Here is a 144,179-nt window from a genome sequence, read left to right on the forward strand (position 1 = left end):
ATAACGGTCCTAAGCCATTTCCCAGTCCCTATCCCTTTAACCTGATGCCCCGTGCCAACACTCCCCTAATGACATGCAAACAACATAGCTCTAGTAAATCGTTTAAAAGCTGTTTTGGCTCTTTCGCCTTCCCTTTTCTCGTCCCGTGCTGTTATCACATTATCTTGCTGTCTTCCTTCAGTCCTTTTTTGTCTGTCTCTCTGTCAGTATATCTCACGCTCCGTGGCCAGTCCAGCCTACAACAGAGACTGGCACTGCTTCCCCTCCTGCTCCAGCTCTCCGCTTATTTTCACTAACACACAAAGCAAGCCTCTTTTTCTCCAAGACACGTCATGCAAAACCAAGAAATGCAAACCCTTGCAAGTGGGGACCGTCCGGGCAAGTCGCTGGTATTCGGATACGAATGGTCAATAAAAGATTAAACAAAAGGAAAAATGTAACTAACAAATAAATCCGGTAAGGAAGCAAAGGCGCTATTCTCTCCCAGTCAGTGCTTGAGGACCGGGCGCATTGATATGGCGATGCCGCAGTGCCGCTTTACAGGGTATGCGCTTCCTCGGCGCAAATAGTGCTGTCAATGGAATCTGGTATGTTTCGTTGTACTAAGGAGAACGGTCAAAACTATACGCTCATGTAATGTTGTCGGTTGAAACTGTAATAAGCCAGATAAAGTTATAGGCTACTTATGAATGTTCTATGTCTAGCCTACTATACCACAAAAGGTGTGTTACAGTGTACTCAAAATTTGGACAGTACATTCTCAGCCTAGCTGCCAAAACAATCCTTTGTATATTTAAATACATAAAAATGCATCTTATTGAGTTTACACTTGTTATGTGACCCTATGTGACAATTCCAGCTCTTCGTAACCACATAAAGAGCCACCACTATTTTAAAAACTCATTATAAAACCTGTAGCTTATCCCAAACAACATGTACAATGAATTAATCATTAGAGGAAGGCCCTAAAAATTGTCAAAGACCCCAGCCACCCCAGTCATAGACTGTTCTCTCTACATCTGCATGGCAAGCGGTACCTGGAGTGCCAAGTCTAGGACAAAAAGGCTTCTCAACAGTTTTTACCCCCCAAACCATAAGACTCCTGAACAGGTAATCAAATTGCTACCCGGATGTTTTGCATTGTGTGTGCCCCCCCCAACCCCTCTTTTACGCTGCTGCTACTCTCTGTTTATCATATATGCATAGTCACTTTAACCATATCTGAATGTACATACTACCTCAATCAGCCTGACTAACTGGTGTCTGTATGTAGCCTCGCTACTGTTATTTTTCACTGTCTTTTTACTGTTGTATTTATTTATTTACTTACCTATTGTTCACCTAATACCTATTTGCACTATTGGTTAGAGCCTGTAAGTAAGCATTTCATTGTAAGGTCTACCTACACCTGTTGTATTCAGCACACGTGACAAATAAACTTTGATTTGATTTGACAAACCCTCACACCAGCATGTCGACTCTGATGTATCTCTATAGCTCTTGTGTCTTGACTATATGGATCTGGAGTAAAGGCAGAGGGGGAAACAGTCAGTCAGTATTGAGCATTATGCTGGTATCAGCCTGACACCTATTCAGTGCTATTGACAGATCCATCGTCGGCATACAGACCATGGACCTAAGTGACAAATTATCACACAGGTTATGTAACAGGGCTAGGTTCTCTCCAGGGAGAGACAGAGGGACAATCTCACTGTACTCTGCTCCCCTGTCAACCCCACTGAAAAAGAACACTGTCCGGGTCTCATGACACTGTGTCACATAACATTTTACTTTTACTGCATATCTACCATTCCAGTGTTTAATTGCTATATTGTAATTACTTTGCCACCATTGCCTATTTATTGCCTTATCCCCCTTATCCTACCTCATTTGCACACACTGACTTTTTCTACTGTATTATTGACTGTATGTTCGATTACTCCATACTCTGTGTTGCTGTATGTGTCGAACTTCTTTGCTTTATCTTGGCCAGGTCGCAGTTGTAAATGAGAACTTGTTCTCAACTAGCCTACCTGGTTAAATGAAGGTGAAATTGAAAAATATTTAAAAAACTTATCTGAAGTGTTTGGTCATTGGTGGGTCAGGTAAGTCAGCAAGGGTGGTGGTGGAAACAGAGTTCATGTAAATCTACTTTTAGTTGAGTAAAACAAATCAAATAAAGATCACATTTCCCAATTAGATAAATGATGATGAATATTGAAAACAATGAAATAATTACTTATCATGGTGAATATTGCAATTATATTACTCAAAGGTAAATGACAACCATGTCATTTATTTTATTTAGGTCTAAACAAGTCCCTCTCAAATACATGAAATACAAGTCATATATTCTATATCCCCAGGATATACAATGATGAATCCTCCAATGTTTCATGCTCACTTGGGCTTACCGGTAACCACAACCTAAGGATGCTGAGAATCTCCCAAGCAACGTCTTCATTATGACCACAGTAATGTATTCAGTTGATATGCTAGTGCCTAGAGTACCAAACATGATTATGCAAGGTTGTAGTTATTCCAGGTCTATGCAAGGTTGTAGTTATTCCAGGTCTATGCAAGGTTGTAGTTATTCCAGGTCTATGCAAGGTTGTAGTTATTCCAGGTCTATGCAAGGTTGTAGTTATTCCAGGTCTATGCAAGGTTGTAGTTATTCCAGGTCTATGCAAGGTTGTAGTTATTCCAGGTCTATGCAATGTATCATTTGGGTACAACAAATATATATTCAAACATTGTTTTGAGAGTAGCAGCTTTTGTCCTAACCTTGTAAGAGAGAGCTGTGAAAAGCCAAGTGTTGCTTTAATCTCCCTGAAGTGCAGAAATGGATTCTCCAAACCATAATTAATTAAGAACATTTACTTCCATTACTTGTTTGTCAATCATACCAATATCGTTCACAGTCTTGATTACCCAAACATCTCATTTGCCACTTGTAATAGCTCTTAAAGATTTCTCAGTGGTTCCACTTACATATATGAATAGTGTATTAATGAATCCCTCCATGTGTTCCTATGGTTTCTGTATTGATGTTCTGTTCAAGGCTCAAAGCCCCATCCTCCATATTCAATCAGTGGATCAGTGGAGCCGTTGTCACCATGATGCCAGTTGAACATTATTGATTTCCTGTTCCAGTCAGTCATGGGTTTTGAATGCTCAAATGGAACCTGCACTGAAAAAAGCCATGTGTTAAGAAATAAATGAATAGGATTAAACATCAAATAAAACTCTCATCAGACTCAATCCAAATCTTAATTTTAACGAGTAATCACATTCAATCTAATATTATTGGTGATAAGGTATTATTCATTTCATGATGATAGCCTATCATTATCTTATTATAACATCAATCAGATTAAAGCCCAAAACACCAGTAGTGTGATAATCTCACCAACATGACATGCCTACATGTTGATAGCTAGCACACAGAGCCATGGTCGTGGTGATGGTGCTCGTGTATGGTGGTGGCAGCACTGTTGGCTGGTCCTGTGTGAATTAGGGATCAGGAGAGCCACTGTATTTTTAGCCTACAGGCATAATGATGCAGCCAGAGTGTGGCTCAGCACGGGGGTACGGCTCAAAGAGTGTCCAGTCTGAGTACTTCTATTCCCATCTATGGGGGGGGGGGGGGGGGGTGCACCTTGTGTTGGAACAATGAAAGGCCACTCTAAAATGTGTAGTTTTGTCACACAACACAATTCCACAGATGTCTCAAGTTTTGAGGCAGCATGCAATTGGGATACTGACTGCAGGAATATCCAACAGAGCTGTTGCCAGAGAATGTATTGTTAATGTCTCTACCATAAGCCGCCTCCACTGTCGTTTTAGAGAATTTGGCAGTACATCCAACGGGCCTCACAACCACTGACCACGTGTAACCAGGCCAGACCAGGACCTCCACATCTGGCTTTTTCACCTGCGGGATTGTCTGAGAGGGGTTGCTGAGAGATATTTCTGTCTGTAATATAGCCCTTTTGTGGAGAAAAACTCATTCCGATTGGCTGCCCTCCTAGGCCCACCCATGGCTGCACCCCTGCACAGTCATGAAATCCATAGATTAGGGCCTCGTTTATTTATTTCAATTGTCTGATTTCCTTCTACGAACTGTAAATCGGTAAAATCGGAGAAATTCTTTCATGTTGCATTTATATTTTTGTTCAGTATATTTAATCAAGCCAATACTAAATACTATCTAGACATGACCAAGGTCAGACACACACACGGCACATATTCTATTCTGGAAAAGAAAGCAACAGGCAGATTTTAAAAACTGTGAGGAGGAGAAGAGAAATAAAGACAAGTGAAGAAGTGCTTTGAAATGCATTTACCTGAGGAGGTTTCTTGCTCTAGGCAGCAACAGCAAACAGACTGAACCAAATACCCCATACTATCACTGTGTGATGTGTGAGGAATTCAAAGCTCTCACCTCTTCTTTCAAGTGCTCCCAGCGATGTGATGAGGTGTAACAGTATTAACCCACAGACGTATAGCTTACAGTGTGTTTAATGGAAAAGATTACTCAACTGGTCGCCAGAAATAACAACATTATGTAATCACTTAGCAGAAAACTGCATATGCAAACTAACATGCATACATGTACATGTACAATATAGCATTATGTGTTTTGCCAAGCTATAACGAAAGCAAAACCGTCTCTCTCTTTCTCCTTGGTGACGCAACCACACAGCAGATGGTAGTAATTAAATGAGATTTACAAATAGATGTTTGGATTTATCTCTTTGTCTCACGTCTCTCATTAAACTATCCCTATTCTCTCTTGATCTGCAGGAATCTCACTTGAGATTGAGATGAGTTGAGTACAATACAATTTAAACAGCTATTTAATTCGTATGTATGGCACTTATACAGCAACAAAGAGCTGTCTGAATGCTGGATGGAATGGGCTCATCTCTCTACCCCCAAGCCCTCTGTTTCTAAGCCTGGTAATAGCCACTATTATTTCCACTGTGTACACCCTAGTCTTTATAAATGCCTCTCGCTCTGCTCTGTTACCATGCAGAACAACATGGCTCTGAGTGTACACACTCTGGCCCCAGTATATGCTGTCGCTACTATTAATGTATGGTAGGGATTTGAGGGGTTAAATCACAGTGGGAAAGCCTAATATTCATAATTTATGACTAACTATCAGTCCCTAAAGGACTAACAAGTGCCTAATGACCTTAAACGGCATGTTAATACATGAATGGATGGCTAATTATTAACAACTAATAAGAGCCATATAATATGATCTATTGTTCCGAAGTGGTGATGAATTATGAATGGTGTTTCTATGTATGCCTCAAGGGGAGAAGATTTGTACTGTACATGATGATCCTCAATACCTTTGACCTTAGAGTGAATATCAACCGTCAAGGTTGATGTTATTTTAAATCATTGGATTAGTACATTAGCTAGCCTGGCTACATCTAACATCAGATCAGATTACACAGTCTTGCACTTATGCAATGCAATGCAATGCAATGCAATGTATCCCACAAGTCTGCTCTATGAAGACCTAATTGTCACCCATATGAATCAATATGATTGAACACCCTGAAGCTTGTAGCAGTGACATTAACAGGCATAGTGAGAAAAATCTTGATGTATGGGGCCTGTCAAAATCCTCTTTGTTCGTGTTACTTCCCCTGGTTCACACAATCAATCACATCAATCACAAGTCTATCGGCTCATTCTCTTACAATGAACTTGGGCGGCAGGTAGCCTAGCAGTTAAGAGCATTGGGCCAGTAACTGAAAGGTTGCCGGTTTGATTCCTGGAGCGGAATAGGTGAAAACTCTGCAGATGTGCACATGAGCGAGGCACTTAATCCTAATTGTTCCTGTAAGTTGTTGTGGACAAGAGTAGCTGCTAAATGACTACAATGTAAAATATAAATGTTAAGTCGGTATTAGAATGAATGGGAGCAGAAGGAGGAGAACACTAAAGATGGTAGATATACTGTATAATTGCCAAGCACTGTAACTCAGGGTTAAGAATAGATTTAAGTTTGTCTGAAGCCCTTCCTAAGAACTGTAGGATGAGAATGGCTTTTCACTAGACAACTCCAGCTCTAAGAGATAATTTGATCAAATGTGTGTGCCATTTTTCTTTCAATTCCATAAATAAGTTGATACACTTATGTTATGTGCTTTTCAACTTCATCTTAGTTCCCGGCACAGTGAAGCATTTTCCATATCTGTCATCAGTGCAAATACACCAAGACAGCTTCCAAATATAGCCAGAGATAAAATGTAACAAGGAGAAGAAAACACACAGACAAAAACCTCTCCTCCTCCTCTTGTGCGTACCTTCAACAGTGTGATACCAAAATACAACATGACTTTCAAGTAACTGTAGATTGCATCATGGATATTGAGGATGACGGTTGACCTAAAAACTGAACACATTATGTTTTAATCTCTTTCTTCCTCCCACCATTCTCCACTGTAGAATGCAGCACATTCAGAATATTGCAATTGTTCTCTTTATTCACTATATTACCATCAACCCCCAAGTTCAATCAACAAAGATAAAATACTGAATTACTGAAGCTGAAGTACTGAATATACTAAAACTGTCAACATGTGAGTCCATTTCATTTCAGAGAATCCATAACACATGAACAGAGACCATGCAACCGGTGAGTACTGCATACATCTAGATGATACTGGGGAAAGAAATCAGGTGTAGAATTGTCACTGTTTTTTTTGTTTTTTTGTACCTTTATTTAACTTGTCAAGTCAGTTAAGAACAAATTCTTATTTTCAATGACTGCCTAGGAACAGTGGGTTGACTGCCTAGGAACAGTGGGTTGACTGCTTAGGAACAGTGGGTTAACTGCCTAGGAACAGTGGGTTAACTGCCTTGTTCAGGGGCAGAAAGACATATTTTTTCCTTGTCTGCTCTGGGATTCTGTCTTGCAACCTTTCAGTTACTAGTCCAACGCTCTAACCACTAGGCTATCTGCCGCCCCTATGATTGTTAGCATGTTCTAAGATGATTTGTTTGGAGTGGGTTTGCTTGGTGCTCAGAGTCTGAAGACGGGGAAATAAGGTTTTGTTTTGTCTTGTTCCCTGCACACCTGGTTTTCATTCCCCAATCAATTCATATGTATTTATTCCTCTGTTCCCCATCATGTCTTTGTGTAGGATTGTTTGTGTTATGTGTATTTTGATATTGTGGATATTGTTATGCGGATTACTTTTTGTCTATGTTCCTTGTTTGAGCACATTTTATGTAGTTTGTGCTGTCATTTTTACCGGAATAAAAAGTGTGCCTCTTCACTACACTCTGCTTTCCTGCACCTGACTTCACCTCCAATACACACTCCTAACAGAATCCTACACCAACCATGGAGTCAGCAGGAGCAGGTACACCGGTCAGAGGAGTCCAGGAACGAGTTCAGGAACACGCAGCTATGCTACATCATCTCGGTGCCATGATGGATCGAGTTGTCCAGACCGTGGACCGCTGGGAGAGACAGGAGGTCTCTCCAGTTCCTCCGACCAGCTCAACCGGGGTTATCTCTACTGTCCAGTCTGGATCCAGCTCCAGTGGAATACGTCTCTCCCTTCCCAGGGAGTATGATGGGATGGCCGCACAGTGCCAGGGATTCCTTTTACAACTGAACCAATACCTGGCCACTGTTCACCCAGCTCCCTCAGGAAGGGAGAGAGTATCCACCCTCGTCTCATGCCTCTCGGGGAGAACTCTGGAATGGGAAAACGCCATGTGGGGAGAGGAAGACGCGGTGTTGGACCACTTTGAGGAGTTTACCCTCCGTTTCCTGGGCCGACTCTGACCATCCGCCCGAAGGTAGAGCGGCAGGTGAATGACTCTTCCATTTGAGGCAGGGGACGATGAGTGCACAGGATTTTCGCGCTGTAGTTCCGGACCTTGGCCGCCGGAGCAGGATGGAACGACAAGGCCCTCATCGACCACTATCGATGCAGCTTACGTGAAGACATCTGACGGGAGTTGGCCTGCAGGGATGCCACCACCACCTTTGACCAACTGGTGGATATGTCCATTCGGTTGGATAACCTGCTGGTCGTCCGTGGACGTCCTGAGGGGGCTCTGTCGGTTCCATCTCCCAGCACTCCAGCTCCGGTGCCCATGGAGACTGGAGGAGGGGCCTTCACGTGCACCATCTGTGGCCGCAGAGGGCACACTGCCGGTCGGTGTCGGGTTGGTCTCTCTGGTGGTCGAGGCAGCAGGCAGGGCACTCTGACGTCACCCTACCACTCTCATCCAGAGTCCTCTGTTGTGCACCTGTTTGTACCGGTTTGTTTCCTTGAGTTCTCCCCGCATTCCCAGCATAAGGCGCTCGTCGATTCAGGCACAGCGGGGAATTTTATTGACAGAGCGTTAGCACTTAGTTTAGGGATCCCCATTATTCCTGTGAATAGACCTTTTCCGGTTTACGCTCTGGATAGTTGACCGTTAGGGTCCAGGCTCTCCTGCATTTCCCGTGGTACTAGGCCTTCCCTGGTTGGCTCGTCATAACCCCACCATTTCCTGGCAACAGAGGGCTCTCACGGGACGGTTGCGAGAGTGCTCGGGGAGGGGTTTCCATTGGTGCTACCACGGTGGAAATTCCAGACCAGGTCTCATTCCCCCAGAATATGTCGATTTGGCTCTCGCCTTCTGTAAGAAGAAGGCGACTCAATTACCACCCCATCTATGGGGGGATTGTGCGATAAATCTCAAGGAATCACGTGTATCCCCTCTCATAGGCAGAGACGGTGGCTATGGAGACTCTCCGAATCCCTGCGTCAGGGATTGAGTTTTTTTAGTTACTTTTTTGTGAAGAAGAAGGATGGAGGTCTGAGCCCGTGCATTGATTATAGAGGTCTCAATCAAATCACGGTGAGGTACAGTTACCCGCTACCTCTTATCGCCATGGCGATTGAGTCAATGCACGGGGCGCGCTTCTTCACTAAACTGGATCTCAGGAGTGCGTACAATCTGGTGCATATCCGAGAGGGAGACTGCGTTTAGTACCACCTCAGGGCATTATGAGTACCTCGTCATGCCGTACGGGTTGATGAATGCTCCATCACTCTTCCAATCCTTCGAAGACAAGATTTTCAGGGACATGCATGGGCAGGGTATAGTGGTGTATATCGATGACATTCTGATATACTCTGCTTGGTGCGCAAGGTACTTGGACAACTGTTGGAGCATGACCTGTACGTCAAGGCTGAGAAATGCTTGTTCTTTCAACAGTCCGTCTCCTTCCTAGGGTATCGCATTTCCACATCAGGGATGGAGATGGAGAGTGACCGCATAGCAGCCGTGCGTAATTGGCTGACTCCCACCACGGTAAAGGAGGTGCAGCGCTTTTTAGGGTTTGCCAATTACTTTGACTGACTTTCACTTTTACTTGAGTAACTTTCCATTAAGGTATCTATACTTTCACTCAAGTATGACAATTGGGTACTTTTTCCACCACTGCCAGTGCAGGTACAAACACATTATAGGCAGGAGGCAGAGACAGAGACAGAGTGACGGCACTCCGTGGCACATGTAGACCCCACCCCCCATCACTCCTACTCCCATCCATGGATCACATGACATAAAAGAGCGGCACACAGACATTTTTTGTTCACCCTTAACACCAAACACACACAGACACACACCACAGACAAACACAGACACACACAGACACACACACAGACTCCTCAAACTCCGCTAATTGTGCCTTTTATGAAGCAAAATGAGAACAGTATATCTCATTGTGCAGTCGAGGGGAGGAGGGGGGAAACGGAGGAGGGAGGTTAGTGGTGGTGGGGGGGATCTCTTTGGAATACGAGGCAGGGATATTTTCCAATTACTCAGCCCTTTCTCCCTCGCATCCCACAGGGCGAGAGAGGCAAAGGCAAAGTTGCGCTCGTTTATTAGTATTAGGGTCTCGTTCCCCCTGGAGGCCGCTCTGCTCTCCCCCTCTCGCTCCTTACAGCGCTGCACCATGCACACAGGATCACTATAATAGAATTTGTAAGCCTTCAAGACAAAATTACATGAAATATGTTTGCAGGGGAAAGGGACCTGTGGGATGAGGGCTGGGGGGACAGGGTTTCCTGGGTAGAATTGGGTGGGTGAGTGTGTATGGTACAGCCAGAGAGAGAGCTGAACTGAATGAATACTATGACTTAATTTCATCTCATTTTATGCTACTTGCCTCTACTGGATCTTGCACTTGCATTATTGGAGAGGAAAAGGTTCAACAAACATTTATTTGCAGGCTCTCCATAATGGAAGGTGCCTACATCATCAGAAATTAACCTTCAGGGTGACAATGCATTTAGAAGGGAGTGTTTGTTAAGTTGCTTATAAACCCAAATTGTTAGTGATGATAAAACCACAGCATGACTTCAAACACTAACCTCACAAATCACTCACTTAATAGAAGGTTTCCAGGAATGTAATAATATTGGCACCCCAGAGCCAAACAGCCTGTCACGAGAGACTGGGAAGATAAGAATTGAATGCCTACATTTTTCCATTTCCATAATGGAGAAGCGTTGATCCCCAGGATTTGGAAAGATTATAAGGATCAAAAGGATGATCTGGTGTTCTCTTTGGTGGAAGCCTCCTCCAATGATTTAGCACTGACGTTACATGAGGTCTGTCATCTAAAGGTCACCAAAGGGCAGAGTAAATACTTAAACCCTATACCCTAATTGATACCGTCATGGGGAACCAAACAAGTCTTATCAACCAGCCACTTGAAAATATCAGAAATGCAATTATGATAATGTATGGATGATACAGATCTCTCTGGTCCCTGGGTAACTCCAACAGTACCCCCACTACCAACAAACACTACACATTTTGTATGTATCCCGCAGACAAGCACATCTCAGTTTGCTGAGCACGCCCCCATTCACATCGACTTGGCTGTATTGGAACGGGTTGAGAGCTTCAAGGTCCTCGATGTCCACATCACTAAGGATCTATCATGGGCCAAACACACCAACATAGTCGTGAAGAGGGCTCATCAATTCCTCTTCCCCCTCAAGAGGCTGAAAAGATTTGGCATGGGCCCTCAGATCCTCAAAGAGTTCATTAGCTGCACCATCGAGAGCATCTTGACTGGCTGCATTACCGCTTGGTATGGCAACTGCTTGACATCCGACCGCATGGCGCTACAGAGGGTAATGCATACGGCCCAGTATATCACTGGGGCTGAGCTCCCTGCAACCCAGGACCTCTATATCAGGCGGTGCCAGAGGAAGGGCCCAAAAATTGTGAAAGACTCCAGATACCCAAGCTACAGACTGTTCTGTCTGCTGTCACACGACAAGCAGTACCAATGCACCAAGTCTGGGACCAACAGGACCCTAAATAGCTTCTACCCCCAAGCCATAAACAAGACTGCTAAATAGTTAATCAAATGGCTAACTGCATTGACCCTTTTTTGCACGAGCTCTCTTGTTCTGACTCTTTTTTATTTTTTTATTTTTTTTATTTCACCTTTATTTAAGCAGGTAGGCTAGTTGAGAACAAGTTCTCATTTGCAACTGCAACCTGTCCAAGATAAAGCATAGCAATTCGACACATACAACAACACAGAGTTACAGATGGAATAAACAAAACATACAGTCAATAATACAGTAGAAAAATAAGTCTATATACAATGTGAGCAAATGAGGTGAGATAAAGGAGGTAATGGCAAAAAGAAGGCCATGGTGGCGAGGTAAATACAATATAGCAAGTAAAACACTGGAATGGTAGATTTGCAGTGGAAGAATGTGCAAAGTAGAAATAGAAATAACGGGTGCAAAGGAGCAAAATAAATAAATACAGTAGGATAAGAGGTGGTTGTTTGGGCTAAATTATAGATGAGCTATGTACAGGTGCAGTAATCTGTGAGCTGCTCTGACAGCTGGTGCATAAAGCTAGCGAGGGAGAAAAGTGATTCCAGTTTCAGAGATTTTTGCAGTTCGTTCCAGTCATTGGCAGCAGAGAACTGGAAGGAAAGACGACCAAAGGAGGAATTGGCTTTGGGGGTGAGCAGTGAGATTTACCTGCTGGAGCACGTGCTACGAGTGGGTGCTGCTATGGTGACCAGTGAGCTGAGATAAGGCGGGGCTTTACCTAGCAGAGACTTGTAGATAACCTGTAGCCAGTGGGTTTGGCGACGACTATGAAGCGAGGGCCAACCAACGAGAGCGTACAGGTCGCAATGGTGGGTAGTGTATGGGGCTTTGGTGACAAAAACAGATGGCACTGTGATAGACTGCATCCAGTTTGTTGAGTAGAGTGTTGGAGGCTATTTTATAGATGACATCACCGAAGTCGAGGATTGGTAGGATGGTCAGTTTTACGAGGGTATGTTTGGCAGCATGAGTGAAGGATGCTTTGTTGCGATATAGGAAGCCGATTCTAGATTTAATTTTGGATTGGAGATGTTTAATGTGAGTCTGTGTCACGTTCTGACCAGAGTTCTTGTGTGTTTTCCTCGTTTTAGTGTTGGTCAGGACGTGAGCTGGGTGGGCATTCTATGTTGTGTGTCTAGTTTGTCTGTTTCTGTGTTTGGCCTGATATGGTTCTCAATCAGAGGCAGGTGTTAGTCATTGTCTCTGATTGGGAACCATATTTAGGTAGCTTGTTTTGTGTTGGGGTTTGTGGGTGATTGTTTCCTGTCTTTGTGTCTATGCACCAGAGTGGACTGTTTTCGGTTTTCACATTTGTTGTTTTGTAATTTGAAGTGTTCAGTTGGGATTTATTATTAAAGAAGATGAACACTCACCATGCTGCGCTTTGGTCCTCTCTTTCCCAGGAAGAAAGCCGTTACAGTCTGGAATGAGAGTTTACAGTCTAACCAGACACCTAGGTATTTGTAGTTGTCCACGTATTCTAAGTCAGAGCCGTCCAGAGTAGTGATGCTGGACGGGCAAGCAGGTGCGGGCAGTGATCAATTGAATAGCATACATTTAGTTTTTCTTGCGTTTAAGAGCAGTTGGAGGCCACGGAAGGAGAGTTCTATGGCATTGAAGCTCGTCTGGAGGTTAGTTAACACAGTGTCCAAAGAGGGGCCAGAAGTATACAGAATGGTGTCGTCTGCGTAGAGGTGTATCAGAGAATCACCAGCAGCAAGAGTAACATCATTGATGTATACAGAGAAGAGAGTCGGCCCGAGGATTGAACCATGTGGCACTCCCATAGAGACTGCCAGAGGTCTGGACAACAGGCCCTCTGATTTGACACACTGAACTCTATCAGAGAAGTAGTTGGTAAACCAGGCGAGGCAATAATTTGAGATACCAAGGCTGTAGAGTCTGCCAATAAGAATGTGGTGATTGACAGAGTCGAAAGCCTTGGCTAGGTCGATGAATACGGCTGCGCAGAGTGTCATTCACTTTGAAGAGGGGGATGACCGCGGAAGCTTTCCAATCTTTGGGAATCTCAGACGATACGAAAGAGAGGTTGAACAGGCTAGTAATAGGAGTTGCAAAAATGTTGGCAGATAATTTTAGAAAGACAGGGTCCAGATTGTCTAGCCCGGCTGATTTGTAGGGGTCCAGATTTTGCAGCTCTTTCAGAACATCAGCTATCTGGATTTGGGTGAAGGACAAATGGTGGGGGCTTTGGCGGGTTGCTGTGGAGGGTGCTGGGCAGTTGACCGGGGTAGGGGTAGCCAGGTGGGAAGCATGGCCAGCCGTAGAGAAAGGCTTATTGAAATTCTCAATTATAGTGGATTTATCGGTGGTGACAGTGTTTCCTAGCCTCAGAGCAGTGGGCAGCTGGGAGGAGGTGCTCTTATTCTCCATGGACTTTACAGTGTCCCAGAACTTTTTTGAGTTAGTACTACAGGATGCAAATTTATGGTTGAAAAAGCTAGCCTTAGCTTTCCTAACTGCCTGTGTAAATTTGTTCCTAACTTCCCTGAAAAGTTGCGTATCACGGGGGCTATTCGATGCTAATGCAGAACGCCACAGGATGTTTTTGTGCTGGTAAAGGGCAGACAGGTCTGGAGTGAACCAAGGACTATATCTATTCCTAGTTCTGCATTTTTTGAATGGGGCATGCTTATGATGGTGAGGATGGCACTTATAAAGATTAGCCAGGCATCATCTACTGACGGGATGAGGTCAATGTCATTCCAGGATACCCCGGCCAGGTCGATTAGAAAGGCCTGCTCGCAGAAATGTTTTAGGGAGCGTTTGACAGTGATGAGGGGTGGTCGTTTGGTCGCAGGCCCATTACGGATGCAGGCAATGAGGCAGTGATCGCTGAGATCTTGATTGAAAACAGCAGAGGTGTATTTGGAGGGCAAGTTAGTTAGGATGACATCTATGAGGGTGCCCGAGTTTACGGATTTGGAGTTGTACCTGGTAGGTTAATTGATAATTTGTATGAAATTGAGGGCATCAAGCTTAGATTGTAGGATGGCCGGGGTGTTATAAGCATGTCCCAGTTTAGGTCACCTAGTAGCTCTCACTCTACCAACACACACTGGACTCTACCTACACACTCACACATTACCTCAAAGCCCTGCACGTTGACTCAGTACTGGTACTCCTGGTTTATAGCCATGTTATTTTCTACACCCTATATATAGTTATGGTATTTTTATTCTTTATTTTTATTCGTTATTCACTGTACCACTATTTCTATTTTTGTATTTTTTATCTTATCTTTCATCTGATTGTTGTAGAATGACCCGTAAGTAAGCATTTAACTGTTAGTCTACACCTGTTGTCTACGAAGCATGTGACAAATACATTTGTATTTTATTTTATTCAACTACTGTATCATTGGTTGCAGCATTACACAACTCAGAATAACATTAAACACTAAACAAATGTCAGGTGGTTTCCCAGTCAGGTGCCCCATGAGACTTGTATGCTACATGCTCATGTTGATGGTGGTGAGAGACCTGCAGATCCATCTCCATTTGTAGAAGCTCAGTCAGTGCATCTCAGTGTGTCTCAGTGTGTCTCATTGTGTCTCAGTGTGTCTGCAGGGCCAGACAATACTACACAGACAAGCTCATTCTGTAAATATCTGTTTTTCAATAGAACTGTTTGGTTTGCTGTGCCGGTAATTTACACAAGTAGTCTCAAGATGAAGCTTTCTTCTTTGTCGAGATAAACGAGCGTTCCGTGGCAAAAGCATGCGCTTACAATTATCCACTTCAGTCCCATTCTGAGTCAGACACTGCAGAATGCCAGCATGCCACTGTGTGTCAGGAGGAAAGGCAAGGAGGGGAAGTGCTTTCACAGGAAGCAGGGTAGGAGATGAGAAGAAAAGAGAAAAGGGGGAAAAATTTGTCAATGTAATTTGGTTAATTTGGAGGATTTGACTGACTTCAAAACAGCATTAAACCGGGGTCAGATATTCCTTATTCCTTGAAGGGGGTGTCACAGGATTCAAGAGACCATTACTCTAATAGTGAGCTGATTGGTGTATCTGCAACAAGCAGTTCTAAGAATGGTTCATGTCAGTATTTATTAGTTGAGGTTTCTAAATGAATGTCCCCTCACAAGCCACACACAGCTAGGAGGTCCTCTTGAATTCATTTAGAATAAAACACATTCAAAATAAATAGAAATATGCAAAAATATGCAGAAAGCAGACATACAAACACAGGCAAAAACATTATACCCTTCATTACACAAACAAACATTCTGTACCACATAAACAGGCAACATATGTTCAAACAGGCAGAGTTAATTGTAGGAGGCATTGTGAATTATTACTGGAACCATCATGTTATGCCAATCTCATTAAAGCGTTTACTAAAGTGGTGTAGCATATTGACTAAGAAAAAGGACTATAACATTCAATTATGCGGCAGCTTTCAACCTGAGAGACACAAAAGTACTTATGAATTTTTCATGAGATGTGGAAAGGCCTCAATAAGTAGTGTCACATACGGATCATTAGGAGTCCATGGACATCAACTGGCTTTTCCCATAATGCCCCAGGCCCTCAATCAAATGGCCCGTAATGAACTGACAGGATGTTACCTCAACAACAACACCAGACAAAAAGAGTGTTTGCAAATGTTTAAAACAACAATGGTAAATAGACCCTCTTATAAGGTGTGAACCTGTTTTTAGGGAATGAAAGGGTAATGGTCAGTTAGATTTAGACACATTTCAGAGCAAAGTTCTCCCAAAATTCGGTTTTAGAAAAATTAGTAAAGTTGCACAGTAAGTGAACTACAATAGCAGCATGGTTCACAGGTTTCTGCCGGCAAGGCAAGGTAGACATGTTAACACTCCGCAGGGCTGCTCTCTGGGTTGAGCCAAGCATGGAATCTAAAGAAAAATCTCTCTCATAACCATGGTTTCATCTGTCCAAATACTTCATGCAAGATAAAATGGCTGACAAGACAGCTAAAGCCCATGCCCAGGTTATTTGTTGCCAAATGTCAAGAGCTTTCCACAATATGAATTGATTGTCTTTATACATTTCTGGGGGTTTCAGTCAAAAAAGAAAAATATACTTTTATTAAAGGTGCACTATGCATAAATTTCCCTGGCATTTCCTGGTTGCTAAAATTCAAATAGTTCGCCTAATTTCAGTTTATGTGACAAAACAAGCAATTATTTTGCGGATAATCATACCGACCAAAACGGGAGAAATTGAGGATATTTACTCAGCAAAACTCCATATTTAGTGATTAACGAACACATTTTGACATTAAAACACTTTCAGAGGTACCTGCGTGTTAGATACATCTCTGGCCCATCTACTGTTGCTATTCTGACTTGTGCAATGATATCTGTTTTACTGATTTCTGCTCTTGTAGAAGAAGCCTGGGTTTTCTGCACATTAACACTACAAGCTTATTACCTAAAATGTATCAATTGAAAGTGTGGGTTCACAGCTCCAATCCAGATGTGTTGGTCATTACTGAGACGTGGTTAAGAAAGAGTGTTTTGAACACTGATGTTAGCCTTACTGGTTATAATATTTTTCGGCAAGACAGATTTTCCAAAGGTGGTGGAGTGGAAATCTTTACCAAGGAACACCTTCAGTGAGTGGTTGTCTCCACCAAGTCTGTCCCCAAACAATTTGATTCGCTGGTTTTAAGCATTCAACTTTTAAATAGCCCTTTGTTGACTGTTACTGGATGTTATCATCCACCCTCCTCCTCACTGCTGCCCCTTAGTGTTGATGGTGTGGTTGTTACTGACAAGGAGCACATGGCTGAGCTCTAGGATAGGGGGACAGTCCCGTCTCACTTGGCCAAAAGCCAGGAAAAATGCAGAGCGCCAGATTCAAATAAAATTATATAAAAATCAAACTTTCATTAAATCACACATGTAAGATACTAAATTAAAGATACATTCGTTGTGAATCCAGCCAATATGTCAGATTTAAAAAAAAATTGGGGGCAAAAGCATAAGAAGCTATTATCTGATGACAGCACAACAGTAAACAAAGAGAGTAGCATATTTCAACACTGCAGGCACTACACAAAACGTAGAAATAAAATATATATCATGCCTTACCTTTGACGAGCTTCTTTTGTTGGTACTCCAATATGTCCCATAAACATCACAAATGGTCCTTTTGTTCGATTAATTACGTCCATATATATAACAAATGTCCATATATTTGGCGCGTTTGAACCAGAAAAAAACAGCTTCCAAATTGCGCAAAATCACAACAAAATATCTCAAAGGTTACCTGTAAACTTTACCAAAACATTTCAAAATACTTTTGTAATATAACTTTAGGTATTTTTAAACGTTAATAATCGAAGACGGGTCTATCTGTTTTCAATAGAGGACGAGAGGAAACTAACGCTACTTTTCAAGTCTTGGCCAACTCTCAACAGCGTTACCCTTTTCCAAGTTGGCCGTACTTCTTCATTGCACAAAGGAATAACCTCAACCAAATTCCAAAGACTGGTGACATCCAGTGGAAGTGGTAGGAACTGCAAACAAGTGCCTAAGAAATATCCCCATGAGAACCCAATGAACAGACAGTGACCTCAAAAATAAAAAATAAATAATTCTGAATGGTTAGTCCTCGGGGTTTTGCCTGCTACATACGTTCTGTTATACTCACAGACATGATTCAAACAGTTTTAGAAACTTCAGAGTGTTTTCTATCCAAATAATATGCATATCTTACATTCTTGGCATGAGTAGCAGGAAGTTGAAATTGGGCACGCTATTTATCCAAAAGTGAAAATGCTGCCCCCTATCCCAAAGAGGTTTTTAAATCACCACTTCATTAAGTCAGGATTTCTATTGGACTCAGGCACCTGGCCAACATTTCCTCATCTCCCACCCCTTCTAATGTGATGAACCTTGATGGTCCTCCCTCTTTTCCCCTGCCCCGCTACAAAGTTTCTCCCTGCAGGTGGTCACTGAGTCTGAGGTGCTAAAGGAACTCCTTAAACTTGACCCCCAAAAAACATTTGGGTCAGATGGTTTAGATCCTTTCTTCTTTAAGGTTGCAGCCCCTATCATCGCCTATCTCTGACCTTTTTAACCTGTCTCTCCTCTCTGGGGAGGTTCCCATTGCTTGGAAGGCATCCAGGGCCTTTTATTTAAAGGGGGAGATCAAGCTGATCCTAACTTTTATAACTGAATTTCTATTTTGCCCTGTTTTGCCCTGTTTATCAAAAGTGTTGGACAGACTTGTCAATAATCAACTGACTGACTTTTAGTATTCTCTATAGTATTCTCTCTGGTATGCAACCTGGTTTCCGCTCAGGTTATGGATGTGCCACTGCAACCTTAAAGGTCCTAAATGATGTCACCATTTCCTTTGATTCTAAGCAATGCTGTGCTGCTATTTTTATTGGCTTGGCCAAAGCTTTTGACACAGTAGACCATTCCATTCTTGTGGGAGTATTGGTTATGGAGTATTAGTGTCTCTGAGGGGTCTTTGGCCTGGTTTGTTAGCTACCTCTCTCAAAGAGTGCAGTGTATAAAGTCAGAACATCTGCTGTCTCAGACACTGCCTGTCAACAAAGGAGTACCCCAAGGCTCGATGCTCTTCACCATAGCTCAGGCAGTAGGAAGCTGTCTCATCCATTTATATAAAGATAATACAGTCTTATACTCAGCTGGCCCCTCCCCAGATTTTGTGTTAAACACTCTACAGCAAAGCTTTCGTAATGTCCAACAAGCTTTCTCTGCCCTTAACCTTGTTCTGAACACTTACAAAACAAAGGTCAAGTGGTTTGGTAAGAAGAATGCCCCTCTCTCCACTTCTTTGATTACTACCTCTGTGGGTTTCGAGCTTGAGGTAGGCACCTCATACAAGTACTTGGGAGTATGGCTAGACAGTACACTGTCCTTCTCTCAGAACATACCAAAGCTGCAGGCTAAAGTTAAATCTAGACTTGGTTTCCTCTATCATAATCACTCCTCTTTCACCCCAGCTGCCAAACTAACCCTGATTTAGATGACCATCCTACCCATGCTAGACCACAGAGATGTAATTTATACATCAACAGGTAAGGGTGCTCTTGGGTGGCTGGATGTTCTTTGTCATTCGGCCATCAGATTTGCCACCAATGCTCCTTATTGGACACATCACTGCACTCTATACTTCTCTGTAAAGTGGTCATCTCTGTATACCTGTCGTAAGACCAACTGGTTGATGCTTATTTATAAAACCCTCTTAGGCTTCACTCCCCCTATCTGAGATACCTCCTGCAGCCCTCATCCTCCACATACAACACCCATTCTGCCAGTCACATTCTGTTAAAGGTCCCCAAAGCATACACATCCCTGGGTCACTCCTCTTTTCAATTTGCTGCAGCTTGCGACTGGAATGAGCTGCAAAAAACACTCAAACTGGACAGTTTTATCTCCATCTCGTCATTCAAAGACTCAATCAGGGACACTCTTACTGACAGTTGTGGCTGCTTCGCGTGATGTACTGTTGTCTCTACCTTCTTGTCCTTTGTGCTGTTGCCTGTGCCCAATAATGTTTGTACCATGTTCCGCTGCTGCCGTGTTGTGTTGCTACCATGATGTTATCATGTGGTGTTGCTACCATGCTCTGCTGTCATGTGTTGCTGCCAGGCTATATTGTTGTCTTAGGTTACTCCTAATGTTGTGTTGTGGTGTCTCTCTTGTCGTGATGTGTGTTTCGTCCTATATTTGTATTTTTAATCCCAGCCCCCGTCCCCACAGGAGACCTTTTGACTTTTGGTAGGCCGTCATTGTAAATAAGAATTTGTTCTCAACTGACTTGCCTGGTTAAATAAAGGTTAAATAAAATAAATAAAAATATAAATCTCTGACACAGATACTGGGGCATCTAAAGTCTTAGCTCCATATTGAATATTTAAAACTACTTTCCAAATGGGTGAATTATCTCAAAACAATTAACATTTGACATGAAGTCTGCCTTGGTGTTTACATTGCAGTGTTATTGGTTTAAGACAAGTTTTCATTTTTTAAATGATTTTTTAATCTCCATTTGGGCTCATTTACCAGTTTTTCGGCTTCTTGAGAAGAAAAGGGTTTGCAATGGTGATAATATTATGTTTGTGTTCCAACACAGTTTTTTGTTGTTTTTATTTTATATTGAACAAAAATATAAACACAACATGCAACAATTTCATAGATTTTACTGAGTTACAGTTCATATTAGGAAAACAGTCATTTGAAAGAAATAAATTAGGCCCTAATCTATGGATTTCGATAAAATGCAATTGGGTTCATTTTCCGTAGCTCCACCATCACCACGGGGCACTCTGTTAACAACTTTAACATCAGCAAACATGATTCTCACCAACATTTTATTTTTTTATTTTTCATTTCACCTTTATTTAACCAAGTAGGCCAGTTGAGAACAAGTTCTCATTGCGACCTGGCCAAGATAAAGCAAAGCAGTGTGACACAAACAACAACACAGAGTAACACATGGAATAAACAAACGTACAGTCAATAACACAATAGAAAAAGTCTATATACAGTGTGTGCAAATGGCGTGAGGAGGTAAAGCAATTTAGAAAATTAACACTGGAGTGATAGATGTGCAGATGATGATGTGCAAGTAGAAATACTGGTGTGCAAAAGTGGAAAAAAAAGTAAATAAAAACAATATGGGGATGAGGTAGGTAGATTGGGTGGGTTATTTACAGATGGGCTGTGTACAACTGCAACAATTGGTAAGCTGCTCAGATAGCTGATGCTTAAAGTTAGTTAGGGAGATATAAGTCTCCAACTTCAGCGATTTTTGCAATTCGTTCCAGTCATTGGCAGCAGAGAACTGGAGGGAATACAACGGCATACGCGTGGTCTGCGGTTGTGGACGTACTGCCAAATTCTTTAAAACAACGTTGGAGGCGGCTTATGGTAGTCAAATTAACATTCAATTCTCTGGCAACAGCCCGGGTGGACATTCCTGCAGTCAGCATGCCAATTGCGCACTCCCTCAAAACTTGAGATAAATATTGCATTGTGTTGTGTGAGAACTGTGCATTTTAGAGTGACCTTTTATTGTTCCCAAAACAAGGTGCACCTGTGTAATGATCATGCTGTTTAATTAGCTTCTTGATATTCCACACCTGTCAGATGGATGGATTATCTTGGCAAAGGAGACATGCTCGCTACCAGGGATGTAAACAAATTTGTACACAATATTTGAGAGAAATACGCTTTTTGTGCATCTGGAACATTTCTGGGATCTTTTATTTCAGCTCACGAAACAACGGACCAACACTTTACATGTTGCATTTAGGTAGTGATCACACTGAGGGCCTAATTACATGCAAGCTTCTTAGAGTAGCTTTGTCCTAATGGGATACCTCTCTTCGTCTCTTTGATAGCACTGACTGTAGGGGCATAATGAATAACTTGGGAAGGAAGACATTGATTGTGGGCCCACTGAGCCTGGCGGGAAAAGAATTAACTACAGCCTCGAATGGAATGGCAGTCTGGAAGACAAATTGATGGTGACAGATGGATGGTGACAGATCTGGCTCATAGACTGACTTGGAGTTATGTTAATAAAACACTCCAGGTTGACATGCTCCTGGCAGGCTGGCAGACCAGCCTCGGTGCAGGGCGGGGGCTGAGTGGAGGCCCAGAACCCTGTACATTACTGCTCACACTGGCGACATCACCAGTAACACACATAAAATGACACGGGTGTGTTTTGTCACTTTGTGTTGAGTGTGATTTAAAAGCAAGGTCATGACCAGGAAATAGTTTGACATAATAAAGAAGGCAGAGCATTGCTATCCCATCATACCCTAAAAACACATCCTATTTTTGTGAGCTCCTCCAGATAATGTACAAGACATGCACCTGTTTAACAATCATGTACAAACCAGTCATTTTCTCCGGAAATACCTTGTTTGATGTGTTCTGACACCTTACAGTCCATGGAGTGGTTGTCACTATGTACAATGGGATTGGCTAACAGGGCATGTCAGTTGAACTGGGTGGTGTTGAACAACGGATTTGAGGAGCTGTGAAGATAAAGCCAGCCAGCCCAGGTTGCTTAGCATATTAATGAAATCCATGGTTAAATACTTAGAAAATCCCATTACTCACACACATAATGAATCATCCAACCAATCTCTGAACTGTTGGAACAGCTAGCCTATTACTGTTCTATGACTGTTTTAGAACGACGTTGGAGGTGGCTTATGGTAGTTCTATTAAGGTTCTGGAACTATTCTAGAACTGTTCTATTGCAGTTCTAGAAATGCTCTAGAATGGTTCTATTACTGTTCTATAAGAGTTCTGACACTAATGACTGGTGGTTAAAACATCACCGACAACCCAAACCGCACACACTAAGCAGGTTGTCATTTTTAAAATCAGATATGGAGTGTAGGAGACATGGAGTTTAGTTAAGAAGCCTTCGGTTCTTGACCCTGCAGTCAGGTACAGGTACTGTAGTGCTGGATGTGAGACAGTATATATAAGCACAAAGATTTTCCGGGTACACCTGCATGCCCTATAAAGAAACAAATTGTGTTCATTTAGGCCCTGTCTACCAGGCCTCTCTATGTGCTACAGTAGATGCAAGCCAGGCCCACCTGGGTTATGACATTACCTCCCCAATAATTGCAGCATGAGGCTGTGGGGCTGCAAGGCTAGTCCAGGGCCAAGATGAAGTAATACATCATGCCACAGCAACCACTCACTGAGTCTGGAGCAGGAAGGGGGAGAGTAGGAGGAGAGGAGGACAGGAGGAAATGGGTAGAGGGGGAAGAGAGGAGAGGAGGAGTGGAGGAGTGGAAGAGGATAGCAAGAGAGGAGGACGAGTGGAGGACGAGAGGAGGAGAGGGGAAGAGGGGGAGAGGGGGAAACTATTCTGTGATGCATCTGGCACAATCACAGAAAAAAAGAGTGTGACAGAGAAGAACGAGAACTGGAGAGGGAGAGAGGGAAGGTGGGAATGAAATGTTAAGATGGCGGCGCTGAGGTTACTGAGGTTGAGGTTGCTGGTTACTGCTCAACTTTGCTTTTTTTATGGCTATTTTTGTGTTAATTGTTACTTTATTTGCTCTGCATGTTCGTGCAACAATACGACCGACAAACACTTCTGGATCATGAATTGGAAGCTACACACTTATTTCTCAGCCTCCATGATCTGGAATACTACTCCTTTGTTACCCACACAGTGGGCTCATCTGTTGCTGCTGACTAAGACGACCGAAGGCAACGCCAGCGACAAAGAAGAGGAAGAAAAGGATGACTCCAAGGTACTGTAGGCTGAAAAGAACAGCCTAAGGTCATTTCCAAGGTAGGCTGAAAAGAACAGCCTACGGTCTCCTCGTCCTGGTATCCTGATGGCTAATGTGAACTTGTGAACTCAGAGCAAGGCTTCAATTGCAGAGGGACATCACGGAATGCCGTGTCTTTGTTTTTACAGAGACATGGCTTACAGACGATACATTCAACTCTGTTATTCAAGCAGGCGTTTTTCCAATTTCCGTATGGATCAAATGGCGGCTTCTGGTAAGAGCAGGGGGGAGGGTATGTTTCCATATCAACAATTCCTGGTGTACCGAAGCTGAAAACATCTTGAGCTCCTGTTCGCCTGACCTGGAGTTTCTGATGCTGAAATGTCGACCCCACTATATGCCAAGAGAATTCACGTGTGCTATTATCACAGCTGTGTACATACCGCCACAAGCAAACACCGAGGCGGCACTCAGCGAACTATACAGCATCATTAGCCAGAAAGAATCCTCTCACCCGGAAGCAGTCTTTAGTGTCACGGGTGATTTTAAGGTATGTTTAAAACATGTTTATCCATCTCTCTGTTCCAACTCCCAGCCAACAAGCAGCAACTCAAGAGGGAGCCACCAACACAGAGAATAGTGAGGCGCTGGACAGAGGCAGACTCAATGCTGCAGGACTGTTTTGAGAATACTGATTGGAATATGTTCAAAGATTCATCCCCCCAGGACTCATCCATCAACATTGAGGAATATACTGTATGTTGTCAGTCACAGGCTTCATTAGGAAATGTAATGATGATGTTGTACCCACAATAACAATCTGGACATATCCTAACCATAAACTCTGGAGATATCCATCCCATGCTGAAAGCCCGTAATGCAGCATTCAATGTCAGCAGAAAGAACCTCGATGACTCTGTGGCTTGTGACGTGTACAAGGCAAGCAGGTATGAACTCCGCCAATCCATTAGGGATGCAAAAAGACAAGACTGACTCAAACTTTGAATTGATGTTCGACAATTCAGTCTCGCAGCGCATGTGGCAAGGACTACAGACTATCATGGACTGCAAAGGCAAATCCAGCTGTGTGGTGCCCACCGAAGCCTCCATCCCAGACGAGATGAACACATTCTATGCTCGCTTCGAGGCAGACAATACCAAGCAATCCAGAAAACTCTGGCTGTTCCGATGACCAGGTGCTTTTGCCCTCCGAGGCTGACGTTGGCTCAGATGGCATCCCTAGCCGTGTCCTCAGAGTGTGTGCTGATCAGCTGTCGGACATATTCTCTGACCTGTCCCTGACCTGTCCTAGGCTGTATTCTTCATCTGCTTCAAGGAGACCACCATCGTCCTAGTGCCTCAAAAAAACATGCCCAAATTTCTATTGCCCCATCACACTCACCCCGGTCATCATGAAGTGCTTCGAGAGGCTGGTCATGGCCCACATCAAGGCCAGTATTTCAGGCTCACTGGACCCACTCCAATTAGCCTACAGCTCCAACAGATCCACGGCCGTAACCCATCTGGACAAGAGGAACACCTATGTGAGAATGCTGTTCATTGACTATAGTTCAGCATTCAACATTATTCCTCCCTCCAAGCTTGACACCAAGCTCAGAGCCCTGGGTCTGGATACTACCTTCTGAAACTGGATCCTGGACTTCCTGACAGGCAGACCACAAGCTGTAAGGGTTGGGGGGAAAAACTCCTCCACACGGACTCTTCCTCAGTCCTCTGCTGTACTGCCTGTTCACCCACGAATGCGTGGCTTTGCACGACACCAACTCCATCATCAAGTTTGCTGGTGACACCACGGTTGTAGGCCTGATAACCAACAATGACAAGTCAGACTATAGGGAGGAGGTAAGTGAACTGGAATTATGGTTCCAGGACAACAACCTCTCCCTCAACGTCAGCAAAATAAAGGAATTGATTGTTGACTTCAGGAAGCAGAACATGCCCCAATCCACATCAATGGGACCGCAGAGTCAGCAGTTTTAAGTTTCTCTACATGCACATCACCGAGGACTTGGCACGGAAAAGCAACATCACCACTCTTGTCAAGAGGGAGCAACAGGACTTCTACTCGAAACAGTGTCTGAGGAAGGCCTGCAGCATCCTCAAGAACCCCACACACCCCAGCCTCGAGCCATTCAGTCGAGATGGAACCTGCAAGTAAGCATTCCGTTGGACGGGTTAAAACTATGTGTATTCCATACATACAACTACTAAAACTTGAAACTTGAAATTTGAGTAACAAGGGGATAGTAAAACAGTAGGACTGAGATTAGGCAAGACTAGTCAAGATTACTTATTTTATTATTTTAGCTCATTTATAGGGGTTAGTAACTGCAATGCAATCATTTGAGGAAATCCACAAATCTGTCTTTTTAGTCTATCTACAGTATCTAAGATTAAAGAAATGGGTCAGTAAGACAGATAGTTGAAAGGTAGTTGAAAGGTGTCTAAGACTGGAGTGTTTGAGCTCATTGTCAGAATTTGAGAACAGAGATTCCAATCCAGGCAAATAGATGACATCTGGAGAGAGTTAGTGTGTCGTATTGGGTTATTTACAACGTCATGGTCCAACCAGGCCTACTGACATACACCACAGTCGTAAAACAAATGCATGGAGGACAGATTTTCGATTTCCTTTCCATTTTGCAGCATGTTATTTCCGTGACGACAAGATGTCCGACATGTTTTATTCAGCGCCGTGAATGAAAATTTGAAGAGGCCAATATGAAAAGAGAGGAAAATATAGAACCAAGACAGTAGATTCATTTCTTCAAATAAATCAGTAGAGTAAGACAAAAACGATATAACATTTCACCATGTGTCAGTGGTATCTGCCCCTCAGGCTTTTTGTCCTTGAGCGATGATGCTCTCGCATCTTTTTTAAATGGGATCCTCGCAAACCTGTGAGTGACAAATTGCGCTGTCAGTTCCCATGAATTGAGTAGACAGTAATGAAACCTTTCTCTAAAAACAATATCCACAAATGAGGGGGCAAGGTCTTCCCACAATGAATTGTTTTGATACAGAAATATAATCCATACTGGATATGGATTTCATAAAACAAAAGTACAAAAGCGGGTAGACCACACAGTAGCCTTGTTGCTCTTTCCTGGAGCTGTGTATGTCAACAGCTCTGCAGAGAGAGCGCACAGCTTCCACACCCTGTGTGTGTGGGGGGGGGGGGGGTTCAGGAAGAGCCAGAGAATTGTAGGTTATCATAGCCAAGTGGGTGTCAAATTATCCCTTCACCGCAATTACATTGCCATGGGTTTCAGAGCCTGTCTGTTAAGCAGCAGCCTGCTGTCTGCTGTCAACTCATCCCCACCACCAAGCATGAGAGAGAGAGAGAGAGAGAGAGAGAGAGAGAGAGAGAGAGAGAGAGAGAGAGAGAGAGGGGAGAGGGAGAAAAGGAGAGAGGGGGAGAGAGAGAGAGAGAGAGAGAGAGAGAGAGAGGGGAGAAAAGGAGAGAGGGGGAGAGAGAGAGAGAGAGAGAGAGAGAGAGAGAGAGAGGGGAGAAAAGGAGAGAGGGGGAGAGAGAGAGAGAGAGAGAGAGGGGGAGAGAGGGAGAGAGGGAGAGAGAGAGAGAGAGGGGGGGAGAGAGAGAGAGAGAGCAGGGGATATTGAGCGGATGAGAGCAGAGTTTTGTGGGTATAACTAAGCTCATACATATCGTTGGCACGTGTTGCATCACCCAGGAACACAGTGAATAGTACCTTTAGATCTGTCAAACAGAAGGCCAATGCTTTGTGTAAAAGCTGAAGGCCTGTACAATGTGTAACTCAAACTTGTGTTGCGCAATAAGCCAAATCCAATATAAGTAGAAACAGGTTGTTTTTTATACATATCAAAGGAAACTTTTTAGTTGACAATCCACTGTAGCATAGCAGCATGTAATTTTGGCACTCAGATCCTGAAGGCCAGCTTGACAAGCCATGCTGTGTTAAATCTCTAACGTGTGTGTCTCTCGCTCTCTGTGCGTGTGTGTGTGTGATGTCAAAACGGCCTGCTATTCTACGTCTCTCTATCTCTACACCAAGGTGACCATGTGTCAAAGAACATATTCAATTTTTTGTTCACTGATTCATGTCAAGTGTCTCCTGGGACGTGATTTTTGCTGCATGCCTGTTGCCCTGGTCTCTTTCATATTCTGACCCTAACCTTGATAAGTTCAGAGCTGTAGTGCAGCTCTGCTATTGACAGGGAAAGGATATGGTATTGCCTCTCGCTTGCATTGCTATAGAACTGATGGAGAATGGATGAGTTATAACCAAGTATTAAGCAAGCCTCAAAAAGATCTCACATTACACAGAATCTGTGAAAATAGAAATGATCAAACAACTGTCCCTCTCCGTCTTCCTCTCTCTAACACACACACACACACACACGCACGCACGCACGCACATACACACACACACACACACACACACACACACACACACACACACACACACACACACACACACACACACACACACACACACACACACACACACACACACACACACACACACACACAGTGCATCGTGATCCCTCCATCTGGTGTCCTGTGGAGCACTGAGGTGGGGGAGAATGTCACTTTCAACAGAGTTCTGAACAGCAAATTAGGCCCCATTGGAGAGACACAGAATTTGAAAAAAAACAAAAACAATATTGATAAACTCCCATATCTACTGGGTGAAATACCACAGTGTGCCATCACAGCAGCAATATTTTTGACCTGTTGCCACAAGAAAAGGGCAACCAGTGAAGAACAAACACCATTGTAAATGCAACCCATATTTATGATGATTTATTTTTCCTTTTGTACTTTAACTATTTGCACAATGTTACATACTGTATATAGACATAATATGACATTTGACATTTCTTAATTATTTTGGAACTTCTGTGAGTGTAACATTTACTGTACATTTTTATTGTTTAATTCACTTTTGTTTATTATCTACTTCACTTGCTTTGGCAATGTTAACATATGTTCCCCATGCCAATAAAGCCCTTAAATTGATTTGAGAGAGTGAATGAGAGATATGTAAGTAAACACAATGCCTAGACGGAGAATCAGAGGCGGTCACAAATCTTTATCTACAGTACAGCAAGGCTCCCAGGCTCACAGCAGGGGAGCAGTGTCACAGAAGCAAAGCTAGTAAAGACTGACAGAAGAATACAGCCTCTGGATAGACATGGACGGCAGGAGTCTATTGATGCAGGAATAGACCTATATCTCCCAGTCATGCTGACCTAAACAAATAAAATACTTCTAATCTCAGTGTGAAATCTGTTCACTGCATCTGATTTGATCTGAAATTGAAATCCAGCAGACTTTCCCTGGGTATTACACATCCAGATCATCATACATCATATTTCCGTTTAAAGCACAAATTCAAGGTACTGCTCGTCGCACACTGGTGACATTCTAACCACACAAAGTAAATGGTGTGCGTGCAGATTTCCCCTGACAGCCTGTCAGTCGCTATTAACACGTGAACACTTTATCTCCAGATATCGTCTCATGCACTTTTAAGTGCGATCAATTGACTTTGCGTGTAAGCACCTTGATCTAGTATCACAGACTGATGCATCTGTGAGTGAGTGCCTGGGCCTCTCTCACTCTCTGTGTATCTCAGCAGCAGTGCTCACCGCAGCAGCACATGAATAGTTTTGCATACATTTTTCTCAGCGAAGCCAACACTAAAATTGTAATGCTGTGCGGATGCTGTGCCCCCCCCCCCCCCCACCTCTCTCAGGAAGCCGAAGCCATCTAAATGCCACACCACTGCCACTACCATTACAGATGAGGCCTTTGCTTCTTTAGGACCATACTCATCACCGACACATTTTTTTGATCTAACATTTGACTTTTTTGTTCAAGTAATTGCTTAAGCCTTGGCTGGTGATACGTACTTCAGAAAAAGACCCAGAGGTATGTTTTGTTAAAGGTTGTAAAATGATATAGACACGAAAGAACATTGACTACAATACATATTTAAGGAATTACAATTAACCCTCTGGGTTATGATTCATGGCTATGTATGAAATCACTACTAGGGGACCTTTCAGAATTTACAGAACCGGGTCATGCTTTTTCAATTTCAGTCTAGGGGGGGGCTGCTATTTCTTTCATTTCATTTGAAATCGATACAATATCAATATTTCTCAGTGTTTTAGAATAAGTTGCTTATTATTTCTCAAAATATAACCGATGCCACCACTCATTGATTCTCCGCTGGGTGTGGTCTCAATCAAATGATCCATAGCCTATAGGGCCGATTCCACGCCAGTGGGAGCTGAAAATATTTTTGGTACCTCAGATTCTGGCAATTCTCAGATAGAAACTTCATTGGGTGGAAGGATGTTTGATTTTTTTTTTACATTAGTATCACAAACCATTTTTGAGATAATCTGGTTGAAAGAGGCCATTTTAGTCCCTTTTTAGAGGTTAACAAAGGTAAGCAAAAGACATAGCCTGATGACAAAAACTTTACTCATGGTCACTCCCACTAAGGCCAATTTTGAATGACTGATATCCGAGTGTAACGCTGGGAGTTGAGACGTAGGTGCAAGGGTTGAGTTTAATAATACAAGAAACATGGAACGATACAAAAGAGTAGCGTCGGGACATTAAAGACATAACCAATAATGCCTGGGGAATGGAACCAAGGGAGTGACAGATATAGGGGAGGTAATCAGTGAAGTGATGGAGTCCAGGTGTGTCTCATGATGAGGCACAGGTGTGCGTAACGATGGTGCCAGATGTGCGTAATAACGTTTGTCAGAGCCAGTGATTAGTAAACCAGCGACGTGGAGAGCTGGAGAGGGGAAGCGGGAGTAGACATGACAGTGCCCCCTCCTGACACGCGGCTCCGGCCTCGAGGGAGAGGAGGGCCGCTCCGGACGGTGAAGGTGGAAATCACAGATGATGTTGGGATCCAGAATGTCCTCCACCGGAACCCAACACCGCTCCTCTAGACCATACCCCTCCGAGTCTTCCAGGTACTGGAGCCGACACCCAGTAGTCATGTTGGGCGAGTTGGAACCGGTGTATTTCTAAATCAAACGCGCCAAATAAATTTACATTTTGGGGATATAAAGAAGGAATTTATCAAACAAAATGGCCATTAATTGTGTCATTGAGATATTTGGGATTGCAAAAAGAAGAAGATCTTCAAAGGTAAGGCATTTATTATATCGTTATTTCTGACTTTTGTGTCGCACCTGCCTGGTTGAAAAATGATGTTCATGTGTTTGTATGCGGGGCGCTGTCCTCAGATAATCGCATGGTGTGTTTCGCCGTAAAGCCTTTTTGAAATCTGACAGTGGCTGTATTAACAAGAAGTTAAGCTTTGTTTCAATGTATTACACTTGTGATTTTATGAAAGTTGAATATTGATATTTCTGTAGTTTGAATTTCGCACTCTGCAATTTCATTGGATGTTGGCCAAGTGGGACGCTACCGTCCCACCTGCCCATAAGACGTTAAGCAGGGGACCAGGAACAACCAGCCTGAGAAGGGAGACATGAAAGGAAGGTATGATACAGTAGTCACTGTGGAGCTGTAATCTATACGTCACCATGTTGACCCTTCGGTGAACCTTGAACCACAAACTGGGGGCTCAGCTTCTTGCAGGGCAGGTGGAGTGAGAGGTTCCTGTTTGAGGTGGAGTGAAAGACGTGATCAACACAATGGAACATGGGAGCCTCCCTGTGGTGGCGATCCGCCTGCTCCTTCTGACGGTGGATGACGTGCTGGAGAATCTCACCTGGGCGTCGCTCCACACTTCTGCATGCCTGAACAACTCATCCACTACAGGATCTTCTGTCTGGCCCTGCGTCCACAGAACAAGGGCCGGCTGATAACCCATAACACACTGGAAGAAAATCAGCCCAGTGGAGGAGTGATGTAACAAGTTCTGGGCGCACTCCACACAGGGAAGGAATCGGGTGGCTCTAGGAATCTGCCCAGCTCCTGGTTCATCCCCTCCACCTCCCGGTTAGTCCCTGACCCCAAGCTTCTCCATGAAGGTTCCTCATACCGTGATGTGAATTGGGGGACACGGTCGGAGACGATGTCCTCTGGAAGACCATAATGGTGGAAGACCTGCTGGGACAGTGCCTCAGTGACATGGAGAGCACTTGGGAGACCAGCGAGTGATAAAATGAATGGTGGTGAAAATTGTCAGAGGGGAGATCAGTGCCAAAATCAATGGATAGATGAGACGAGGAACTCTGAGGCACGGGAAGCGGAAGGAGTTTCCCTGCTGGAGTGTGCCAGGGGGATTTAGTTGGGGCACACACAGAACCGGAGTTGACATAGCGAATAATGTCCTGTGCCAAAGTGGTTCACCAATACTTTTCGGAGAGAGATTGAATAGTATGGGTGATCCCTGGATGTTCCAAATCAAATTTTATTGGTCACATACACATGGTTAGCAGATGTTAATGCGAGTGTAGCGAAATGCTTGTGCTTCTAGTTCCGACCATGCAGTAATATCTAACAAGTAATCTAACCATTTCACAACAATTGCCTTATACACACAATTGTAAAGGAATGAATAAGAATATGTACATATAAATATATGGATGAGCGTTGGCCAAACGGCAGAGGCAAGATGCAGTAGATGGTATCGAGTACAGTATATACATATGAGATGAGTAATGTAGGGTATGTAAACACTATATAAAGTGACTAGTGATACATTTATTACATCCAATTTTTTATTATTAAAGTGGCTAGAGATTTGAGTCAGTATGTTGGCAGCAGCCACTCAATGTTAGTGATGGCTATTTAACAGTCTGTTGGCCTTGAGATAGAAGCTGTTTTTCAGTCTCTCAGTCCCAGCTTTGATGCACCTGTACTGTCCTCTCTTCTGGATGATAGCGGGGTGAACAGGCAGTGGCTCGGGTGGTTGTTGTCCTTGATTATCTTTATGGCCTTCCTGTGACATCGGGTGGTGTAGGTGTCCTGGAGGGCAGGTAGTTTGCCCCCGGTTATGCGTTGTGCAGACCTCACTACCCTCTGGAGAGCCTTGCGGTTGTGGGTGGAGCAGATGCCGTACCAGGCAGTGATAAAGCCCAACAGGATGCTCTCGATTGTGCATCTGTAAAAGTTTGTGAGTGCTTTTGGTGACAAGCCAAATTTCTTCAGCCTCCTGAGGTTGAAGAGGCGATGTTGCGCCTTCTTCACCATGCTGCTTGTGTGGGTGGACCATTTCAGTTTGTCCGTGATGAGTACACCGAGGAACTTAAAACTTTCCACCTTCTCCACTACTGTCCCGTCGATGTGGATAGGGGGGTGCTCCCTCTGCAGTTTCCTGAAGTCCACGATCATCTCCTTTGTTTTGTTGATGTTGAGTGTGAGGTTATTTTCCTGACACCACACTCTGAGGGCCCTCATCTCCTCCCTGAAGGCCGTATTGTCATTGTTGGTAATCAAGCCTACCACTGTAGTGTCTTCTGAAAACTGATGATTGAGTTGGAGGCGTGCATGGCCACGCAGTCATGAGTGAACAGGGAGTACAGGAGAGGGCTGAGAACACACCCTTGTGGGGCCTCAGTGTTGAGGATCAGCGGGGTGGAGATGTTGTTTCCTCACGACCTTGGGGCGGCCCGTCAGAACGTCCAGGACCCAGTTGCACAGGGCGGGGTCAAGACCCAGGATCTCGAGCTTGATGACGAGTTTGGAGGGTACTATGGTGTTAAATTCCGAGCTGTAGTCGATGAACATCATTCTTACATAGGTATTCCTCTTGTCCAGATGGGTAAGGGCAGTGTGCAGTGTGATTGCGATTGCGTCGTCTGAGGACCGATTGGGGCAGTAAGCAAATTGGAGTGGGTCTAGGGTATCAGGTAGGGGGGAGGTGATATGATCCTTGACTAGTTTCTCAAAGCACTTCATGATGACGGAAGTGAGTGCTACGGGGCGATAGTCGTTTAGCTCAGTTACCTTAGCTTTCTTGGGAACAGGAACAATGGTGGCCCTCTTGAAGCATGTGGAAACAGCAGACTGGGATAGGGATTGATTGAATATGTCTGTAAACACACCAGCCAGCTGGTCTGCTCATGCTCAGAGAACGCGGCTAGGGATGCCGTCCGGGCCGGAAGCCTTGCGAGGGTTAACACGTTTAAATGTTTTACTCACGTTGACTGTGGTGAAGGTTTTGGTAGCGGACCGTGTCGGTGGCACTGTATTGTCCTCAAAGCGAGCAAAGAAGTTGTTTAGTTTGTCTGGGAGCAAGACATCCGGGCTGGTTTTCTTTTTGTAGTCCGTGATTGACTGTAGACCCTGCCACATACCTCTCGTTATTGAGCCGTTGAATTGTGACTCTACTTTGTCTCTATACTGACGCTTAGCTTGTTTGATTGCCTTGCGGAGGGAATAGCTACACTGTTTGTATTCGGTCATGTTTCCGGTCACCTTTCCCTGGATGTTCCGCGACGACAGCTGTGTGCACCCAGATCAGCAGCCGATCCCTTATCCCGTGGGAATGTAGATGTACTCAGGAGGACAGGTAGTGGGTCCGGATTCCCTCTCCAGAGCCTGACGAATGTCCACATCTATGTCCCAGACCACAGGGGCTACGACTCGAGAGGGGACGGGAAAGCAGGTCCTCCAGCATTCGGGTGCCCAGTCCATGATTCTCATCTTCGACCATGAGATGGTGGGGTTATGGCATTGGAGCCATGGGAGGCCAAGGATGATCTTGTGTGCTGGTGCACTAATGATGAACAAAAGAATGTTTTCCTGATGAAAAGACTCCACGGTGAAGGTGAGTGGTGTGGTGATGGTTCCGGATCCTAGTGGCCGGTTCCCCGGGGCTTGAACCAGAAACAGAGAGAAGAGCGGGTATGAGGTGATGTTCAGAGAGGAGGCAAGGGAATGGTCAATAAAGTTCTCCACGGCCTAGGAATCCACTAGCGCTGTAGAAACAGTACATGAAGGAATGCCAGCTAGTGTGAGCGACACTAAAAAGGGTTTGTCAGAAAATGATGAGATACTCACACCGGCCCCAGAAGGTGGAAGATCACGTGGCCGTTCCTCTGCTCTTGTGGATACCAAGTTGGGACATACTGGACACTGCTGAAGCTGGTGCCAACCTTGACCACAATAGGGACAGAGCCCCAGCTGTTACCGTCTGCATCGCTCAGTCGCAGGGAGGTGTGTGACACCTTCCTCCATGGGTTCGGGCTCTGAACCAGAGTGGTCACTGAGGGAGGGATAGAAGCGATAAGGGTACCAACGCTCCTGAAGTAGGTTATCCAGATGGATGGCCATTGCGATGAGTGCGTCCAAAGAGAGGTTGTCATCTCCAAATGCCAGTTCTGTCTGGACCTTCTCGCGTAGTCCTCTTCTGAATAGCATATGGAGCACCGGCTCATTCCAGCCGCTTGATGTGGCTACTGTCCGGAATATGAGCGCATACTCTGCAGTGGTCTGATCATTCTACCGTGGAGTAGGCTCTCACCCCTCCCCCCTCTGCCCTCCGGTGGATGATCAAAGACAGAACAGAGCCAAGGACCCCTCTTACGAAGCCAGCTCCTCCTCTCCTCTCTCCCAGATGACCACAGCCCACTCCAACACCCACCCAGTTAGCAGAGAAATAACCGTGGAAACCTTGGACCTCTTGGTGGTGGGAGCTCCCATCTGATGCACAAAATAGAGCGAGCACTGGAGTAGGAAGCTACAGCATATAGATGGGGTTCCATCATATTTGTCCGGGAGAGACAAATGGGCATCGCTGACCTGGGCAGACTGCTGAATGGACTGGTGTGCTGGCTCGACCTGTACTAGAGTATCCTCCACTAGTTGAAGGCAACGCTTCTCTGGTATGTTCAAGACATTGAAGAATGCAAAGGACCTCCTCCATAGCCATCCCCAGTTGTGCCAGCTGGTCATGGTGCTGACGAAGTAGGTATCCCTGTTTGTTGACCGTCTGGGAGATGTCCTGATTTCAAGCTGCTTCCATTTGTCAAGGTAGTATTCCGTAACAGAGACCCTGGGGGTCGAGAAGCATGGGGTGATTTTAATAATATAAGAAACATGGAACGATACAGAACAAGAGTAGCGTCGGGACATGAAACACATAACCAATAGTGCCTGGGGAATGGAACCAAGGGAGTGTCAGATATAGGGGAGTTAATCAGTGAAGTGATGGAGTCCAGGTGTGTCTCATGATGAGGCAAAGGTGTGTGTAACGATGGTGCCAGGTGTGCGTAATAATGATTGCCAGAGCCAGTGTTTAGTAAACCGGTGGAGTCGAGCGCTGGAGAGGGGGAGCGGGAGTAGACATGACACCCAGGCTTATACAGGGCCTTCTGAAAGTATTCACAACTCTTTACTTTTTCCACATTTTGTTGTGTTACAGCCTGAAAATAAAATGAATTAAATGTAGATGTTTTTGTCACTGGCCTACACACAATACCTCATTATGTCAAAGTGGACTACATTTTTTTAATTCTTACAAATGTATTAAAAATAAAAGGCTGAAATATCTTCAGTCAATAAGAATTCAACGCTGTTGTTATGGCAAGCCTAAATAAGTTCAGGAGTAAAAATGTGCTAAACAAGTCATATAATAAGTTGCATGGACTTACTCTGTGTGCAATAATAGTGTTTAAAATTATTTTTTATGACTACATCATCTCTGTACCCTACACATACAATTATCTGTAAGGTCCTTCATGCGAGCAGGAAATTTCAAACACAAATTCAACCACAAACACCAGGGAGGTTTTTCTATGACAGAAGGGCACCTATTGGTAGATGGGTCAAAATAAAGCAGACATTGAATATCCCTTTGAGCATCATGAAGCTATTAATTACACTTTGGATGATTTATCAATACATCCAGTCACTTCAAAAATACAGGCGTCCTTCCAAACTCAGTTGCTGTGGAGGAAGGAAACCATTCAGGGATTTCCCCATGAGGCCAGTGGTGACTTTAAAACAGTTACAGAGTTTAGGGATTTCCCCATGAGGCCAGTGGTTACAGAGTGTAATGGCTGTGATAGGAGAAAACTGAGGATGGATCAACAACATTGATAGTTACTCCACAATACTAACTGACGGAGATAAAAGAAGGAGGCCTGTACAGAATACAAGTATTCCAAAACATGCATCCTGTTTGCGACAATGCACTAAAGTCACACTGAAAAAAGTGGCAAAGCAATTAACTTTTTCTTGTGAATACAATGTGTTCAATACAACACATTACCGTGTACCACTCTCCATATTTTCAAGCATAGCGGTGGATGAATCAGTTAGCCTCTACACTCCTTGTAAAGTGGATGAATCTGCTTAATTTTAAGAAGTTATTTGGCCACTTTTGTTGTGATTCAAACCTTATCTAAACATATAGGCCTATGGGCTAGGTTGCTTGATGTGTGTGACTATGATTAAAAAAAACAAGTTGTTTTTTTGCCTGAAGCTGGGCATCATTCTCAAGTGATAATAAATAATTCAAGTGATAGGCTAATATTGTCACCCATCAGACTATTCTTGATATAATCCTGTCTTTACATGTACTAAATAATATATTTCTGAAATTTGTTTGGATTTAGAGTGGACCATTATCATGCACCTGTATCGAAACAGGGGCAGCGGGAGAAATACATGTTATTTATGCACTTAAATAGCGAATGGAGGATGCTTTCGCATGGTTCATTTTCATGCCAGCCAGGCAGGCTATACTCCTGTTGTAAAGATAAGCAATGTGCTTAATATAAGGAAAGTTGAGAAATAAATATAGTAGGCCTAGCTTATAGAAAGCTGATGGGAACCTCCTCTTTTTAATAGAGGCCATCACACTGTTTTCTCGCGCAATTGCATAGCCGATCACGTGGAATTTGACTGCCTTCATGACTGCCGGTGTGGCAGTAATATGGTTACCGGTGTGGCGGTAATACGGTCACCGGTGTGGCGGTAATACGGTCACCCCAACATCCCTAGTAACAACTTGTTTTGAAGAATCCTGTTACCTGTAAAAGGAAATATCAAAACGCTGTAAATGGGTTATGTACTCAGGAATTACATTTTTTTTAATTAAAAAAACATTGTTATAGGTAAAATAAAGGAGTAAGGTTCTCAAAAATAGTTGAAGTTACAGGGGAGGAGATGTAGTGTTTAAGAGATAAACCTCATGTTATTATGCACATCTGGTTAAAATTGAATGCACGTGTTCAGTGCGTGATATTGGAAATATGTATCTGATGCATATAGCTTAATTGACAGGCCCTCATTGGGTGTTGGCCAGGGTATTCAAGATTGGAACCGGTTATGTTGTATCCTCTGTCATGATGGAAATAAACCGTCTTCGTGATGTTAATGCTAGGCAGTTTACTTTGGGCACGTCAGTCAAGCGGATATTGTGATAAAAGGACCCTAGCTTGAAGAAGTTAATGCTTTATACTGTCGAGTTTCTCTTTGCAATAACTAAAAAGAACCTGCTTCCTTTAACTGGCATGCAACAATCACACAGTAATCCAAAACTGTTGTGACTGTTGTGGTAAACTCCTCAATGCTATTGGATGAATCCTGGAACATGTCCCAGTCTGTCCTATTAAAACGGTCTTGCAGCATCACGTCTGCTTCATCCGACCACTTCCGTATTGAGCTCATCAATGATACTTCCTTTTTGAGCTTTGGTTTGTAAACATGAAGCTGGAGAATGGAGTCATGGTCAGATTTGCCAAAGGGAGGACAAGGGAGGACCTTGTATGCGTTTCTGTGGTTAGAATAAAAGTGGTCTAGAGTTTTAGTGCCTCTAGTGGCGCCTGAGACATGTTGGTAGAAGTGAGGTAGGGCGGTTTTAAGACTCCCCGCGTGAGCGGTTTCTTGTTTGTTTATGGTCCCATACAGTTCGCTGAGTGCCAGAGTGGTTTTGGCTTGTGGAGGGATGTACTGTAGACAGCCTAATGTAATGGACCATGTGAGAGCCTCTGGTAATTTATCCTATTCATTCAGGGGTAGGTGGAAAAATGTTATATTCTGCAGAACTGCCATAGATATACAGAGTTTCACAAACCCTGTTTTAAATAATAACTTTCATGGGCATCATTATGGTACCAAGTACTCCGTTGCCATTGAGAGTCTATAGTATGGCTGTAACGGATAATGAGAGTGAGCTTATCTGTAGTGGTCAGCAAACCCAGACATTCTGGCCCGCAGCCCTTTTGTCCTATCAAAATTGCTATGTTGCCATGTAATGCTTTCGAGACTAACAACTGTTCCTCAAACTGCATAGCTACGGCTCTCATCTGCCCTCGGAGTGAGGGTAAACAGCAGGCGTGTTATCAGATATCCAAGATTTATTACTTTGGGTAAATGGATGGTCACTTGTTTTTCAAGCGATTCTCTCCATGTACTGTACGTTATTATAAATAACGTGTGTCCTCTATAATGGGAGTATACAGATGCATCAATACCATGGAGTCAGTAGATAACGTACAGTTTGCTGCATGTGATGGCCATGAACATACCATTGTCATATTACGCTTCAGTTTATATGCTCTGATGTTGCCAAGACCTCAATGATACATCTCCATATCTTCAAATGCTGAAACAGAATATTTTTTTGTGTCATGTAGAAAACCATGAACAGTTTTCTCTTACCTTTATTGACTCCATGCCATTGATGCATCTGTATACTCTCTTTAAAGACTCATTGGGTTTAATTAATTTAAAGAGATTAAAAGCGTTGTTAAAATGTCAAATATGTATAGATAGAATGTGCTCAAAGAGTAGTGGGAAATGCCCTATGTTGCATGGTTTTGACTAGATAGAATACAGTTTTTGTCAGATTAGAATTTTCATAGAAGGTTAAGAGAATTTCTGCAGCAGATTAGGATAATTTATGTAGTAGGCTAGGAGAATTAGGTTAAATTTAGGAAAAGAGTTAGAGTTAATTTGATAAAACTATTCCTTCTAGCCATGACCATGTTGCATTGCTGAAACTATATGGCTCTTTAGAGTGAAGTGTTACACAAGGCTACCCAATTCAAATTGCGGTAATTAACCTAAAAATGTATCCAATTTTGGTAATGCTTTTCAGTGACCCTGGATAAAAATCACTCCTGCTTGTTTAATAACATATTCAACCTCTCTCTCTTTTATTTAGATATAAGATCCTGAGTCGTTAAAGATTATGGCATGACAAATGGAGAAAAGTGCGGTAAAAGCCGAAGATATGAGACAGACAAGTTATCAGTTTCCTGATGCAATGCCAAATTTGGTGAGTTCACTGAACCATCTTGTACATGCTAGGGTGAATAGCTTTCCAAATGTCCTCTTGTTTGATCCTTTAAAATTGTGTGGGTACAAACCTATATTAGATAGCTGCTTTATTAGCCTAAGTTTAGCCAAGATTTCATTCAGATCTTGCCTGCTGTAGCTACATTACTGTGCAGATGCTGCTGAATTTTGGATTCCATTACAGTCATATACGTTACCTAGAGCAGGAAAGGGAAAATACTACTGAATGGCTGCAGGCCCTGACTGACTGTAACCATGCAGCCCTGCTTAAACACACCAAGATGAATAGTTTGCTATTACTCAAATTGCTCACCTCTTGGGTAACTATTTCCAGAGGAATCTGCGGCGCTTTTACAGGTTATCTCCCCGAGCATCAACAGCTCAGAAAAACAGAAGCAGCAGTTTCTTAATTTATTCATATCTCAGGCATCATACTTACTCCCAAATCTTGGGGGAGAGGAGAGAAGCCCCTGTGCCTCCCTGCCTCCCAGGAAACACATTAAAGAGGTCAAAGTTGAACTCCTCTTCCAGGAGATCACTGAGTGCTCCCTGTTGACGCATGCAGAACATCGGAACAGGCTGGGAGCATCACAGAGAGGACCCCGCCAGGCGCCAGGCTTCCTTCCCCAGTGAACCAGCAGGCTGACAGAGTAGAGGGAGAACAGTTCCCACATGAATAGGGGTGTCAGAGCACAGAGAGGGAGATGAGATGGGAGCCATGTGTGTAGTACTCATTCTGCCTGCTTACAGGGAACAAATCCTACACTGTGGGGAAAGGGGATGCCAACCCGTTAGCTGACTCATACATAAAAATACCAAAGTTAAAACCCCATATCAAACAACATGTGTCATAATCCCCTAACATCCCCAGACACTGCTTCTGTACTTGTTAACATTGTAGGGGAGTGAAATGATGCTTTATGCCTCCACTAAGCAAGAGCGTACTTCACATGTCGTCTCATACAATGATTATTAGTGCTCACAGAGCAGAGAGACAAACTATTCAACCAATGGTACTGTCAAAACCCAACTTAACAGCTCTAACATATGATTTAGTAAAACCAATCTGGGATGAAGTTAGAAACAAGATAAAAATGATACATTTATTCATGTCACCAAGCGCAACACATTTTCCAACACAAGTTTCCATTAACTTCTGTAACATAAGTTAACATTGTGTACGTTACAGACTTGAGCATTATGTACAGTTGGGTTACAATGTACGTTACAAACTACAATTATGTGCTGTTGGGTTACAGTATACGTCACTGACTCTATAATTATGTACAAACTAACCCACCACAGGATTCTCTCTTCTCAGTTTCAAAACAATTATAGACTTGTTCGATTTTTAATGCTATGCCCATAAAACGAACAAAGACACTCGTTAGGGAATTTAACAGTCCTCCCAGTCCTAGTGCTTCTCAAGAAGCCCTCCTTATCAATGTCAGAGAGAGAGAACCACAGAGAGAGAGAGAGTGAGAGAGACAGAGAGAGAGAGAGAGAGAGAGAGGTATATCAGCTCAATCACAGGGTCTTTTATGAGAGTGTTAAAACTAGAGAGAGAGAGAGATAAATCTCCAGCATATTGTTTCAAAGCTCCATGGTCTGGTCTGTTTCATATTTCAAGGAAGAGCCATCTGGGTCCATTGGCACCTTAAGCAATGTCACAGTAGGTGCAGGATAATGTCCTAATAGGAAAGGTGTGCGTTAAAAGTAGAACATGGTAATGGTCACAGACATGAGGATGGGGGTCAAAAGATTTCTATGTCAAGCCAAAAGGGTGTTCAAGTATTCTCTGTTAGTATGCCTCTTACCGTGAATAACCACATTGAAAGTCACTTTGTACAAAGTCGTATAAAGATATAACAAAGTCAGGCTTACCACTAGGCATGGATATCTGGTGACATGCTCACTTACATGCCCAATTATCCCCCTGCCTACTGTGAGAGCAGCACTGCAAAGAGCAAAGATAAAAGCCAATCTTTCTCGCTTTCTCTAAACCCATATCTATCTCTTTTCCTCTCTCGGTTTCCAACATGGCTGTTTCCAACATGGCTGAAAAGAGAGAGCGGGGATGGCACAATAGGTGTGCTACCGAGTGACAGCTGCCTTTGTTGTGCCTTTAGCCCACACTGGGAATCAAGCCCTACCCTGTGCCCTCCTAAAACATGAAAAAAGTGTGTGTCTAGAATTCCAAAATCCTCCATCAGAATTAAAGCTATACAAACAACTGCAGGAAATAAGATCTGAGCCCATATTCATAAAGTATCACAGATTAGGAGTGCTGATTTAGGATATGGTCCCCCCCTTTTATTCATTGTGATTTTAAAGACAAAACTGATCCTAGATCTGAGACTCTTTGACGACTGCTCTTGAGATCAGATCTACGAGAGTTTTAATGAACACACCTTGTGGAACTGGATACATGAGGTTATAGGGAGAGGAGATCCATACAGTTATGTATCGCTTTGTTATATGACTGAAGGGAAAATGACCCCGTCAGCATTTTCAAGCATTTCAGTTTCTCCTCTATGAGTCAGGATCTATATGTTCATACTGATCTCTTATTAGGTGACAGGCGGCTAGTTTTTCCTCACTGTTATGTTGTGTCTAAAGGTGGAATCAACTGAGTCGAATTTCCCGTCACAATTCAACATGTCATGCTGTCGTGGTGATAGGTAATTGATGGTGGATAATGTAGTCACTGTATTGTCACTGTACAATACTGCTGGAGACATCTTTCCTAATTGATTATCTTCATAGCATGTTTTTTTCTTCTTCACTTCAACGGATCTCCTGTACAACAGTCCTTTTGATTAAAGTACTCAGAATGGTGAGAACAGTGGATGAGATTTTTGCTGAAGGCAGTGTTTCTGAGTGGAGTTCCAATGTCTGTATCCTAAATAGCACCCTAGTTCCTCTAATGCACTGAATAGTAAAAAGGAACTATGGTGCACTTATTTTAAATAGGGTGTGCAGGTGTATGTATGGACTTCAGCCACCCAAGCTATGGACTGTTCTCCCTGAACTGTCCGGCAAGCGGATACCAGAGCATCGAATCTTAGACCAACAGGGTCTGAGACAGCGGCCGTGTCCAAATACCCATACTAGCGTACAACATACTTAAACGGCATACTATGTACTCCTCATTGCACACTATTTAGCAAGTACAGTGTGCAGTATGCCACTGCCGCAACACAGTAGCGGCACCTGACTGGCTGAGCAGGTGGGGCGGAGCCGAGTGTGCGTGGATTTTTTCCAAATTCAACAAATATGCATCACATTAACCAGCCTAATAATAGCTCATTTCCAATTTGATTACTTTCTGAATAGAATATGAATGGAGTTATGGGCCTACGTAGGCTGGTGATAGGCAGACGATCACATTCAATCTATAGGGCAGCCCATAAAGCCCATCTATACTATTTAAAAAGGACTGAAGACAGAAACAGATCATTTGGTTCCATTTCAACATATTTATTATTGAAACCAAAGTGCTTTAACATACAGTACCAGTCAAAAGTTTGGACACACCTACTCATTCCAGGCAAGGAAGACCCAGAGTGACCTCTGCTGCAGAGGATAATTTAATTACAGTTAACTGCACTTCAGATTGCAGCCCAAATAAATGCTTCACAGAGTTCAAGTAACAGACACATCTCATCATCACATCAGACACAACTGTTCAGAGGAGACTGAGTGAATCAGGCCTTCATGGTCAACTTGCTGAAAAGAAACCACTACTAAAGGACACCGATAATAAGAAGAGACTTGCTTGGGTCAAGAAACACGAACAATGGACATTACACCGGTGGAATTGAATTATTTTTTTTATTTTATTTTACCTTTATTTAACTAGGCAAGTCAGTTAAGAACAAATTCTTATTTTCAATGACAGCCTAGGAACAGTGGGTTAACTGCCAGTTCAGGGGCAGAACGACAGATTTTTCCATGTCAGCTCGGGGGGTTGAACTTGCAACCTTCCGGTTACTAGTCCAATGACCTGGCCTCCACAATCACCCGATCTCAACCCAATTGAGATGGTTACAGATGAGTTTGACCCCAGAGTGAAGGAAAAGCAGCCAACAAGTGCTCAACATATGCGGGAACTCCTTAAAGACTGTTGAAAAAGCATTCCAGGTGGAACTGGTTGAGAGACTGCTAAGAGTGTGCAAACACTTCTTTGGTTTCTATATGATTCCATATGTATTATTTTATAGTTTTGATGTCTTCACTATTATTCTACAATGTAGAAAATAGTACAAATAAAGAAAAACCCTTGAATGAGTAGGTGTGTTTAAACATTTGACTGGTACTGTATATCAATTCAATCAAATAGTCTAGTAGATACACCAAAACGTCAAATGTTCAAATCAAAAGGCTATTGCACAGAAAAACGTGGACAGTTGGGTGCATTGCAAATTCAGAACCATTGGACAGCAACATAATACACGAAAGCACTGATCATTGTGATCAAGATTAGAATGACTGCTAAGGCTTGATCCATAAATGAAATCATTAAATGGATAGCCTAGCCTACAAAACTAAGACATTCCATATGTTTATATCAAAAGGACTGATTAAAATGACATCAATAACTCAGCCACATCCCAAGTCCCTGGTGCCGATACATTCAGAAATCAAAAGATAGTTTAGTATTCAGTGGCGTGTATTCATGGATGCCAAGGGAAGCCAGGCTTCCCCAAATATTTGACTAATAAAATAAATAAATACATCAAATAATGTATATTTCGTCTCTCTGCGTTTTCATAATTTTTGGTCAATTCGCAAGTGGCTGAATCTCATGGGGAAATCATCCGAGCGAGGGAAACAGCGCCCCTCTGTCTTAATATATGTAGCCCATATATCTGATGCTGTCTGGACCAAAAGAGTACGACATGTTGCAGATGTAGCATTTGATTGATTGATACCAGCAAGCATTTGGCCTCCCTTGACAAAAGAATTATAAAATAATTAGCCAATCAGCGTTGAACTGAGCTCAACTCTGGGTTGTTCTGGTGCAGCAACATGCGCCCCAAGGGAGGCCAGTTTGGATTTTGGCTTCACACCAATCACATCCCAAGCAAAACGTAATTTTAATTTCTGGTCTGCTTGTGTTGATGTCCTGCAGTAGCTAGCTTGCTAAATCGGCCCTTTCCTAAGCCATGGATGAAGATGGGGATTTGGACTTGTCGTTTTTACTTACAGTTGAAGTCGGAAGTTTACATACACTTAGGTTGGAGTCATTAAAACTCGTTTTTCAACCACTCCACAAATTTCTTGTTGACAAAGTATAGTTTTGGCAAGTCGGTTAGGACATCTACTTTGTGCATGACACAAGTAATTTTTCCAACAATTGTTTACAGACAGATTATTTCTCTTATAATTCACTGTATCACAATTCCAGTGTTCATAAGTTTACATACACTAAGTTGACTGTGCCTTTAAACAGCTTGGAAAATTCCAGAAGATTATGTTGTGGCTTTAGAAGCTTCTAATTGACATAATTTGTGTCAATTGGAGGTGTACCTGTGGATGTATTTCAAGGCCTACCTTCAAACTCAGTGCATCTTTGCTTGACGTCATGGGAAAATCAAAAGAAATCAGCGAAGACCTCAGAAAAAAAATTATAGACCTTGTAGACCTCCGCAAGTCTGGTTCAGACTTGGAAATTTCCAAACGCCTGAAGGTACCACGCCTGAAGGTACCACGTTTGTCTGTACAAACAATAGTATGCAAGTATAAACACCATGAATATAAACACCATGGGACCACGCAGCCTTCATACCGCTCAGGAAGGAGACGCGTTCTGTCTCCTAGAGATGAACGTACTTTGGTGCAAAAAACGCAAATCAATCCCAGAACAACAGCAAAAGACCTTGTGAAGATGCTGAAGGAAACAGGTACAAAAGTATCAATATCCACAGGAAAACAAGTCCCATATCGGCATAATCTGAAAGGCCGCTCAGCACGGAAGAAGCACTGCTCCAAAACCGCCATAAAAAAGCCTGACTACGGTTTGCAATTGCACATAGGGACAAAGATCGTACTTTTTGGAGAAATGTCCTCTGGTATAATGAAACAAAAATAGAACTGTTTGGCCATAGAGACCATTGTTATGTTTTGAGTTAAAAGGGGGCGGCTTAAAAGCCGAAGAGCACCATCCCAACCGTGACGCACGGGGGTCACAGCATTATTTTGTGGGGGTGCTTTGCTGCAGGAGGGACTGGTGCACTTCACAAAATAGATGGCATCATGGGGAACACAAATTATGTGGATGTATTGATGCAACAGCTCAAGACATCAGTCAGGAAGTAACCCCCGCCTACATGTACATACCTATCGGTTCTTCGACTACTCTGTACACCTGCACATTGATATTGCATTGGTACTCCCTGTATAAACCTTCATTCTTGTGTGTTTTATTTCTCTTGTGTTTTTATTTTCTTATTTGAACTCTGCATCGTTGGGATAGAGCTTGTAAGTAGAATTTCACTTGTTGTATTCGGTGCATGTGACAAATATCATTTGAATTGAATTAATAATAATACTAAAAATACATCTAATTTGTGAGGCACTTTTCTCATACCAATGCAAAAAAATAAACACAGAACATAAAACACAGACAACAAACAAAGCTACAGTGCCTTCAGAAAGCATTCACACCCTTTGACCCCTCCACGTTCCGCTGTCCTACAGCCCGAATCCAAAATGGAAATAGAATCATGTTTCCAGAAATCCACAAAAAATGAACTAAAAATATGATAGGTTGAATATGGTGCCCTTTCAGGCTGAGTCAGCAGCCTATGATGCATTGAGGTGAGTTGGTCAGCTCCACCCTATCTCTTTCTTTCCACTCTTCCTAAATTGATACCTTCTCTTATTCTCATGAATCTATTATGTTTTGGAATCAGCAGCGGGTTTCGGATTCCCAACCATGGATTTCAGATCAAAACTGTACAGCATTTTGAAACTGAAGGATGAGTTGGATTAGTTATTGCTGTAATGTGGATTAATGCTGGATTGTCCTTCCGCCCATCATGACCCTGTCAATTCCACTTAAATTGCTCACTCTTACTCTTTTCTTCCAGCATATATTGCTGTGTAAACTCTCCGCAGCCGTTTGCCAGTGCCTTGTGCATTTGTTCATGAAACACATTATCAACACACGCCCCCACATCAACATTACTGTTTGTTCCATTAGACTATAAAATGTTACATCATCCTGTATAACTAGGGCATAGGTTACTCTTGTATAACCCTCTACAGAGTAATAACTTATTATACTGTTTATGATCTAATATGTGAACTCTCAGTAATGCCTCATACTCTGTGGGATACAACAGTGACATAATGGATTATTCACAGGGACAGTGTGTATGGGGATTTAACCTCTTTCTTTGATAGAAGGATGACATATATAGTATAAATATTTAATTGACCCATAATACGCCAAATCTCTGTGTGCGGAACCAATATCTTTGTATGCCTTTTATATGCTAAATGCTTATGGAACTGTTTTCCATGTAGACTAGTGACAATAGTATTGACTGACTGGGCATCCAACAGTTGCATAGACTGGTTATGAAAAATACATGACAAATGAGTGATTCGTCATCCATACTGATGCTCCTTACACTTCACATTTTATCCAACCTTTTGAATCACATAAGGCCATCCTTCAGAATCATGGCCATTCCAAGCTCTCCATGCAGATGAATGTACTCCTACATAGTGGGCAGAAGAAGAACATTTCACATGTTATATTACCAAACGAATGTGTGATGGATCAAATCCTCTTTGGAGAATAATGTCACTGAAATCAAATAAAGTGTAAAAATATCTTCAGTATTCTCACTATAGGGTTGTAATAATCCTCTCTAACAATATTCTCAAGACCTCTCTCAGCACTGCGAGCATTCTGTACTGTACTGTATCGCCAGTATCTATCGCTGCACCCTAGTCACGTTCTAGAGGTCAGCTGGGTCAATCGTCTTCGAGATGGGGATCGCAGATGGTCAAGGGGAAAGTAGCGTATTGGCAAAACCAGGAAGTCCCGACAACATTGTGGAGTGTTGTCTCTTAACCTTGAGTTAACCCTGGGGTCACGTACACAGTCCTACGTCTCTGATCCAGAGAGCAGCCTCCCCTCCCCAGCCTCTCAGCCTCCTGTAGGTCAGCTGGCTCAGGCCTAGTGTTAATGTCCTCACTCCCAGCTCTCAGGGCAGCTTTCAAGAGCTCTGATAGGTGGGGGTAATCTCCAGCTGTGTTGATTTGCAGTTTGAGAGGAGGGGAGAAGAGACGTGGAGGAAGCTGTCTAACTCTGGGCCTCAGAAGACAAAGGCTATACATCTAGGCTGATATAAATCTAGACTGAAACATAAAAGTTCCACAATTTAAGGAGTGTCATTTTCTGGTCCTTTTGTTATCTGTTGGTCATTTCAGATTTACTGAAATGTGTCTGGTTTCAAGTTTTATTGGTGCTTTGTAAAAATATCTGGAGAGGGCTTTTATCTGAAATAGTCTACTGCATAGTTGTTCCACATTTGTTTTGATAAAGGAAAATCGTGTTTTACAATCTCTCCCAACGTTTTCCTTTTCAGAGCTTTGTGTGGTAGGATCACAAATCAATAACAGAAACAGCCACTGTTTGACAAAAAGCTGGGGGGATGACACTACACTGAGATGCAAATTAGGCAGTTGATTAATATGTTAATCAGTCAGCTGGTGGTGGAATGATAAACACAGAGCCATGCCTATTAGACCTACACCAGTTAATTAGCCATCAAAAATAGTTCATAAGTCATGGATGCTAGATAGTCAATTTATCTTAATGGTGGGTTCAGTCAGTGGGGGGTTTAGTTACTAGCTATTCACTACGGGAGGCCTTTTCTGTATCTGATCAGTAGAAGGAAAGGGGAAAACGTCCAAATAGCCTGTTAACAACAAAGGACAAGCTAGGCAGAACATTTTTTTCAACTCATTTGAATAAATGGTAAGTATTTATGTGTATAAATGGTAAGTATTTATGTGTATAATATGTATGGGTCTTATTCATGGCTAGCTTGTCCCTTTCTCTCTGTTCTCTAAAGTGGCCAAGGCCAGTGCAGGGTAACACTGTGCTTTATTCTATACTATTTTTCCAGACAATTGGACAGCGATGCCCTTGCTTTCCCTGTGAAGATGACTGGATGATACTAAACCCATCTCCTCCCCTCGTCCCATAGCCTCCCTTGCAGTGCAGACAGGAACTTGGAGCCTCATGTCCATCTGCCTAAATGAGTTTGACAACTGAATTACGAAGATACCCGATATGTACGACCCCAGAGCTGCACCAAGACAGAGAGAGAGATGGAGAACACACTCTGATAAAAGAAAAATCTGATGCTACAAAGGCATTCTTATTTAACCTCTTGAAACAGTTCAAAAGTGCTTGCCTATGACCTCTTTTCACTGCATGTTAATTAAACTTAGGTTGCATCATTTCTATGAAATGGTACTGATGATCTGTTCTGATTGGCTCATTGCCTGCAACTCTGTGTCACCTAGACACATACCATTGTGTCTCTCTGTAGTACAGTAAAAATGTAACATCATCCTGGAGGAGCAAACTCTCATTTATGGTTGTATAAGACATTTGATTATGCTGCTGGTCTGTAAAACTCACAGCACACCCAGGAAACACTCTTGGCGTCTTTTCTGAACATAATCTGTGGTGTTCAATGTCTTACATGAAAACCATGTAAATAAGACATGCATTCAATGCTGGAATGAATCTTCAATATATACCCGCAATATAAACACTGTGAAGCAGTATAAACACTGTGAAGCAGTATAAACACTGTGAAGCAGTATAAACACTGTGAAACAGTATAAACACTGTGAAGCAGTATAAACACTGTGAAGCAGTATAAACACTGTGAAGCAGTATAAACACTGTGAAGCAGTATAAACACTGTGAAACAGTATAAACACTGTGAAACAGTATAAACACTGTGAAACAGTATAAACACTGTGAAACAGTATAAACACTGTGAAACAATATAAACACTATGAAGCAGTATAAACATTGGCAAACAGTACAAACACTGTGAAGCAGTATAATCACTGTGACACAGTATAAATACTGTGAAGCAGTATAAACACTGTCAAACAGTATAAACACTGTGAAACAGTATAAATACTGAAACAGTATAAACACTATCAAACAGTATAAACACTGTGATACAGTATATAAACACTGTGAAACACTATAAACACTGTGAAACAGTATAAACACTGTGAAACAATATAAAAACACTGTGAAACAGTATAAACACTGTCAAACAGTATAAACACTGTGAAACAGTATAAACACTGTGAAACAGTATAAACACTGTGAAGCAGTATAAACACTGTGAAACAGTATAAACACTGTCAAACAGTATAAACACTGTGAAACAATATAAACACTATCAAACAGTATAAACACTGTCAAACAGTATAAACACTGTCAAACAATATAAACACTATCAAACAGTATAAATACTGAAACAGTATAAACACTGTCAAACAGTATAAACACTGTGAAACAGTATAAACACTGTGAAGCACTATAAACACTATCAAACAGTATAAATACTGAAACAGTATAAACACTGTCAAACAGTATAAACACTGAAACAGTATAAACACTGAAACAGTATAAACACTGTGAAACAGTATAAACACTGTGAAGCAGTATAAACACTGTGAAACAGTATAAACACTGTGAAACAATATAAACACTGTGAAGCAGTATAAACACTGTGAAACAGTATAAACACTGTGAAACAGTATAAACACTGTGAAGCAGTATAAACACTGTGAAGCAGTATAAACACTGTGAAACAGTATAAACACTGTGAAACAGTATAAACACTGTCAAACAGTACAAACACTGTGAAGCAGTATAATCACTGTGATACAGTATAAACACTGTGAAACTGTTTAAAAACACAATGAAGCAGTATAAACACTGTGAAACAGTATAAACACTGTGAAACAGTATAAACACTGTGAAGCAGTATAAACACTGTGACACAGTATAAATACTGAAACAGTATAAACACTGTCAAACAGTATAAACACTGTGAAACAATATAAACACTGTGAAACAGTATAAACACTGTGAAGCAGTATAAACACTGTGAAGCAGTATAAACACTGTGAAACACTATAAACACTGTGAAACAGTATAAACACTGTGAAACAGTATAAACACTGTGAAACAGTATAAACACTGTCAAACAGTATAAACACTGTGAAACAGTATAAACACTGTGAAGCAGTATAAACACTGTGAAACAGTATAAACACTGTGAAACAGTATAAACACTGTCAAACAGTATAAACACTGTGAAACAGTATAAAAACACTGTGAAACAGTATAAACACTGTGAAACAGTATAAACACTGTGAAGCAGTATAAACACTGTGAAGCAGTATAAACACTGTGAAACACTATAAACACTGTGAAACAGTATAAACACTGTGAAACAGTATAAACACTGTGAAACAGTATAAACACTGTCAAACAGTATAAACACTGTGAAACAGTATAAACACTGTGAAGCAGTATAAACACTGTGAAGCAGTATAAACACTGTGAAACAGTATAAACACTGTCAAACAGTATAAACACTGTGAAACAGTATAAAAACACTGTGAAACAGTATAAACACTGTGAAACAGTATAAAAACACTGTGAAACACTATAAACTGCATGTAACCTTTCTTCTAATGCACCATGAAGAGGAATGTCAACTGGTCCGACAGTATTGCTGTGACTATTCTCCCTCTGATAGCCTTTATTCAGCCTTTGTCTCAATACAGTAACATCGCTGTTTATGTGTAGAATAATATACCCTTACAAGCAGATATGAGTAGCACTTTCAACAGAGAAATGGAGAGAGGGAGCAGAAGAGAGGAAGAGAAAAGAGAGAGTCAGAGAGAACCCAGTGCACCAAGCCCACATTGTGGCCTCTTGATAAATGAACTGATGGATTTGACTTGCCTCATTTTCTCTGCGGCTCGGCTGACTGGCAATAAAACCTAAAGTAGGGAAGGTGGAAACAACACTATGGAGACACTTTAGACTTTAAACGTATGGTGTCCGATATTGTATTGCCCTCCTCTCCCAGAGGACGTCTATACAGCCTGTCTACAAGTGGCCACTTGAGTGCCGTGTCATTACGACTGTTTGATCTGTGGAGTCTGAGTCATCACTTGTAAGGCAATGGAGAGATACTTGGTTTTCCACATACTCTATAAGCTAAGCATGACAGGTTGAGGGGTGACATGAAAATATACCTTAATATGTCTGGTTTAATAATGCATCAGGTTCAACTGCCAAGTGGAAAATGTCTACAATTGTTGAGTTATTTTGTAAAGCACCTCAGTTTACACAATTAAGGGCATGTTTAGAGCTCTCTCTCTCTCGCTCTCTCTCAATTCAATGCAAGGGCTTTATTGGCATGGGAAACATACGTTAACATTGTTAAAGCAAGTGAAGTAGATAATAAACAAAAGTGAAATAAACAATAAAAATGTACAGTAAACATTCCACTCTCTCATAAAAGACCCTGTGATTGAGCTGATATACCTCTCTCTCTCTCTCTCTCTCTCTCTCACCCCCTCACTCTCTCCCCCTTTCTCTCCCTGGAGAACACTCTATTGCTATATGAGCTGAGATCCTGGTAATCACATTTAATACTAAATTAATTTGATTTCAACTAACAAAACAAAGTGCTGAGTACTGTAATTATCAGAATGAAAAACACATCATGCTTAAACTGTACCTCTGTGTAATAACACACAGGCTTTATTAAATTGTGTATTATATAGTGAGTGATTAAAGCAAAGGCTGAGAGGTGGTGGAAGGGGTGGCACAGTGTCACTAGCTGTCGTTTGTCACACTGTCTTGGTGACAGATTAACTGTCAGATTAGAAAACACCCCTGTCAGCCATGGAGCCAGAGACAGCCAGGCAGCTGCCTGGGATGCATCATAATAGAATGATATTAGATCACACTGCACAGCACACACTTTATTTTATTTATTTTCAGAAACACACACACACACACATAGAGAGAGGGCTATCAAAATAGTTAAAATAGGTCAATGGTCGTTTTAATATCTAATTATTATAGATCTCAAAACCACGCTTTTTGGGGCAAGCCAAAGTAATACCATTTGAAATACCTCTGATGAAGTTGAGCTAATATACCCTCCCTCCCTCCCTCCCTCCCTCCCTCCCTCCCTCCCTCCCTCCCTCCCTCCCTCCCTCCCTCCCTCCCTCCCTCCCTCCCTCCCTCCCTCCCTCCCTCCCTCCCTCCCTCCCTCCCTCCCTCCCTCCCTCCCTCCCTCCCTCCCTCCCTCCCTCCCTCCCTCCCTCCCTCCCTCCCTCCCTCCCTCCCATCAGAGGTCGCTCCACCAGCAATGTGTAATGATTAAGGAGCTCCCAATGTCAAAGTTGAAATGGTCCATATCTGATGCGCTCCGGCCGCCTTTATTAAAATGTTTTGTTTGAGTAAATTAAGTCTCGATTTAATAGACCACATTTAATTAGACATGAATCTTGTGCAAATATTGAGCGATTTCCAGCCTATCCCTGGCCATATTTCTATCTCTCCTCATCACTGTGAATGTTGGCTCCATAAAAAAAGGGGTGCATTGATTTTCTCCATTTTATTTCCCCCTCCTCTCCTGAGTTAGTGTCTCAGTGTAGGGGAATGAGGCTATTGATTTTAGAGCTGTTTACCCTATGTTAATGAGACACTTTATGATATCCAGAAACCATGGTGCCCCTGGGCAGCCTTGGGGAAGGCAAGCAAACACCTTTCTGATGATAATTTGGCTCATAATACTGAGTGAGCCATAAGATGAACAATAAAATTATTTGAATACGGAATATTAATGATGCATTCGCAATAGGGTAGTGGAAAAACTAAGCTAGTTAAGATTTTACAGTGGAGAGTGAGGTAAGTTGAGCCATTTTCTACATTCAGCATCACTCTGTCTAGGGAAATCAGTGGCGACCCGTCATTTAGGTGAGCCCCACCTGTTGTTTATATGAGGGCTGAGGCTTGCATGTTTTTCATGTTATTTTGGCATTAATACGTATCACATATCAGTTTTCAAACAATGTAAAAAATAATATATCTCATTGAGTTAATAAAGCCGCATACAAACATGGTTTCGTTTTTGTTGTCTTGAGTCAGGCAGGTCCAAAATACAGGTGTTCCACTTCTGTGGTGGTGAGGCAAGCCAGCAGAAAATACGGAGCATTGCGCTGAGATGAGCTCAGTGTTCTTTCACTCATGGGGACTTTGTCACTGCCAAGTTTAAGAGCAGACATTGAAGATTCTAGCCCTTTGGCTGCTGCCATAGAAGTGCCCATCCAAGAAGGCTCAAGGTCATTGGCCACAGATAAAATTACGTCAAATCACGTTATATGTACAGTAGCTTTGATTGGACTGATCATGTCAACGTCACACTTTCACAATCTTAGCAAGCAGTCATCATCATGAATCAAGTCGACAATCTACTGGCAAATCCTTTTAAATCCTTGTCATATGAAGAGAAATAATGAAGAGAAATTATAGAGAAAACATATCGATGCTCATCGGCCATTGGACATAAACATTACACAACAAGTTTGAAATCACAAATTCAATGAGTGGTTTGGAAGGAATCAGTGACATTGGTTGTGTGGTCCCAAATCTGGGATTAAGGGGCTATTTTCCAGGTTTAAAATGATAAACATTCAACATTGGCCATGCTGTCAATGAAGCACGATTTGGAGCCGCCGCGCCACCTTCCTGTTCAAGTGAGCCGAGCACAACATTGTCCAAAAATGTATTGTATGCTGCTTCATAAATGATGTAATATGCCAGGGAGATATGTATACCGTAGCTAAGAAAGTAATACTATGTGTATGTTGTGTAGTAAGATGTTAGTAGCCCATGTGACTCACCCTAACAATTGTCTGTTTACCCCTCTTAATTTAGCCTACTGTTCTGACTGTTTTACTGTAGCCTATAACCTGTTTTAGAGAAATGTAATCATTGAATATAGAGCTTTCTATAGGGCACAAGGCGAGACCCAGATGCAGATGGTTGGAGTCTTAGATGTTTATTAATCCAAAAAGGGGTAGGCAAGAGAATGGTCGTATACAGGCAAAAGGTCAAAATCAGTTCAGAGGCCAGTAGGTACCGAAGGGCAGGCATGCTCGAGGTCAGGGCAGTCAGAATGGACAGGCAGGCGGGAATGGAGTCCAGAAAACAGGCAAGGGTTAAAACCGGGAGGACAAGCAAAGAGAAGAGATTCCTGGAATGGATTCCCAGAATTAATCCAAAAAGGGGTAGGCAAGAGAATGGTTGTGAACAGGCAAAACCAGTTCAGAGTCCAGTAGGTACCAAAGGGCAGGCATATTCAAGGTCAGGGCAGGCAGAATGGTCAGGCAGGCGGGAATGGAGTCCAGAAAACAGACAAGGGTCAAAACCGGGAAGACTAGCAAAGAGTAGAGAAAAAGTAGTACTGGAAAAAAAAACATGGGTTGACATACAAGACGAACTGGCATGCATAGAGACAGGAAACAGGAAACACAGGGATAAAGCAACACCTGGAGGGGGTGGAGACAATCACATGGACAGGTGAAATAGATCAGGGTGTAACATTTTCATTGTCTGCTTATATGCCCCCTTTATTTATCTTACAGTTCTAACTTGGTGTACAGGGAGAGCACTATAAGAACAGCCCATGTTCTGAAATCTGTCACTGTACATTTTAAATAGTTCTATTGACATACCTTACATCTGTCCTAGCTTGCTCGTTGTCTTAATATTTTACTTTTTTTAACTAGGCAAGTCAGCTAAGAACAAATTCTTATTTTCAATGACGGCCTACAGGGAACAGTGGGTTAACTGCCTTGTTCAGAGGCAGAACAACAGATTTTTACCTTGTCAGTTCGGGAATTAGATCCAGCAACCTTTCAGTTACTGGCCCAATGCTCTAACCACTAGGCTACCTGCCACCCCAAAATTACAGATTGCCTCTTATCCACTTGTCATCCCCTTATGCCATAGTCTGTACATCTCAACTGTCATTAGAAACCACATTTGTTTAAGCAAGTCAACCATATCAGCTATGTTATTTTTAAAGGAAGTAAATGAGACTGAGTGAACTGTTTCGCTTTCAGACAAGGCTCCGCTGATAGCCAGGTGTAGCAGTGGTAAAATGTTGGGACTGCTGTTGGGTCAGCTTTATGTAGGCCTTAACAGTTTGTGGCACTGTTTGTCACCGTTATAGTGCAATTAATGTATTGTTTAGTGTTGTGTTTTGTATTGTAGTGGCTTTGCCTGCATCCACTTTTTTTTTGCCCCACCAAGATTTACAAGCTGAATTGCACACACATTGCATAGGCAGCCTGCTGAGGAGAGGCAACTTCAAACACTTCTAAACCTCACCTCTCCTATTCAAACACTTCAGGGACTATAAATGAAACCAGGCCTCTCCATGGGCTGACTCAACCAGCTAATAAGAGACTGCGCTGACGCCACTGACCAAACACACAGACTCATTCAGCTAGATTCCCACGCAACCATGCCCACTCGGACACACACACAGATGCACATAGAAGGATGCACATGCAGACACACACTCTGAGCAGGATGGGAGGGAGCACATTTGTCTGTATATGAGAATGGGTTGGAGTACATGGGGCATACAAGCAAAGCGCTGGCAATTTGGGTCTATTAAATAAACTTTTCAGAATCTCTTTCCCAATACAAAATCACATACTTTAACCCCCAGAAAGAACCTATAGACTTAGTTAATAACACCCTAGTGTCTGGACATTTGACAATAAAAGGGATTTGGTTCAGCTGCATTGGTTCTGTCTGGTCTCACAGCAGACTAATTGCTGTTGAACTTACCCTCAGTGTGTAATTAAAGTCTTTCCCCTTGTCTCCCTATGGGGGGAAGGGGTTGTGGGGGGAAGGGCCTGTGTGTGGGAACCGGGGCTTGTTGTTAGGTCAGCCCGTTTGAATGTAAATATGCATCAACCCCCCCCCCCCCCTTCACAGTGGGAAGGGAACCTAGTCTTTGTCCCGTCCAAAACCCCGGCCTGATCCGACCCAGATCCACTCTAACGGGAGTTTTCTTTCTTTGGGTTCTGCTGTGTCTCATTACAAGAAATATGAAACGTGGCGTGGGGCAATGGAGACACTGTGGCGTGTGTGAACGCTCACACATACACCACATACACCACACACACAGGACTCTCTCTCTCTCTCTCTGCAGAGGGAGCAATCTGTCTTCTATAGCCTTATCTCTCCTTTCAGGAGCTGTGACAGAGGCACTCAATAATCCCTCCTAGAAAGACAGGATGGATTTCATAACCCACAGCAAAAACAACAACAATGTAATCTAATTAGGCATGCCACATATTTCTCTCTCTGTGACGGTGTGGTGTTTAATGTTAAAACAACCTCTCTGGGCTATCATTTCCCCTCTCATTCTGCATGCCAAGGAGAAGTAAATGGGTATAATCTTTTCTTTGGGGAATCTGTCTGTGTCTCGTATATATCTCTTGTCTGCTGTATGTCTCTGTCTTTTTCCTCTCTTGCAGTCTTGTATTTCAACTCTTTTTGCTTTCAGTTTTTTTCCAAGCAGTTCACATAGTCAAGTTTCATAGCTATTTCCTAGATAAGCCAGTAGAGGCCAGAGAGAGTGTGCCCGAGAGATGTAGACTGAGACAAATAGTGTTTGTTTTCTGTCAACTGCACTTGCCTGGCACAATATAGAACCAATGAAACAGTCCAAAATGTGTGAACCACATGCATCTGGCACTCCAGGCAGACTAAATCAAACTAACACTCAAATGATTAGAAAGAAAAACAAAATAGTAGGCCTATTTCAACTCAAGTCTGGCTGGCTGAGTGTATGGGTCAGTTATTTTCACTGCAGACTAATTGCTGTTGAACTTACCCTCAGTGTGTAAGTAAAGTCTTTCCCCTTGTCTCCCTGTGGGGGGAAGGGTCTGTGGGGGGAAGGGTCTGTGTGGGGAAGGGTCTGTGGGGGGAAGGGTCTGTGGGGGGAAGGGTCTGTGGGGGGAAGGGGCTGTGGGGGGAAGGGGCTGTGGGGGAAGGGTCTGTGGGGGAAGGGGCTGTGGGGGAAGGGGCTGTGGGGGAAGGGTCTGTGGGGGAAGGGGCTGTGGGGGAAGGGTCTGTGGGGGGAAGGGGCTGTGGGGGGAAGGGGCTGTGGGGGGAAGGGGCTGTGGGGGGAAGGGGCTGTGTGTGGGAACCGGGACATGTTGTCAGGTCAGCCTGTTTGAAGGTAGATATGCATCCACACAGCTTTATTGCTTAGAACCTGAAGCAACAGCACTATATCAGATCAAACAAGGCATACAGGACTATATCAGATCAAACAAGGCATACAAGACTATATCAGATCAAACAAGGCATACAAGACTATATCAGATCAAACAAGGCATACAGGACTATATCAGATCAAACAAGGCATACAGGACTATATCAGATCAAACATGACATACAAGACTATATCAGATCAAACAAGGCATACAAGACTATATCAGATCAAACAAGGCATACAGGACTATATCAGATCAAACAAGGCATACAGGACTATATCAGATCAAACATGACATACAAGACTATATCAGATCAAACAAGGCATACAAGACTATATCAGATCAAACAAGGCATACAGGACTATATCAGATCAAACATGGCATACAGGACTATATCAGATCAAACATGGCATACAAGACTATATCAGATCAAATAAGGCATACAAGACTATATCAGATCAAATAAGGCATACAAGACTATATCAGATCAAACAAGGCATACAAGACTATATCAGATCAAACAAGGCATACAGCACTATATCAGATCAAACAAGGCATACAGGACTATATCAGATCAAACAAGGCATATAGGAGGTTTGAATATAGGCAATTGTTTCAAAGTTCATAGTTTCTTCTGCAGTGTGGATGTCAAATTTTACAGGTCACCAAGTTTCTTCCACAATCTCTATTTTCTCTCTGTATCTTTCTGACCTACAGTACCCACAAAATAATAAGTTCCTCTGCATTATGGCTGCAAGGAATCGCTGTATAGTCCTCTTCTATGTGAGGTCAACAAATAAAAAGAAGACTGAACAACCACTCTTGAGAGCAAATTTGTTTCTATAAACATCAACCTCAAACCTGTACTATTGGTCCCCTTCCCTCTGCTATAGTGCACTAATACTGGACCCCCTCCCTCTGCTATAGTGCACTAATACTGGACCCCCTCCCTCTGCTATAGTGCACTAATACTGGACCCCCTCCCTCTGCTATAGTGGACTAATACTGGACCCCCTCCCTCTGCTATAGTGCACTAATACTGGACCCCCTCCCTCTGCTATAGTGCACTAATACTGGACCCCCTCCCTCTGCTATAGTGCACTAATACTGGACCCCCTCCCTCTGCTATAGTGCACTAATACTGGACCCCCTCCCTCTGCTATAGTGCACTAATACTGGACCCCCTCCCTCTGCTATAGTGCACTAATACTGGACCCCCTCCCTCTGCTATAGTGCACTAATACTGGACCCCCTCCCTCTGCTATAGTGCACTAATACTGGACCCCCTCCCTCTGCTATAGTGCACTAATACTGGACCCCTCCCTCTGCTATAGTGGACTAATACTGGACCCCTCCCTATGCTATAGTGGACTACTACTGGACCCCCTCCCTCTGCTAGAGTGGACTATTACTGGACCCCCTCCCTCTGCTATAGTGCACTAATACTGGACCCCCTCCCTCTGCTATAGTGCACTAATACTGGACCCCTCCCTCTGCTATAGTGGACAAATACTGGACCCCTCCCTCTGCTATAGTGCACTAATACTGGACACCCTCCCTCTGCTATTGTGCACTAATACTGGACCCCTCCCTCTGCTATATTGGACTAATACTGGACCCCCTCCCTCTGATTGAGTGGACTATTACAGGACCCCCTCCCTCTGCTATAGTGCACTAATACTGGACCCCCTCCCTCTGCTATAGTGGACTAATACTGGACCCCTCCCTCTGCTATAGTGCACTAATACTGGACCCCCTCCCTCTGCTATAGTGCACTAATACTGGACCCCTCCCTCTGCTATAGTGGACAAATACTGGACCCCTCCCTCTGCTATAGTGCACTAATACTGGACCCCCTCCCTCTGCTATAGTGGACTACTAATGGACCCCCTCCCTCTGCTAGAGTGGACTATTACTGGACCCCCTCCCTCTGCTATAGTGCACTAATACTGGACCCCCTCCCTCTGCTATAGTGCACTAATACTGGACCCCTCCCTCTGCTATAGTGCACTATTACTGGACCCCCTCCCTCTGCTATAGTGGACTAATACTGGACCCCCTCCCTCTGCTATAGTGGACTAATACTGGACCCCTCCCTCTGCTATATTGGACTAATACTGGACCCCCTCCCTCTGCTAGAGTGGACTAATACTGGACCCCCTCCCTCTGCTAGAGTGGACTATTACAGGACCCCCTCCCTCTGCTATAGTGCACTAATACTGGACCCCCTCCCTCTGCTATAGTGGACTAATACTGGACCCCTCCCTCTGCTATAGTGCACTAATACTGGACCCCTCCCTCTGCTATAGTGGACTAATACTGGACCCCTCCCTCTGCTATAGTGCACTAATACTGGACCCCCTCCCTCTGCTATAGTGCACTAATACTGGACCCCTCCCTCTGCTATAGTGGACTACTACTGGACCCCCTCCCTCTGCTAGAGTGGACTATTACTGGACCCCCTCCCTCTGCTATAGTGCACTAATACTGGACCCCCTCCCTCTGCTATAGTGGACTAATACTGGACCCCTCCCTCTGCTATAGTGCACTAATACTGGACCCCTCCCTCTGCTATAGTGGACTAATACTGGACCCCTCCCTCTGCTATAGTGCACTAATACTGGACCCCCTCCCTCTGCTATAGTGGACTAATACTGGACCCCTCCCTCTGCTATAGTGCACTAATACTGGACCCCCTCCCTCTGCTATAGTGCACTAATACTGGACCCCCTCCCTCTGCTATAGTGGACTACTAATGGACCCCCTCCCTCTGCTAGAGTGGACTATTACTGGACCCCCTCCCTCTGCTATAGTGGACTAATACTGGACCCCTCCCTCTGCTATATTGGACTAATACTGGACCCCTCCCTCTGCTAGAGTGGACTATTACTGGACCCCCTCCCTCCGCTATAGTGCACTAATACTGGACCCCCTCCCTCTGCTATAGTGCACTAATACTGGACCCCCTCCCTCTGCTATAGTGGACTAATACTGGACCCCCTCCCTCTGCTATAGTGCACTAATACTGGACCCACTCCCTCTGCTATAGTGCACTAATACTGGAACCCCTCCCTCTGCTATAGTGTACTAATATTGGACCCCCTCCCTCTGCTATGGTGCACTAATACTGGACCCCCTCCCTCTGCTATAGTGCACTAATACTGGACCCCTCCCTCTGCTATAGTGGACTAATACTGGACCCCTCCCTCTGCTATAGTGCACTAATACTGGACCCCCTCCCTCTGCTATAGTGGACTAATACTGGACCCCTCCCTCTGCTATAGTGCACTAATACTGGACCCCCTCCCTCTGCTATAGTGCACTAATACTGGACCCCCTCCCTCTGCTATAGTGGACTACTAATGGACCCCTCCCTCTGGTAGAGTGGACTATTACTGGACCCCCTCCCTCTGCTATAGTGGACTAATACTGGACCCCTCCCTCTGCTATATTGGACTAATACTGGACCCCCTCCCTCTGCTAGAGTGGACTATTACTGGACCCCCTCCCTCCGCTATAGTGCACTAATACTGGACCCCCTCCCTCTGCTATAGTGCACTAATACTGGACCCCCTCCCTCTGCTATAGTGCACTAATACTGGACCCCCTCCCTCTGCTATAGTGCACTAATACTGGACCCACTCCCTCTGCTATAGTGCACTAATACTGGAACCCCTCCCTCTGCTATAGTGTACTAATATTGGACCCCTCCCTCTGCTATGGTGCACTAATACTGGACCCCCTCACTCTGCTATAGTGCACTAATACTGGACCCCTCCCTCTGCTATAGTGCACTAATACTGGACCCCTCCCTCTGCTATAGTGCACTAATACTGGACCCCTCCCTCTGCTATAGTGGACTACTACTGGACCCCCTCCCTCTGCTAGAGTGGACTATTACTGGACCCCCTCCCTCTGCTATAGTGCACTAATACTGGACCCCCTCCCTCTGCTATAGTGGACGAATACTGGACCCCTCCCTCTGCTATAGTGCACTAATACTGGACCACTCCCTCTGCTATAGTGGACAAATACTGGACCCCTCCCTCTGCTATAGTGCACTAATACTGGATCCCCTCCCTCTGCTATAGTGGACTAATACTGGACCCCCTCCCTCTGCTATAGTGGACTAATACTGGACCCCTCCCTCTGCTATAGTGCACTAATACTGGACCCCCTCCCTCTGCTATAGTGGACTACGACTGGACCCCCTCCCTCTGCTAGAGTGCACTAATACAGGACCCCTCCCTCTGCTATAGTGGACTACTACTGGACCCCCTCCCTCTGCTAGAGTGGACTATTACTGGACCCCCTCCCTCTGCTATAGTGGACTAATACTGGACCCCCTCCCTCTGCTATAGTGGACTAATACTGGACCCCCTTTCTGCTATAGTGGACTAATACTGGACCCCCCCCTCTGCTATAGTGGACTAATACTGGACCCCTCCCTCTGCTATAGTGCACTAATACTGGACCCCCTCCCTCTGCTATAGTGGACTAATACTGGACCCCTCCCTCTGCTATAGTGCACTAATACTGGACCCCCTCCCTCTGCTATAGTGCACTAATACTGGACCCCTCCCTCTGCTATAGTGGACAAATACTGGACCCCTCCCTCTGCTATAGTGCACTAATACTGGACCCCCTCCCTCTGCTATAGTGGACTACTACTGGACCCCTCCCTCTGCTATAATGGACTAATACTGGACCCCTCCCTCTGCTATAGTGCACTAATACTGGACCCCCTACTTCTGCTATAGTGGACTAATACTGGACCCCCTCCGTCTGCTATAGTGCACTAATACTGGACCCACTCCCTCTGCTATAGTGGACTAATACTGGACCCCTCCCTCTGCTATATTGGACTAATACTGGACCCCCTCCCTCTGCTAGAGTGGACTATTACTGGACCCCCTCCCTCCGCTATAGTGCACTAATACTGGACCCCCTCCCTCTGCTATAGTGGACTAATACTGGACCCCCTCCCTCTGCTATAGTGCACTAATACTGGACCCCCTCCCTCTGCTATAGTGCACTAATACTGGACCCACTCCCTCTGCTATAGTGCACTAATGCTGGACCCCTCCCTCTGCTATAGTGTACTAATACTGGACCCCCTCCCTCTGCTATAGTGCACTAATACTGGACCCCCTCCCTCTGCTATAGTGCACTAATACTGGACCCCTCCCTCTGCTATAGTGCACTAATACTGGACCCCCTCACTCCGCTATAGTGCACTAATACTGGACCCCTCCCTCTGCTATAGTGGACTACTACTGGACCCCCTCCCTCTGCTAGAGTGGACTATTACAGGACCCCCTCCATCTGCTATAGTGCACTAATACTGGACCCCCTCCCTCTGCTATAGTGGACTAATACTGGACCCCTCCCTCTGCTATAGTGGACTACTACTGGACCCCTCCCTCTGCCATAGTGCACTAATACTGGACCCCCTCCCTCTGCTATAGTGCACTAATACTGGACCCCTCCCTCTGCTATAGTGGACTAATACTGGACCCCTCCCTCTGCTATAGTGGACTAATACTGGACCCCTCCCTCTGCTATAGTGCACTAATACTGGACCCCCTCCCTCTGCTATAGTGGACTAATACTGGACCCCTCCCTCTGCTATAGTGCACTAATACTGGACCCCTCCCTCTGCTATAGTGCACTAATACTGGACCCCTCCCTCTGCTATAGTGGACAAATACTGGACCCCTCCCTCTGCTATAGTGCACTAATACTGGACCCCCTCCCTCTGCTATAGTGGACTACTACTGGACCCCCTCCCTCTGCTATAATGGACTAATACTGGACCCCCTACTTCTGCTATAGTGGACTAATACTGGACCCCTCCGTCTGCTATAGTGCACTAATACTGGACCCACTCCCTCTGCTATAGTGGACTAATACTGGACCCCTCCCTCTGCTATATTTGACTAATACTGGACCCCCTCCCTCTGCTAGATTGGACTATTACTGGACCCCCTCCCTCCGCTATAGTGCACTAATACTGGACCCCCTCCCTCTGCTATAGTGCACTAATACTGGACCCCCTCCCTCTGCTATAGTGGACTAATACTGGACCCCCCTCTGCTATAGTGGACTAATACTGGACCCCTCCCTCTGCTATAGTGCACTAATACTGGACCCCCTCCCTCTGTTATAGTGGACTAATACTGGACCCCTCCCTCTGCTATAGTGCACTAATACTGGACCCCCTCCCTCTGCTATAGTGCACTAATACTGGACCCCTCCCTCTGCTATAGTGGACAAATACTGGACCCCTCCCTCTGCTATAGTGCACTAATACTGGACCCCCTCCCTCTGCTATAGTGGACTACTACTGGACCCCCTCCCTCTGCTATAATGGACTAATACTGGACCCCTCCCTCTGCTATAGTGCACTAATACTGGACCCCCTACTTCTGCTATAGTGGACTAATACTGGACCCCCTCCGTCTGCTATAGTGCACTAATACTGGACCCACTCCCTCTGCTATAGTGGACTAATACTGGACCCCTCCCTCTGCTATATTGGACTAATACTGGACCCCTCCCTCTGCTAGAGTGGACTATTACTGGACCCCCTCCCTCCGCTATAGTGCACTAATACTGGACCCCTCCCTCTGCTATAGTGCACTAATACTGGACCCCCTCCCTCTGCTATAGTGCACTAATACTGGACCCCCTCCCTCTGCTATAGTGCACTAATACTGGACCCACTCCCTCTGCTATAGTGCACTAATACTGGACCCCCTCCCTCTGCTATAGTGTACTAATATTGGACCCCCTCCCTCTGCTATAGTGCACTAATACTGGACCCCCTCACTCTGCTATAGTGCACTAATACTGGACCCCTCCCTCTGCTATAGTGCACTAATACTGGACCCCCTCACTCTGCTATAGTGCACTAATACTGGACCCCTCCCTCTGCTATAGTGGACTACTACTGGACCCCCTCCCTCTGCTAGAGTGGACTATTACAGGACCCCCTCCCTCTGCTATAGTGCACTAATACTGGACCCCCTCCCTCTGCTATAGTGGACTAATACTGGACCCCTCCCTCTGCTATAGTGGACTACTACTGGACCCCCTCCCTCTGCCATAGTGCACTAATACTGGACCCCCTCCCTCTGCTATAGTGCACTAATACTGGACCCCTCCCTCTGCTATAGTGGACTAATACTGGACCCCTCCCTCTGCTATAGTGGACTAATACTGGACCCCTCCCTCTGCTATAGTGCACTAATACTGGACCCCCTCCCTCTGCTGTAGTGGACTAATACTGGACCCCTCCCTCTGCTATAGTGCACTAATACTGGACCCCTCCCTCTGCTATAGTGGACTACTACTGGACCCCCTCCCTCTGCTAGAGTGGACTATTACTGGACCCCCTACCTCTGCTATAGTGCACTAATACTGGACCCCCTCCCTCTGCTATAGTGGACGAATACTGGACCCCTCCCTCTGCTATAGTGCACTAATACTGGACCACTCCCTCTGCTATAGTGGACAAATACTGGACCCCTCCCTCTGCTATAGTGCACTAATACTGGACCCCCTCCCTCTGCTATAGTGGACTAATACTGGACCCCCTCCCTCTGCTATAGTGGACTAATACTGGACCCCTCCCTCTGCTATAGTGCACTAATACTGGACCCCCTCCCTCTGCTATAGTGGACTACTACTGGACCCCCTCCCTCTGCTAGAGTGCACTAATACTGGACCCCTCCCTCTGCTATAGTGGACTACTACTGGACCCCTCCCTCTGCTATAGTGGACTAATACTGGACCCCTCCCTCTGCTATAGTGCACTAATACTGGACCCCCTCCCTCTGCTATAGTGGACTAATACTGGACCCCTCCCTCTGCTATAGTGCACTAATACTGGACCCCCCTCCCTCTGCTATAGTGCACTAATACTGGACCCCCTCCCTCTGCTATAGTGGACAAATACTGGACCCCTCCCTCTGCTATAGTGCACTAATACTGGACCTCCTCCCTCTGCTATAGTGGACTAATACTGGACCCCCTCCCTCTGCTAGAGTGGACTATTACTGGACCCCCTCCCTCTGCTATAGTGCACTAATACTGGACCCCCTCCCTCTGCTATAGTGGACTAATACTGGACCCCTCCCTCTGCTATATTGGACTAATACTGGACCCCTCCCTCTGCTAGAGTGGACTATTACTGGACCCCCTCCCTCCGCTATAGTGCACTAATACTGGACCCCCTCCCTCTGCTATAGTGCACTAATACTGGACCCCCTCCCTCTGCTATAGTGCACTAATACTGGACCCCCTCGCTCTGCTATAGTGCACTAATACTGGACCCACTCCCTCTGCTATAGTGCACTAATACTGGACCCCCTCCCTCTGCTATAGTGTACTAATACTGGACCCACTCCCTCTGCTATAGTGCACTAATACTGGACCCCCTCCCTCTGCTATAGTGCACTAATACTGGACCCCTCCCTCTGCTATAGTGCACTAATACTGGACCCACTCACTCTGCTATAGTGCACTAATACTGGACCCCTCCCTCTGCTATAGTGGACTACTACTGGACCCCCTCCCTCTGCTAGAGTGGACTATTACAGGACCCCTCCCTCTGCTATAGTGCACTAATACTGGACCCCCTCCCTCTGCTATAGTGGACTAATACTGGACCCCTCCCTCTGCTATAGTGCACTAATACTGGACCCCTCCCTCTGCTATAGTGGACTAATACTGGACCCCTCCCACTGCTATAGTGCACTAATACTGGACCCCCTGCCTCTGCTATAGTGCACTAATACTGGACCCCTCCCTCTGCTATAGTGGACTACTACTGGACCCCCTCCCTCTGCTAGAGTGGACTATTACTGGACCCCCTCCCTCTGCTATAGTGCACTAATACTGGACCCCCTCCCTCTGCTATAGTGGACTAATACTGGACCCCTCCCTCTGCTATAGTGCGCTAATACTGGACCACTCCCTCTGCTATAGTGGACAAATACTGGACCCCTCCCTCTGCTATAGTGCACTAACACTGGACCCCCTCCCTCTGCTATAGTGGACTAATACTGGACCCCCTCCCTCTGCTATAGTGGACTAACACTGGAACCCCTCCCTCTGCAATATTGTACTAATACTGGACCCCCTCGCTCTGCTATAGTGTACGAATACTGGACCCCCTCCCTCTGCTATAGTGTACGAATACTGGACCCCCTCCCTCTGCTATAGTGTACTAATTCTGGACCCCCTATTCTGCTATAGTGCACGAATAGAGGACCCCCTTCCTCTAGTATAGTGCAGCAATACTGGACCCCCTCTGCTGTCAAAGACAAATACTGGACCCCCTCCCTCTGCTATAGTGGACTAACACTGGAACCCCTCCCTCTGCAATATTGTACTAATACTGGACCCCCTCACTCTGCTATAGTGTACGAATACTGGACCCCCTCCCTCTGCAATAGTGCACTAATACTTGACCCCCTCACTCTGCTATAGTGTACTAATACTGGACCCCCTCCCTCTGCTATAGTGGACAAATGCTGGACCCCCTCCCCCTGCTATAGTGTACTAATACTTGACCCCCTCACTCTGCTATAGTGTACTAATACTGGACCCCACTCCCTCTGCTATGGTGCACTAATACTGGACCCCCTCCCTCTGCTATAGTGGACTAATACTGGACCCCCTCCCTCTGCTATAGTGGACTAATACTGGACCCCCTCCCTCTGCTATAGTGCACTAATACTGGACCCCCTCCCTCTGCTATAGTGGACTAACACTGGACCCCTCCCTCTGCTATAGTGCACTAATACTGGACCCCCTCCCTCTGCTATAGTGCACTAATACTGGACCCCCTCCCTCTGCTATAGTGCACTAATACTGGACCTCCTCCCTCTGCTCGAGTGATCTAACTGGACCCCCTCCCTCTGCTATAGTGCACTAATACTGGACCCCTCCCTCTGCTATAGTGCTCTAACTGGACCCCCTCCCTCTGCTATAGTGTACTAATACTGGACCCCCTCCCTATGCTATAGTGCACAAATACTTGACCCCCTCCCTCTGCTATAGTGCACTAATACTGGACCCCTTCCCTCTGCTATAGTGTACGAATACTAAACCACCCCCCTATGCTATAGTGCACGAATACTTGACCCCCTCCCTCTGCTATAGTGTACTAATACTTGACCACCCTCACCTCTGTTATAGTGCACTAATACTGGATCCCCTCCCTCTGCTATAGTGGACTAATACTGGACCCCCTCCCTCTGCTATAGTGCACTAATACTGGACCCCCTGCCTCTGCTATAGTCTACGAATACTGGACCCCTCCCTCTGCTATAGTGCACTAATACTGTACCCCCTCCCTCTGCTATAGTGTACTAATACTGGACCCCCTCCCTCTGCTGTTGTAGACTAATAGTGGACCACCTCTCTCTGCTGTCATTGACTAATACTGGACCCCATCCCTCTGCTATAGTGGACTAATAATGGACCCCCTCCCTCTGCTATAGTGGACAAATACTGGACCTCTCCCCTCTGCTATAGTGGACTAATACTGGACCCCTCCCCTCTGCTATAGTGGACTAATACTGGACCCCCTCCCACTGCTGTAGTGTACTAATACTGGACCCCCTCCCTCTGCTATAGTGCACTAACACTGGACCCCCTCCCTCTGCTACAATGCTATATCACTGGACCCCCTCCTTCTGCTATAGTGCACTAATACTGGACCCCCTCTCACTGCTATATTGTACTAATCCTGGACCCCCTCCCTCTGCTGTCGTAGACTAATACTGGACCCCCTCCCTCTGCTATAGTGGACTAATACTGGACCCCCTCCCTCTGCTGTAGTAGACTAATACTGGACCCCCTCCCTCTGCTATAGTGGACTAATACTGGACCCCCCTCCCTCCGCTATAGTGGACTAATACTGGACCCCTCCCTCTGCTATAGTGGACTAATACTGGACCCACTCCCTCTGCTATAGTGGACTAATACTGGACCCCCTCCCTCTGCTATAGTGGACTAAAACTGGACCTCCTCCGCCTGCTATAGTGGACTAATACTGGACCCACTCCCTCTGCTATAGTGGACTAAAACTGGACCCCCTCCCTCTGCTGTCGTAGACTAATACTGGACCCCCTCCCTCTGCTATAGTGGACTAATACTGGACCCCTTTCTGCTATAGTCTACTAATACCGGACCCCCTCTCTCTGCTATAGTGCTCTAATACTGGACCCCCTCCCTCTGCTATAGTGCACTAATACTGGACCCCCTCCCTCTGCTATAGTGCTCTAACTGGACCCCCTCCCTGTGCTATAGTGCACTAATACTGGATCCCCTCCCTCTGCTATAGTGCACAAATACTGGACCCCCTGCATCTGCTATAGTCTACTAATACCGGACCCCCTCCCTCTGCTATAGTGTACTAATACTGGACCCCCTCCCTCTGCTATAGTGCACTAATACTTGGACCCCCTCCCTCTGCTATAGTGGACTAATACTGGACCCCCTCCCTCTGCTATAGTGGACTAATACTGGACCCCCTCCCTCTGCTATAGTACACTAATACTGGACCCCCTCCCTCTGCTATAGTACACTAATACTGAACTCCTCCCTCTGCTATAGTGCACTAACACTGGACCCCCTCCCTCTGCTATAGTACACTAATACTGAACTCCTCCCTCTGCTATAGTGGACTAATCCTGGACCCCTCCCTCTGCTACAGTGTACTAATACTGGATCCCCTCCCTCTGCTATAGTGGACTAATACTGGACCCCTTTCTGCTATAGTGGACTAATACTGGACCTACTCCCTCTGCAATATTGGACGAATACAGGACCCCTCCCTCTGCTATAGTGGACTAATACTGGACCCCCTCCATCTGCTATAGTGCACTAATACTGGACCCATCCCTCTGCTATAGTGGACTAATACTTGTCCCCCTCCCTCTACTAGAGTGGACTATTACTGGACCCCTCCCTCTGCAATAGTGGACAAATACTGGACCCCCTCACTCTGCTATAGTGCACTAATACTGGACCCCCTCCCCTGCTACAGTGCACTAACACTGGAACCCCTCCCTCTGTTATAGTGCACTAACACTGGAACCCCTCCCTCTGTTATAGTGCACTAATACTGGGACCCCTCTCTCTGCTAGAGTGGACTAATACTGGACCCCCTCCCTCTGCTATAGTGCACTAATACTGGACCCCTCCCTCTGCTATAGTGGACTAATATTGGACCCCCTCCCTCTGCTATAGTGAACCAATAATGGACATCCTCCCTCTGCTATAGTGGAATAATACTGGACCCCTCCCTCTGCTATAGTACACTAATACTGAACTCCTCCCTCTGCTATAGTGCACTAACACTGGATCCCCTCCCTCTACTATAGTGGACTAATCCTGGACCCCCTCCCTCTGCTATAGTGCACTAACACTGGATCCCCTCCCTCTGCTATACTGCACTAATAATGGACCCCCTCCCTCTGCTATAGTGCACTAATACTGGACCCCCTCCCTCTGCTATAGTGCACTAATACTGGACCCCCTTCCTCTGCTATAGTACACTAATACTGGACCCCCTCCATCTGCTATAGTGCACTAATACTGGACCCCCTCCCTCTGCTATAGTGGACTAATACTGGACCCCTCCCTCTGCTATAGTGCACTAATACTGGACCCCCTTCCTCTGCTATAGTGCACTAATAATGGACCCCCTCCCTCTGCTATAGTGCACTAATACTGGACCCCCTCCCTCTGCTATAGTGCACTAATACTGGACCCCCTTCCTCTGCTATAGTACACTAATACTGGACCCCCTCCATCTGCTATAGTGCACTAATAATGGACCCCCTCCCTCTGCTATAGTGCACTAATACTGGACCCCCTCCCTCTGCTATAGTGCACTAATACTGGACCCCTCCCTCTGCTATAGTGGACTACTACTGGACCCCCTCCCTCTGCTAGAGTGGACTATTACAGGACCCCCTCCATCTGCTATAGTGCACTAATACTGGACCCCCTCCCTCTGCTATAGTGGACTAATACTGGACCCCTCCCTCTGCTATAGTGGACTACTACTGGACCCCCTCCCTCTGCCATAGTGCACTAATACTGGACCCCCTCCCTCTGCTATAGTGCACTAATACTGGACCCCTCCCTCTGCTATAGTGGACTAATACTGGACCCCTCCCTCTGCTATAGTGGACTAATACTGGACCCCTCCCTCTGCTATAGTGCACTAATACTGGACCCCCTCCCTCTGCTATAGTGGACTAATACTGGACCCCTCCCTCTGCTATAGTGCACTAATACTGGACCCCTCCCTCTGCTATAGTGCACTAATACTGGACCCCTCCCTCTGCTATAGTGGACAAATACTGGACCCCTCCCTCTGCTATAGTGCACTAATACTGGACCCCCTCCCTCTGCTATAGTGGACTACTACTGGACCCCCTCCCTCTGCTATAATGGACTAATACTGGACCCCCTACTTCTGCTATAGTGGACTAATACTGGACCCCCTCCGTCTGCTATAGTGCACTAATACTGGACCCACTCCCTCTGCTATAGTGGACTAATACTGGACCCCTCCCTCTGCTATATTTGACTAATACTGGACCCCCTCCCTCTGCTAGATTGGACTATTACTGGACCCCCTCCCTCCGCTATAGTGCACTAATACTGGACCCCCTCCCTCTGCTATAGTGCACTAATACTGGACCCCCTCCCTCTGCTATAGTGGACTAATACTGGACCCCCCCCTCTGCTATAGTGGACTAATACTGGACCCCTCCCTCTGCTATAGTGCACTAATACTGGACCCCCTCCCTCTGTTATAGTGGACTAATACTGGACCCCTCCCTCTGCTATAGTGCACTAATACTGGACCCCCTCCCTCTGCTATAGTGCACTAATACTGGACCCCTCCCTCTGCTATAGTGGACTAATACTGGACCCCTCCCTCTGCTATAGTGCACTAATACTGGACCCCCTCCCTCTGCTATAGTGGACTACTACTGGACCCCCTCCCTCTGCTATAATGGACTAATACTGGACCCCTCCCTCTGCTATAGTGCACTAATACTGGACCCCCTACTTCTGCTATAGTGGACTAATACTGGACCCCCTCCGTCTGCTATAGTGCACTAATACTGGACCCACTCCCTCTGCTATAGTGGACTAATACTGGACCCCTCCCTCTGCTATATTGGACTAATACTGGACCCCCTCCCTCTGCTAGAGTGGACTATTACTGGACCCCCTCCCTCCGCTATAGTGCACTAATACTGGACCCCCTCCCTCTGCTATAGTGCACTAATACTGGACCCCCTCCCTCTGCTATAGTGCACTAATACTGGACCCCCTCCCTCTGCTATAGTGCACTAATACTGGACCCACTCCTCTGCTCTGCTATAGTGCACTAATACTGGACCCCCTCCCTCTGCTATAGTGTACTAATATTGGACCCCCTCCCTCTGCTATAGTGCACTAATACTGGACCCCCTCACTCTGCTATAGTGCACTAATACTGGACCCCTCCCTCTGCTATAGTGCACTAATACTGGACCCCCTCACTCTGCTATAGTGCACTAATACTGGACCCCTCCCTCTGCTATAGTGGACTACTACTGGACCCCCTCCCTCTGCTAGAGTGGACTATTACAGGACCCCCTCCCTCTGCTATAGTGCACTAATACTGGACCCCCTCCCTCTGCTATAGTGGACTAATACTGGACCCCTCCCTCTGCTATAGTGGACTACTACTGGACCCCCTCCCTCTGCCATAGTGCACTAATACTGGACCCCCTCCCTCTGCTATAGTGCACTAATACTGGACCCCTCCCTCTGCTATAGTGGACTAATACTGGACCCCTCCCTCTGCTATAGTGGACTAATACTGGACCCCTCCCTCTGCTATAGTGCACTAATACTGGACCCCCTCCCTCTGCTGTAGTGGACTAATACTGGACCCCTCCCTCTGCTATAGTGCACTAATACTGGACCCCTCCCTCTGCTATAGTGGACTACTACTGGACCCCCTCCCTCTGCTAGAGTGGACTATTACTGGACCCCCTACCTCTGCTATAGTGCACTAATACTGGACCCCCTCCCTCTGCTATAGTGGACGAATACTGGACCCCTCCCTCTGCTATAGTGCACTAATACTGGACCACTCCCTCTGCTATAGTGGACAAATACTGGACCCCTCCCTCTGCTATAGTGCACTAATACTGGACCCCCTCCCTCTGCTATAGTGGACTAATACTGGACCCCCTCCCTCTGCTATAGTGGACTAATACTGGACCCCTCCCTCTGCTATAGTGCACTAATACTGGACCCCCTCCCTCTGCTATAGTGGACTACTACTGGACCCCCTCCCTCTGCTAGAGTGCACTAATACTGGACCCCTCCCTCTGCTATAGTGGACTACTACTGGACCCCTCCCTCTGCTATAGTGGACTAATACTGGACCCCTCCCTCTGCTATAGTGCACTAATACTGGACCCCCTCCCTCTGCTATAGTGGACTAATACTGGACCCCTCCCTCTGCTATAGTGCACTAATACTGGACCCCCTCCCTCTGCTATAGTGCACTAATACTGGACCCCCTCCCTCTGCTATAGTGGACAAATACTGGACCCCTCCCTCTGCTATAGTGCACTAATACTGGACCTCCTCCCTCTGCTATAGTGGACTAATACTGGACCCCCTCCCTCTGCTAGAGTGGACTATTACTGGACCCCCTCCCTCTGCTATAGTGCACTAATACTGGACCCCCTCCCTCTGCTATAGTGGACTAATACTGGACCCCTCCCTCTGCTATATTGGACTAATACTGGACCCCCTCCCTCTGCTAGAGTGGACTATTACTGGACCCCCTCCCTCCGCTATAGTGCACTAATACTGGACCCCCTCCCTCTGCTATAGTGCACTAATACTGGACCCCCTCCCTCTGCTATAGTGCACTAATACTGGACCCCCTCGCTCTGCTATAGTGCACTAATACTGGACCCACTCCCTCTGCTATAGTGCACTAATACTGGACCCCCTCCCTCTGCTATAGTGTACTAATACTGGACCCACTCCCTCTGCTATAGTGCACTAATACTGGACCCCCTCCCTCTGCTATAGTGCACTAATACTGGACCCCTCCCTCTGCTATAGTGCACTAATACTGGACCCACTCACTCTGCTATAGTGCACTAATACTGGACCCCTCCCTCTGCTATAGTGGACTACTACTGGACCCCCTCCCTCTGCTAGAGTGGACTATTACAGGACCCCCTCCCTCTGCTATAGTGCACTAATACTGGACCCCCTCCCTCTGCTATAGTGGACTAATACTGGACCCCTCCCTCTGCTATAGTGCACTAATACTGGACCCCTCCCTCTGCTATAGTGGACTAATACTGGACCCCTCCCACTGCTATAGTGCACTAATACTGGACCCCCTGCCTCTGCTATAGTGCACTAATACTGGACCCCTCCCTCTGCTATAGTGGACTACTACTGGACCCCCTCCCTCTGCTAGAGTGGACTATTACTGGACCCCCTCCCTCTGCTATAGTGCACTAATACTGGACCCCCTCCCTCTGCTATAGTGGACTAATACTGGACCCCTCCCTCTGCTATAGTGCACTAATACTGGACCACTCCCTCTGCTATAGTGGACAAATACTGGACCCCTCCCTCTGCTATAGTGCACTAATACTGGACCCCCTCCCTCTGCTATAGTGGACTAATACTGGACCCCCTCCCTCTGCTATAGTGGACTAACACTGGAACCCCTCCCTCTGCAATATTGTACTAATACTGGACCCCCTCCCTCTGCTATAGTGTACGAATACTGGACCCCCTCCCTCTGCTATAGTGCACTAATACTGGACCCCCTCCCTCTGCTATAGGTACTAATTCTGGACCCCCTATTCTGCTATAGTGCACGAATAGAGGACCCCTTCCTCTAGTACAGCGCAGCAATACTGGACCCCCTCTGCTGTCAAAGACAAATACTGGACCCCCTCCCTCTGCTATAGTGGACTAACACTGGAACCCCTCCCTCTGCAATATTGTACTAATACTGGACCCCCTCCCTCTGCTATAGTGTACGAATACTGGACCCCCTCCCTCTGCAATAGTGCACTAATACTTGACCCCCTCACTCTGCTATAGTGTACTAATACTGGACCCCCTCCCTCTGCTATAGTGGACAAATGCTGGACCCCCTCCCCCTGCTATAGTGCACTAATACTTGACCCCCTCACTCTGCTATAGTGCACTAATACTGGACCCCCCCCTCTGCTATAGTGCACTAACACTGGACCCCCTCCCTCTGCTATAGTGGACTAATACTGGACCCCCTCCCTCTGCTATAGTGGACTAATACTGGACCCCCTCCCTCTGCTATAGTGCACTAATACTGGACCCCCACCCTCTGCTATAGTGCACTAACACTGGACCCCCTCCCTCTGCTATAGTGCACTAATACTGGACCCCCTCCCTCTGCTATAGTGCACTAATACTGGACCTCCTCCCTCTGCTATAGTGGACTAACACTGGACCTCCTCCCTCTGCTCGAGTGATCTAACTGGACCCCCTCCCTCTGCTATAGTGCACTAATACTGGACCCCTCCCTCTGCTATAGTGCTCTAACTGGACCCCCTCCCTCTGCTATAGTGTACTAATACTGGACCCCATCCCTATGCTATAGTGCACAAATACTTGACCCCCTCCCTCTGCTATAGTGCACTAATACTGGACCCCCTCCCTCTGCTATAGTGTACGAATACTGGACCACCCCCGTATGCTATAGTGCACGAATACTTGACCCCCTCCCTCTGCTATAGTGTACTAATACTTGACCACCCTCACCTCTGTTATAGTGCACTAATACTGGACCCCCTCCCTCTGCTATAGTGGACTAATACTGGACCCCCTCCCTCTGCTATAGTGCACTAATACTGGACCCCTGCCTCTGCTATAGTCTACGAATACTGGACCCCTCCCTCTGCTATAGTGCACTAATACTGTACCCCCTCCCTCTGCTATAGTGTACTAATACTGGACCCCCTCCCTCTGCTGTCGTAGACTAATAGTGGACCACCTCTCTCTGCTGCCATTGACTAATACTGGACCCCATCCCTCTGCTATAGTGGACTAATAATGGACCCCCTCCCTCTGCTATAGTGGACAAATACTGGACCTCTCCCCTCTGCTATAGTGGACTAATACTGGACCCCTCCCTCTGCTATAGTGGACTAATACTGGACCCCCTCCCACTGCTGTAGTGTACTAATACTGGACCCCCTCCCTCTGCTATAGTGCACTAACACTGGACCCCCTCCCTCTGCTACAATGCTATATCACTGGACCCCCTCCTTCTGCTATAGTGCACTAATACTGGACCCCCTCTCACTGCAATATTGTACTAATCCTGGACCCCCTCCCTCTGCTGTCGTAGACTAATACTGGACCCCCTCCCTCTGCTATAGTGGACTAATACTGGACCCCCTCCCTCTGCTGTTATAGACTAATACTGGACCCCCTCCCTCTGCTATAGTGGACTAATACTGGACCCCCTCCCCCTGCTATAGTGGACTAATACTGGACCCCCTCCCTCCGCTATAGTGGACTAATACTGGACCCCCTCCCTCTGCTATAGTGGACTAATACTGGACCACCTCCCTCTGCTATAGTGGACTAAAACTGGACCTCCTCCGCCTGCTATAGTGGACTAATACTGGACCCACTCCCTCTGCTATAGTGGACTAAAACTGGACCCCCTCCCCCTGCTGTCGTAGACTAATACTGTACCCCCTCCCTCTGCTATAGTGGACTAATACTGGACCCCTTTCTGCTATAGTCTACTAATACCGGACCCCCTCTCTCTGCTATAGTGCTCTAATACTGGACCCCCTCCCTCTGCTATAGTGCACTAATACTGGACCCCCTCCCTCTGCTATAGTGCTCTAACTGGACCCCCTCCCTGTGCTATAGTGCACTAATACTGGATCCCCTCCCTCTGCTATAGTGCACAAATACTGGACCCCCTGCATCTGCTATAGTCTACTAATGGACCCCCTCCCTCTGCTATAGTGTACTAATACTGGACCCCCTCCCTCTGCTATAGTGCACTAATACTGGACCCCCTCCCTCTGCTATAGTGGACTAATACTGGACCCCCTCCCTCTGCTATAGTGGACTAATACTGGACCCCCTCCCTCTGCTATAGTACACTAATACTGGACCCCCTCCCTCTGCTATAGTACACTAATACTGAACTCCTCCCTCTGCTATAGTGCACTAACACTGGACCCCCTCCCTCTGCTATAGTACACTAATACTGAACTCCTCCCTCTGCTATAGTGGACTAATCCTGGACCCCTCCCTCTGCTACAGTGTACTAATACTGGATCCCCTCCCTCTGCTATAGTGGACTAATACTGGACCCCTTTCTGCTATAGTGGACTAATACTGGACCTACTCCCTCTGCAATATTGGACGAATACAGGACCCCTCCCTCTGCTATAGTGGACTAATACTGGACCCCCTCCATCTGCTATAGTGCACTAATACTGGACCCATCCCTCTGCTATAGTGGACTAATACTTGTCCCCCTCCCTCTACTAGAGTGGACTATTACTGGACCCCTCCCTCTGCAATAGTGGACAAATACTGGACCCCCTCACTCTGCTATAGTGCACTAATACTGGACCCCCTCCCCCTGCTACAGTGCACTAACACTGGAACCCCTCCCTCTGTTATAGTGCACTAACACTGGAACCCCTCCCTCTGTTATAGTGCACTAATACTGGGACCCCTCTCTCTGCTAGAGTGGACTAATACTGGACCCCCTCCCTCTGCTATAGTGCACTAATACTGGACCCCTCCCTCTGCTATAGTGGACTAATATTGGACCCCCTCCCTCTGCTATAGTGAACCAATAATGGACATCCTCCCTCTGCTATAGTGGAATAATACTGGACCCCTCCCTCTGCTATAGTACACTAATACTGAACTCCTCCCTCTGCTATAGTGCACTAACACTGGATCCCCTCCCTCTACTATAGTGGACTAATCCTGGACCCCCTCCCTCTGCTATAGTGCACTAACACTGGATCCCCTCCCTCTGCTATACTGCACTAATAATGGACCCCCTCCCTCTGCTATAGTGCACTAATACTGGACCCCCTCCCTCTGCTATAGTGCACTAATACTGGACCCCCTTCCTCTGCTATAGTACACGAATACTGGACCCCCTCCCTCTGCTATAGTGCACTAATACTGGACCCCCTCCCTCTGCTATATTGGACGAATACTGGACCCCTCCCTCTGCTATAGTGGACTAATCCTGGTACCCTCCCTCTGCTAGAGTGGACTATTACTGGACCCACTCCCTCTGCTATAGTGCACTAATACTGGACCCCTCGCTCTGCTATAGTGCACTAATACTGGACACCTCCCTCTGCTATAGTGGACTAATACAGGACCCCTCCCTCTGCTATAGTGGACTATTACTGGACCCCTCCCTCTGCTATAGTGGACTAATACTGGACCCCTTTCTGCTATAGTGGACTAATACTGGACCTACTCCCTCTGCTATAGTGCACTAATACTGGACCCATCCCTCTGCTATAGTGGACTAATACTGGACCCCTCCCTCTACTAGAGTGGACTATTACTGGACCCCTCCCTCTGCAATAGTGGACAAATACTGGACCCCCTCACTCTGCTATAGTGCACTAATACTGGACCCCCTCCCCCTGCTACAGTGCACTAACACTGGAACCCCTCCCTCTGTTATAGTGCACTAACACTGGAACCCCTCCCTCTGTTATAGTGCACTAATACTGGGACCCCTCTCTCTGCTAGAGTGGACTAATACTGGACCCCCTCCCTCTGCTATAGTGCACTAATACTGGACCCCCTCCCTCTGCTATAGTGGACTAATATTGGACCCCCTCCCTCTGCTATAGTGAACCAATAATGGACATCCTCCCTCTGCTATAGTGGACTAATACTGGACCCCTCCCTCTGCTATAGTACACTAATACTGAACTCCTCCCTCTGCTATAGTGCACTAACACTGGATCCCCTCCCTCTACTATAGTGGACTAATCCTGGACCCCCGCCCTCTGCTATAGTGCACTAACACTGGATCCCCTCCCTCTGCTATACTGCACTAATAATGGACCCCCTCCCTCTGCTATAGTGCACTAATACTGGACCCCCTCCCTCTGCTATAGTGCACTAATACTGGACCCCCTTCCTCTGCTATAGTACACGAATACTGGACCCCCTCCCTCTGCTATAGTGCACTAATACTGGACCCCCTCCCTCTGCTATATTGGACGAATACTGGACCCCTCCCTCTGCTATAGTGGACTAATCCTGGTACCCTCCCTCTGCTAGAGTGGACTATTACTGGACCCACTCCCTCTGCTATAGTGCACTAATACTGGACCCCTCGCTCTGCTATAGTGCACTAATACTGGACACCTCCCTCTGCTATAGTGGACTAATACAGGACCCCTCCCTCTGCTATAGTGGACTATTACTGGACCCCTCCCTCTGCTATAGTGGACAAATACTGGACCCCCTCCCCCTGCTACAGTGCACTAACACTGGAACCCCTCCCTCTGTTATAGTGCACTAACACTGGAACCCCTCCCTCTGTTATAGTGCACTAATACTGGGACCCCTCCCTCTGCTAGAGTGGACTAATACTGGACCCCCTCCCTCTGCTTTAGTGCACTAATACTGGACCCCTCCCTCTGCTATAGTGCACTAATACTGGACCCCCTCCCTCTGCTACAGTGGACTAATACTGGACCCCCTCCCTCTGCTATAGTGCACTAATACTGGACCCCCTCCCTCTGCTATAGTGCACTAATACTGGACCCACACCCTCTGCTATAGTGCACTAATACTGGACCCCCTCCCTCTGCTATAGTGTACAATACTGGACCCCCCCCTCTGCTATAGTGCACTAATACTGGACCCCCTCCCTCTGCTATTGTGCACTAATACTGGACCCCCTCCCTCTGCTATAGTGCACTAATACTGGACCCCCTCCCTCTGCTATAGTGGACTAATACTGGACCCCCTCCCTCTGCTATAGTGCACTAATACTGGACCCCCTCCCTCTGCTATAGTGGACTAATATTGGACCCCCTCCCTCTGCTATAGTGAACTAATAATGGACATCCTCCCTCTGCTATAGTGGACTAATACTGGACCCCTCCCTCTGCTATAGTGGACTAATACTTGTCCCCCTCCCTCTTCTAGAGTGGACTATTACTGGACCCCTCCCTCTGCTATAGTGGACAAATACTGGACCCCCTCACTCTGCTATAGTGCACTAATACTGGACCCCCTCCCCCTGCTACAGTGCACTAACACTGGAACCCCTCCCTCTGTTATAGTGCACTAACACTGGAACCCCTCCCTCTGTTATAGTGCACTAATACTGGGACTCCTCCCTCTGCTAGAGTGGACTAATACTGGACCCCCTCCCTCTGCTATAGTGCACTAATACTGGACCCCCTCCCTCTGCTATAGTGGACTAATATTGGACCCCCTCCCTCTGCTATAGTGAACTAATAATGGACATCCTCCCTCTGCTATAGTGGACTAATACTGGACCCCCTCCCTCTGCTATAGTACACTAATACTGAACTCCTCCCTCTGCTATAGTGCACTAACACTGGATCCCCTCCCTCTACTATAGTGGACTAATCCTGGACCCCCTCCCTCTGCTATAGTGCACTAATACTGGACCCCTCCCTCTGCTATAGTGGACTAATACTTGTCCCCCTCCCTCTGCTAGAGTGGACTATTACTGGACCCCTCCCTCTGCTATAGTGGACAAATACTGGACCCCCTCACTCTGCTATAGTGCACTAATACTGGACCCCCTCCCCCTGCTACAGTGCACTAACACTGGAACCCCTCCCTCTGTTATAGTGCACTAACACTGGAACCCCTCCCTCTGTTATAGTGCACTAATACTGGGACCCCTCCCTCTGCTAGAGTGGACTAATACTGGACCCCCTCCCTCTGCTACAGTGGACTAATACTGGACCCCCTCCCTCTGCTATAGTGCACTAATACTGGACCCCCTCCCTCTGCTATAGTGGACTAATATTGGACCCCCTCCCTCTGCTATAGTGAACTAATAATGGACATCCTCCCTCTGCTACAGTGCTCTAATACTGGACCTCCTCCCTCTGCTACAGTGCTCTAATACTGGACCTCCTCCCTCTGCTACAGTGCTCTAATACTGGGTACTCCAGTTAGGGTCAATTAAAAAGATTCAAAAGTATTTTCAAGAAAACAGAAACTATTTGAACCCAGGAAGGGTCTGTCTACAATTGTCCCTGCCTGCTAGAGCCCAACCACTATAACACAGGCTCATCCATCATTCTGTTTCCACTGCCTCCTATTGATTGGACATTACAGTGAGCTGCTGAGCCACAGATCCCTCTCTTCAGGGGGAATATTGTGAAAGGGCTAACGAAATTAGTTTTTTTTAAATGCCCCAGAATAAGACGTCCATCAGAGTTGTGTTTTGTTAGCCACTGTGGAGTGCAGTCAGTTCGGAGTGCAGATGGACCTCTGTTAATCCTGTAGACCTGCTGTTGCTTTCATCACACTCTCGCTGAGCAGAATCAGAGCTCTTTCAACTCATCAAGCCAGCCAATCTAACATGGATTTATTCAAACACTTTCCTTACAGAGGAAATACAGTAACTGTATACACACAGGCAGATGAAAAAGTTTTATTGAGGGGAAGACTGTATCGTTGGTGTGTCTTTGTGTCTGTGTGCATGCGCACTGTATGTGTGTCCCTGTATGTGTGTGTGTGTTGTGTGTTAGTGTGTGTGTGACCTCCAGTTCTCGCACCACGGGCGTCTTATTGAAAAACTAAATAGAATGTGACAGTGTTCCCTCCAACCTGGAATGTCGACATGCTTACCAGGGGCCCTATTAATTAGCTGTTGATGAAGTGCTGCCGTGATGTTCCACTTGAAGGACAGGACAGCACCATGGATTCTCATCGGCATGGTGATTAAAGGATCTGGGGGGGTGTTTGTTTACACACTCGCACACACACATATATAATAACACACACACACACACACACGCACACACGCACACACACACACACACGTTTGTTTTACTATCCTTGTGGGGACAAAACAATTGATTCCCACTCAAAATCCTATTTTCCCTAACCCCTAACCCTTAAAATAACCCTAACCCTAAACCGAACCTAAACCCCAAACACCTAACCCTAAACCTAACCCTAATTGTAACCCTAACCCTAAACCTAACCCTAATTGTAACCCTAACCCTGAACCTAACCCTAATTGTAACCCTAACCCTAACCCCTAACCCTAAACCTAACCCTAATTGTAACCCTAACCCTAAACCTAACCCTAATTGTAACCCTAACCCTAAACCTAACCCTAATTGTAACCCTAACCCTAACCCCTAACCCTAACCCTAATTGTAAACCTAGACCTAACCCCTAAGCCTAAAATAGACCTTTTCCTTGTGGGGACCTGCAGAAAATCCTCATTTGTCAAAATGTTCCTTGTTTTACTATACTTGGACTTCTGGTCCCCACAACGATAGTAAACCAAAAACACACACACAAAATCAGGTGCCGACCTATCTTTCCTCACATGCAGCCCACACATGCATACACATGCAGCCCACACATGCATACACATGCAGCCCACAAATGCATACACATGCAGCCCACACATGCATACACATGCAGCCCACACATGCATACACATGCAGCCCAAACATGCATACACATGCAGCCCACACATGCATACACATGCAGCCCACACATGCATACACATGCAGCCCACACATGCATACACATGCAACCCACACATGCATACTGCTGCTCCAGTTTCAACTGTTCTGCCTGCGGCTAAGGAACCCTGATCTGTTCACCGGACGTGCTACCTGTCCCAGACCTGCTGTTTTCAACTCTCTAGAGACAGCAGGAGCGGTAGAGATACTCTTAATGATTGGCTATGAAAAGCTAACTGACATTTACTCCTGAGGTGCTGACTTGTTGCACCCTCGACAACTATTGTGATTATTATTATTTGACCATGCTGGTCATTTATGAACATTTGAACATCTTGGCCATGTTCTGTTATAATCTCCACCCGGCACAGCCAGAAGAGGACTGGCCACCCATCATAGCCTGGTTCCTCTCTTGGTTTCTTCCTAGGTTTTGGCCTTTCTTGGGAGTTTTTCCTAGCCACCGTGCTTCTACTCCTGCATTGCTTGCTGTTTGGGATTTTAGGCTGGGTGTCTGTGCAACACTTTGATATATCAGCTGATGTAAGATATAAATACATTTGATTTGATTTGATTTAAAGGCAGACATGCACACCTAAACACTCACATACACACAAACACACTCAACCAAGTACAAAAACACTTCCCTGTATCAGTTCATCCATTCAACATCTTACAGTAAACACACAAATCTCTGGAGAAGCAGTCTGACATTGTGTTCTTGGAGATGTCACAGCGATGTCAAAGTGCCAGTGGTTAGACAGACAGAATGTGCTAGTCTGTGTAGTGAAATATGAATGGCAGAGCATGGAATGAATTCGTCAGTCTGCCACATACAGTCAGTGGACCATTTCACACCCCCGCACCCCCGTGAATTACAGAGATAAGTGGCTTTCACAGACAGGCCGTGTTACGTACAGACAGCTCTGTGTGTGGAGCGCTCTTCAGCAGATAAGAGGCCATATCATACGCCTGCTGATAACAGATGGTCGATGTCTCTATTCTACACCAACATGGTAAACAAGAATAACATTACATTGCGTTACATTATGCCCTGTACGCTCACTTAAGCTCTAAGAAATAGCACTTGGTGCATGTGTGGGATGAGTTTGTGAGGGGGGAGGTCAGGTGTGTGTGTGTGTGTGATTGTGTGTTTGTGCAGGGACAAAACTAGAAAAAAAAGCATATTAATCAGACAGAATAGCAAAGAGCAAGTCTGCTTTCTGACATTCAATTCTGCCGGATCTTTTCTCTACTCCGCGGCAGAAAAGTTGTCTGAAAATGATTTATTGACTGTCGTTTTAAGCGTGTACACATTTGGGCTTGTCAGATCGGCGAAATAAACACTTCCCCTTTCTCCTGATTGCAGTGTGAGTAATGTGAGCATGGGTCCTGACATCACCAAATGTATTATTATTGATCAAACGACACACATTCGTCTGTTGGCGCCACGGACAGGGACACCCACTTGGAAGATTAGCAGTGAAAAGAGGAAGACATGTTTAAACAGTGGTTAATCCTTTAATTGAATGCAGATTTATTCCAGCCCCGCGGTTGGACTGGATTTAACGCCACCGTTGGGGGATAATGGGAATGTGGGTCAACACAGGGTTTCCTACGCTGCCTGTCTCAAATTGATTTTCACCCCTTTTTAGGAAATCACAGTCTGTCATTTATGTGTCACATTAATTCAAGCCCTGCTGTCCTGGTGAGCCAGGCTGGATTAACACGGGGTTCCACTTCCATTACACTAACGTTGTGTCCTCGTATCACTCTGCTCTGTAAATGACTTTTCACAGCATGAGAATGTCACATTCCTGGTATTGAGATCATCCTCTTTTCACCTTAAAATCACCTCTGAATTGATGATATCACTCCACTGTAATATTGTATTATCAGAGACCAGCGCTAGCTAGCGGGTGATGAAATCTTTGTTCAGAGCCAGACTATCAGACAGACGCTGGGACTGGAAAGGGTGTGCCACTCTTAAATTCTGTGCCGCTCTTAAATTCTCTCTCTATCTCTCTGGTTATTAGCCTGGATAAAGAACTTCTTGGATAAATCCTCCATGTCTTTTGACTTTACAGATCATAATCCTCCACTTTTACATTGACCAGGTATCCCAACCACACAATCACAGGTCTCATTCCGTCTACATCACAATGGATATAACTAAAATGGTTCAACTGCTCTCTGCATTTATTCAATCCACATTCTACTCTCAACTCCTTTTATCCTCTCTCTTCACACAGTGTCCTGCCACTGTGGGAATGAAATCAGATGAAGCCTCTCTCCCCAAAGTGTTTCACCTCCTCCTGTGGGTGATCTCAGAGATCAGGTAAAGAGGCTCCATTGAATGAGAAAGCCAGAGGACCTTCTCCTCCAATGGGTTTAGAGAAGGAGGCGGGGAGAGAGGACACGAGGGTTATGCAATTCTTTCTAAGAGTACCTCAGAGGCTGGTTTGGCCAGGTCTATTGGTAGAGGTCAGTGGTCACTGAAGAGCAGACTAATTGGACTCTCATTGAAATGTCTTCAAATTCCAGGATCCAGGAGATTCTCTGATTTAAAAGCTTTATTGGTGTCGTTGAGTCACTTCAAAATCTGAGTCTGACAAGAAAAAGAACAGAGAAGAGAGCATAAAGCGCTGGTATTGTCTGGGGGAAGAGTTAACTGTCGGGTAACATTCCTAATGAGACGTTCAAAGGCACAGAGAGCAAGGCTAAATAGACAGACTAGTTTTCTGTAATGGTGAACCTCTCATGAGTTGGGACTGCCAACTCACAAAATGTGAATGAAAGGGAATAGAGTAGTGCCTTGAAAGGTAACGTGACATCAAGTTTGTTTGTAGAAAAAAGCTGTTTGATACAGCTTTCTATCCCAGTTTCAAGGGAAGGTACTGCTATGTCCAGAAAGTGGTTGAGCAATGCAGCCATTCGCTTTGTGACTAGTGATTTATTGCCTTGTTCTGGAAGAGTCTGTTTGCTTGTGCGATACCTGAAACAGCAGCATCTGATCTCCACACTTTGTTATAGACGTCTCTGTTCTCCATTACAATACAGTAGACGACCACTTCATTCATCCAGCAGAAGACCACTTTTCTTATTTGACCTTTATTTAAGCTGGGAGTCACCATTGAGACCAGGGTCTCTTTCACAAGGGACAAAAATATAAAATCAAATACAATATAAAACAAGCAAAACACAGGACATTCCTCAAATAGAAGGTCCACAATCAATTTGTAAAATTGCCTGAGCGGCACCAGAACATCCAAGTGTAATGTAGTTCAAGCAATGAGGTGCTTTAAAACTAAAAGCAGATTTAACTAGTTCGGTGGAGACCCGAGGAAGCTCAAAAGTTAACCAACCTTTTGTGTGTGTGTGTGTGTGTGTGTGTGTGTGTGTGTGTGTGTGTGTGTGTGTGTGTGTGTGTGAGTGAGTGAGTGAGTGAGTGAGTGAGTGAGTGAGTGAGTGAGTGAGTGAGTGAGTGAGTGAGTGAGTGAGTGAGAGGACTACATTTGGCTCATGAGTGCCACTTTCAAACTACTGGCCAAAAAGTACCAGAGAATCTTTAACTAACTCATCTGTGTCTTTTTTTTCTGTACATTACATCTTTAGAAATCTCAATGCCCAGATATTTATAGGCGGGAAGACAATTGATGGGAGAACCATCCAATGAATAAATATGGAGTTCATCAATTTTTTTTAGATGATAATTAGAGGATAACATATATTTAGTCTTGCCGGTATTCAGTACAAGTTTTAAACCAACCAGTGCTTTCTGTATGGCAGCAATGCCATATTACAGCTCTAACATAGCTCTAACATAGCTCTAACAGTTGGGGCCAACAGCTGGGGCAATGATTTGTCCACTCAAGCCTAACATTGTTCCTCAAAGAACTTGACACATTGATAAACTAATTTCCTGACAATGGCTCACCACTCTTCATACTTGGCGACTTCCGACGTCTGCCTTCGATTCATTTCTTTCAAACTCTCTCTTCCCCCCTAGCCCCTTTTGACCTCACCCTTTCTCAATCCCCTCCAACTCACAAGGCAGGCAGTACGCTTGACCTCATCTTTACTAGAGGCTGTTTGTCTACTAATCTCACTGCAACTCCACTCCAGGTCTCTGATCACTACCTTGTGTCCTGTTCTGTCTCCCTTTCCTCAAACCCTAGCCACTCAGCCCTTACCCAGATGGTCATGCACCATTGACAACTTTGCTCTCTGTCTCCCACTACTCTCCTCTTCTATCCTATCATCTCTCCCTTCTGCAAAAACCTTGTTCCTCCTGTCTCCTGATTCTTCCTTTTCAACCCTACTCTCCTCCCTTTCCGCATCCTATGACTCGCACTGTCCCCTTTCTTCCAGGCTAGCTAGGCCCTACCCTTCTGTCCGTGGCTGAGTGACTCATCACTAGATTACAGAACAGGGCTGCAGGCAGCTGAGCGGAAAATGGAGGAAAACTAAACTTCCGGAGGACCCATCATCCTTTCAATCACCCCTCTCTACCTTCTCATCCCCCGTATCCGCTGCTAAAGCCACTCTCTATCACTCTAAATGTCAAGCTTCTGCCTCTAGCCCTATGAAACTATTTTCCACCTTCTCCTCCCTCCTTAATCCTCCACCCACTCCCCATCCCTCCTCCCTCTCTGTGGACGAATTTGTCAAGAAGGTTGACTACATCCACTCCTCATTCACTCAGCCTATTGAATCCACTGGTCTCACTCACACAGAACTACCCTACGCCTTGACCTTTTTCTCCCATCTCTCTCCACATGAAATCCTGTAACTAGTGGGGTCTAGCCGGTCGACAATATGCCCGCTTGACCCCATCCCCTCCTCCCTTCTCCAGACCATCTCTGGAGACCTTCTCCCATTCCTCACTTCCCTCATCAACTCATCCCTGACCACTGGCTCCGTCTCCTCTGACGTTAAAATGGCCAGAGTTGCTCCCCTTCTCAAGAAACCAACACTCGACTCATCTGACGTCAAAAATGTTTTCTTTCCAAAACACTTGAGCTTGCTGTCTCTGACCAACTCTCTCATTAGCTCTCTCAGAATGATCTTCTTGATGACACCCACTCAGGCTTTTAGACGTGTCACTCAACCAAGACTGCTCTTGTCTGTGTCATGGTGGCTCTCCACATTGCCAAAGCTGACTCTCTCTCTCTCCTCTGTTCTCATCCTCCTATCCGCTGCCTTTGACGCTGTGAACCATCAGATTCTCCTCTCTACCCTCTCAGGGCTGGGTGTCTCAGGCTCTGCCCACTCTTGGGTTGCATCCTACCTTGCAGGCCGCTCGTACCAGGTGTCGTGGAGAGGATCTGTGTCTACACTACACACTCTCACTACTGGTATCCCCAGGGCTCGATCCCCAGGGCTCGGTTCTGTCATATCCTCACATGGTCACTCCTATCATTCCTGGTATCCGCTAAACTACTTTTCTCCTTCCCCCGTTCTGACACCCAGGTGCCGAAATGCATCTCTGCGTGCCTCGCAGATATCTCAGCTTGGATGTCGGCCCTCCACCTCACACTCAACCTTGAAAAGACAGAGCTGCTCTTCCTCCCTGCCTGCTCAAAGACCTTTCCATCACAGTTGACAACACCACAGTGTCACCTTCCCAGAGTGCAAAGAACCTTGGTGTGACCCTGGACAACACCTTGTCGTTCTCTGCAAACATCAAAGCAATGACTCGCTCCTGCAGATTCATGCTCTAAAACATCCATAGAGTATGACTTTACCTCACACATGAAGTGGCGCAGGTCCTAATCCAGTCACTTGTCCTCTCCCATCTGGACTACTGCAAAACGCTGTCAGCTGGGCTCACCGCTTGTGCCATCAAACCCCTACAACTTATCCAGAACGCTGCAGCCCACCTGGTGTTCAACCTTCCCAAGTCCTCCCACTTCACCCCACTCCTCCACACATCCACTAGCTTCCATGGTGCTTGCCTATGGAGAAGCAAGAGGAACTGCCCTCCCTACCTTCAGGCTATGCTCAAACCCTACATCCCAACCCGAGCACTCCATTCTGCCACCCCTATGGCGGGGTCAGCTCCCGCTAAGCCCAGTCTAAGCTCTTCTTTGTCCTGGCACCCAAATGGTGGAACCAGCTTCCCCCTGAAGCTAGGACAGAAGAGTCCCTGCCCATCTTCTGAAAGCACCAAAGAGTATCTTAATAAATAATCCCCCTCCTCACCTCGACCCTCCCCCCAAAGAAATACAACAAAACTTTCTTGAATCATAATCCCCCCACCCCTTTGCTGAAAAGTGTACTTACTATGCCTGTGACATGTGGTTGTCCCACCTTGCTACATTATCTTAAAATGAATGCACTAACTGTAAGTCGCTATGGATAAGAGCGTCTGCTAAATTAGTGTTGTCTGCATACAGATTAATATTACAAGTGAAAAGATATTTACTAAAATGTAAATAACAGTGTCATCTGCATACAGATGAAGATTACAAGTTAACAGATAGACCAATTTTATTTATATAAATAGTCAAGTCTACAAACAGAATCCAGTCAGAGTGAGCCTTGATGACATAATGAAGATGCTTTGGGGATTATCCAATCACAACAATGCTTTCTCAGGCCCGCTTGATGACATCTCTCGGCTGGCTTTCAATGGCATGAGAGGGTAACGGCCAAACATAAGCTTTTCAGCCAGTTGTTTAAGCACTCTTATTTGTCTGCATGGACTCATCATGAACCCAACGGGCACTGATGCTTTTCCAGCCATTTATTTATCTTTTGGAGAATCAGCAGAGCAGGGTTACATTCCAGCTGTATCACTCCAGTGCTGTGGCCAACCAACCATCAAAGAGAGCGAGAGCGAGGGCCGAGAGAGAGAGCTCCCTCAAATCCCATCAGAGCAAAGCATTGTTAGAGCCAACAAATACATGTCAAATAAGCCATGTGCCAATCAGGTCATCCCTGGGCTCCTCCCTAACTGCTACACACTGCTCTACAGGCTCAGCGAGAGAGAGACACAGAGATTTACCATGTCCATATTAGAAATGGTGCATTGAGGTGGTGGGAGTGGATAGGACGTGGTTGGATGCTCTCCCACAGTGTTATATCCAGTCCAGATGCATTTTCTCATTTCTGTAAAAGATACACATTTTGAATGTATAAGTAGATTCTCCAAACAATTCTAGTAGATTCTCCCCCCCTCTCCCTACTGTATTACGATACTTAACACTCCTCTGTATATGTTTAGGTCACCATATGTATGAAGCATATCAGAGACAGTAGGAGTTCTGATCCATGTAATGTTATTCATTATAATCTCAAAGGCAGAACTAATCCTAAATCAGCACTCCTACTCTGAGATGCTTGATACATACAGTATGGCCCCAGGTCATTCAACAGGCATGAGGTCAGTGGGATCTCGAGGAAATTATATACCTGTAGACCATTTAATGACTCCAGCATCTCGTTCATGTCAATGGATCTCACTGATGAGGGCAGTTTTAAAAGATAGTTTCTCTTTTCTTTTTTTTTACCAAATCAACATGTTATGTGAATGCTATGCCCAGACACCTTTTTTGTGATTTCAATTGTTTTTAAGAAACTTACCAAGCAAATAAGCAAATCACTTCCTCATCCTCGTTGTGTAGTAGGCCCTGAAAAACAAAGGCCCCCAGAAAAAACAAATACAGATGTAGGATATTAATTCAATCACTCTTTTGCTGCTGAGAATTTTCCTGAAATGCAGGAAATGCAAACTTGTAGTGTATTTGAGTTTTAAAAAGGTTGTAATTTTCACTTTTAAATTTGTACTAATGAAAATGTATTAATCCATACCAATATGTCCATTAATTAGAATCTAAATAATAATTCATATTACCTGTTCCTGCAGAATTATTTTCAAATTAACCTCAAATTAAGATCCTATATCTGTACGTCCTTTTAGAAATAGCAAAGGTCTCAATATAATGATGTAGGTCTTTAGATGTTGTACAAATGAAATTGTGTCACTGCAAATTTTATCCGCAATGTTATATTACATTTTTTAGCGACTTAAGCGATACCTCTCTGTCCATTTTACAGGTATCTGCCAAAATAAAAGAAACACTTTGTCACGAGTCCGACTGAGGGTGGTTTCCCTTCCCGGTCGGGTGGCACTCGGCGGTCGTCGTCACCGGCCTATTAGCTGCCACTGATTGTCTTTTCTCCCCCTCCTTGTATGTTTATTGGTAGCACCTGTGTGTATGATTAGTTTGTCTTTATTAGACAGCCGGCCCGCCTGGTTGTTGTGCGGGATTATTCTTTGTAACCTTCTGCTCTGTATCAGAGGAACGTGTTCGTTCCTAGTCGTGCCTTTTTTGAATCGTCATTTTGACATTCCCTGTGTTTTGGGGCCGTGATCATTGTTAGCACCCTGAGGTGCGTTTAGTGCATTAAAGAGCACAGCATTGTACTCTCTGTCTCCTGCCTTTGACTCCACACCCACGACACCCGGATTGTTACACACTTGAGTAAATGCGGGATACAAGGTATATTGAAAGCATGGCGTGCGTCCACACAGGAAGTTCACAACACTTCTAGAATCTATGCCAAGGTGTATTGAAGCTGTTCTGGCGGCTTGTGGTGTCTCAATGCCCTATTAAGACACTTTATGTTGGTGTTTCCTTCATTTTGGCAGTTACCTGTAGCAGCAGGCTACATGAAGAATGGAACAGCTGGATAGGGGAAACGGCTTGAGTCGCACCAAAGGGAATTTAACGTTGTGGATACAGTTCATAATGACACAATTTCATGTGTACAACATCTAAAGACCTGCATCACTACACTGAGATCTTTGTCATTTCTAGAAGGACGTATTTGTTCATGTTTTTTCAGGGTGAATGTTGTGCCTCTTGTTGAGATCCGCGGTGTCCTCATAGTAGGTCGCCTGGTTGGAAAAATAAAATGTAGTGCAAGCTACATACAAACAGACAACTGCAATAACAGGTACAGTAGCTTGCTAGCTAGCTAGCTAGGCAATCTGAGGTAAATAAGGGGGTGTGGCTGTAACGGATTTCCTCCTCTTCGTCTGAGGAGTAAGGATCAGACCAAAACGCAGCGTGGTAAGTGTCCATATTGATTTATTCAAAAACACAACTGAACACTGGAACAAAATAATAAACGTGAATCAACAAAGTGTTATTTTCTTCTCAGGAAGGCCAAGTCTGAATATTTTGTTACCACTGATAACCTGAATGACCCTAGAAAGTTTTGGAAGGCTATTAAGTCTATGTCTGGTAACAGTAATGTTAATGAATTACCGTCATGTGTTTTGAAGGACTCTGTTGCTGTATATGACAAAACTGAAATGCTTGTTGTTTGTTTCAATGAGCACTTTGTATCATCTGGTAGGCTGTTTGATTAAGTATCATCTGCACAACCCTGTGTGGATGAACCAGTGAGAGCTGGTCAAACTTTTAGCTTTTTGCCATTCTCAGTTCAGGTGGTACATAAAGCCCTGAAATCCTTAGATCAGATAAAGCCTGCAGGTCCTGATCTTTTGGATCCCTGCTTTTTATATCTGGCAGCTGATTTCATAGCTGAACCACTTACATATTTGTTCAAGCTAACCCTGGAATGTAATACAATTCTGAAAATCTGAAGATCAGCATTTGTCCTACCACTTTTAAAAGGGGGAGATCCAGCTATTTTAAATAATTATAGGCCAATCTCAAAGCTGTCACCCCTGGTGAAAATACTTGAAACCCTTGTGAGTGAACAGCTAAAAAAGTTATCAATGTTCCAATCGGGCTTCAGGAAGAAGCATAGCATAATTACAGCAGCCATGAAGGTTTTAAATGATATCACTGAAGCCCTTGACAAAAAACAGTGTTGTCTCACTTTTTATTGATCTCTCTAAGGCTTTTGATACAGTTGATCATGCTATACTAAGGCAGAGATTGTCGAGTGTAGGTCTTTCAGAGCATGCAGTTGCATGGTTTGCTAACTATCTGTCTGATAGAACTCAGTGCACTCAATTTGATGGGCTTATATCTGTTAAATTGTCTCAATTTAATGGTGTGCCCCAAGGCTCTGTACTTGGTCCTCTCTTATTCAATATTTATGTAAACAATTTAGACAAAAAATGTCCAAAATGCGCAACTTCATTTTTATGCTGATGATACTGTTATTTACTGTTGTGCCTCGTCTCTTACAAAAGCTTTCCAGAACTTGCAAACTGCTTTTTATACTGTTCAACATACCTTGTGTCAATTGAAGCTTATCCTCAATACTGACAAAACTAAACTAATGGTGTTTTCTAAAGCAATAAATAGACCTCTGAACCTTTCACCTATTACTACCTGTCAGGGCAAGGAGATTGAGGTTGTAACCTCATATAAATATCTTGGAATTTTAATTGATGACGGCCTCTCATTTAAATTGCATATTCAACAACTTACAAAAAAAATGAAGCTGAAATTGGGATTTTATTTTTGGAATAAGGCCTGTCTTTCTTTTGAAGCCAGAAGGAGGCTAGTGTCAGCTACATTTATGCCTTTACTAGACTATGGGGATATTTTATATATGAATGCTTCCGCTCAGTGTTTGAGATCAATTGACACCCTTTACCATGGCACTTTGAGATTTATTTTAAACTGCAAAATCCTTACGCACCACTGCACTTTGTATACCAAGGTTGGCTGGCCTTCTCTAGTCACTAACTCTAGTTACAAAGCCATTTGGGTTTACTACCTTTTTATTTGGGCATTTTTATTGTTCAGAAATGTGGTAGGTACTCTCTTCGTTCGCTGGACTTTATCCTGCTAACTGTTCCAAATGTCCGAACTGAATTTGGTAAAAGGGCTTTTATGTACTCTGCACCATCATTTTGAAACACCTTACAAAATACTTTTAAACTGGAAGAACTTGTCCCGATTGGTATTTTTAAATCACTGATGAATGATCTTGAGACTGATTCCCTGACCTGTCAATGCTGTGTTTGATTGTGTTGTACCCTTGTGAATTCTATGGTTTTTACTAGATTACTTGTAGTTTTTCATGTTGTTTGTCTGTAATTTTTGTAATGACTTGGTGCTGCCTATCTTGGCCAGGACACTCTTGAAAAATAGATTTTAAATCTTAACGAGCCCTTCCTGGATAGATAAAGGTTAATTATATATATATATTTTTTTTAAAGTACAGTAGCTAGCAACTTCAATCTAAAAACAGCTTAAATGATTTATTCCTATTTAACAATATTTACTTATATAAAGACAAATACATGGTGAAGAAAGTGTTCTCTTCCAGCCGTTTGGATATCAGAAGCATCAGGTAGTCAACAGGTGGTCAAAAACACCATCCTTGGAGAGCAATTCGTAGGTCATAATTTTGCGTGGACTGAGCGAGCGTGTATGCGGTGAAATAGAACTAGAACTGCCTGCATCCTCCTTGCTTCCTGACTGCTACGAGGTAAAATAGAGCCAAGCAACCAATATAGCAACGGACACTTTGGTTCATTATGTAATCTGGTCAGAATGTTGCAAGTTCTAGCAACAGCCCTAAGGCAACAGCCGTCATCGAATCCCATTGTGACGCAGAGCGGGACACTATTTGGCATGACATGCCCCATGCTACAAAACAGAATCAGGAAGTGAGTTAAAAAAAACAAGTGAATTCACAAATTGTACCTTTCAATAACATGCTATTTACATAAAAAACAGAGATTTGGTTGTGAAAAACAAAAACATATCCTTTAATCATTGTGCTCTGTTAACAGAGTTTGGCCCCACACTAGAATACTAATGAAGGTGTGTATGTGGTGTGTATGTGATGCTGGCAATACATAATGCTTCTTAAAACACAGGTTATAGACCCTCTCTCCATCATAATGAGAAAATGGGCCAAGGAATGCAAGCAAATAAATAAATACAATGAATATCTTGATGCTGCAGAGAGTGTGGTTGTCTTGGGGAATTTGCTGTTCAGACCTCTGACACAACGCAGTGCTAATTCCAAAGGCTGGTATGGTAAATAACGCTTACAAACAGCAGATACAGAAAAATGTACTCTGCCATTTCTTTCCTCTTAAGTAATTCACATAACTAATTGTATTTGAAGGGGTCTAAGAGAGAACGGCCTAGACCTATCTTCTCATGTATATGAGAATGTATATAGTGTATATAGTGCTATAATGGGGAACATGAGAGGTTGAAAGCTTGTAAGAGGATGTACTGTATCGGTGGTGGTGAATGTAGTGAATATAACTGTAGCTATAACTGAAGGCATAGACCTTTATAAAGTGTCTCGTGGGAGGAATGAGCCTAATTTGGTCACATGCAGCTTGACGGCCCTGGGTATTACCAGGGGGAGATGAGGGGAGCTAGGGGAGGGTGAAGAGTGATGGGGGTGTGGGGAGGGTGCTCAGGTGCTGGGAGATAACAGCTTGTCTCATGCCCCAGAAGTGAAAGGGCCTAATTACCTGTTCTAGCATGCAAATTGATCATCTCTCCACTGACAAGCTAACCCAAGCCAGAGCAGAGTAAAGTAGAGACCAGCTATTAAGAGAAGTTATTTTAACAGAGGAAGGTGGAGAGAGAGAGAGATGAAGAGAGAGAGAGAAATGGAGAGGTGATAACGGTACTTTTCCACTATCCACTGTGAGTATTCAGCACAACGCCCCCTGGTGAAGAATGAGAGCATGGCATCCCTTAACTTTCTGTCTGACTCAACCATCTTTCCTGCCTGTGATATGAAGACAGAAGCCCTGTGATAACATATCCTCATCTGTAAAGAAGGAGAAAGACCATCCTCTCTGACAGGCGCTTCATTCTCCATTATTATGTTCTGTTTAGCAAAAGATCTGTCATTCTCGTCTTCCCCTCCATCGCCTCTCAACCTTTCTCTTCTCCATCATATCCTTGTCCTGCGAGGAATGGGTTGCCTAGAGCAACACTGAAAAAAAGAGCGGAAAGGAGAGGAGATCAATGAGAGAGTGAAAGAAACAGAGCGGTAACTGTGGGAAAAAGAGACATTCAAGCTCCCTGGGTCACACAATACTGTGGCTTTCCAAAATGAATAATTGAATAAGGCAAATGAACCTGATCAGTCAATGGTATTGGCTAAACAGACATCCCTCCCTGCACTCTGGGATGGCTGATGACAGATACCAGGATGAGAGATTAGCTCTGAGGATAAATCTTTACAGCATTATTACTGTGTATCTGTGACTCAAATGGCACCCTATTTCCTATATAGTGCACTACTTTTGACCAGGACAAAAGTAGTGCACTATATACAGTATGGAACCAGGTGCCATTTAGGATGCACTGAAATGTAGAGACAAGTTGATATCTATTTCTCAATGAGAGGTGTTGGCCATCAAATGTAATGACTGTTTATGTTTATTTATTGGTCTCATTGATCTATCTCACTCTCATTATTAAATATACATGTAGGCTTCATTAGGAACATTCAGGTATATCTTCCTGAACTCATAAATCACACCTGTCATGTTGTAGAAAGTGATTCAGTGTCTAAGTGGAACTTCAATCAAGCTTTGTATGTTTGAGAAAAATATCTCACAGCTTTCAAGTTAAGAACACAATCATTTCCCCTCTCCACACTCCTCTCTTATTCTCAGAGCCTCACCACAATTACATGACTTCTGCATAATGGGTTGTATTCTTCACTGACACTGAAGTGGATATTGTGTGTGGGTGAGGTAGTTTCTAAAATTCAACCCCCAGGGCTAATGATTGGATACAACAACATAAAGTACAGAGCACCAACTCCTCTCTTTCAGAGTATAATGCCAAATGGTGACATCATTGGTACATCTGAGACTCTGGCACAAAAGCATAACAACCACAGCCAATCCAGGAAGCCAATCCCCTGTCCCAAAGCATGCGTGCCGCACACACACACACACTGTGTCCATATACCCTACGCCCCTCAAACTGGGGCTCGAGGTGCCACAGCTGACTAAACTAACTCAAGCTGGCTCTCGCTCCTCTCTCCTCTTTCTTGCCAGGCCAGAATGTGTGCAATCAGCAGAAAGCCATTTGGAGATTGAATAAGCCGGGGCTCCCTGTGGGCTGTTGATTATTAAACGGTAAATGTTATGTCCGGACCCAGTGGACTGCAGATGCAAGCGTGTGTGTAAAGCTTTGTCTATAACTCCGCTTCTGCTCTGCTCTAGTCTCAGCCACAAGCCAAGTGAGTAACGAGCATGGCCATGCCTCACTGCATGGGAGGGCAAGGGGAGAGAGGAGAGGAGGGGACCAGGGATCAAACTCACTGCCAATATACAGGAGTGGGAGCAAGGACAGGGCCAGTGTGTGCGTGTGCGTGTGCGTGTGCGTGTGTGTATGTGTGTGTGTGTGTGTGTGTGTGTGTGTGTGTGTGTGTGTGTGTGTGTGTGTGTGTGTGTGTGTGTGTGAGTGAGTGAGTGAGTGAGTGAGTGAGTGAGTGAGTGAGTGAGTGAGTGAGTGAGTGTGTTTAACTATCCTTGTGGGTACCAGAAGTCCTCACAAGGATAGTAAAACATTCGGAGTGGGAAAAAATGCTATTTTAGGCTAAGGGGTTACAGCGGGTTTAGGGTTAGGGATACAATTAAGGTTACGGTTAGGTTAGGTATAGTTTTAGGGTTAAGGTTAGGGATTTGGGGTTTAAGGTTAGGCTCAGGGTTAAGGTTAGGGTTAGGGGTTAGGGAAAATAGGATTTTGGATGGGAATCAATTCTTTGGTCCCCATAAGGATTGCAATACAAAACTGTGTGTGTGTGCTTGCGTGCAGTCGTGTGTGCGTGATAAGGTTTTGTTTTTATTTACCCCAGATATAGGGGTGGAGGAGCGCGTCCGGGAGCATGCAGCAATGCTCCACCATCTTGGCACCGCCATGGACCACATTGTCCAGACAATGGGCCCCTGGGAGAGACTGGGAGTTCTCCCAGCACCTCCACCAGCACAACCGGGGTCTCCACTACGCGCCCCTCCTTCTCCTGGTCCCAGTGGGATTCGTCTCTCCCTTCCGCAGGAATACAATGGGACGGCTGTGAACTGCCAGGGTTTCCTCTTGCAGCTGGACTTGTACCTGGCAACCGTCCACCTGGCTCCTTCGGGCAATGAGAGGCTGTCCGCCCTCGTCTCGTGCATCACCGGGAAAGCCCTGGAGTGGGCCAACGCAGTGTGGAGAGAGGGAGATGCGGCGTTGGACCAGTTTGAGGAGTTCACCCGCCACTTCTTGGCAGTCTTCGACCACCCTCCCGAGGGTAGAGCAGCGGGTGAACGCTTATTCCATCTGAGGCAGGGGACGAGCGCCCAGGAGTTCGCCCTGGAGTTTAGGACCCTGGCTGCCGGCGCGGGATGGAACGACAGGGCCCTGATTGACCATTATCATTGCAGTCTGCGCGAGGACGTCCATCGGGAGTTGGCCTGCAGAGACACCACCCTCACGTTCGACCAGCTGGTGGACCTGTCCATCTGGCTGGATAACCTGCTGGCTGCCCGCGGCCCGTTCAGATCGGGGTCTGTTGGTCCCATCCCCCAGCACCCCCTCTCCGAGCTGGGAGGGGCGGTGTGCAGGGAGACCGGAGAGGGTTCAGGCTTGTGCACCATCTGTGGCCGCAGAGGTCACACTGCCGGTCGGTGCCGGGTTGGTTCCTTTGGGTAACGAGGCAGCAGGCAGGGCGCCCTGGCATCACCCCAGGTGAGTCGGCACCATTCTCATCTGTCGCACATATGTTTGTGTATGCCACCTTTTCAGAGTTTTCCCGGCATTCCCAGCATAAGGCGCTCTTCGATTCAGGCGCGGCTGGGTATTTTATAGATCGTTCATTCGCCCATAGTTTAGGGATCCCCATTGTTCCCGTGGCTGTGCCTTTCCCCGTTCATGCCTTAGATAGTCGACCATTAGGGTCAGGGTTGATCAGGGAGGCCACCGCTCCTCTGGGCATGGTGACGACGCAGGGGGGTCACAAGGAGAGAATCAGTCTCTTCCTTATTGACTCTCCTGCATTTCCCATGGTGCTAGGCCTACACTGGTTAGTTTGTCATGACCCCACTGTTTCTTGGCCACAGAGAGCTCTCATGGGGTGGTCGTGAGAGTGCTTGGGGAGGTGTTTAGGTGTTTCCATTGGTGCTACTACGGTGGAGAGTCCAGACCGCATTCCCCCTGAATATCCAGTGCACATTCCCCCTGAATATGTCGATTTGGCTCTCAATTACCACCCCATCGACGGGTCGATTGCGCGATAAATCTCCTGGTAGACGCTGCACTTCCCAGGAGTCACGTGTATCCTCTCTCACAGGCAGAGACGGAAGGCTATGGAAACATACGTCTCCGAATCCCTGTGTCAGGGGTACATTCGGTCATCCACTTCACCCGCCTCCTCGAGTTTATTTTTTGTGAAGAAGAAGGAGGGAGGTCTGTGCCCGTGTATTGACTATCGGGGTCTGAACCAGATCACTGTGAGGTATAGTTACCCGCTACCGCTCATAGCCACAGCGATTGAGTCAATGCACGGGGCGCACCTCATCACCTATCTAGACCTCAGGAGCGCTTACAACCTGGTGCGTATCTGGGAGGGAGAAGAGTAGAAGGCAGCTTTCAGTACCACCTCAGGGCACTATGAGTACCTCGTCATGCCTTACGGGTTGATGAATGCTCCATCAGTCTTCCAGGCCTTTGTAGATTAGATTTTCAGAGACCTGCACGGGCAGGGTGTAGTGGTGTATGTTGATGACATTCTGATATACTCCGCTACATACACCGAGCATGTGTCCCTGGTGTGCAGGGTGCTTGGTCGCCTGTTGGAGCATAGCCTGTACGTCAAAGCTGAGAAGTGCCTGTTCTTCCAGTAGTCCGTCTCCTTCCCAGGGCACAGCAGTTCCACCTCAGGGTTGGAGATGGAGAGTGACCCATTTCAGCTGTGCGTAATTGGCCGACTCCAACCACGGTAAAGGAGGGCAGCGGTTCTTACGGTTTTCCAACTACTACCGGAGGTTTATCTGGGGTTTTGGTCAGGTAGCGGCTCCCATTACCTCACTGCTGAAGGGGGGCCCGGTGCATTTACAGTGGTTGGCTGAGGCGGACAGGGCTTTTGGTCACCTGAGGGCTCTGTTTACCTCGACTCCCGTGCTGGCCCATCCGGATCCCTCTTTGGCCATAGTGGAGGTGGATGAGTCCGAGGCTGGGATAAGAACTGTGCTCTCTCAGAGCTCGGGTACGCCACCGAAGCTCCGCCCCTGTGCCTTCTTCTCGAAGAAGCTCAGCCCGGCGGAGCGAAACTATGATGTGGGGGACCCAGAGCTGTTGGCTGTCGTCAAGGCTCTGAAGGCGTGGAGACATTGGCTTTAGGGGTCTAAACACCCTTTTCTCATCTGGACTGACAACTGCAATCTGGAGTACATCAACCCTCGCCAGGCAAGGTGGGTCATGTTTTTCACCCGTTTTGTATTTCCTACAGACCAGGCTCCCAGAATGTGAAGGCAGACGCATTGTCCTGTATGACACAGAGGAGCGGCCCATGGATCCCACTCCCATACTCCCTGCCTTCTGCCTGGTGGTGCCGGTAGTGTGGGAGCTGTACGCGGACATTGAGCAGGCGTTACGTGCAGAGCCCGCTCCCGTCCAGTGTCCCGCTGGGAGTCTTTATGTCCCGTCTGCTGTTCGTGACCAGTTGATCTATTGGGCCCACCTCTGGTCATCCTGGGATCGGTCAGACAGTGCGTTGTTTGAGCAGGAGATACTTATGGCCTACCTTGGCTAAGGACGTGAGGGTTTATGTTTCCTCCCAGTTTCCGGCCAGTGTAAGGCTCCTAGGCACCTTCCCAGAGGGAAAGCTTCACCCCTTACCCATTCCACAATGGCCTTGGTAACCAATCTCCCCCTCACAGGGTAACACCACGATCCTGGTCGTTGTGGATTGGTTCTCGAAGTCCTGTCGTCTCCTCCCTCTGCCCTGTCTCCCTACGGCCCTACAGACTGTGGAGGCCCTGTTTACACACGTCTTCCGGCACTACGGGGTGCCTGAGGATATAGTGTCTGTTCGAGGTGTCTGGAAGGCGTACATGGAATGTCTGGGGGTCTCGATCAGCCTTACTTCAGGGTTTCACCCAGAGAGTAATGGGCAGGTGGAGAGCGTAAACCAGGATGTGGGCAGGTTTCTGCGGTCCTATTGCCAGGACCGGCTGGGGGAGTGCACGGCGTTCGTGCCCTGGGCCGAGATGGCACAGAACTTGCTTCGCCACTCCTCCACTAGCCTCTCTCCCTTCCAGTGCGTACGGGGATACCAGCCGGTTCTGGCAGCATGGTATCAGAGTCAGACCGAGGCTCCTGTGGTGGACGACTGGTTCAGGCGCGCGGAGGAGACATGGACATCGAGGGGGACCCGGCGTACTCCGTTCGCTTCATACTGGATTCGAGGCGTCGGGCGAGGGGCCTTCAGTATCTCGTGGAGTGGGAGGAGTATGGTCCGGAGGAAAGGTGCTGGGTTCCGGTGGAGGACGTGTTGGACCCTTTAATGCTGCAGGAGTTCCAACGTCTTCATCCGTATCGCCCTACGCCTCGCCCTCTGGGTCGTCCCCGAGGCTTGTCTTCCCACACACCTGGTTTCAATTCCATCATATATCATGTATTTAACCCTCTCTTCCCCCCATGTCCTTGTCCGGTATTGTTTATTGCAAGTGCTTGTGCACGTTATGTCTGGTGTGCGTCAGGTTACGTACCCATTGATTGATTGTTCTGTTTTCCGGTGAGTTTTTATTATTAAACTGCGCCGTTGGAAACACAGTTTTTTCTCTCCTGCGTCTGATTTCTCTGCCGCCAGTACGCACTCCTTACACCCTGCTTGCGTGTCAACGTCCTAGCCACAGGGGTGAGGGACAGGGGGACGGGGTGGGAGTAAATTTTGATCAGATTAGATGTGCTAATCTCCTCAATCAGCAGGGCTGAAATATGTTTCCCTCTTCTCAGCTGTCCAACACACTAATCCTGCCAGGGAAGATAAAAAGCGGAGGATAATCGTATTAACTTAAAGGAAAATACCACTCAAAACCTTTTGGTATTTGTTTCACTGTTGATACAGTCCTAAAAATGTTTTTCATGTCAGCCATCGAGTTTTCAAGTTATATAACTTTCAAAATACAAGATATATAAACTTTCAAAATACAAGATATATAAAACTTTCAAAATACAGAAAGTGCCACACGAGGGCTGCATAGCTTTGAGTGGATTGTTGCCTGGAATAGAGGCTCTACGACTCAGTATTGCACTTTGTAAGCCTCTCTCTGGCGAGGCCTGGCGAGTAGACAGAGGTGGGATAACGTAGAGAGCAAGGTTTGGGTTAAACTATGGTCTATACTAATAACCTTCTCTATAACTTACTATACAGACCGAGGTGGCATGGAAAGGAAGGTTTGGGTTCAAATAGGGTCTACAATTATTAGTGTATCACCCTAACCTAAGCAATTAAGCATCACTGAACCAACAAAATCAGTCAGCGAGACACTTTAACGAAAAATAACAACAAGACAATGAAATGTGTTATGTTATAAACCTGTAACAAAGTGTTGGAGAGAAGTGGTTCCAGGCCAAAGATGTGAGGTCCGTGAGGCCGTGTGGTGCAGCAGCTGTTTTCTGTTCTCTCTGTTTGACACTGCACTTCTGTACACACACACACACACACACACACACACACTGCGTTTCACACTGTGCTGCTCCATGTCCCCACTGTGCCACCATCATGGGAAACACTGTGCTATCCTATCCTTAAGAGACGATTGATGCACCTATCGAATTAACATAATACAAATAATAATAACATTTTAAAAAATGTGCATCAAAATCCTTCTGTTGAAGCTAGAGACATCTGTTTTTTGTATGGGCTGTCTCAATCCACCGCATCCACCTATGACTGCCTTTTGCATCTGCAGTGGAAAGTGGCAGAGCTACAGCACTGTTTGTCAGACCAGGAGACATCAAGAAAATCTGTCATATGCCAAACACCAGTAACATCTGAAGGTTTGGCCGACAAACTAAAAGGTATCCCTGTATCGGTTTGAAAAAATTATTGGAAGTATGGAAAAAGGGAGTAAAAATGTGTCCAAAAATATATATTTCCTGAGCTTTCATATATCTCCTAGATATAGGAAAGAAACTTCAAAACCTTATTCCTTTTGAATTATCTTTTTATTGTAAGTTTTGCCATCTAAGAATGGGCTATAGTAATCCACATTCAATATTTTATCAAAACATTTTTTCTATATTTTTGGGATACCTACAGGGGTCCTAAATTTCAAAATAAAATAGCTAAGTGATCTAAAACAATTCCATATGTTAGGGGTGGTGGGTTCGATTCCCACAGCGGACTCACTACTGTAAGTTGCTCTGGATAAAAGTGCCTGCTAAATGATTGAAATATGAAATGCTAAATGTAGGCTCTGAGAGTAAAGACAGCCCTCATCACATCAACCTATGCGCATGCACGCAAGTACGTACGCACACACACACACACACACACACACACACACACACACACACACACACACACACACACACACACACACACACACACACACACACACACAAACTGGGCGACGAGCCTGCTTTACATGTGTTAAACACTTTCCTGACCCACTCCCAGACGCCTGGCTGGAAGCTCAGTCAGGAATAATTGGCCGAGCAAAGCAGCGCTGTGAAAAGTATGGTAGGGAGGGGAGCTGAGGGAGGAAATTGGTAAGCTGCATAGTAAATGTTAAATAAAGTGTAAATAAAGTGTATTGTAGCATCAATTTAAATCTAGAGTGGATGTGTGTGTGTGTGTGTGTGTGTGTGTGTATAGGGGGGAGGGTAATTTTCACATACACAGCAGAGCTGTTCCATGGAAGGTGACAGACCGTAATTGACTGCTGGAAAATAGAGTTATGCCACAAATCGGTGTGGGGAAAATCACCATTTAAGCACTGTCAAGAAATCTACTGTACATGTCATGAATACTGGGCTGCTGCTAGAGGCTGGACAACTGCCCTGGTCCTGAGATGCTGTGTATGATGTGTACAGTACATGGGAAACACCTCTGACCTGATTCCACCTTACAAAATAACATAGTGAACTTTGATTAGAGCTCAAAGTGGTTCTGTACTACTCTCTGTTTAGTGATTCCAACTACAACAACTGTAATTATACCTCTCCATCATGACTGTTCTAGTAGATTACGCCTTGTCTGCAACATTATTGATTTACAACACTCTTAAACCTGGAATCTGTATTAGGTAAAACAGTGCAACAGATCGGCCCAGGAGCATTTGTTATTGTTTTAGTTTTGTTTATGAAAGCAGGAGAGGAGCATCCAGCATTATGATAAAAAAGAAGATTATAGTAGATACTCTGCTGTTCTATCGCACGTGCAATGATCAGCAAAGATGTCAGAGGAAAAAAACTGTGTTCATTGTTTGAAGTAATGTCTTTGTTGTTGTAATATTGCTAACGGATATGCCAGTTTCACCACTACGGGTCCCAGCTTTAAAGCCAATGGGAAATTAGAATAATTAATGACTAGATCTTTTTTCAAAGTCTCATTTTCATAGGAATTCATTAAAATGAGTTAACAAGAGAAACAATGTTGTTTTGATTCCTCTTTTCCCTTCTGTACTAACGCTAGCCTCAAGGTCGTTCATTACATTTTCTGAATTATTATTAGCATATCTAAGAAAGAACAAAAATATGAGCGCTTTCAAGATAACAGAGGACTGTTGATGATTAGAGAGACAGAATAACAAGAACAAAGGCAGAGGATAAGAAGGCCAAATGCCTGAGCAAGTACAGATAGATACCTCTTATAGACAACAACATGTAGGCTCCTAAACAGTGACCTATATTGTATGTGCCTTGTCTCACATTCTCTCTGTCTGTAATACCAGACACAAGGGATTGTTTCCTTTTCTTTTCTCTACAGGTTGGCACATTTTCTTTTGGGAAAGCATGTCTCTACAACCCAAAATGTGTGCTAAGCTAAGACATAACAAAAGGATCATTTTGGCATTGTTATTCTTCTCTGTTTGTTACCATGGCATAAGTTGGTTGTTTGAATCCAGCAACAATTTGTCCCAACGAATCAAGGACATTGTGTGCGGATAATAATGACAGAAAGTCATTGGCAGCAAAGTATACCACTTCCACAAACCCAGTAATCATGAATGCTGCTTAAAAGGACTTTATTCTGCATAAACTCAATCTGACACATGTGCTTTCCCTTGATTTCAGTGGTCAGAGTGTGATTTGCATTTGAAAGGTATTGCAGAGCAAGAGAAGTGCGTATTTGCATATTTCTGAATCACCTATTAAAGGCTCACTATAAAAGCCGGTGAAAATGACTCATGGTTCTCAGTAGTAGCTTGAGAGAAAAAAACTCTACTTAAGCTATTATAAACAAACCTAAAAGACTGCGTTCAAATTCTACAGCTGCAGCCGCACTGAATCTTCTGAGTGAAAATGACTTTTCAGTGTACAAAGCAACTGACCTTTCCTAGATAAATGTAATTGCAGAAAGCCTTCCGTTCAGTCTGTTTAAATATGCTAGCTTTGTGGAAAATTAATAACTTCAATCTGCATTTAAACAATGGTACTTATCTATGCTAATAGCGAAATAACTAAGCATTTTTCTAAATGAAAATACGTGAGGGGGAATATGGAGCAGAGTTAAAGACTACTTAAATCTAATAACTTAACTTCTGCTTTTCATAGTGCTCAAGGGCACAGGCTCACATGTGCTGAGCTCTTCTCTCTTTGAATGAATTCCTCTTTAGGCAGCGTCAAAAGTTTTCCGTGATGACTTTATATTAAAATGGAAGCCCTGAGTCAATGATCTAATCTGAAATAGATCTGCAGTGCACATACTGTAACAATGGGATGACATAATCAAAATAGATAATCATCGTGGAGCATCAGCTCAAACATCAATCATAGGGGGGACAGAGCAGAGTAAAGCTGATCCGTGTGTGATCCGTGTGTGTGTGCATGTGTAAGTGTATGAGCTGTGGTGGTGGCGGGACAGCTTTCCTCAGCATGTTGAACTAGGATACATGGATGATAGATGAGTCTCTGAGCCTAGCATATCCATCACAGTGTGTCTGATGGTCTATCAGCAGGCCTACATTTCATTTACATCATAAATTAGCTCCCCAGGGAGGGAGCCCCGGGCCTGTGACAGTGGCCACATCCTTGTCAGGGTGAAGTAGGATGCCGTTTCTGTGTGGCTTAGTTGATTAACAGCATGACGCTAGCAACTCCAGGGCTGTAGGTTGGATTCCAGCTGGGGCCACCAATACAACAGTGAGTGCGTGCATTGTTGTAAGTCTCTTTGGATAAAGCTTCTGCGAACTGGCATATTTTAACATTTTAGTTATTTAGCAGACGCTCTTATCCAGAGCGACTTACAACATCTTAAGATAGCTGGGTGAGACAAAAACATATCAAAGTCATAGAAAGTACATGTCACGCCTTGGTCTTAGTATTTTGTGTTTCCGTTAATTAGTTGGTCAGGCCAGGTGTGACATGGGTTTATGTTGTTGTATTTCGTAGTGGGGTTTTTTAGTTATTGGGATTGCGGCTGAGTAGGGGTGTTGTATAGGCTTGGCTGCCTGAGGCGGTTCTCAATCAGAGTCAGGTGATTCTCGTTGTCTCTGATTGGGAACCGTATTTAGGTAGCCTGGGTTTCACTTTGTATTTCGTGGGTGATTGTTCCTGTCTCTGTGTAGTGTTCACCAGATAGGCTGTAATAGGTTTCACGTTCCGTTTTGTTGTTTTGTATTTTCTTGTAATCGTTATTTGTTTCATTAAAAAACATGAGTAACCAACACGCTGCATTTCGGTCCGACTTTCTTGCGACAAACGAAGAACGTCGTTACAGTATATTTTCCCTCAATAAAGTAGTTATCAGCAAAGTCAGTGCTTGTAGGATTTTTATACACTCTGAAGAAGTAGGGTTTTAGACATTTTCTGAAAATTTGGCAGGGACAGCTGTCTTGATACAGTCCCTGCAATGGTTACACCATTGTAATGCCAGGACAGAGAAGAGTTTTGACTGGGCTGAGCGGGAGAGAGCTGTAAATGCCATGATTATATACTAACAATGATCTGTATTCATTTGGGCAATTATGAACTATGACCTTTAATAAACCCACTAATAACAAAGCTGATGAGGTCTTAGAACACATCTTTGTTTAATCTTCTATACCAGCGTTTTACTAACACTTAGTAACATAAGCACCATGCATTAAAACTTCTTAGATGTTAATTCCCCTATTTTGGTGTTCAAAGCGCTCTGTGAACATTTTAGGTTCCTGTGTCTTATAGTGCCAGAAAGACTAATTTCTCAAATCAAATTGTATATGTCACATGCACCGAATACAACAGGTGTTACTTAACTTACAAGCCCTTAACCAACAATGCAGAGTTAAAAAGTAAGAACAATTAGCTAAATAAAAAAAGACTGAAAGAGTGTAAAAGTGTGTCTGTGTGTATGTGTGTGTGTGTGTGTGTGTGTGTGGGGCGTCAATATGCATGTGTGTTTTGTTTGTGTGAGCGTATGTAGTGTGTGTGTGTGTACACACAGTATGGGGATGAGGTCGTTGGATGGGCTATGTACAGGTGCAGTGATCTGTGAGCTGATCTGACAGCTGGTGCTTAAAGCTAGTGGGGGAGATATGAGTCTCCAGCTTCAGTGATATTTGCAGTTCGTTCCAGTCATTGGCAGCAGAGGATTGGCTTTGGGGGTCACCAGTGAAATATACCTGCTGGAGCGCGTGCTACGGGTGGGTGCTGCTATGGTGACCAGTGAGCTGAGATAAGGCTGGCCTGTACCTAGCAAGGACTTATAGATGACCTGGAGCCAGTGGGCTTGGTGACGAATATGAAGCGAGGGCCAGCCAACGAGGGCATACAGGTCGCAGTGGTGGGTAGTATATGGGGCTTTGGTGACAAAACGGTTGGCAGTGTGATAGACTGCATCTAATTTGCTGAGTGGAGTGTTGGAGGCTATTTTGTAAATGTTATCGACCGAAGTCAAGGATCGGTAGGATAGTCAGTTTTACAAGGGTATGTTTGGCAGCTTGAGCGAAGGATGCTTTGTTGCAAAATAGGAAGCTGATTCTAGATTTAATTTTGGATAGGAGATGCTTAACGTGAGTCTGGAAGGAGAGTTTACAGTCTGATCAGACACCTAGGTATTTGTAGGTGTCCACATATTCTAAGTCAGAACCGTCCAGAGTAGTGATGCTGGACGGGCGGGCAGATGTGGGCAGCGATCGGTTGAAGGGCATGCATTTAGTTTTACTTGCATTTAAGAGCAGTTGGAGGCCACGGAAGGAGAGTTGTATGGCATTGAAGCTCTTCTGGAGGTCAGCTAACACAGTGTCCAAAGAAGGGCCAGAGGTATACAGAATGGTGTCGTCTGCGTAGAGGTGGATCAGAGAATCACCAGCAGCAAGAGCGACATCATTGATATATACAGAGAAAAGAGTCGGCCCGAGAATTGAACCCTGTGGCATCGCCATAGAGACTGCCAAAGGTCCGGACAACAGGCCCTCCGATTTGACACACTGAACTCTGTCTGAGAGGTAGTTGGTGAACCAGGTGAGACAGTCATTTGAGAAGCCAAGGCTATTGAGTCTGCCAATAAGAATGTGGTGATTGACAAGAGTCGAAATCCTTGGCCAGGTCGATGAATACAGCCTCGCAGTATTGTCTCTTGTCGTGTCTTTGCCATCATTAAACTGAAGACTTATTTTGATCAAATAAATTATCTGTAATTATTATTACGTGATTAAACTAAATTAATCATGTAAATGTAATTAACTTGGAAGTCGGGGCACCAAGGAAAATATCGAAATGACAAACTTTCAGATATTTTAATATCTGATCAATTAGTCTTCTAATTAATAAATTATTCTTTACCTCACGTTAGTCTCATTCCAAACGTCGTAAATTGTTGGTTATCTGCACGAACCCAGTCTTCACTATGAATCATCCATACATCAATTGTCTTAAATAATTTATTTACTAACTAAATAATCACAGAAATGCATAAACAAACAAACGGTAGATATAGTTACAAGGAAATGATAGCGGATGTGCCCTAGTGGGCTAAACTGGCATGGCGGCTTGATAGACAAAGGGACTGAGAAGGGCGTGAAAGATAAAAGACACTACAAAGTTGCTAATTATAACAATTGAAATGCTAATCCGTTGCACATGAACGCTCACTCATTCGGGAATAATTGCAATCAATATATATATATATACGCTCAGTGTGTCGTCAGGATCTCTGTTAGATAGTTTGTTTCTGTTGGAGAGTTTGTCCACCCTCTCTCTCTCTGCCGTGGTTAGAATGAATAGTTCAGAGTAACATTCAGCAGTGTTGTTAGAGAATAGATGTTTCGGCGGTTGACGGTCCTCGCATTCACGGGTACATAATTTCTAGCTGCAGACTAATAATTAGTATCGAAGAGACTCGAAGATTTATTCTGTCGGATCGATAGTCTCAGAGTTTAACCACGTGGTATGGATAAAAGATTCAGCAATCTACTCAAACCTTAACTCCCTCTGGTCTGAAGATAAATTCCCAAGGTGGGGGTTATATTCGGAAGAGCAGAAAAAAGCTGTCCCATGACGCTAGATCAATGTCCGTGTCACGGCTGTGTGTAGAGACGGACCAAGGCGCAGCGTGCTCTGAGTTCCACATCTTTATTTATTTATTTAAACAAAAAATCAAAAGGAAACAAACAACAAACCATAACATAAGAAGTGCTACATGCACTAACTCAAAACAAGATCCCACAAAACACAGCGATAAACAGCTGCCTCTGATTGGGAACCATACCAGGCTAACATAGACATACAAAAACCTAGATATCCAACCCGAGTCACACCCCGACCTAACCAACATAGAGAATAAAATGGTCTATGGTCAGGGCGTGACAGTCTGTGCTCATGGGGTGGGCCAATAACTTAGTTAACTTTAAAGGGAATTGGGAGTGTTTCTTAGCCTCAGTGCAGCGGGCAGCTGGGATGAGGTGCTCTTATTCTCCATGGACTTTACAGTGTCCCAGAACTTTTTGGAGTTTGTGCTACAGGATGCAAATTTCTGTTAGGAAAGCAAAGGCTAGCTATTTCAAACTTCATGTGTATATTGTTTCCTAACTTTCCTGAAAAGTTGCATATCGCTGGGGCTATTTGATGCTAATGCAGTACGCCACAGGATGTTTTTGTGCTGGTAAAGGTTAGTCAGGTCTGGAGTGAACCAAGGGCTATATCTGTTCCTGGTTCTAATTTTTTTTGAATGGGACATGCTTATTTAAGATGGTGAGGAAAGCACTTTTAAAGAATAACCAGGCATCCTCTACTGACGGGATGAGGTCCACATCCTTCCAGGATACCCGGGGACTATTCGATGCTAATGCAGTACGCCTCAGGATGTTTTTGTGCTGGTCAAGGGCAGTCTAGCCTGGAGTGAACCAAGGGTTATATCTGTTCTTAGTTCTACATTTTCTGAATATGGCATGCGTATTTAAGATGGTGAGGAATCCACGTTTAAAGAACAACCAGGCATCCTCTACTGAAGGGATGAAGTCAATATCCTTGCAGGATACCTGGGCCAGGTCAATTAGAAAGGCCTGCTCGCTGAAGTGTTTTAGGGAGCGTTTGACAGTGATGAGGGGTGGTTGTTTGACCGCGAACCCATTACGGATGAAGGCAATGAGGCACTGATCGCTGAGATCATGGTTGAAGACAGCAGAGGTGTATTTAGAGGGCAAGTTGGTTAGGATGATATCTATGAGGGTGCCCATGTTTACAGATTTGGGGTTGTATCTGGTAGGTTCATTGATAATTTGTATGAGATTGAGGGCATTGAGCTTAGATTGTAGGATGGCTGGGGTGTTAAAACCTCTTGATGCTATGGGGGCGCTATTTCATTTTTGGATAAAAAGACGTGCCCGTTTTAAGCGCAATATTTTGTCACAAAAAGATGCTCGACTATGCATATAATTGGTAGCTTTGGAAAAAAACACTCTGACGTTTCCAGAACTGCAAAGATATTCTCTGTGCGTGCCCTACAACGTGAGCTACAGGCAAAACCAAGATGAAACGGCATCCAGGAAATGAGCAGGATTTTTGAGGCTCCATTTTCCATTGTCTCCTTATATGGCTGTGAATGCGAGAGGAATGAGCCTGCCCTTTCTGTCGTTTCCCCAAGGTGTCTGCAGCATTCTGACGTATTTGTAGGCATATCATTGGAAGATTGACCATAAGAGACCACATTTACCAGGTGTCCGCCCGGTGTCCTGCGCCGAAATTGGTGCGCAAACCTCAGCTGCAAGTATTTTTCCATGGAATTCAGAGAAGAAAGCAGGCTTCCACGAACGATATATCAATGAAGAGATATGTGAAAAAACACCTTGAGGATTGATTCCAAACAACGTTTGCCATGTTTCGGTCGATATTATGGAGTTAATTCGGAAAAAGTTTGACGTTGTTGGTGACTGAATTTTCGGTTCGTTTCGGTAGCCGAATGTGATGTACAAAACGGAGCGATTTCTCCTACACAAAGATTCTTTCAGGAAAAACTGAACATTTGCTATGTAACTGAGAGTCTCATTGAAAACATCCGAAGCTCTTCAAAGGTAAATTATTTTATTTATTTGGTTATCTGGTTTTTGTGAAAATGTTGTGTGCTAAATGCTACTCAAAATGCTAAGCTAGCTTTGCATACTCTTACACAAATTAGTGAATTGCTATGGTTCAAAAGCATATTTTGAAAATCTGAGATGACAGTGTTGTTAAGAAAAGGCTAAACTTGAGAGCAGGCGCATTATTTTCATTTTATTTGCGATTTTCAGAAATCGTTAACGTTGCGTTATGCTAATGAGCCTGAGGCTTTATTCACGATCCCGGATCCGGGATGGGGAGTATCAAGAGGTTTTAAGCATGTCCCAGTTTAGGTCACCTAACAGCACGAGCTCTGAAGATAGATGGGGGGCAACCAATACACATATGGTGTCCAGGGCTCAACTGGGGGCAGAAGGTGGTCTATAGCAAGCGGCAAGGTGGATTTTTTAAAATAGAAGCTTGAATTGTTTGGGCACAGACCGGCATAGTAAGACAGAACTCTGCAGGCTATCTCTGCAGTAGATTGCAACTCTGCCCCCTTTGGCAGTTCTATCTTGGAGGAAAATGTTATAGTTAGGGATGGAAGTGTCAGGGTTTTTGGTGGTCTTCCTAAGCCAGGATTCAGACACGGCTAGGACATCCGGGTTGGCAGAGTGTGCTAAAGCAGTGAATAAATCAAACTTCTAATGACTTCTAATGTTAACATGCAAATGAGAGTGCCTGGGGAATGTGAGTGGAGCTTGGCACTGCAGGGCCTGGATTAACCTCTACATCACCAGAGGAACAGAGGAGGAGTAGGATAGGGTACAGCTAAAGGCTATAAGAACTGGTTGTCTAGTACGTTCGGAACAGAGAGTAAAAGCAGGTTTCTGGGCACGGTAAAATAGATTCAAGGCATAATGTACAGGCAAAGGTATGGTTGAATGTGAATACAGTGGAGGTAAAACTCTGCATTGAGTGACGATGAGAGAGATATTGTCTCTAGAAACATCATTTAACCCAGGTGAGGTCACCGCATGTGTGGGAGGTGGAACTAAATAGTTAGCTAAGGCGTATTGAGCAGGGCTAGAGGGTCTACAGTGAAATAAGGCAATAATCACTAACCAAAACAGCAATGGACAAGGCATATTGACATTAGGGAGAGGCATGTGTAGCCGAGTGATCATAGGGGTCCAGTGAGTAGCTCGGTGGGTTGGAGACACGGCGATTCATACAGCTAGCATGCCAGGGCTATCAAGCTAGCAGAAGGGCCTTAAAGGGATGTCGCGACACAAGAAGTCTGTTGTAGCCCCCGCGTGCTGTTACGTAAGCGCTATTGTTGAATTGTAAAACATTTTTATGTATGATATTTCATATTTTCCTAATATTTGTACTATGTACTTGAGATTGTGTCCTCAAAAGTGACTACATCTCAGCAATTTGTTTAACTCTCTGGGATATGTGGGACGCTAGCGTCCCACCTGGCCAAAAGCCAGAGAAATTGCAGAGCGCCAAATTCAAATAAATTACTATAAAAATCAAACTTTCCTGAAATCACACATGTAAGATACCAAATTAAAGCTACACGTGTTGTGAATACAACCAACATGTCAGATTTCAAAAAGGCTTTTCGGCGAAGGCAAACGATGCTGTTATCTGAGGATAGCACCATAATAAACAGAGAGAGAAAACATATTTCAACCCTGCAGGCGCAACACAAAAAGCAGAAATAAAAATATAAATCATGCCTTACCAGAGCTTCTTCCATTGGCACTCCAATATGTCCCATTAACATCACAAATGGTCCTTTTGTTCGATTAATTCCGTCGATATATATCCAAAATGTCAATTTATTTGGCGCATTTGATCCAGAAAAACACCGGTTCCAACTTGCACAACGTGACTACAAGATATCTCAAAAGTTACCTGTAAATTTTGCCAAAACATTTCAAACTACTTTTGTAATACAACTCTAGGTATTTTGTAAAGTAAATAATCGATAATATTGAAGACGGGATGATCTGTGTTCAATACAGGAAGAAACAAACTGATGCTACCTTTCTGGTAAACGCGCCTCTATCTAACTGTACACTTGAAGTGATCCTCGTTTTGAACAGGGCTACTTCTTCATTACACAAAGGAAAAACCTCAACCAATTTATAAAGACTGGTGACATCCAGTGGAAATGGTAGGAACTGCAAGAAGGTCCCTTAGAAATCTGAATTCCCAATTAAAACCCATTGAAAAGAGAGTGACCTCAAAATAAAGAAATCTGAATGTTTTTTCCTCTGAGTTTACATACGTTCTGTTATACTCACAGACATGATTCAAACAGTTTTAGAAACTTCAGTGTTTTCTATCCATATCTACTAATATTATGCATATCTTATCTTCTGGGGATGAGTAGCAGGTAGTTGAATTTGGGCATGCATTTCATCCGGATGTGAAAATACTGCCCCAAGTAGTTAAAAAAATTGTACCAGAAAGGTGAGGTCCAGACCTTTTCTAAAACAATGCAACAATACCAGTTATTGTTGATGGCACAATAATTATGTTTAGGTATGTCTATTTAGGCTGGAATCTACATTTTGCCCTATCATTCAACTGGAGAGAATATGATATAGCGTCCCAAGAGAACATAATAGACAGAGGGAAGAGTAGACAGATGGCTGGTAAGAGATTGGCATTATTCTCCCACCGAGATAAAAACTTGTAGGCTACCTCCCCAGATGCTTCTTGCACATTCCTTCAAATTGCTTCTCAGAATAGTTGAATGCTTCATTGGGAAAATGTGTTTCTTATCAGACATCTGTTAGCTTGTTTTCGTCTCTATTTGAAAAGCTCCATTGTAAATGTATCTCTCCTTAGACATTCCCAGACATTCACATCTCTTTCCCAGACATACAGTGCTTCATTCTACAGCTAGAGGACACCTGATATCTCCAGGAGTGATTAAGTATAATTTTTGTCTAGTACTGTCTTTTTGCTAGCTAGGGCCATACTTTAAGTACTATCTGTCTTCTCAGTAGCCTACTTCGTATGTGAACTGCTATTAACTTGCAAATGGTTATTGACACATAAACCAGGATTAAGTGATTGGGCAATTTGTGACTGTTGTTGTTTCCCTGTAGGCCTTACAGACGCTCCCCACCACTTGGCTGCAACCATTCTAATTTAGTGCTGTGAGAATTCCGGTTCTCTGGCAGCATTTGGAACTGCTAATCTGTGGTCCAGAACGCTGAATTCATCTCAGCCTATGCTGCCCTTCATTCCCTTGATTTCTTTTGGCCCCAGAGAACAAGAACACAGCAACTCCAGCTGCTCTCTCTTCATCTGATTACGTTTTCTTTCATATTCCAAGAGCATCTGGTCATCGCGCTGGTGCCACAGGGCTACTAATTTCTCCTAAGTCGTCTCTTTTCTCCCTCCCTCTCTCACCTGAAAAAAAAGAATGCACTTTGTGAACAAACACTTTTAACTTTTTAATATACTTTTTTTTTTACTAGCTCTGACTTTGCTGATAGCTATTTTGAAGAAAAATGTACTCACTGTGCCTGTGATGTGGTTGTCTCACCTAGCTACCTTAAGATGAATGCAGTAACTGTAAGTCGCTCTGGATAAGAGCATCTGTTAAATTACTAAAATGTAAATGTAATATGTCGTGACGTGACTATCATTAATGTCTGTTATTTATCGAATCAACTAACTATGTTGAATTGTTACTCGATTAAATTAATCATGTAACAACTCATTATGTATTTGGGGCACCACAGAAGAAGTTGTTTAACAACTTACCATCTCTCGAATTAAATTCTAAACATATATAAATATAGGTTATATATCGACAACAGTCACTTATTAATCATTACCTCATATCAGTCTCATTCTAAACGTTGCATTATCGTTGGATCGGCAAGAACCCCAGCCTTTCTATTATTCAGTACTACACAAATTGATTTAATCATTTATTTACTAACTAACTAAATATTAACACAGAATACACATACACACTTACATGATACAGCAGGAAATTAAGAAACTTGCAAACCACAACCACGATATTCTGTCCTTTTTTAGCAGACTGTCCAGAGGTCTGTTTTATTTATCTCCAACAACAAAGTTGGCACCCTGCCAACCCTGCTGACAGATGGGAAATATAACCACTCTCAAATTCATAGAGAGAGAGCTATGGATGCAAGGACTGACCATCCATGAGATCAAACTGATAGCATTCTATTTATTTTTGACATTTTTACCCCCCTTTTTTCTTCCCAAAGGGTTCGGGAGATGCGTCCTCTGAAACATGACCCCCCAAACTGTGCTTCTTAACACCCGCTTGCTTAACCAGGAAGCCAGCTGCACCAATGTGTAAGGGGATACACCGTTCAACTGACGATCGAAGTCAGCCTGCAGGCGCAAGGCCTGCCACAAGGAGTCGCTAGAGAGCAATGAGCCAAGTAAACCCCCACCCCGGGCCAAACCCTCCACTAACCCGGACGATGCTGGGCCAATTGTGCGCCACCCTATGGGACCCCCGGTAGCAGCCAGTTGTGGCACACCCTGGGAGGCCCAAAATGATTGTTTTAACCATGTTGAGACTATACAGTGTTTGTTTACAAATAATGGAGTAAAGAAAGCTTATATTTTGGGTTCGGGTTTGGTAAGGCAGTTGAACTAATCTTACAAGGCATTTATAAGGTCTATAAGAATCAATTCGTATATACAGTATCATTGATTTAAAAGTCAAAAAATGGATGTACCAAGTGCAGATTGCTTTTATAAACGCCTGCCACTTACAGCAGTAGTAAGAATGACCATTTTAACTAGTAGCAATATGTATCAAGTCTTTTCAGATAACAGAGACCAGCTACAGACTAAGAGTGATGCACTTAGCAAGAGGTTAACCAATTTGAGTAAACCCAAAGCAATACATTGTCATTAATAATCACACATGCTTGATTGTGCCTGTATTGTTTCATTAAGTGTACAGTGTAATAAGTTGAAGGAAATTCATGTTTTTGTCTGCCATAGATTAAGAGGGGACCTGGCAATTGGTGAATTGAACACCACTGATCACAGTGTAAGAGATAAACACTCTGACAATAAGGTTGTAACCAATCAAGACCACAATCTAATAGTTGGGTCGTTCCACAAATTCTGTGCCTTTTGAGAAGTGTAACATTCTGTCATAAAAACAACTTCATAAAAAACAAGTTTTCCCATCTATAGAGGTTAAATTAAAAAAAATACTAAAGTAAGTGGCAAGAATGCAAGCTTAATATTTTTTATTATTGGTAAGAGGGTTGAACCTAATCTAACACCTCTAGAGAGACCTGAAAATAGCTGTGCAGCGAGACACTCCCAATCCAACCTTACAGAGCTTGAGAGGATATGCAGAGAAGAATGGGAGAAACTCCCCAAATACATGAGTCCCAAGTTTGTAGCGTCATACCCAAGAAGAATCGAGTCTGTAATCACTGCCAAAGGTGCTTCAACAAAGTACTGAGTAAAGTGTCTGAATACTTATGTAAATGAGATATACTTTTTTTGTATACATTTGCAAACATTTCTAAGAACCTGTTTTTGTTTTGTCATTATAGGGTACTGTGTGAAGATTGATGAGAAAATAAATTATTTAATCATTTTTAGAATGAAGCTTTCAACGTAACAAGATTTGGAAAAAGTCAAGGGGTCTGAATACTTTCTGAATGCACTGTATCCATATTACGAAGGCACTTCATTTAATATAACAGGATTTTAAAATGTAATATTTGTGCACACTTTCTAAAATATCAAAGGGACACAAAAGTTATACCCAGTTATACTTTTGGACCAGGTTTTTTACCAACTGTCTGGGTCTCTGTGTTGTTAACCCTGTAGGTACTGGTATCCACCACAGCCTGATAGTTCAGGTCCTACTGGGGTTGAGGACTATGCTTTGATGGACCCAAATACTGGACTGCATCCTTTTAAGTGTGGAATGACAACTCTTTGAACTAACATACATGTGACACCACAGGCTAACAGTTTATTAACTATCTAGCCTTTACCACTCCTCATCCCTCCATCCTAACCTCAACACCTCGTCAGCCCATCAGACCGTGCTAACCCCACCTGAATCCCCACCTTTAACTTCTCTAAATCATCACAGAAGTATACTGACTGCATGTTGAAGACACGACAGTGATACAGTGCTCCTTTAGTACCTCTGTGAAAAGAGCAGGTTAGGGGAAACTGAGCAATCCCAGTAGTCCTCTACTTTACAAGACTCAAGCCTCACAGTCAGTGCAGTGCATCCACATAATCAACACCCAGGGCCCTGCCCTCCTCTTACCAAGCATGTTACCCTGGCCTGATCACATAACTGTGGATGTGGCTGCTGGGAGGGCTGGGGCCTATCAGAGGCTCCTAACAGCACCTATCAGAGGGCCTAACATGGAGCCCTGGTGGATGGCCTGGTGGATTTGCACTTAACTGCTGTGGAATCTGTGCTGGCTACAGTCACGCAGGGCCAAACAGAGGGCCTAACATGGAGCACACAGAACCCTGAAAGCCTGAGCAGGCCTGGTGGTTGGCCACAGAGTAGCTAGGCCACACTAATTTCCACACAGCCCTCATTAGTCCATCCCTGTTCAAAGCACAGCGGAACCCTGGGAATTAACTGGGATAGCGTCCGCCTCCGGGAGGCCTCTGGAACTCCTTTATCTTAATGCCAACCAGGGCACGATGCCAACTCGCCCTCTATTTCATTGTTGTAGAATTGTTGGGAATGTTGTAAGACAGGCAATAAGGCAGCATCTGATTAAAATATATATTTTTAAATATCTGGCCAAGTGGGGTAAAGAAATGCAATAATCTCTAGTCCAACGCAGTTTGTTTGCTGAACTTTTAAGTATGGGCACTTTGTTTATACTGAGAGAAGAATTAGCTTTGCAGGAAATCAAGGGCATGTTTTATCCATTTAAATAAGTATTGTTGAATGAATGGCAAGCAAGGTGTTATAGTTTCTTTAAGCAGAGTGTGGAAAAGTCTCATCTACTTTGCCATGCTTTGTATGAGGATTTGCATTTGGTCTCCACTGTCAGGTTGTGCTCTGTGTGCACGAAGACACAATGGGGATAGGAGCGAATGCTGAAGCAAAACCAAACCTGTGGTACTTTATGAATGAGTGCTGAAGTGAGGTGTTGTTTTGTGGTGGATAGCTCAACTTATTCTGATTTAGGGTGTGGTTACTCTGCCACAGCCCAGCACTTACTGACATGGTTGAGTGTTCAACACTAATCCAGTTATAATACAGTATCCTAGCTCATTGAACCATTTCTAACCGGGCCTCTTACTTTTTATTCCTCAACCCTCTGGGTTCAATGCAATTGGCTGTCTGAGTTGTTATTTTTGGCTTTATAAATATGTACAGTAGAGGATCCACTTCTCTTTCCCATGTGGGGATGACCAATATTGATTTCTCCCTCTCCTATATGACTCAGTCATCAGGAGTCAGTCGGGCATTTGGTCTCCTCGTTCCTCCAAACAGGCTTCAGATAACTCTGACAGCCTCTGTGATGCTTCACTTCCAACGAAAGGATCAGAAATGACTGTAAATCTTGTGAAATTACCCTTTTTCCACATACCTTTTCTATTTGCACCATGAAATCTAAACGGGCTATTTTGTTCTGTTATCTCAGCTGTGCAGACATCAATGACTGGTTCAATAATTAAGATCTTGGTCTGTGCCTTGCCTCTGAATGAGACTGGAACAATCTCTCTTCGCATTAATGTTACTCACAACAACTCACTTAGGCTGCAGATGAATCTCTTCAGTATTATTAGGTTTCATTCATTAAGAGGTTTTATTCATTAAAGAAATGATCATGTAATTCAAAAGATGCTGCTGCTGCTACCTTGGCCCAGGTCTTTCTTGTGAAAGAAGAGAAGAAGAGATTTGATCTCATTGGGGACTGTAACAACGGACGAGGTAATAATACAAGATAATGTAAGAACTTCTTGTAATGTAATACATCCAGATAATGTAAGAACTTCTTGTAATGTAATACATCCAGATAATGTAAGAACTTCTTGTAATGTAATACATCCAGATAGTGTAAGAACTTCTAGTAATGTAATACATCCAGATAATGTAAGAACGTCTTGTAATGTAATACATCCAGATAATGTAATAAATCGCAGGATAACTGTTGAAATGATAATGTTATATATTTTTCAGAGATAATTTTAAAATAAAGTTGTATGTAAAGATTAGCAGATAAATAAATCAACTGTCTTTAGTTAAGAGATGGAGACTCAAATGATTTTGAGTCAAGCTATGACATGTTCTGAATGTTTTCCGAGCTGAAATCACATTTGGTCATGGTGTGATGTGGTGTGTCCTTCAAGCTGCTAGGCTTGCAGTTAAATTTGTCCTAATTTAGCTCTTAATTGTGCTGGGCATACCAGCTAATTAAATGTTCAGAGGAGTGATGAATTAGGTGGGTCGCTCATAACAACTACAGTAATTAGTCAGAAACGGTCTAACACCCCACACATACAGATTTAGCAGAACCAGGAGAATAAGGACTCCCTATGACCCTTAGCTAGTGATTAGTCGCTGTAAATGATGCGCAACATGATTTTACAATGTGATTGTTGTTGATTAAATCTCAGAAAGCGGATTCTTTGCTCTAGTCTTTCAAGAAAATCAGTGTTTCTACTGTCTGGGGGAAAAAACAACCTAATGAAGATTTTTTTTTTGCTGTTGATGCTTTACAACTTTGTTGCACCATGTGATACTTTTTCCAACAATCTACTCACAATCAAGATATCTGGAACATCAGTATAAACAATATGAGGTTTTAATTATTAAAATAGATTGATTTGACATTGATGGTAAAAACAACAGCTTTTATATACAGAATGACTACCAGGCTAGATGTGGTGGGAGAGATCATTCTCTTCTGGCAGAAACTCTCCCACGGTGAGACATTGCAGCTGACAGCTTCACTACAGAACCCTAGACAGAAACTGTCAAGAAGTGTGCTGCACCTTCCAACACAATGTAGTCATCATGATGAAACTGTCAGTCAGTTTCAGGCCAGCCACAACCGCTATGTTATGGGATGTGTCAAGACTTTTCACCAGAGACAAAAGCAGAGTGGCCCTAGCTATCGTACCTGAGTTCAAATACTATACTAATATTATCTGTGCTTGATTGAGCTAGTCTGGATTAATGGACCAATATAATCATCCCAACACTGTAAACCAGTGCCCATCTTGCACTCCAGGCAGGCTAGTATTTAAAGTGTTTTATAGATTTCAAATGGTATTCTAACCCAGGTCTGCTAGCTATCGGCATCATATGTCTATTTGGTGGAGCTACTGTAGCTCAGGGGCCCACAGGGGATACAGCCAATAGGGTTTAATGATGACTGGTGGGACAGATGGTTTTTGTAGTCTGATAAAGTGATGGCTCCCTGCCACAAAACAAAGTCTGACAGGATTTAGGAGTGAGGGAGAAGAGAGGAAGGAAGGGAGAGAGGGGAGGAGAGAGGAAGGAAAGAGAGGGAGGAAGGGAGGAAAGAGGGGGAAATAGAGCACTCTTCACAGTGGTAGGCCGATAATGATCTCATTGAAGATGACTTATTGTTTAAATGGACCTCTTGTTATTATCTGAATCTTGTTAAGTTAATTCCCATCCATCACCCCTATCCTCCCCTCCAAGATACGCACCACATACTGGCTTTAAACAGTTTTCAATGAGGTCAATCAATACTCTGATATCAATATTAATACCACAATCAGAATAGCAAATATTTTGTATTGCAGAAAAGGAATTACATTCTGAAATATATACAGTTGAGGTCGGAAATTTACACACACAGCCAAATACATTTAAACTCAGTTTTTCACAATTCCTGACATTTAATCCTAGTAAAAAGACCCTGTCTTAGGTCAGTTAGGATCATCACTTCATTTTAAGAATGTGAAATGTCAGAATAATAGTAAAGAGAATGATTTATTTCAGCTTCTTTTTCTTTCATCACATTCCCAGTGGGTCAGAAGTTTACATACACTCAATTAGTATTTGGTAGCGTTGCCTTTAAATTGTTTAACTTGGGTCAAAGGTTTCTGGTAGCCTTCCACAAGCTTCCCACAATAAGTTGGGTGAATTTTGGCTCCTTCCTCCTGACAGAGCTAGTGTAACTGAGTCAGGTTTGTAGGCCTCCTTGCTCACACACGCTTTTTCAGTTCTGCCCACAAATTTTCTATAGGATTTTGTCAGGACTTAGATATGGCCACTCCAATACCTTGACTTTGTTGTCCTTAGGCCATTTTGCCACAACTTTGGAAGTATTGTTGGGGTCATTGTCCATTTGGAAGACCCGTTTGCAATCAAGCTTTAACTTCCTGACTGATGTCTAGAGATGTTGCTTCAATATATCCACATAATTCGTGGTCCTCATGATGCCATCTATTTTGTGAAGTGCACCAGTCCCTCCTGCAGCAAAGCAACCCCACAACATGAGGTTACAAGGTTACACAACATTGTTATGCCGATATAGGACTCGCTTTACTGTGGATATAGATACGTTTGTACTTGTTTCCTCCAGCATCTTCACAAGGTCCTTTGCTGTTGTTCTGGGATTGATTTGCACTTTTTGCAAGTACATTAATCTCTAGGAGACAGAACGCGTCTCCTTCCTGAGTGGTATGACGGCTGCGTGGTCCCATGGTGTTTATACTTACGTACTATTGTGTGTATGGGTGAACTTGGTACCTTCAGGCGTTTGGAAATTGCCCCCACGGATGAACCAGACTTGGAGGTCTATAATTTTTTTTCAGAGGTCTTGGCTGATGTCTTTTGACTTTCCCATGATGTCAAGCAAAGATGCACGTGGTTTGAAGATAGGCCTTGAAATACATCCACAGGTACACCTCCAATTGACTCAAATGATGTCAATTAGCCTATCAGAAGCTTCTAAAGCCATGACATCCTTTTCTGGCATTTTCCAAGTTGTTTAAAGGCACAGTCAACTTGGTGTATGTAAACTTCTGACCCACTGGAATTGTGATACAGTGAATTATAAGTGAAATAATATGTCTGTAAACAATTGTTAGAAAAATTACTTGTGTCATGCACAAAGTGGATGTCTTAACCGACTTGCCAAAACTATACTTTGTTAACAAGAAATCCAAAGGATAACCAAACAAAAACATATTTACTTTTTACGAGACGTGTTTGTGTCGTCATGTGCATTAGTAGCACAATTTCTAACTTGTTGGCATTCGTTTTTTACTTGCACTTTTATGTTGACTTCTCCATTGATGTTGTTTTTAAGTTTTTGCGGACTTTTCCTAGCGGATGTACAATCATCACAAATTGAATCATGGTGAGTTTCAGGCCCCGGAGTGAACATAATTGTACACTCGCAAACTCAAATAATAATGAGGGCTGAGGGGCTTATATTGCAAACTTCCCTTGCTTGGCCAATCATTTGGACCGCCCTTCCAGACGCAACGGAGATTCCCCAAAGGGCATAAGGTGAGGGTAAGTGGATGAGGGTGTGTCTCTTATGAGTTTGAACCACAGCCATATTGTACCATATTAGAGAGACATACTTCCCTCAGATTACACACATCCACAAAGAATGAGATTATTTTCATTTTGTACTTTAACCATTTGCGCATCGTTACAACCCTGTATATATACATAATATGACATTTGAATAGTCTTTACTCTTTTGGAACTTCTGTGAGTGGAATTTTTACTGTTCATTTTTATTGTTTATTTCACTTTTATATGTTATCTACTTCACTTGTTTTGGCAATGTTGACATATGTTTCCCATGCCAATAAAGCACATTGAATTGAGAGAGAGAAATATATTTAATTGTGCAAAGTCAAAAGGAAAAAAATGTGTTTGTGCAGAAATGAAAAATAAATATGTTCTCCTGTGGGAGAAATGTTATCTTCAAACACTTTCACTATCAATGGTACAGTAATCTGACAAGGAGTTGTCATTGATGGCAGCTAAAGCTTTCATTTAATGGCACTCACCAGCATGAGAGAAAAGAGAAGAGGCACACACATGACAAGTGGCCCAGTGCACTAATAATTCAATAAGTTGTACTGAAGTGTCATGTTTATGTTTGCGTTCAGCATATGGAACATATATACCTTGCTCAAGGCCTTATGTTTGTCCAAAGTATGCAAGTCTTACCTAATATTACGTAAATGAAGGGAAGACTATTGGAAGCCCGAGTAGCAGACCTGGTTTCAAATACACCTGTATTGATTATTTGTTATTTAAATACTTTAAATACATTATTTTCTGTTTATTTGAGTATATTCAAATAATGTGTCCCGAATGAACTACTTCTATTAGAAGTATTTTCAAATACTTTCCTATTTTCAAATACTTTTTCAAATACTATTTTCAAATACCTAATGCATGGGATTATTTTCAAATACTTTCCAAGTGTATTTCCAAATACATTCCAATATTCAACTACTTTTCAAACAAAACATATCTAAATACTTACTTTGAAATGTCTTTGGAAGTCATTTAAATACCCTAAATAGTATTTGAACTCAGGTCTGCAGAGTAGGTTAGGTGAACACAGGATACAAAGGATCTTCTCAGGTAGCAGATAGGTACCTGTATCCAGTGTCAAGAGAGAGTCAGTGAAGTGACAAAACCTGGTAGTGAGTTCCAAGAGTTGAAATATGAATAACAAGGTGAGAAAGAGGAAAAAACGACATTTAATGAATCATTGCAATGTATACTTCATAGTTAGAAGTATGTGTTGAGGAAGCAAGGAGTATGGATATTGCATAGTATAAAGGGATTGGTGGCAAGTACGGCATCTATTTATAGTTGCAGTTCATGGCATATGATCATCTGCATCTGGGTCTTACCTAAACGTGATAGTATGAACTGGCCATGACTGACCCAGCAGACGAGGACCAGCTCCGCAACGCCATCTCCTCCCAAGGAGCCGCCATTGAAGGCACAAGGAGTTGCTTTGTGGTCTTATGGAATGGTTCCAAACCTTGGCCGAACGCCATGACCATGCGTTGAACACTTTGCTGGAGCAATTCCGCGGCTTGTCTGTCAGGCAGCCTACCACAACGTTAACATCCCAGCCCCTCAGTAACTCAACTATTAGCTGCGCCGCCTCCCCGGTCAACCCAGTGTCCCAAGTACCCCGCTTACCTCCTCCGGAGTACTACGATGGAGATACCGGAAACTGCTGAGCTTTCCACTCCCATTCTCCGTTGTCCGGGAGAGAGGCTGCTCGCAAGAAGCTCCAGCTACGCCCAGACTCCCGCAGTGTGGCAGACTACGTGGTGGATTTCCGCACGTTGGCAGCGGAGGGTGCCTGGAACCCGGAAGCGCTGTTCGACACGTTACTACACGGATTATCGGACGAAGATAAGGACAAGCTTGCAGCCCGGGAACTACCAATGGATCTTGACTCGCTCATCGCCTTGACCATTTGGATTGATGGACGACTACGGGAACGAAGGAAGAAGAGGAGTGTTGATTCCACCTCACCTCAAGAGGTATCCTGGAAGTCCCCAACGGCTCCGTTGCCGAGAGAACCCGAGGCTACCCAAGTTCCCACGAGAGCCTCCGAAGACTGATGACTCACCTCTTCCCGAGCCCATGCAACTGGGCAGAGTGAGGCTGTCTCCAGCTGAACTGTTATACAGGCTGAACGGCTATACTAAGAATTGCCTGTACTGACTATTGGTAATTTCATCTCCACCTGTCCACTAAAAGACCAGGCTCACCGGTAGGAGCGAGTACTCTGGTGGGCCATACGGAGAACTTTTCCTCTCCCCTTACTCACATTCCTTTTCATGTCATGTTGCTTTGGGTGAACTAGTCAAAATCTCATCGACTCTGGGGCTGACGAGAGCTTCATGGGTGTTACCCTGGCCTCCGAGCTGGATATCCCCACTCAGCCCCATACAGTGCCTTGCGAAAGTATTCGGCCCCCTTGAACTTTGCGACCTTTTGCCACATTTCAGGCTTCAAACATAAAGATATAAAACTGTATTTTTTTGTGAAGAATCAACAACAAGTGGGACACAATCATGAAGTGGAACGACATTTATTGGATATTTCAAACCTTTTTAACAAATCAAAAACTGAAAAATTGGGCGTGCAAAATTATTCAGCCCCTTTACTTTCAAGTGCAGCAAACTCTCTCCAGAAGTTCAGTGAGGATCTCTGAATGATCCAATGTTGACCCAAATGACTAATGATGATAAATACAATCCACCTGTGTGTAATCAAGTCTCCATATAAATGCACCTGCACTGTGATAGTCTCAGAGGTCCGTTAAAAGCGCAGATGACTGCGGGATTGATCTGCTCCCAGGCACCACTCTGCCCCGGGACGACTGTACTCTCTGTCGGGCCCGGAGACCAAGGCTATGGAGACCTACACTACCGTTAAAAAGTTTGGGGTCACTTAGAAATGTCCTTGTTTTCTCTGTTTGTCTGTTGCCAGTTTGTTTTGTTCGTAAAACCTACCAGCGTTTGTTTCCCTGCTCCTGCCTGTTTCTAGTCCTTCTCGGTTTTGAGCATTCTGTCTGCCCTGACCCAGAGACTGCCTACCGTTCTTGACCCTTCACCCCCTTTCTGGATTATTGACCCCTGCCTGCCTTGACCTGTCGTTTTCCTTCCCCTGTTGTAATAAACTGTTGTTACTTCAATACAGTCTGCATCTGGGTCTTACCTAAACGTGATACAGATAAGGCACAGATTTATCAGCTGTTGTTAAGGCTCATTTAGCTTTTCTTTGGATTTAGACTTTCCATGTTAAATGGAGTCTGGAGGAAGAGGATAAAAACAACAACGGGGAAACAAAAGCAATGTAATTTACTGGTGTGCCTCGTCTCATCAGGAACGGGAGGAGTGAATAATCTGCATGCTAATACACAGTTTATGGAACTGAGGAAAAACCTTTATCTCTCTACTCTCTCTCTCTTCCGTCTCAGCCAGCTGCCAGAGGAGATAAAAATGCAATGGAAAAATATAGCCATTTCTTTTTTTACATTTTAGTGCAACCAACTGCTGTGCACACATGAAAAGAAAGTGATATATTCCTTGGCAATCAATTTCGATTACAGTGGGCCCTTGTTTCCCAGGTTGAGCGTTAAAAGTGCTCTTTAAATTCATCCCACACTGACTCGACAGCTGCTTTCCATCAATCAAATTCACAGGCAGCTTGACAGATATTAGTCATCAGATCCTGAATTAAATCAAGTCATCATTAGAATTAAAAGCTGACACCCTGGGACATGAGAGTAGACTAGTGTATTCTCTCACTCCCTCTCTCCCTGGAAATAAAAGCGCAGCTTCGTAGCGGGTTGTGGTGAGGGGGAGGGAGGGGGAGGGAGGGAGGGAGGGAGGGAGGGAGGGAGGGAGGGAGGGAGGGAGGGAGGGAGGGAGGGAGGGAGGGAGGGAGGGAGGGAGGGAGGGAGGGAGGGACTGGAACATGCAGTAATAACATTAGGCATGCTTGGAGGAAACGAGAAGCAAATCTACAGTAATGATTCATTTCCTCCCAGGTTAAACACTGCCTGGCCTGGGGCACCACCATGTTGAGGTTGTCTGGAGGTGTTGTGGCTTGACTGACTGGGCTTAAGTGAATCCCGGGAGCAGGTGGACGGGGTAGTAAGGGAGGAGGATAAACAGAACGGCCTGTCTCTATGAAGCATCAGATCTTCCCTGAGAATGACCTATATTGCCCCGGTCCTTTGATGCCTCACTGGTTTCCCCAGGCAGCCTGGCGGTCTGCCTCCACGACAGAGGGGGAAACAAAGGTACCCCCCCCCCAGCCCCCGCAAACACACACAGACACACGCACTCGAGCACACACACACAGGTAACACATGCACAAAAGCACAAAGGCATGGCCTGCAGGCGGAAAGCTCGTATGAGCTATTTTGAATGAGTGCCATTGATGTGCAGCTTGCTCCTATGCGGTAAATAGAAAACCTCTTTTGTATAGTGTGCCATTGAGCCCAAATGCTTCCGCATGCGCTGTGTTGCCACCGTCTCTCATTACGGCAACAGTGAGAGGTTGAAAGGCATTCCTCTGGGGGGGCTTTCACTGATCATCAAAGATCTTTACCCCTGCGTACCCGCTCCACTGCCAGGGTGCAAACATGGCACAGCCCCAACTCCTCTGACTGCAGGCAATGGCCACCCACCATCAAGCAGGCAGACGGCATTAGATGTGGTGTTCCTTTGCCATGGATGTCTGAGTGGCAATTGGCCATACTGTTATTGGATTCTTTCTGTGGTATTCTTTGGTTCAAGAACAAGAGAAACACCAATAGGAGAGAAGATGGAGGACCGAAGAGGCTCTACAGCCTCCCCTTCCATTTAGTCCCCACCACCACTCCCCATGCAGAGCCCAGTCCATCATTATTTGTGGGTATTAAAGCCAAATCAATGTCATCTGAGGGAGAGCCAGTATACCATGGCATCGGCTTTGTGTAGCTTTGTGTAGGCTGGTCCACCATCCATTATTCAACATCAATCTGCTGCAGGGAATAAAAGGGCCACAATCAGATTAGCGGCAGGTACATCTATTCCATCTCTACCAGAACAACATTATCTGCTCCAAGACACAGCCCTGCTGGCACTGGACAACCTCACCTCAACAAGCCTCCACCCCCTACAACCTCTACACCCCTGCCTGCCTCTGTCTCTCTCTCTCCCTGTCTCATTCTCTCTCTACAGGACCCATTTTGTGTAACAGAGTTTGCATGAGATTTGCCTGTCACGGATGACAAGCATGGATGACAAGCATGGATGACAAGCATGGATGACAAGCTTGTGCTGAATGTTATTATTTGTAAGAACTTGACTACAGTTTAAAGTGGTGCTGAGGATAGTTCGTATACCTTACACTTTCCCACAACTATCCCGTAACCCCCTCTCCCTCCTCTCCACTACCGTGGAGCCCTGGGTAAAGTCAAATAAAAAATTGAATGCAAGTTCATTTAGTTCGAGTACACAGATCTCCAGATGTCAACCCAGGTGCAACGAACTGCTGGAGTTTCTAGCTCCAACCGATTTGAAACAATCTTGCCCCTGCAGGTCTTTCCCAGATCAGAACAGTAGTTTATATTAGATGTCAACCTCCAGGCTCTTCTTCATCAAAGGGTCAGGTGGATTTCATATGGCACTGAACTGACACACCTTAGATGACAGCCTCTCTCTCTCTCTCCAGTCTCCACGGCAGCCCAATTAGACTGCCAGTGCAAAATGTTAATAAAGGTCTGCCGTATTTGATGAAAAGCTAGAGACCCTGGCCTTATGCTCTCTGTAGCACATTAGAGAGAACCCACATTGTAAAGAAGCTATAAAAACACATTTAATCTGTGTACGGGGTTGTAGTGCATTGGCATATGTTGTGGAAAAGTTGTGAAATTGAGAGTAAATTATCTTGGCCCTCCGTATAAAATAAAATGTTCCCCTACCTTATAACATCTTCAAAAAGCCAATATTTTCCCCTTCAGACCTGTTTTTCTGGCCTCGCGTCTCGTGTAAAACAGCAGCACTTTATCAATAACAGGGTTGAAGGGTGAGAGAGAGGAGTGGGGTTGAAATGGATTACTGTGGACAGGCCATGCTGGTGGTAGATAGTGTTTAAAAGCCCAGTGCAGGGGCTCGGCTGTTATCTAGAGGAGAGAGGAGGGGGTAACCTATTGAATCTGATGGGCTCTGGCAGGAAATCAGTGGCCATTGAGCCTCGAAAGCAAGTTTCCCATAATGGAATACAATGGAAAAGAAAAGCCACTATATAAAATGAGAATTGGGACCAATTTTGGACGTCCCCTTCTCGATTCTGCCACGGCTATCAGTTGGAGGTGTAACCTCTCAGGGATGTGGTACGTTGGGATATGCATGTATATATGCCAGGCAATGAACCCTTGGGAAACAATCTATAGCAATTGCTGTAGCTGTTTAGGAGATAAAGGAACATGAGTGCAGTAGACTAAAGCCCCTGACTATATAGTCTGCTACAGGTGCAGTTCAAAGGTCTGCAAACACTATTTTGTGCATCCATGCTAATGTTTTGATATATCAATATCAAAGACCCCTGAATGCACTGTAACCATGACACTCTACTGTGTTATCCTTACATGTTGTACAATTAGCAGAGGTTTCTATCCAGAGCAACATACAGGAACATTTAGGGTTAAGTGCCTTGCTCAAGGGCATATCGACAGATTTAACACCTTTCCGGGTCGGGGATTTGGGCCAGCGACCTTTCGTTTACTGGCCCAATGATCTAACTGCTAGGCTACCTGCCACACGTAGTGTGCGTGAGTCATTCCGCTAGCTAACATCTGTCAGATATCATCAGAGTGATATGATAAGGTGAGTACCAGTGTGTCACTCAGTCTGTGACAGAGCTGTCAATCAGAGTAGAGCTGAGAGGGCTGGTAGTCTGTGGGTGATTCAGCTATGTAGGGATAACAAGTGATGATTACAGTGCATTTAGCTTGAGGGTTTTATGATATGATAATATTGGCATCTAAAACCCCCCAAAACCTCTACATCTGAGATCATAGACAGTTCATAGTGATCTCATCATGCAATCAGCTGACTGTGACAACACCTGGCAACATTTCTTGATGGCAGGCAAGACAGGTGAGCAAAGATAACAGATTAAGGGAGATCGTGAGAGACAGAGAGAGGGAAGGATGGAGAGAAGGGGAGAAGGAGAGACAAATGTCCCCCAGAACACAACAGAGGTGGAACCCCACCCCCACAGAGATGATGACAGTTTGAGGTGGCCCCCCTGGCTCCTCCTGGGCCTGGCACTGTGCCAGCTGTCTCCTACCTCCTGCCACCTGCCACCCCAGTTCTCAGTCTGCATTTAGTACACCTCCACCCATCACCATGGACACAAATGTCAAGGGATACACCATAAAAACACATTATCCCTCCTGAAAGCTTTTCCCCCCTTAGTAATTACTACGATAAATGTTTACAAGTGTTTATATATGCTATTATATAGCAGTAGACGCGGTTATGTTGAGCATCAGTAACCAAGCTCTGCATGGTCAACATTATTATCAAGTAAATCATGAGGCAATAAAATCCTCCTTTAGCGTATAGCTGAAATGAACCATAATTTAGCTTGCTGCTCCAACTGAACATGTGTCGAGGGAGGCAAAAAAGAATCTGACAGCTTAGCAGCTAGGTTGATACTTTTTAATGGCGTAGTAGACAAAGGTTAATTAAGCGAAGTGCGGCACTGCCTGACTGGGTATTTTTAATTCTGCCAGTGATGGCATAAATGTGAGAGTGTGATGATTATCATTTAACCCTGAGCACGACATTAATAGACTTGCTAATAGAAACGGAAGGGAGGTGAAATGTTCAAATGGCCCCAGAGCCAAATACGTTCTAGAAAGGCTTAATTAGACACAGACTGGTATCACCGTTGGTTGCTTTAGAAAAACAACAACAAAAACACAAGGCTTTGTAGTTACAGGGTTACTAATTGTGCATTTTTAGAACCATGTACCCACAGAGGTGGGATTTCTCTTTAATAGAACAAAACAGATACCCTCTTCAATACGTTTGGTACAAGTTACCTGCAGACAGACAGACACACACACACACACACACACACACACACACACACACACACACACACACACACACACACACACACACACACACACACACACACACACCCCTGACTAAGGACCTGTGTCATTGGCACCAAGGATGCACACAGACGGGGAGAGGGACGCTGTCGGGAAATAGAGAATTCTGACGTGGTCAAACATGTCAGCCTCATCGTTCATCTCTGACAGGCTGCATCTGTCTGCCTCGTATCATAATGGATATAACTAATCAACTCTGTGTTATTACATAACAGGAGCAAAGGAAATGTGATAGTCTTTGTTAGTCTAGTGTACGTGAGGGGCATTGTAGAGAGATTAGAATGAATACTGCTGATTCGTGTTCAGTAGACACGAAAAGTAAGAAAATTGTCCGAAAACTATTTTTTTTCCACTGCAAAATGCTTTGCTACTGTGTGCTCTAATGAACAGTGCTGATGTTTTCCCTGCAGGTGACACGGTGACCTGATTAGATATGGTTAATGAATAGTTTCCCAGCTCACATAGAGGGTCAATCAGATTATATCCATCACTGAAAGTATCACCACTGCATTACAGTATACAGCCTCACTCTCTAGATAATATCATGCAACAGTGATTCTCTCTCTACAAATAAGAGAGTTTAGTTGTAAATTTAAAAACCAATAATCCATTGCCCAGGGCATAAATACTCACATAAGCATGCAGCAAGCATAAAATGGCTATATTTACAAAAGTATGTGGACACCTCTTTAAATAGTGGACTTCGCTATTTCAGCCACACCCGTTGCTGACAGGTGTATAAAATCGAGCACACAGCCATGCAATCTCCATAGGAAAATATTTGCCATAGAATGGCCTTACTGAAGAGCTCGGTGACTTTCAACGTGGCACCGTCATAGGATGCCACCTTTCCAAAACGTCAGTTCATCAAGTTTCTGCCCTGCTACATCTACCCCGGTCAACTGTAAGTGCTGCTATTGTGAGGTGGAAACATCTAGGAGCATCAACGGCTGAAACGCAAAGTGGTATGCCACACTAGTTCACAGAACTGGAACGCTGAGTGCTGAAGCGCATACCACGTAAAAATTGTCAGTCCTCAGTTGCAACACTCACTACCAAGTTCCAAACTGCCTCTGGACGCAACATCAGCACAATAACTGTTTGTAGGGAGCTTCATGACATGGGTTTCTATGGCCGAGCAGCCGCACACAAGCCTAAGATCACCATGCGCAATGCCAAGTGTCGTCTGGAGTGGTGTAAAGCTCACCTCCGTTGGACTCGTCCAACAGATGAATCTGGGTTTGGTGGATGCCAGTAGAATGCTAATGTACCTGCCCCAGTGCATAGTGCCAACTGTAAAATTTAGTGGAGGAGGAATAATGGTCTGGGGCTGTTTTTCATGGTTTGGGCTAGGCCTCTTAGCTTCAGTGAAGGAAAATCTTAACGCTTCAGCATACAATTATATTCTAGATGATTCTGTGCTTCCAACTTGTGGCAACAGCTTAGGGAAGGCCCTTTCCTGTTTCAGCATGACGATACCCTTTCCTGTCCACACAGAAATGGTTTGTTGAGATTGGTGTGGAAGAACTTGACTGGCCTGCACAGAGCCCTGACCTCAACCCCATCGAACTCCTTTGGGATGGTCAGATCAGTGCCTGACCTCACTAATGCTCTTGTGGCTGATGGAAGCAAGTCCCTTCAGCAAAATTCCAACATCTAGTGGAAAGCCTTTGAAGAAGAGTGGAGGCTGTTATAGAAGCAAAGGGAGGACCAACCCCATACTAATGCCCATAAATTTTGGAAAGAGATGTTCTACAAGTAGGTGTCCACATACTTTTGGTCATGTAGTGTATGTTCACAAAGATTTCTCAACGAACAATGCACTAAACATAAGAAATATCTTCTCCTGTGTAAAAGACAGAGGCACTTAGGGAGGGAGGGAGGGACAGAGATAGGGGAGAGGGAGGTAGGTTGAGATAAAGCGCAGAGAGCAAAGAGCAGAGAGAGCGCGAGAGAGAGGAGAGAGGAAAGAGAGAGAGATGTCCGTGGTCTTCAGTGATTAATGGAAGGTGACTCCACAGAGCAGAAAAAGAGAGATGTCAGGGGTGAGAGAGACAAACAGACAAACGGAATCCCCGGCTTCACATTAACTTCCACTGCAGCACAGATGACAAAAACAACACCAATTGAGAAGAAAGCCCCATTCAGCCATGTCAGCACAGAGTGAAGCCGGGGAGAAAAAGGTAGTGGAGCTGATTATGAAATACGATGTGCACTTGTAATGGGTTCATATGGAAAATCAATGACGTGGCACATTCCTATCACTCAGCGGTTTAAGGAAGATAGAGAAAAAAAGAGTTAGGGTTAAGGTTAGGGTTTAAAATGTTAAAACCATCACTGAAAGCTGCATTTAAATAAACTGCCATTGAACTCAGATTACGTTCACAGGAGAAGAACCTTGGATCATTTGGGGCGGCAGGTTTCCTAGTGGTTAGAGCGTTGGGCCAGTAACCGGAAGGTTGCTGGATTGAATCTACAAGGTGACGAGGTAGAGAATCTGTCGTTCTGCCTCTGAACAAGGGAGTTAACCCATTGTTCCCTGGTAGACCATAATTTGAAATCAAATTTTGTTCTTAACTGACTTGCCTAGTTAAATAAAGGTTCAATTTCAAATTGAGGAGAGCTACATTATTCAATATAAATGAAGACAGATTCTTCATTTTCTGATGAGGGCCTTAAGCCATTCACATTATGCAGTTTGGATATCAATATCTTATCAAGAGATGGAGTGAAGCATTTAGTGCAATTAAGATAGATTCTGCATGTAGAAAAATCATCTTAATGGCCTGTCGTGTGCACACACACAGTCTAATGAGCACTGGCTTCATGGATCAGTGAGTAGTGAGTTGACATAAGGGAGATATTAGCTGGATATACCCCTTCACTAGTTGTAAGACATATGCTACAGCTAAGGACGTGATGGTTATTACAGTACACACAGGCAAACCTAATGTGACGGCAGAGACCTTAATCAGTACTCCCATGACTTTGACTCTGACTTCCCAGTTGATCTCAATAATGTATACAGAGAGCAGGAGAGGCGTTTACATAAAACACCTTGTCGACCCAGGTAGGATAGCTGCTAGGCATGTAGTCCAGCGCCTTGCTGACGGGCTGGTGCTCTGGCTTCTCCAGCTCATTAATATTAATACAAAAATGATTGCAGGAGCCTAAAGGTGTCAAAATGCTTCCCAGTCAAAACAGTTTGGAAGAGTGTGTGCATATATTATGACTATGTTTTTGTTGTTTGGGGGTTTTCCGGGTTGTTCGGGCACAAATGTTTTTTTCTTGAGGCAAGCCGAAGTTGGTAGGCGAAGTGTAAAGAGGTTTGGATGTGGTCTACAGTCAACAGTCAACAGTCAACAGAAGGAATTCTTCAGTGAAGTCGGTTGTTATTCAACGAGAGACAACTCACTTTCATGCACATTTTTCATTTATAAGTACTGCACCAAACATGTTAGTTCGATGAAAAATTGTGCAACTAAGATCTCCTCAAAAACATCAAAATCAACTACAGATTTCTTGAGTTATCTTAGATTAAATCGGACTATTTTGAGGAAGCGTATACTACCTACAGCGTCTCTATAAGGACAAACGTACTTCTGACACTTTCTTCTAGTTTTAAGAGAGTATGAGAGTATGCGAGCACACTAGTTCAGTTCGCCTAGCCAATTCTGGCTAGCCGCCAGCTGAACTGAAGCATGCTGACGCCTTAATAAGGATGGGGATGGTCACTCTCTTTCTTTTACAAGCTCACACTCTCTCTTTCTCTCTCTCTCACACACACTCTCTCTCTCACACACACACTCCCTCTCTCTCTCTTTCTGTCTCTCTCTCTTTCTGTCTCACACTCTCCCTCCCTCCCTCCCTCTCGTTGGAAGAATAGGATCAGATTTTGCATATTGTTTATGAGATGGCCCTACATATTGATGTAGGGCTGTGCATGATGTCCTTTGTGGTAGGCTATCTCAGTAATTGATATGATGTATTCAGGTGAGCGGACACCTGGGGCGGTTGACTCGTGAGTTGCTCTTCGTGCCCGCTCCCATACCCTACAATTCTATATTTCTTTGTGACTAATTTGTATACCAGAAAAGACCAGAAAAGCCACATCCCTGATTAGCAGATGAGTGGCAACCCTAATTAGAAGCACCTGCTGTTCAACAGTTGTTCTTTACAAAAGCTGTTTTGAATGAAAGTAAAATTGTACCTACACACTGAAGAAGGCTTTAAAGCCCAAATGTATGTGTACACTATCCCTGATGCAGTGGGGGAAAATTTAAAAAAATATATATATATAATCAAAAACATTGTTTTGAGTACGAACCCATTACACCTTTCTGTTTGTCTGAAGGAATAGGATCAAAATAGCACATGCTCCTGACCAATCTGACCTTGAAGAATAATCATGGAGAAAGCAGAGGGCAATTAGAGAGGAGAATATTATCATGCCCTGTGTATCTAAACATATCAACGGTCCCTGGGTAAGTCTGGAGTCAGTAGCAGGGGAAATGCAGTTATACTAGGAAAACGCACGCAGGCACAGATACAACACAAGATGTCCAAACACAAAATATACACAGGAATGAGGCCCTGGGCATAGAGTGCCAGGTAACACTGTTGATTCCAGGCCTGCAAGCCCCATGCCGCCACAAGGCCTAATTCACCTTGTGGAATATGTTCCAAGTCACTGACCACATACTCTGTTTACCATACAGCTACACCTCAGCAGGATTTTCACTCAAGGAAACGGCAATGACAACCTCTACCACACAGGGTATGTGCCAATATAAACTCTCCTTTAAAACGCATTTACTGTATATGTGGTTATTACTACTGCTGCATTAAATTACAATAAGATGACATGTTATTAACAATAGTGTATGTACCAGGCTCATCATGTCATAATGCATGTTAATATCAGAATTAAACAGACTTGCACTATTACTGAATTGTTAGGTGCCTCCTCTTCCTGGGGAATCAGATGTCAATCTTGGGAGACTGCATTAGCAGCATTCAACTGCATCCCTACCATCATTCCAACCCCCCCCCCCCGCATCTCTCCCTTATCCTCTCTCTCTCTCAGCCTCCTTCATTCCCTTCCTTACTTTCTCTCTGACTCTCTCCCTCAACAGTGTACGGTATCATTATGCTGGAGTGTGTTCTCTACCTGTGGCAATCAGTTTCATGGCAGATTACAGACAGGTCTAATTGAAGAGGTTGTTGTATTTATAGAATTAGTATGCAATTAATTGGAGCGGAACAATGCAGAGAGGCTGTAATAAAAGCAGACGCAACGTAAACAAACACAGGTTGGGCATGGGGCAGCAGGGAGGATGAGTAAACATCTTTTATCGCCTGCTAAACCCTCCTCCGCTTTGCTTTTATCTGCCTGGCCAACTCCGAGGAGGGCCAATCGTATTATTAATGATGTGGCGCCTTAATCCATCGCACCTTGCTTTAATGTCCCTGAGGTACAGAGAATAGATAAACACAACAGAGTAGAGAGCTTTTCTTTTAGGCTCATTGTGATCCATGTCATTGAGTCTAAATGTTAGCTAATTAAATATTATTCAGCAATTTTTCAGGTCAATTCTCAGGTCAAGCGTTCTGTTACTTTCAGGCCATCCCAGGTTGTTATTCTACAGGCAACATAGATAGCATGCATAGGAACAAAGGCACCTTAAGTTTAAATTCATTCAAGGGCAACAAAATCCTAAATAATAATAATAATATAATTAATAATAATAATACATGGGACTTAAATAGTGCTTTTCAAGGACTCAAACTTGCTTTACAATTATATAAATAAGCAGTCATTTAAAGGTGCTACACATAGAATTAGCTACATTTTTTTGTATGGTCATAAAATGTCAATAATATATCTGCAGTAATAGTGGAATGATAGTCGGTGAGTTTGTTTTGCATGGCCCGGTGCCCCGGGTGCTTCACTTCACTTAAATAAGAATTTGTTCTTAAAACTGACTTGCCTAGTTAAATAAAGGTTCAATTAAAAAAATAAAAATGCAAATAAACTTAAGGACCAATGGAATGGTTAAAATATGCAAAACAAATTCGCCCATGGTTTCACAGGAGTTTTTTTAAGCTGGCCAGGTTGAACCGGGAAATGGCCCCTCATGTCATTGGGCGATGGCGGGGAGGGAGGAGCGTCCTTCTCAAATCGAACAGTCACTAGTAGGTCATGTTGTCAACAGGTCAGCATGGTGCATCGTCCAGAAACATACAACATATATTTTCCGTAAAAGATAGTTAACTAGTTCAAACTAGTTTTCATTGGGAAGGCAGATAAAGCGTTTTTATCAAAAGCAATCACTTTTGCATGGGAAAAAACAGAATCCTACTAAATACCACACATGCTAAATTACGTCACTTGAGCCGATTTCGCCATCCATCGGACAACATAAGTGGGGCTCCTGGCTGTCGCTCGGGAGGCAAATCAAATACAGCCGGTGCAATACACGCCTACACGTGCGCCAGTGCGAGATGAATCGAACCCCCTCATTTGTCGTCACTAGTTACCACAGCCACAAAGTCATAAGCCCTACATATTTCTACAATTTCTCTTCCAAAACTATGTTAAACCTAGCTCCAACCTTAACCACATGGCTAATATTATGCCTCACCTTAAATCATGACCAAAAAGCACATTTTTGTTTTGATTCATTTAAAAAATATTTTAATAACCTGGTTAGATCATAAATTAGCAATTGTCCAGAGTGTTGAGTTTACTAATTCACAGTTTATTAACCCAAGTAAACACAGACTACTCTTTGACCGTGGAACACGGCAAATAAATCAAGGATACCCTTATACAACAACCTTGGCCATCTCTTGTTAAGACCAGACGTACGAGAGCGCAATGGCTAAACATGGTCTTAACTGCCAAACTCCCCCCCCGCCGCTCACCAACCTCCAGGATGCCCGGCACCAGAACATTCCAGGCATTCCCGTGGTTGGCAGATAGTAGGTTGACTGGTATGTCGGACCCCTCAAACACTGGGTACTGGTACAGTAAGTACAACACAAACAACAAACAAATAACACACAGCTGTCTGTGCAGGTCGCTACAATATAGCCACTTTGTCGCTGTGGCTGTAACTAATGTAAACAATCTACTTACAGTGTTGTGATTGGCTGTGCTATTCGCCCATTGAGTTCCCCCGGCCGGCCTGTCTTATGTTGTCAAAATGGGAAAGCTGTTTTGACTTTGTGGTTGTGTTATCTAGTGGAAACCTGAGCAAGCGGACAATGTATAAATCGTTGTCATTTCCTGGTTGCTAAAATTGTTTTTATAGCTGTTTAAAGTGGTGGACGATACCAAAAGTAAAAACTGACGCGGGAGTCTCCATGTTAAGGTGAAATTGGATGAGGGGGAGATTTGTTTTGAATGCAATCTAGTGTTCTTGCAATTCTCCTAGCTTCTACATGGGGAAGAAATGATATGCGTAGCACCTTTAATCAATCACTTAACTGGCCCACTTTGGAGACAATATAACCCGATTAGATTTTAGAGTTTCCAACAACCAGTCTTTGGTTTCCAAAGGCAACAGAGTGAAAAAGCACCCTCTGCTTCCATAGCACAATGACCAGATCGAGTCTACACAGTCAGGTCAGTTGTATCCAGGTATGCCAGAGAAACTTATTCAGACAATATACCTACAGATGCTCGGACATTCCTACAACTGCCTCTATTGGATTTCTTATTGACATCTGTGTCTAGCAGAATCATTACCCTGCCTCACATGGCAGCCCATTACTTTATTAATATTGCTTTTGGATTGGAAGTTCCATCAATTTGGTCACGGAGGGTGTTTTAATTTATTAGTGAGTGTATTTGATTTGATGGTGAAGCCTAGCTATGGAGTGAAGAATCCTAGAGAGTGAAAGCACTGAGCTTCATTTAGAGAGCTTCTCATTACTTGGTTTACACAGTTCATCTATCCTGACACTGTTAAGAGTCCCCTTAGACTAATTTACGCAAGTGACAGTCCTGAAGCGACAGAATTAATGCTTTGACAGGCAACATATAAACTCTGTCCTGTAACAGTAATTTGATATGCTTTGCGTAGGCCCATTTGCTTTTGATTGACCCATTGGGTGGTGCACAATTGGCCCAGCGTCGTCCGGGTTAGGGGAGGGTTTGGCCGGCAGGGATGTCCTGTGGTGGGCCGGGCACAGTGCACGCTGACACGGTCGCCAGGTGTACAGTGTTTCCTCTGACACATTGGTGCAGCTGACTTCCGGGTTAAGTGGACATTGTCAAGAAGCAGTGCGGCTTGGCTGGGTTGTGTTTCAGAGGACGCACAGCTCTCGACCTTCACCTCTCCTGAGTCTGTACGGGAGTTGCAGCGATGAGACAAGACTGTAACTACCACTTGGATACCACACAATTGGGGAGAAAGGGGGGGGGGGTAACAAAAGAAAGACTACCCAAATGTGCCTAATTGGTTTATTAATAAATGTTCAAGTTCATAACTGTACACTCCCCTAAAACAATAGCATGGTATTTTTTCACTGTAATAGCTACTGTAAATTGGACAGTGCAGTTAGACAAGAATTTAAACATTCTGCCAATATCGGATATGTCTATGATCTGAGAAATGTACCTGTTACTTACAACCTCATGCTAATCACATTAGGCTACGTTAGCTCAACCGTCCCGCGGGAGACCCACCAATCTTGTAGAGGCTAACTCTTTCATGCTACCAGTTTTTGCATGTACTGCAAGTCCTCTAGGAATCAACAGGGTGACCTGTCCAACGCGAAGGGAAAATAGTCTTACCGTACCCTATAAGACTGGGTACAGTATGACACCCTGAGGCCACTTAACAGTTACCTCCTTTCAACCCCTCTCAATGTGTCCTCCAAAGGGTAAAAAAAAGTACTCTCCAAACGGCATTGGATCTGATATTGCTTGTAAAACGGGCATAGATATTGGATCCTTTGCGGCACGACAGGGAGAAAGGGCACAAGCCAGCAGAGGACAGGGAGATATAGTGCTTTAGTGAGGTGACGTAACACTGTTCTCTTCCCCCTGTCCGCGGGCCATCAGCAGGCTGCAGTGAAGATGTAGGAAGTGTCAAGTTAACAAATCAAGGACGAGGATGATGATGTCAACAGCAACTATTTCACCTTGTAGCACTTTATTTCATCCACACTTCAGCACAGAAGTTGAAATGAATTATTTTCAGAGTACCTGTTATGAAAATAAATTAGCTAAGAAGGAGGCTAAATACGTTTTTTTATTGTATGTTTTTTTTTTAAATTGTACAGGTCATGTATTCACACATATAGTTGTAGCTTCTGTATCACTATCAATGGTCCTTGTAACCAGATTCCTTCTCTGCTCAAGTGGCATCCCTACACTCAAGCGATGTAGAAGGTTTCCCTCACTTACTTGACCTTATCAGAAGACATTAATAATTGCTCTGCTTTTACGTGCGGTGCAGTGGCCTCCTGCTCACTCAACTGTGTAAATGCTTTATGAAAGCACAGAGAAAATGCACCCAGAGACTGTCTTGGCAAAAAGGTCATTAAAGCCTTGGACGCCCCTATCTCCTTCTTTCTTTAATATCCCTCCTTCATCCTCTCTCTCCCAATCCACACCTCCCCTGCTATCCCTCTCTCTCTTTCTTAAAGTCTAGTGAAACCTGCATAACTACAGTACTACAGACTTAAAATACACTCGCTTTCTTTTTTCAGAGCTGAAAAAAGGCAAGAACATCCAAGAAAGAAGTGGAGAAAACCACACAACACCGAGTCTGCTGGAGGAAGTTTGTGGATGACGTATACTCCTTAAAGAGCAACAGGGTTTAGTTGGAAAAATGCCCTGTACTGTATTTCAACTTAAAACACAAAGACTGTACACAGACTAGTAGAGCATACTCTTTGTCCTCTGACTTCCCAGTTGATCTCAATAATGTTTACAGAGAGCAGGAGAGGTGTTTACAATAAACACCTTGTAGACCCAGGTAGGATAGCTTCTAGGCAGGCAATAGACTATAATGTTTTTTCCACTCAAAGTTCCAAATACTTTTCTTCCTCCCCTCTTTTTAAAACTGACCAATTTGCAGTAGACACTAGACGGCGAGCTGTGTGCAGGACGTTTTTCATGTCAGGGAGAGGGAGAAGAAGAGGAGGAAGCGTGTTCCATTGCTTTGCCCTGACAGAGGGGGAGGAGAGGAGCCTCAGAAAGGCCACAGCTCCAATTACATGCAGTCCAAGCTCCTTAAAATGTCAGGCTACTTTGCATTAACCAAAGTGCAGTGGCATTCAGCGGGCATTAGCCTCGGCGACGGAGCAACCGTATCTGTCACATTATTTCATCTGGGCGTTCAACAAAAGAAAGACTACAGTACAGCAGCCTCCTTCTCACTCAACCAGCCTCGCACACGCGCACACACACGCGCCCCCCCCCCCACACATACACACTAACACACACACACACGCCCCCACCCACACACACACACTAACACACACACACACGCCCCCCCCCACACACACACTAACACACACGCGCCCCCACCCACACACACACACACACACTAACACACACACCCCCCACCCACACACACTAACACACACACACACGCGCCCCCACCCCACACACTAACACACACACACACGCTCACACACACGCCCCCCCCACACACACACACTAACACACACACACACGCCCCCCCACACATACACACTAACACACACACGCCCCCACCCACACACACACTAACACACACACACACGCGCCCCCCACACACTCACACTAACACACACACGCGCCCCCACCCACACACACACACACACACTAACACACACACGCCCCCACCCACACACACTAACACACACACACACGCGCCCCCACCCACACACACTAACACACACACACACGCTCACACACACGCCCCCCCACACACACACTAACACACACACACACGCACCCCCACCCACACACACTAACACACACACACACGCGCACACACACGCCCCCCCACACACACACTAACACACACACGCCCCCACCCACACACACTAACACACACACACACGCGCCCCCCCACACACAAACAAAGGAACACACACACAAGCACACCAATGATGGAAGAGGTTGGGTATCCATAAAACCAGTCTACCACTGAGGCAATTGAAATAACAGCTACGCGAACCACATAGGGTTCAATTCCACATTCTGATTTTATGGGTATAGATGGTGAGAATGAGAACATCCCTGCAGAGCATTCTGTAATTGTTTTTCTGAGTGAGAATTCACGGCACAGCAGTGTTGCCTTTCAGGGCCTGTAACGTAACATACGCTGGTGCATTGGCAGTATCAACCTCACCCTAAGCCCCCTTAACATTCCCCATTACAGGCTCCGTAGGCAGGCCTGACAATTTACCCGCTCTGGCTTTGGCTCCTCCGATGGTTGAGAGGGATGTGCAAAGCTTCCCTTCACTAATTAAACCTTGATTGTACAGCTCTGAGCTCGGGGTGAAGAGACATCGTCAGTGGCAGGTAAGGGAGAGGGGAGCGGGGGGTAGAGACACGCTGCTGCTGAAACCTGCCATTGGAGCCTGCAGGGGTGGAGCTTGCCTCTACAGCTACAGTACAAGCAGCCATCAAAGGCACTTCTACGCTTCCTCTAGTCTGCCTGCCACTTCACTAAAAATAAAGTGTAGGTCTGAAGGCACAGGCGCTAAAGCATGGGATGAATGAGTGGCAGATCTCAAATGTCATGAACACAAAAGTCAAGAACAGTTCATCTGCGGGGTGGCAGGTAGCCTAGTGGTTAGGATGCTGCACTTGTAACCATAAGGTTGCAAGATCAATTCCCCAAGCTGACAAGGTAAACAATTGTTGTTCTGCCCATGAACAAGGCAGTTAACCCACTCTTCCTAGGCCATCATTGAAAATAAGAATTTGTTCATAACTGACTTGCCTAGTTTAAAGAAAATAATCTCAAGATAATTAGCCCAAAACCATTGAGTGTGATTGGTTAAAGTAGCCCTGTGGAGAAGCCCAGGGGAGTGGATCATCTGTTGGGTAATACAAAAACCTTGGCCATGCCATGCCTACTGAGTCTCCAAGAGCGTTCACCTTGTTGCCCTGCTGCGTTACACAGAGTGAAAAACCTGGCAGGGCCCAAGGTGTACAGTAAGTGTGCTGAGAGCATGTGTCTCCAAGCCCTCGAGCCAGGCAGGCCTTTCAAGCAGCACGATTAGCTCTTCTGGCTGCCCTGTAGAGCAGGGATCATCAACTAGATTCAGCCACGGGCCAATGTTGTCTTGAACTGATGGTCGGGGGCCGGAACATAATTATAAATCATTTGACTGCAAATTGACTTCAAGGATCCCAAACAGATATAATATTTGACTAAAACAATCATTTTAAACCTGGCTTTCATTTGTATATGATCACGTCTCTTTGTTATGCATGGGAATATTTGGGTTTCTTCATTTAACATTTCTTCATTTAAAATCACGTTGAGCCAATGTTCTGGTGTTTTTATAGTCTTTTCTGTCGAACAATGAAAAAAATAAAATATATATATATATATATATATATATATATATAATTTTTTTTAAATTAAAAAACCCAGCGAGCCAAATTCTGCCTGTGGGCTGTCAGTTGAGGAGCCCTGAGCACTGAGCTCCCTTTCCTCACGCTCACATTCTTTCCACTGCTCTTAAGTACTACTGTCACGGCTTTCGTTG

The sequence above is a fragment of the Oncorhynchus masou genome, chromosome 11 (genome assembly GCF_036934945.1).
Source record: "Oncorhynchus masou masou isolate Uvic2021 chromosome 11, UVic_Omas_1.1, whole genome shotgun sequence".
Taxonomy (NCBI): Eukaryota; Metazoa; Chordata; class Actinopteri; order Salmoniformes; family Salmonidae; genus Oncorhynchus; species Oncorhynchus masou.